The sequence below is a fragment of the Aythya fuligula genome, chromosome 1 (assembly GCF_009819795.1).
Source record: "Aythya fuligula isolate bAytFul2 chromosome 1, bAytFul2.pri, whole genome shotgun sequence".
Lineage (NCBI taxonomy): Eukaryota > Metazoa > Chordata > Aves > Anseriformes > Anatidae > Aythya > Aythya fuligula.
This window is the reverse complement of record NC_045559.1, coordinates 110,185,915-110,330,093: the sequence shown is the minus strand read 5'-3', so window position 1 is coordinate 110,330,093 and position 144,179 is coordinate 110,185,915. Positions and strand designations below refer to the sequence as shown.

The 144,179-nt window shown below is 38.6% G+C and overlaps 1 protein-coding gene and 1 long non-coding RNA gene across 3 annotated transcripts; both read right to left on the bottom strand.

The window, feature by feature from the left end:
- Positions 1 to 63,415: 63,415 nt before the first annotated feature.
- On the bottom strand, positions 63,416 to 69,547 carry NRIP1 (nuclear receptor interacting protein 1). Its single transcript, XM_032181340.1, is given in 5 exon segments — positions 63,416 to 67,590; positions 67,592 to 67,648; positions 67,650 to 68,266; positions 68,269 to 68,712; positions 68,715 to 69,547. Coding segments are annotated over 5 exon segments (3,453 nt in total). The 5' UTR covers positions 69,181 to 69,547; the 3' UTR covers positions 63,416 to 65,721.
- A 15,984-nt stretch (positions 69,548 to 85,531) lies between these two features.
- Positions 85,532 to 138,380, bottom strand: LOC116485751. Of its 2 annotated transcripts, none has more exons than XR_004252894.1 (3): positions 138,263 to 138,380; positions 131,497 to 131,585; positions 85,532 to 85,584 (listed from the first exon to the last, which is right to left on the bottom strand). It is a non-coding gene; the product is annotated as an uncharacterized LOC116485751 (long non-coding RNA). The 2 variants fall into 2 exon arrangements; XR_004252893.1 differs by lacking the exon at positions 85,532 to 85,584 and adding an exon at positions 120,757 to 120,767.
- Positions 138,381 to 144,179: the final 5,799 nt, after the last annotated feature.

Genomic DNA, 144,179 nt, shown 5'->3' with positions numbered 1-144,179 from the left:
TGTAAGCCTTCACTACTCCAGTCCCAGCTCTCTCAACCCATCTTCATATGACAGATGCTCCAGTCTCGATCATCTTTGTTGGCACACTCCAATATGTTTCTCTCTCTCTAGTACTGGGGAGTCCATCACTGGACCCAGCACTCTGGATGTCTCATCAGGACCAAGCAGAAGAGACAAAATCACCACCTCTAATCCTAATGAATACCAGGAGGCTGTTGGCCTTCTTTGCAACAAAGATGCATTCCTAGTTCCTCGTTGCTTTTATGTCCACCAAGACCCAAGTTCTTTTTCTGCTATGCTGCTTTCCATCTGGTTGGCCCCCAGACTGTACAAGTGCCTGTGGTTATCCTTCCCCTGGTGCAGAACTTTGTTGAACTTCATAAGTTCATTGTTGGTCCATTTCTCCAGCCAGCTGAGGTCCCTCTGGCTGCAAGCACATGTCTATCAATAACTCCTCCCAGCTATGTATCACCTATAAACTTACTGATAGTGTACTCTGCCCCATCATCCAGGTCATTAATAAAGATGTTAAACAGCACTAAACCCAGGATTGACTCCCTGGTGTACAACACTAAGGACTGTCTCCAGCTGGACTTTGCACCACTGATTACATGAAAGAAGAATGTACCAGTAAACAGTTACACTTCAGTCAGCGTTGGAAAGTCAGCATCACTGTTACTTTGGAAGCATCTTTGAAAGACACCTGTTTTCTATGGTTATTGTTTTAGGTGGGAAGACTGGAAAAAAAAAAAATGAAGCTAATGTCCTCAAATATCAATTATGTCGGACTGGATGTGGTAAAGATAAATGACAATGTCAGGATCTGTGAAAAATAAAAATAATAAACACAAGTGGATTGTTAATAGAATACTGAGTACAAGCGTATGGGGACTGTCTTTTACCTCAGAAAGTGCTAAGCTTTCAAGAGAAACAAGTATGTCCTCTATAGTTTTAGACAGTAATAAATTTGTTGGTTATTCACCAGATAGTCGTTTTCTCCAAAAACGATTATCTCTATAGTCAGATTAAATGACAAGACTTGAAGACCTCAGGAAACATATGGATTTTATAATAAGACCAAAAACATCAAGTGAATTATTCACATTTAATTCCCAGCAAGGGTTATAAATTTCGTAGAAAAAATAAGGTTATTAACTACAGCAACATAATTTTCCATGTGCATCAGTGAACTGTGTAAAACATCTGAAGGGAAACTTGCTACAGAGGAGATTACAGGCCAGATACATTGAGAAATCTTGTGCTGTCCTTGCTTACCTATCCTTTAATCAGCTCTGCTTCACATCACTGAAACATAAAATATATGTGTTGTTATTTAATCACTTAGGAAATATTTGTAATTGGAGATGAAGGAAAGGAAAATTTGTAGAAAGGCCAGTACACAAAAAGTCAAAAAAAAAGTAGGATGAAAATGAAATAAAAATGCAAAAGCACCTTAGCCTACACTATTATTTTCATTGCACTTAACAGCGTGGGTTAAGAACACCCTAATGTCCTCAACTTGTGAGTGTGGTTTTGTGAAATTTGGACATCAGTGACAAAGCCAGTTTATGGAGTTTCCACCTCCCCATTTCCATTGCCTCATCTCCAGTTCATACCTCTTCCTTACATACTTCAGTTGTGCTGATACCTGGGTATGTTTCAAAACCCTTTCTAACCCAGAACCCAAGGCTGTTTCACTCAGTCCTGAGGAACTGCAGCAATACTCCTGGCTCTACTGAGGGGTCAGTGCTGAGGCAGAATCAGGGAAACATGGGAACTTGAGCTAAGACTATGCTCTATGCTTATAAAGCTAAAGCTTAAGTATCATCTGTATAGGCTAATGTTTGTAACAAAAATCTGGTCAACAAAAGACTTCAGATAGTGGGTGTCAGTTCAACTTTAAGAGCTCAACTAAAGTAAGAGCCAACCTACATATAAAACCTCTGAATACCAGTCTCTACCCAGCATTTGCCTCAGACAGGAAAGTCCCTTTGTAAGTCATGCATGAAGTGGCATCAGTTATTACTTAACCATTTCTACAGCTTGAGGCACAAGTAGTACTACCAACCACAAACTCCCACTTCTCAAAGATTCCCTGAATTGGGAATACCATTAAAGAATCCATTAATCTTTACTTTGATTTCATACTTCGCTAAAGATTAGATATTACTTAATGATTGGTTTGTGAAAAGTAGCAATCCAAAACTTAGAGAAATTTATGTATCATACCCTTGCCAATCAAAGCACAATGGCAAGACAGAACTGGAGCAAACCTTACTTCAGTCACCCATTATATTTGAATAAAACCATAATTTAGTGGGATATCTAAGCCGCTTGTCATACTTAACATTATAATTACTCTTTAATAAAAGCCTGGATAAAAGTGATATAACTAAGCACAGCATACTCCTATTTCTGTTGAAGGTAAAAAAAAAAAAAAAAAAAAAAAAAGCCAGTTTGACTCAATAACAGCACAAGAACACCCAAAGAACACCTGACTTCTGTCAGAGTCACCTACTCTCATATCTAGGCATATACCTGTTGCTCTTGAATTTGTTGTCTCTCCAGGGAATATCAGAAGAAAGCATGAGTGAAGGAATGAGCAGAGGTCTGCCTTCAGTTCAGAATGTGTGACTAGTATATTTGAACCAGGAAAAGGCATGATATAATTGACTAAAGATACTGGTAAGCAACAACACAGAAACAAGAAAAAAAATAAATAAATTGAAGGAATCATACCTTAGAGCAAGTTACCAGAAACCCATACTCTACAAGGCTGCTCCCAGGGGAAGATGATTTATGTAACTCAGGGCTTGAGACAAAAGTATTATTGTAGGCTGTTGTTTCTTGTGCAACATAAGGGACCCCTCCAGGCAACCTGCTCCAGTTTTCACAGAATCATAGAATAGTTTGTGTTGGAAGGGACCTTAAAAACCACTGAGTTCCAACTCCCTGCCATGGGAAGGGACATCTTCCACTAGACGAAGTTGCTCAAAGCCCCATCCAACCTGTCCTTAAACTATCAGTTAAACTAACTGTTTTCTTCTATAACATAAGTGCTTTCTTCTAATTCTTTCAGCAATTCTCTAACTTTCAGCTGAACTTATTTAATTAGTCCTCCAACTCTAACATGAAAATCCCTTGCCTCCTCTCACACTTTCCAGTTGCTGAAATACAAACTTAGGTGTCCCCCAGTCTTCCCTAACAAAGCATATTTTGTGCATCCGTCATTTGCAATCTCTGTCCCAGCTCTTCCTTTCTAGCAGCTGTCAACACTCCAGAAGCCTATATAGTCTGGGCATCTGCTTTTACTCAAAAGTAAGTAATTCTAGAAAACAGCAGGTCAAAGGCAATTCTTACCTACTCCTCTTTATGGCTCATCCACCCTGGGAACTGTGGTGAAATAAGAGTATCAGCTTCCTACATTTTTGCTCTGTTTTGTCTTTCCAGTGCCATTTCCTAAATATGTACTCTTCTCTTACTGTCTGTCTCCACCAAAGTTGCTTCCTTATTTTGCTGTCCTTCTGGATAGTCTTTGAATGTCTCTCACTCATTTTTGTCTCTTTGTCTTTGGAAAGAGACATTACAATTCTCCTTTGTGACTGCGTTTTACCCTTGACGGACTTCCCCTTGAAGTCATGCCAGTGTTCGTTCTTCCACCTGCTGAGCATTAGAGCCATACAACTCAATTCCCAGTGAGCTCTAGTCATCTCTTCAGTACTTTCTTTCCAAGATGCCACAACATGGACCCCATTCTTCTGACCCCAGGGGCTCTTAAGAAAATACACTGTTAAGAGACACAATAGGTGACTTAGGCAGAGTTGATTCCTTTAAATTAGTCACTCAGTTGAAATTAATGGAGTGAAAAAAGGAAAGTGGTTCCTAAGTAAGTCATTTCATCCAGAAGTAGTTGCATAAATGTGATGAGGTGATTTGCACCCTCAAAGTGCTTGCTTACTACTCAAAAAAGGCAGTGTCTGGCTTAGATGAATACCTCAACACTACAGACAGCTAGAGATGTGTGAAAAGAATAGAAGCTAAAGTAATACAGAGAACAGGCACTCTGCCTCTGTCATCAGCATTTTCTCTTTTAGATTATTAATGATCATATTTCATGTTATTTATTTGTAGAGCTTTGTATATACTGCTGGAGATGGCAGAAACATTTAGAATATTTTTATAGTTTAAGTAGAATAGGGACATATTTCAGAATTGGTTTTGGACTTCTCAGCTAGCTCTGTACACTACCGTATATGCAACACTGGTTGAATACTTCTAAACACATTCACTGCTTTATTTTATGTCCTTATAGCACTCTTTACTCACCAGATGTTATGTCATGTAAGTATACTAGATACCCATCTGTCCCACATACATTTCTAAAATGCAAATGTCAAAGGCTGAGTGCTCCCACAAGTATGGGTACACAAAGTTACTGCTAAGATGTACTATTGTTATTTTTTAAGCAAACACATTCAGACCTAAAAGCTGATTTCAAAGCACTCATGTAAAAATGGATATACTAAATCTCAGTGCCTTGCAAATACAAGATTTTTACAATGTAGGTGTAACTCAGTTCTCAAAGTCAGTGGGAGTTTCACCACACACTTCTGGAATGATCAGAAGCCTTAAAAACATGACCTTTGAGAGAGTATAGAAAGAACTGAGCTTGTTTAGTCTAGAGAAGTGAAGACTAAGAGGTGACATGATAACAGCTTTCAAATATGTAAAAGGTTGCTACAAAAATGGAAGGAAATAAACTGTTCTCCTTATCCATTGTGGAGAGGACAAAAAATAATGGGCTTAAATTGCATGAAGGAAATTTCAGTTTGACACTGGGAAAGGCTTTTCTAACTGTAAAGCCAGATTGCCTGGGCTGGCTGTGGAGTCTTCCTGCTGGCAGTTTTTATGAACTAGTTTGACAAATATCTGTCAGGGCTGGTTTAGGTAGGGCTGATCCAGTGTCAGGGCAGGGAGAATGACCCTTCAAGACCCTTTCCATCTCCATTTCCTATTAATCTATTACTCATTGAGAAGCAGCATTAGGCAAAACTTGATTATCTTCTTGAAGAGACTTACTATGCTTTTCATTCATATATCAACATTATCACATTCCTTTAATTATCATATTTCATCAGACAAATATAAAGATGTCTGCAACACACAGTGAAAACTGTTGCCCCAGAGGAGCCACCTGTTTGATGAACATGGAGCCACCCATGCCCATAGAGCTCAGTGTCTCTCAGCCCACTTACCTCCCTGCTGAGGATGCTCAGACAGCTTGACTAGTCTGTCAGATAAGATCTGCTGCCCCTGAGAAGACAGATAATTCTCAAATATTATTAAGAGAGCCCCGTCTATAAAATCCATGTGTGGCTCTGCATCTTTATGATCTCTAAACATCCACTGCCATTTCCATAACAAATTTTCCTAAATTTGAAGGCAGACACATGGTAGAAGACATATATGTAATATTTAAGCTTGTAAATATCAGTTTGTAGTATTCTTTGTTTTGTAGACTTCTCTGGTTTTGTAATGGTAAATCTGAAGGGTAAAATAAAAGCTATTTGTTTCAGGCACAGCAAATGCTCTGATTTTACAATAAAAGCATTCTATTGTGTATTTTCTTAAGAAATGGAGCGCATGAAATTCGTTGATAGAAATAATGTTTCTTAACCTAATTTAATGATGCAGTCAGACTGACCTCTCCTACACACAGTAATTGAGAAAAAAGAAGAGCCTCCAACAGACTAAACAGAAGCTACCCTAGATTTTAATCAATAGTCCTATTCCCACTGGCCACGTATTTCAGTTCAGAATGTTGTAATTAAATATAGTGTTGAGCTGCATTTCCTTATGAATGAAACCTCTTGCTCTCATGTATATATATATGAGAGAACACACACACATATACACGCTATAAAGTATTTACTACAAAAATCAAATCACAATGAGTCTAAACAAAAGTATATAAATAACCTTTGGGAGGAGTCCTTAAATTTGAATGATAAATGCTATTAATTCTATCAATAAAATACTTTACCATGGTGTTTTTTGTCTGGGGGAGGGAGGGAAAGGAAGGGGAGATTCAGAATACTGGAATGATATAAAAATAGTATTTCAAATTTAAAATAAATATATATTACATAAGTGTATTATAAAATTCCACAAAAAATATATTTAATAACCTACAAATACACAATCTTCCACAATGTTTTGTGATTACACACAAAATGGGGGAATACAGAGTGGTCTTAACCTTTTGAATCTGAAGTGGTCCCACTGATTCTCTGTAAGTGTACATACTTAAGGTGAAAGGGTTTCAGTCCTACATAGATATTTTGAAGTCATTTTCCTTTAAAATATACAGGTTTAAAATAATTCATAAGAATGTTCAAGCCTAAATAGTAATACTGGAAAATTCACATATAGCCTACTGTTTTGCCCATAGGAAATGTACGAAATCATAATTAGAAGTACTATTGTTTAGCAATCACATGCACAAAAGTACTAAAAGATTTAAGAAACATAATTGCATTTCTAATAAAGTTTGACCATTTTGTAATAATAGACAAAACTATGGTTTCTTCTCATAAGCAAGGGAAAATAATCCTTGTCATTTTGCTATTTGAAAAAGGCTAAAAATCCATATGAAGGTGCTATAAGGACAGGGATATCCTCATTCTAATCCTCAGTGATTAGTTGCGTATCTCAAGTGATTCTGCTTTGCATAAGAATATCCTTTTGCCCTTGACTTTATCACAGGCTAAAGTTAATGGGCCAATAGCATCCGTTGACTACAATGGTCTTACCTCAAGGATAAGTTTGGCATACCGTAAAGAAACACGGTTGACAGCAGCCTAGAGAACTGTAATCATAAGGAAAAAAAGCTACATCCTAGCAGCATCTCTTAAGAATGTATTCAAGGTCAAATATGTAAATATGTAAAGGACAAAACTTATTTTCAAAATATTACTTCTCAGTTTAGAGTAAACAATATATATATATATTTTTTCCATCTCTAAGGCTCTCAGATCTACATTTTTTTACTTAGGGTTCACTTCTTTAAGAATCCCATGCGTAGAGCTGTCCTATATGTACACATGCACAGAGTGCATGAGGAAAATTAAATGGATAGTTCATCCCCAAATTAGACACATTTCATAGGCTGGTTTCTGCTACACATCATGTAACTTTAATAATATTGCAAATTAAATAGCAGCTTTTACCAGGTATGTGTTTGCTGAGAGACTTTAATCAGCCAAAACTGCTTCTGTGTCCATCAATATCTCCACTGAAAAATCTTCAGTAGTCTGTCACAATGGACAGTTCAAAACAGTGAAAGTGATGCCAGCTTCAGCTGTTTTTACTTCAGAAAAGAGAAGTTTATTGAAAGTTTTTCCACCCATAACAAAGAAACCAAGAGATATTAGACTACTTATTGAAGAATAATGCAGCATTTAAGTGGATATCACACATAGGACACTGAAGCCTCTGTTACTTTTGATTCACTTGAAGATTTTTTGAAAGATAGGAAGTGTTTTCCTCTTAAAAAAAAAAAAATGAGAGAGAGAGAGAGGAAGAGAGAGTGAGAGCGGATTCATCTAAGAGAGGCCAGTCAACAGGAACAGGGACAATAAACTCAGAAAGGAGTATGTGGCCCAAGCCAGACAATAGCATTAAAGTAAAAGGGTCTAAATCTAATCAGCTCCCCTAAAAGCTAAAAATGCTCAAAAATACAAGCATTATTAAAAATAATTGGCCTGCTCCTCCACTCCCCCTTCTGAGGAGGCTATAAGGCCACCATGAAGTCTCCCCCTCAGTCTCCTCTTTATGCTGAACAGTCCAAGTAACCTCAGCCACTCCTCATATATATTCCCCTCTAGACCCTTCATCATCTTTGTAGCCCTCCTTTGTATGCTCTCTAATAGTTTTATGTCTGTCTTATATTGTGTCATCCAAAACAGCACACAGTGCTCAAGGTGAGACTGCACCAGAACAGAGTAGATTGGGACAATCACTTCCACAATCTAGCTAGCAATGCTGTGTTGGGCTGCTCTCCAGCCTTTCATCTCCCAGTCTGTATGTATAGCCAGGTTTGCTTATTCCCAAGTGCAGAATCTGGCATTTCCTCTTGTTGAATTTTACATTGTTAGTGATTACCTAGCTCTCTAATTTGTCAACAGCTCTCTGCAAGGCCTTGACAGAGTCAACAGCTCCTCCCATTTTAGTGTCATCCACAAACATACTTAGCATACCTTCAAGTCCTGTATACAAGTCATTTATGAAAACATTGAAGAGAACTAGCTCTAAAATGGAGCCCTGCAGAACCCCTACAGCGACTGGCTGTCAGCCTCTTGTAATCCCATTTGCCATAACCCTTTGAGCTTGACCCATCAGCCAATGGTTCACCCATCATATTAGGTATTTAGTTTTATTTAATTTTATTTATTATTGTCTAGCTGTATGCTGGACATTTTGTCCAGAAGGATTCTGTGAGAAGCAGTATGGAAAGCTTTGCTGAAATCCAAAAAGACTATGTCCACTGGCTTCACCTGGTCAACTAGGTTGGTGGCCTTGTCATATAAAGCAATTATGTGTGTTAAGCAGGATCTTCCCCTCGTGAACCCAGGTTGGTGTTGACCAATGACCACATTGTCCTTCAGGTGTTTTTCAATAACTCCCAGAAGAATTTTCCCCTTAATTTTACCAGGCACTGAAACTGACAGGCCTGTAATTACCAGGGTCTTCCTTCTTGCCCTTCAAAACTGGAACATTTGCTAGCCTTCAGTCAACTGGGAGTTCTCTGGATTCCCAAGACCCTTGAAAAATAATTGAGAGAGGTCTCATGATGACATCAGCTGACTTTCTGAATACCCTGGGATGAATCTCATTGTGCCCCATAGACCTACATGCATCCAGCTGGAGCAGCAAATCCCATACAAGTTTGGGGTTGGCTGGGAGTTTATCATTCCTGCAGTCACTGTCCTCCATTATCAGTGTAGAAGATAGGCAAAGAAGGCATTCAGCATCTCTGCTTTGTCTATTTGTCTCAAATAAAATGTGTTTTGAGTGAGAAAATGAGAGGTTTCCCAATAAAAGATTAAAAGAAGAAACAACAACAACAAAACCAACAACTCCAAACTTTTTTGCTTTAAACCAACAATTCCAGTTGTTATTGCATATTGTTACATGAGACTCCTATGGCAGATCTGCCAGCATATGAGTAGAAAAATCTGAATGATTCTCATGTTATCAGACATTTCTTGAGGAAGGAACACCATGCCTTATTATTATTTATTTTAAATCCAGAAATAAACACACAAGTATACTCTATTTCATAAGTCCTAAATGCGGGAGGAGGAGGTAGGTCATTCTAATACTGCTGTTTAAGAAGTAAATTTAAAAGATCCCTCTGTCAGTAAATAACTGTAGTGTACCCTCATTCCTCAGTGGATCTGTCACTAAATGGAAATACTATGCGCACTTAGCATAGCATTATAATAATAATATGTAAGCTTATAAGCAACTATCTGCTCTGGAACCCCGAACTATATTTGTTCCCTTGTCTGCTCAGAGAGTGCTGCCTCTTCTGCTTACTTCTCCAACAGAAGATGGCATTTCCACTGAACCATGAACCTGCTTTGGCATAACAAATGTTCCTGGATGTTTCTCAAAATCTGTCACAAAGTGAACATCCTTTGTCTACTCCAATTATATCACCATCGTTCCCTTCTTCTAGCTGTCATTTGAGTACCTTCTGTTTCAGCCTTTCTTCTAAGCATTAAGGCCTTTCTTCCTCAATCATTACATTTGTGTCTGATCATAGAAAAAGCCGCCATGCTGCACAATGAAGAAAGGGCATGTTGCCATTTCCTTAGCCTTCGTTATGTCTTTTTACCTATGAGAGTATCTGATCCTGCATTACTAATAGATCAAAGGTCTTCCATTGATTTCAGTCAGCATTTCTAAGTCTAAAAATGCATATAGGCTGAAACCAAAAAACTTCCTACTCATTTTGAATCAGCCAAGAAGAGTTCAATATTTGTTAGAAGAATATTTCCCCCTGGTACTATCAAGAGTAATGGAGTAATGTAACGCTTGGAGTAATGTAATGTTTCTATATAAAAATGTAGTTTTATTTACATGTCCTGGAATATTGCAGTCTCATTTACGCTGAATTAATTCAGTTAGCTCTGTTACTAGAACAACTTATTTAATTCAAAGGGCAGGCCTGGCTGCCACAGTGCTGTTCAGGAGGAACAGTTGAGTAACCACAAGGGCGTGACTATTTCACATTACTGGGGGCTCACTTGTACTGCTGACACAGGGCTGGGAGATAGAGAGGAGATGATCTGGACATCATAAAAATAATTTGCCTATATAGGGGATATGGGAGGCTAATTGCAATTTTGATTTCCTCCCCCTCTATACACATGCTTTTGAACAAAATCTTTGAGACAATATGAGAGTATTATCGTATTTTTCACTGTAATGGTTAGTAGACACTGCTTCAGGGTACTAAGAACAGTCCTTGAAATTCCCTGCTGTGGTGATAACAACAGTCCTCCTGGCAGCAGGTCTACTGTAGCTTTCAGACTTACAGAACTATATGACGAATAAGTAGTAAAGATCAGGAATAAGTCATACATACATTCTCATAAATCTTCCATATATTCTCATAATCCATATTCCTAATACAAGGAAGTTTAAACAGCATGTAGCATTTTACAGTCACCCAACATAGCTGAGTCCAGCAGCCTAGAACATACCACCGTCACTGCTGGGAAATCTCATTTTTCCAGATCCTGAGATTTTACAGCAAGGTGGAATGCTTGTTTTTGTGCAGAGCACAGGCACCACATAGGGCTGTCTCACCATCCCCATAGACCAAGACATGGCCTATGCCTCTTTGTATACTGCAAATGAAGTTTTTTCTGCATCAGCCATGGGGAACTTCTCAAAAAAAATCTGGCAACACAAGCTTCAGAGCATCTGCTTGGACCTCCCAGGCCCCAGGGTCCCTTACTGCAGAGAGCATAGATGTTCCTAATCCTCCTCTGCACCTCCAATGCCCTGAGCCCCTCAGGCTACAGGCTCAGGCCCTCTGTTTCATTCTAGTGCACCTTGACACAAGACAGACCTGTAGCAAAACAATGGTAAGGTTTATTTAACCTGGCTTAAAGCCAGAGTTCAGAGGTATGCATTCAAGGGTTGGAAACAAAATGGCTACAGGGAAAACAAAATACAATCTCGCTTGCAGTACTTATTACTCATTAAGGATATTTACCTGAAACATAGCCCTTAGATTGCTGATAGTAATTTCTGTATGTAGACTAAGAGAGGAGACTCTCATCTCCTAGTCTAGGTGATTTCCTTCTGTGACATTTTTGATAGCTTTTCCTAGAGACTTACACTTCAGAGACTCGTTCCCATTCTTCCATCCTCTGCTTTATTTCAGATTAAGTGCCCTCCTGTAGGCTCACATGACTTATATGCATCCATGAGAACTTTTGAGCTCAATAGTGTCCCATATATCACTTATTACAAACTGTACATATTATAAGTGCATTTTGTCATTTTCTTCTCAAAGCAATTCCAGGCATAAGAAAGGGAGTCTTGATGAGATGAATCTCAAAGCTGATGGCTCCCTACTGCTCCAATTTCCTGTTAGGTTTGGAGATTTCTAGAGAAACCAAGGAGGTAGTAGATATTACATGAACTCAGTTATTTCTTTTTGAAATAGAACTATCTGCTTTAGACAGCATGTATTTAATAAAAGATCAAACTTTAAATAACTTGTATTATCTCATTTGTAATTTCTATATTCAGATAGCTTCTCTGTGCAGCTATCAGTATATTATGTCCTTGTTTTTAGAACACCTGAAGTATCTGTTATATTTAATTAAAATAGAAGTAATATGTTAACAGCTCCTCTGTGTGACATATTTTTCTAACATCCTCCTTTAAAGCTAGGGAGTAATGGCACATATTCAATAAAATACCTTTTATTACTCAGTTTTGCATTTTAAACTCTAAAACAATTTAAAATAAAGCAGGAGAAAGTGAAATATCCATAATGTTAAAGGTTTCAGACTCTCTAGAAAATGAGTTATTTCTTGAAGTTGTAGGATTAGGAAAAGGCTCTTTTCACCAAAAGGCATACACATCAATACAGCCAACTCTGCATCGCATTTCCTGTACTATAAAGGTTATGATACACTAGCTAGAATCAACATAGAGTCACACTGCAAATTAGATTACAGAGCTGAAAATAATTAAGCAATAACGACAGAGGAACGGGGTATTTCCTGGGGCTTAATGACCTGCAGGGAGGAGCTGAGGTCTTTAATGCTAAACATCAGGAAGAAAACTGCTACAGTATATTTTTCCTGGCCCTTGCATGTACAAAGGGCAATGCCACTTTGCTGCTACTCCCAGAGAATTAATGCTCACAGTGCTAGTCAATCAGATTTATTTATTTGCCACCAGATCCAGTCTGGGGCACTGCAGGACCCTGGCTATGGCAAAGTAATTGGAGATGAGACAACAGAAAGACAGCTGTCCTGGCCATTTTCTGTCATGTAGGGGTGGAAGGATTAAATCAGTTGTCTACTGCAAGCTTTCCTGCTATATGGCATAGGTGATTCAAGTCATTTATTCTCCTCTCTGCACTCACCACCCCTTCCTCAGGCACCTCATCTGACCTTTCTTTAAATCCCACGCTCCAGGAAGTGTCTAATTCCCAGTATTTTTCATCACTGGCAGCTCCCTGCTCATCGTCCCACTGTGTAGGGCTCACAGGGTTTCTAGTCCCCTTTGCCTGCTGTCCCCACCCCCAGCAGGCTCCTGGTGCTTGTAACAGTGTTTTGCTCTCTCTTTGGGGTGCAGAGTACCTCCTCTGTGGGGTGCTCATGTGAGTATATCCCCACTCTATGCTACTCCCTTCCCAGTGCTGCCATCTTAGAGACGAAGCAGTAAGCCAAAGGGACCCAACTCCTTCCTTGTGTTTGCAGCAGAACTAAATCTGTGTTTTTAGCAGAATGGTATTACAGATGAAGACACAGCTAAGATGCAACTATTATTTTCTCTTTTGATTTTGGTTTTCTTTCTACACTTTTTTATCATTTACAGTCTTAGAATTATTTCTACACAATAAATAGAAAGCAGATGATATATACGCTTTTATGCAGTTTTCTTTTTTCTTCATTTTAAGTAAACAATGTTTATGCCAGCTCCTGTTAATGTCCAGGAAAAAAAAAAAAAAATCTATTATGCCAACAAGAAAAAGACTGTGCAAATACTATTTTTTTATCCCTAATCAAAATAGAGTTATTCTACAGATTTAATGAGCTACAGTCATCTCTTGTGCAACTGACTGTGCTGGAGTCAAGGGAGTCACACTGGGAAAGGATTTGGCCCATTCTGTGGAAAACAGAGCTCAGAGGTCATGGTGACCTGATTTGCAGCAAGAATGTAAATATAAGTGATAGAGTATTTTTATTTTAATCACTGAACTGCAGAATAATAATCTAATTTCTAGACCTGGGTTTTTGTTCAATGGGGCTCAGTAACATAAGCTCAAGTTTTTCTGCATAACTAACGAATAGCAAATTGCACATCAAAACATGGATCATAATCCCTTTTTACCAAATTATTATCGTAAAATCAGTATTATTAAGTACTATTTACACACCTGGATCTACAAAGTGCTTCACAAGCTGGTTGAGCAAACTGTAGAGCAGAAATCTCATTGCCTATTCCTAAACTGCATCCGCTTCTGTGACAAAAAAAACAAACAACACAACAGCTGTTAACACTACACAGCTGTACTAGACAAAAGCTTGGGCCATATAATGAAGATGATGACTCTACTTATCCTAAATTGCTAGTGAAGTGTAAGTAGGTAGAAAGCATGGTAATAATCCAAATACTGAGAGTCATACACTTCCATTCTCTTGCTAGAAGCGAGAGATTGTACTTACGAGGACATCAGTCTTATCCAAAACCCCTACAGATCTTTGCCCATTAATGTCATAGGCAGAGATTAGCTCTGCACTGGTGTAAAGAGAAGATCACAGTGGCTAACCTGATAACTGTATCTTATTCTTAGTGCACCTCAATGTTTTCCCAGGAGGGCCTCCTACAGCTACCCTCTTAATTTGTGAGTTCTCACAATTCAATGCTTTCACGGACCACAAAAATGCAGCCTGTGAGGAACAAAAGGTGTTTCCTATCTCTCTGTTAACCATGGACTCTTCCTTTTTTGGTTAGCTGGGATGCTCAACGGAGATCTGCTGATGGAGAAGCCTTTCTATCTTCTCCAAGCTCCCTTCCTCCAAAGGTAAACAAATTGTTCAGAAACAGTGACAGCATAAAGGGAAAAATCTGACATCTTTCTTCCCCATGAAATCAGTTATCTTAAAGTAATATGAATAGAGACTATTAAAAATGTCCATGTATGTTAGCATGTGTGTACTCTAAACACAGAGTTCTTCATCTCACAGCCAGGACTGCAGGCCCTACTTCACATATTGTTACTGTCACGTCAAAAAAGAGGATTCTCTAGTAATTTAAACACTTTTAGATTTTTTTTTGAAACAATACAAATGAAAAAAATATTTTTCAGCCTCAGTTGTAAGAGCAGCCTGCTGCTAAAGTTTTCATTCAGCATGTGCCATCTGCAGACGCAAACTGTATAACACAATATTTTACCCATCTCTCTTCATATTCTGGTTGTCATGAAGTATTTTCAGCGGGCTCACAAGATGTGAAAACACAAAAGCCCAGTAATGCTTCAAACATCACAGGCACAAGCTCCCTAGATGTCTCTGCAACATACAGTATTCCTTTAAGTTCCCTTTTCTCCCCTCCCCAGTGGCTCTGAAGCCTCCAGAGAGACCCTGTCCTCCTCCATCTCACCGACAGATATCTCCACAGTGGGGGGTACCTAGCCATTAAGCAGCCTATTAAAAAAAAAAAAAAAAAGAATCTGTTTGCCACGCTAGTAAGAAGAAAGGCAAAATTTGCCTAAGAACCATGTGACAGACTAAAATGTCCTTGGGTCTGTCAGGCTGCAGAGAAGAAAGCACCTTACAGCCAAAAAGACAAAAGCAGGGAGTAAAAATGCCATGCTGGCAGGTGAGAGCAAAGCTTTTTGCTTCATGACTCCCAGGGATAGGGTGGAAAGACATGCATTTCTCTATGTAGTTGGTTTTTTTTGTCCCCCCCCCCTCTTGTTTATGCACCTCCAGCTGACCTGATTATGTCAATGCCTCCTGAAACTCTTTCTAACAACTTCCCTCCATCACAGTGACACTTCTGATGAAAGCAACATTGAGCTGACCCAGGGAGTGACTGCACATTCCTGGAACTGGCTGCAGCTCCTGTGCCACCATGAACTTTGCAGATAGGGATTTTGCTACCCTAAAAGGAGAAATTAGCAGTAGGATGGAGGAGAGTGCTGCACTGAGCCCATCGCCACCAGGGAGAAAGGGCAGGCTCAGCTTGGTCCTAACTGAGGTCTCACAGTGTTTTTTGCGTTCTTCATTTTTTTCATTTCTTCCTTAGGGAAGGCTGTTTACTTTAGATCTATCAGTGCTGGAAACAAAACATGAAGTTGCTTATGACATTAAAATTACCCTTCTTCAGGGAACAGGGTACTTGTAAACAAGAACATGTTAAGACATAACATAAACCCATTTTGTTAAGTGTAGTGTGCAACAGCTAATAAAGCAAGTCAAATTTACAGCTGTGACTAGCAAATGTGAGGGGATGATTTTTTTTTTTCTTAGGTGGTAATGTGCTTTAAAGGGAGTGTAAATCTGCATTTTTTGGTGGGAAAAGCTGGGTCACAGGCAGAATTCAAACCAGATGAGGACTCCTGCTGTTCTTTCACTGGGTCAGATTCTCAGCTCCTTTTGTTTGTTTGTTTTTTAATTTTTATTTTGTTGACATGCTTACTACAATTTACTTCAAATTCCTTACATAGTGACAAGTTACAAAACTCACCAATCCTTTAATTTCTTTTAATTTGCTTCTTTTCTGTGTTCCTTCCTTCCATGTATTGTCCACCTTCCAATACAGGATGGTGGACAAATATTAACTCATTATAATGATATATTTCTACAGTATAACAAGAATGTTTTACAAGGGGAAGTGAAGCAAACATTTTTGAGCTAATAACGGCAGTTTTTCGGCACTGTGGAGTCCATGTTTTTTCTGTACTACCTGTGACCACTTATTTTATTCTATCTTCACCGTGGACAAACACCACAGTTTTTTACTTTGATTTGACTTTTATGACACATCCAGAAATTAAGCCTTAGGAATGAGTAACAAACATTCAAAATCCCACATGTCCAAACAGGTATTCCTTGAGTATGGTATCCAGCAGTCCTGATGACTCTGTGTCTAGTAAGGTAGGACTTGAGGCTGAGATGTTAGAACAATACAAATTCCTGAACTACTTCCAAAATACCAACCTGTACTTCTCATACCAAATAGAAACATATCCATTAAAATATGAGCAACTTATTAATGACTATGAATACTAAGGGTATGCTACCTACCATATGCAATAGTGTACAAGGGACAGTGAAAAGTCTTCAAGGATTTTTCTTAATAAAATAACTTGTAAGATTTTACTTACACATCTCAGAAAAATATTCTGTTGTCTCAGTAGACAGATTGAAATCATAGAATCATTAAAGTTGAAAAAGACCTCCAAGATCATCTGGTCCAACCATCCCCCTACCACAAGTATCACCCAATAAACCATGTCCCCAATCAGATGTACCACATCTAACCTTTCCTTAAACACCCCCAGGAACAGTGATGCCAACACCTCCCTGGGCAACTTGTTCCAGTGCTTGACTACTCTTTCTGAGAAGAAATTTCTCCTAATTTCCCCTGGTGTAACTAGAGGCCATTACATCTTGCCCCATCAATAGTTATCTGTATCAGAGGAACAACATGTTCTCAGATGAATTAAGCTATGTGCTTATACCTAAAAATAAAATAAAATAAAATAAAATAAAATAAAATAAAATAAAATAAAATAAAATAAAATAAAATAAAATAAAATAAAATATGTTTTTATATTGAAGAGACTGTGAAATAAAAGTAAATTTTATAAAAATAAAATAGAAAGCAAACAGGAGATATGTTATGTTCTCTATTATGGCACTATGAGAAGTTCAGCTTTATGGGACAAGCTTGAATTTTATTTTTTCTTTTGATTTGTATGCCACTGTCTGCTTGTGCATTTCACAAACACATTCTTCTCAATGCCTATAGCAATAAATCAGCCCCACAAACCTAAGCAAATAAATAAATTAAAAAAATACCTTTTTCCAGCTCACCTTAAACTATGAAGGCTTTGATGAGAATGCAGTCTTTTTTGCCAATAAAATGTCTGTTCGGCTTACATCTATTTATTGTGTTGTCTTGCCATCCTTCATTATCAAGTCTCAAATTTGATTGCAAATGCTTTTCATCAGACATCACATCTTTATCCCTGTAGACACTCCAACATCATCTCAGCAGAGTCAAAAGAAACAATGAAAAACAGGCACACACATCCATCAACCAATCCAGCATAAATACTAGTTTCTGCAGACGAATCTTTGCATATTATTAGACTCATGAATAATCCAATAAAACAACATATTGGGGGTATAAATGCACACCTTTAGAGGAGCCTGATTTCAGGCTGTCAAGCAATTGCTTTCTGGATCTCCAGTATGGCCCCTTTTTGTTGGCAGGGCTTCATCCTTGCACTTCTTCTTGCAACCACCCCTCCTGTCTGACACTTTGAATCAGGGTCTTCCCATGACCACGGTGTGAAGCAGGCAAAATGGCTCATCTGAAAAAAAAATTTAAAAGAGCTGCAGGGGAAAGTTTTAACATGATTCAGTCCCACCTACGGATTTGGCTTTTGGCACTCAATGTGTCAGTCAGATACTCACGGCTGTGCTTAGGTCAACCAGCAGCTGCCACAAGCAACACAGAGCCACGTGGTGAAAGGACAGATGTGTGTTCCCTGCCAGTTTTTACAGCTATTATGTTAAAACTACCATGGTGTGACTGGTTCAAAAGTGCACCCAGCATGTTTAAGTAGACCAGTCAATTCACAGTGGGTGAAACCTTAGCCACATGAAGTCAGCAAAATATTGCCTGTGATGGGCACAGAGTTTCACCCACTCTCTCCAGCAGTGGGAAGTACCCTGACCAACTGCATGTGTTTTGAGCAAGGTCTTTCCATTTAGCCATGGCAAGTAGAGCACACTCAATTTAATGCCCAAGCAGGGACTGTTGTTCACTTATTAATTCCTTCTGTCTTCCACCTTGACTAGAATTAAACTGCTTTGCAAGGTGGAGCAGGTTTTCTCTTTCTCTTCCTTCTGTGCAATACATTTCAGCCTTGGCCATTTGGCTTTGAAGGACTCAAGGGCAGAGTGTGTGGGATGTGACATTTACCAGGATTCCTGTTTTACTCTTTGTTCAGTGCTCAGGGCCAGGTGAGAATTTCCTTTACAATTTTGACAGACTCTGTCCATCACACACCCACACAGAATGCAGTGAAAAGAAAAACTACCTACATTTACCATGGGAGAAGGATTATGCCATACAGGTTGGGTGCAGGATTGAGAGCAAGGTTTTGACTTTCTAAGCCTTGTTCTGATGGTTTCTTCCTGAAGTGCAGGTAAGACATTTAACATTTGTATACAGGAGATAATAATTTGGGGGTTTATATTTTATCTTTTTCTATAACAGCCCAATGTTTCCTTATAACTTTATTACTGTGAGGATTAATTGAATTTCCTGATGATGCCCTATATGAGTGCTAAGTATCTCTATTGCTAGGTTTTTCCTGCTTGCATCTCCATCTCCAATAAAAGCTGAATGTGTTATCTCTGCTCAGGAGGCAAGTCTGCGAAAACAGGTGAGTTTGCTCTGTGCCCTGATGAACAGCAAATGCAGGTGAGCCAAGATGAGGGTCTCACCACAGAGAACAACCAGTATTTATCCAGCAGTGCTGAAATCTAAGGGAAAGCAGAAGTTCCACAGGAACAAAGGTGCACAAAGACAGATGAGTTTGTAGAGGTCTGATAGAAGAAGGCACTGCCAGTGTCTAAGCATGTGTCTAATTGCTGTCCCTAATCCGTGCCTGGGGTCAGACTCTGATACATTCATAGAATCATAGAATATCCCGAGTTGGAAGGGACCCATAAGGATCATCAAGTCCAACTCCTGGCACCACACAGGTCTACCCAAAAATTTTAGACCATGTGACTAAGTGAGAGAGAGCACCCTCTCTCACACAAGTAGCTCTATAGTACACAAACACATGCAGGTTGACACTTTCCATCCATCCACACACTTACATGGATACATACTCATGCTGATTTTACACAACTTATGTCTGTGCTTGAGCTATGAAATTGCAGAAGGGGCTGATAACAAGGTTTTCTAATGCTTGTTATGATAAACATGCAGCTATCAATTGCCTGTAACTTTGCCAAATTTCTCCTGTCTAGCTCCAGCTGAAATATAGTGCCAACTATATACTTTTTGGAAAACCTTTACAGTGAAGCTTTTCAGACTAGTCAGTAATCTGAATCAGGCAAAAAAATGTACTGCTGTCTATGCAAATAAATAAATAAATAAATAAAATAATAATAATAAAAAAATCTGGGTAGAGATGCTCTTACTAGAGATCTCTACTCTAGTAGAGATGCTCTTACCAGCCCCATATTTTGCAGCAGGAATTTAAGCTTGGCTGGATGATGTGGACCTTTATTTCAAGTGTGCTTTTGCTATCCCCATGAAAAACAGCCCACATTTGTCCCAGTCATGGGTCCCTGAAACATCCTGCCTTGCAGTGGAAAATCTGGAAAATCTTCAAGATTTTAGAGCTAAAAAGTTGTAAAAGGAGCAGGAGAAATCCTGCCCAGTCTCCTGTAGATGATGAGCCAGGTCAGCCTAACCATGAGACTTTGCCATGATTTTCATGCTCCCCCTCGAGGTCAGGGCGGGATGAATTGATTCATCCTGAGACAAAGGTGCAGCAGAAGGAAGCTAGCTCTCACGAACATAAAATGACTTGTCTTTACAAGTATGGACTGGGGTGGGCTTATAAGGGCCCTGTAGCACTGGTTTGATTTTGCCCAGTTGTGCTGGACTTCAGAGCCAAGAAGTGGGGACCAGGAGGAGAAGAAAAAAAATGGAGTGCAACCCTCCATCGCCTTCAAGGAAATGGTCACTGCTGCCTGCAAAATTCCCCTTCCCAGCCCCAGTGTCCTGCTGGTTCTGTTGTGGGAAGTGACATGAGGATGAAGGGGGGCCTCAAGCCCATGGGGCCATATTTTTCAACCCTGGCATGGTAGGGACTCCACCAAGTCCCAGAGACCTTCCTCTTTCCCCCTCTTCCCCTCCCTGCCTGCTTGCCTCTCACTGTGGTCTGAAGAGTAGGCCATGTCCCCATCGAGGAGGAAAGAAGGAAGACACCTGTCTGGCTAGGGAATCAACAAGACCCATTGCTCAGCTGCAGGACTCACAAAAGAAAATGTATATGTATATCTGTTTAAAAAACATAACAATTATGAATTTTCTTAAATGTAACAATTCAGGTGTTCTTTTCTCCACCATGGGTTTTGATTAACAGCAGTGTCTACTTATAATTTCACTTTCCCAGTGTATAAACAGTAGCCTAAATGCTTTTCTGAGTCAAGACTAAATAGATACAGGGCAACATTCCTTTCAGATTTATTACAGGTATATTTAATTCAGACTTGCCATGACAGTTCCACCCCTCTGTGGAAGCTTACCAGAGTGCTTCTGACCACTGAGTCCAGATGTCCTTCAACATCCCACTACCCACAGGTTTGAATCCCCCCAAAAAACAGTGTAATTCTGAAAACTTCTAAGGGGCATGTGTGATATCCACAGCTGGTGGTAGTGTAAGATTAAAATTAAATAGTGGTTTATTAATCTGTTCACACATAAACCCCTACAGACACACCTCTGGAAGCAAGGCTACAAGGCAGTTCCTTCCCAGCCATGAGACTCTACTGCAAATTTCCCAGGGATGACCACTCGTCCATTCACCGCTATAGGCACTGCCCCATCTGCACATTCCCACACCCGCACAGACATGCTTCTGCAGCTCTGGGTGTTCAGCTCATGCGATCAGACCTGAGCTAGTCTGAAATGTACCCCCATGTGCCTACAGTGTGAATGCCAGGCCCTCCACACTAACCATTTCAGTCTACAGAGCAGCTGGAATTGCATCACACTATCTGATAACACAGCCAATGTTCTTAAGCAGTAGAAAAACAACTATAAACAATGGCTAACCAGGCTAATCTGGTGACTTTCCAAGCATATGTGCATTTTTTGCCAAAATTTTCAAGACTTGTGTTTTTCAGATTTCTTTTCATTGGGATATATAAGGCGATCCCGTAAATAACTCATTGATTTCTGTATTTGTTTTAAAAAGGTTTCTTTTCTCTTTCTCTCTTTTTTTTTTTTTTTTTTTTTTTAGTGCTCAGCTGGCTTCAATCAAGAGGTTTGAAAAATCTTCCAAATTCAAAACTTTCAAAATGCATGCATCCATCCTTACAGTAACATCTAGCCAGCCTCTAAATAAATAAATAAATCCTGCTAATCTTCTAATAATCCTAACACAGCAATTTAATTCTGTAGCACATCTGCTTCCAAAAAAATGTTTTGCATGTTTTTCTGATTGTGTTTCTACATCTAAACGAAATTGAAACAAATTTTACAGTTCCCATTGAACACTGTTGAGTTCCTCACAGAGTAGATAAATGATTGCTATGACTGGGAACACCATGAAATTCAAAAAGCATTTAGAGAATCAGAAGACATTAACTCACTTGTGTTCTTTCTTTTGTTGTTGTGAGAATGCCACTTATTGAAATTTTGCCCCAGAAGCTTACAGCTTTATCTTAGAGGCAATATTCTCATTCAATGTTCTCTGTATATTTTTTAGCTAAGTTATTTTATATCCAACTACATGGATTCTACATAATTCTGTTTTACACCCCATTAACACTAATGCTGGGAGGTTTAAATGAATTCTTACTGCTTCCCACATAGTTCCCCACACTAGTTCACAGTAAATAGTATCCCTGATGAACAGTTAACAGATAATTTTTGTCTTGCTGATACAAGAAGCATAGATTTTTCTTCAATTTATGTAAAGGGTATGAGAAAGTATGATTTATGTGCTCACAATAACTACTCACAATACTACTTGTTTGATTATTTCCTAGTCAATAAATCCATAATCTCCTGGGCTGCTGAGTATCACTATGTTTAAAGCTTGAGAAAGTAAAGCCCAGTTGAATAAAGAGATAAAATAACCACACTTTGCAAGGAAAATTTTGCTCAGAGGCAACACTAAAATATTGTTGCATGTCCTAGAGGTAAAGCCTAACTCAGTCTGAATTACAAACCTTACTGCAGTGTCTGACAGATTCATTGCTTCTTCTCCCATTTGCTTGCCTACTGTACTTGCCAGTTCCTGGAAAATAGTTGTCTGTGTCACTTATTGTATCCAAACAATATCTCCCTTGAGTTTTAACTGCTAAACAAATAAAAATATGACATGAAGGACAGAGGATAATTTTGGCCTGCTGGCATTTTTCGTGTCTGCGGGTTAAGGAAAGTTAATAAGAGAGTTTACTGTGTATACCACTTGCACACTAAAAATGTTCCTCAAGAGGTTAAAAGTTCAAAGTTGAGTCAAAGTCTGTACTGCCTCCGCTCTTCCCTTTTAATTATCTGAGGTCAGGAAGTTAATAATACCAGAAATCCCCAGTAGAGACCTCTTGCTCAGTGTATGAACTTTAAACTTGTTCAGTTTTTTTTCAAAGGGTAAAAAGTTCAGTGAAAACACAGTGGATTTTCCCTCTGGTCTCCACCAATTCAACCTCAAGGGTTAAAAGTTTAACTGTAAAAGAGAAACCTTTGTTCTCTGAACTACATTTAAAGAGTTCACTTATTAGAAGGTAAAGATTTCAAACAGAAGCTAAAGTCCAAAGTTATTCTTTTCCATAATGATGAAAATATCACAATAAAAAAAAGTCCTTTGATCTGTTATCACTTCTTTCAGAAGCGACTGTCAAAACTTATTTCTCTCTTTGTTTTGAACTTTGGACGAGTAATGGAGTCACATGGGTCCCTAAGGCCACGTGTATCTGTTAAACAGCAACATGCTGCATTTGTGAATTGTCCTACATTTTTCAAACAGACAGTATCTTTTTTCCTGCTGAAACATTTACAGTAGATGTTTATCCACCAAGACCTTTTACACAGTTTATTTCACACAAGCTCAGGTTGACCAGTTGTCAATGGTAAAAGTGACAAGTATAGGTGTTTTTATCATCTTCATTCTGTAAGTAAGAAGATCCTCATGCTTTCTCTGAATAATAAGATCCTCATGTTGACCTTTTAGCAACTATGCTGGTGGAAAATATACAAAACAGATGTAATTAAAATATATTGTTTTTAATATAACACTGTTCAGGTTTGTGCTGTCAGAGGCCCCTGAGGGGCATTCAATAAGTGCGAAGAGACTGATACTAATCATCAGGGGTCAAAAGAATTCAGAAAAGAAGAAAAGCCAATGGAAATGTTACTTTTGTTTTTAGTATTTGTACCGTGTTAATGGCCAGAATAAGCTTTTATGAAACTCAAATAGGAAATGCCCTTGGCTTGAAAGATAACATGTACATGAATTTGGGACAACTGCAATCTTGCAAAACAACAGTTTCTTATCTGGACTGTCATTAGGGAATTTCTCATCATATGAGCTTCAGATTACTGTGGCATGAGTGGTCTTTTCATTAATGATCAGTTTATTAATGTACAAATACTCACATAACAGTTTGTTCCTGCTTCATTTATGAAGATGAAGCTCAGCATTTCAGTCTAGCTGTATACACAAGAAAAACCTCCCAATGTGCCTGGAAAGTGTTGCTCTGACCAATAACTGTGGCTTTGATCTTTGATATAAACCTCAGCAAAATCCAGATGAGCTCTAACTTCAGTTTTCTTTAGACCTGACCATCTCACTCTCGGAATATAGCTGGAGAATTTTTTTCCTCCTCCTGCTCTACCCAACCCACATTTTCAATTTTGAGAAATGTGACTTTAAATCTAACACAGCTCTTGAAATTCTTTCACTTGGATGAAACATACACTTTGCCTTTCTTGTAGAATAATGTCTAATGCTGTGTCTATAAGATAACAAGCACCTCACAATCTACCTGTAAATACTCCCTATTAAGAAACTTGTCCTAAACTACCCCCTTTGGTTCTAGTTCTCCTACAGACTTTGTATGACCTTTTCTTTCAGTTAATCTATCATTCATCAAGTATTTCTACTAGCATCTTTCCTTTATCACTTTGGTCACTTTTTTTTTTTTTTTTTTTTTTTTTTTTTACACTGTCAGATGAGGACTAGACCTAACAACTTTTCTTTAAATATTTTGAGACTTTTTATGTCTCTTTTATGTGATCAGTAATCGACCATGATACATAAGCCATTTCAAGTTCATTTCAGTAGGACAGGTTTGCTATTTTGTCAGAACTACTTTACTAGGTTGAGACGTCCTGAAGTTCAGCTAATGATGGTGACCTTATGAAAGGGTGTATTTGGGCCAGTTCAGCCACATTTGTTTCAGTCTCTCTAAAGGGGCTGCTGGGATTTAAGAACAGAAGTATATGTAGAAGCCATTTTGTAAATATATATATATACAATATACATATGCCATGCAACTAGCTCCACATGACCTTCTCAGCAAGCTCCATTCAAAACCCAAATTTACAAATTAATAACAGATTCTGTGGGTTATAGGTCATCCAGATGGAGGAAGGGATGACTGAATCTGATTATGAAAACATTTATGAAAGTTGCAATAGGCAGTATACCATAATTTTTTATCGGAAGATGTCTCTTTTGTACATAATTGTCATTTTACTCAACTAATTATAATTAAATTCAATATGGAAAGAAAAGCAGACTATTCGATACAGCTGACATTAACAATATTTGTGCAAAGCATGACTGTTTCACAAATACAGTCTGTGTTCAAGTGATTCCAGGACCAAATTGAATACCTGGCAATCAAACCTCTGTGAATTATCAATTTAAAAGGAGCGTACTTTTTCAGCTTCACTGCAACAAGAGCCATTCCAGTTCACTTTTGCTTCTGTCTCCACATATACCCTTTTGCCTTTAACTATAGCTGTTTCATGTCTCAGCTCCACCTTACTACAAGCTAACTCAATCAAGATTTTGCTGTGTCTTAAACTGTAGACTAAAAAAATTAAGCTGATATTTTTCTTGATAGTAAAATAAACTTCATTGGCAAAGTAGCTAACTCATACTGTACTCTCTTGAAGATTTTTTTTTTTTTTTTTTTTTGGGGGGGGAGGGGTGGTAGTGCAATTGCAACTGCAAAGTTCAGAACCAGCACTTCAGATAGTTTTATAAGTTTTTTACTCATCTCTGCAATCATCTCATTCCCTTCACAAACATGTATCTCATACAAAACCACTTTTGAGTGCAAAATTCAGCTTCTGGCCAGCAGGATAGTAATACTTTCTAAAATAAGAACTCTGAACTCAAGGACCATCAAGCTGCACTGGGAAGAGAGCAGGATTAGACTTCCCACCTGTCCACTGAGTTGGCAATACATTCGAGTGTCTCTACTCCCCTGTTGTCTCAATCTACCGCCCTGTGTATTAAGATACGATACAGCAGTTTGAAGTAAAACAACCAGCAACAAGCTATGGTAGCTTATAAGCCACAACATACACATATCTGCAGCCTCTGCATCAGGGGTGATGACCTTCCACTGAGGAACTGGGAATGGTGGAGAGCTCTGCAATTTCACCAAAATGAGTCACCAGCACTTTTGAGAAGTGCCCTGAAAGACACAGCATACTTGGGGGTAGGAGGAAGCTTGGTTTTGGATATTTTCATTGTTTCTGTGCTTTGTCAAGACTCTACAATTTGTTCCATTTGCAATTCCTCTTTCTATTTCTCTGCTCAGCCATTATGCACTACTTGTGCCCTTCTACTGTAAACTTAACTGACAAAGCCCTGTCCCTTGCCCTGCAGGAATGTACTGCCATGATAAAAACTAGGAAAATTCAAAGTAATTTGAATGTCTTTCCTACAGAGAGCTCTTCTGGAAGAGCTGCTCCATATTCTGCATGAGAAGAGAAGAGAGAACAGATTCAATCACCATATATTACAAAAATCACCCACAGATAAAACAAGATCTGATGCTATAGCCCCTAAGCTTAGTCCTAATGGGTCCTTTGAAAAATGAATGTTTTCTCATAATGCAGCCACTGCTTATCTAAAATGGAAACAGAAAGAAAAATAGCTGGATGCCAGTTGCCCACAATACATTTCAGATAAAACTTATTAAAAAAAAATAATCAGTCACAAGGCAGCAAACAACACACTACAGACAGCTCTAACAAGCACTTTGGGATCTTATTATTATTTTATTGTAGTATTTTCATAGCTATTATTTTAGTAGGCTGGACTCACCTAATAAAAGTATAATGTATCTTGTGAGTGGATGATCAGATCATCTATCTGACAGCTGTACACAAAGGTGATGTGAAAAATTAGAGCCTCCTTTGCACCTGAATCCTTCCACGGGTGATTAATTTGCAACCTTTGTAGCCAAAAACAGCTGACTTTATGGGATTCAGCTAATATTAATTCAATGATTGACAAATTTAAAGGGGAGAAACCCCTTATTCCCATATGATTTCAAACTCTAAGCTTAGAATCAGGTGTGCTGACCACCACTAGGATCATGGTTACACTTGCCAAAATTACATCTTTTGCAACCAAGAGGAAGGAAAAGAATAAAAGAAGAATAAAATGAGAGCTTTCAAGTAATCCCTGAAGACCCAGAGCCCTGAAAAGCTGAACCTTTTGTCTTTTCAAGAATAGCAACAAAGCTTCTGAAACAAGCTTTGTAAATAAAAACACATGGCAAGTCCCTTTTTCCCCACGCAGGGAACACACATGTAGGGAACAACTCTGTCCAGTTTCAAATGTGTCAGACATTGAAACACAGCTGCTTCTAGAGACATAGCTGAGTTAGAAGACCTCAATTAAAACAAAACGATGAGCACAAACAATACAATATGGCTACCTACTCTTGTCAGAACCAGCTGTGAGATGAGTAGTCCTAAAACAATGGAGTCTTTAAAAAACAAAATACACACAAATTAACTTAAGCACACAGCTTTTGCAACTAACTTGTGTGTTAGCCCTCTATTCCTTTTACAGAAAAAGAACATTGAAGGTCATTAAAGCAATGGGCAAATTTCTCAAAGAAACCCCTCATGAAGACAATTCACTTACATAAATTATTGGGTCATAACTAGTATGAACATTGAAAAGATTTGGGCAGTACCCAGTGGAAGAAAAAAATCTGCTTTGAACTATCCAAAAATATGAGCAAACCATGTAGAAATAATTAATCATATGCAGCCTATTACAATTAAAAGTGTATTCTTAAATAGCTTCTTGATTGAGAACAAATGCCTCATTAATCTGGAACATATCAACTTAGGAACACAAGAAATGTCAAGTAGAGAATGATGACCAATATGATATGGGACTTCACATGCTGCATGTGCTCCATCTCAAAGGCTCACAAAGAACAATCAACACAAAGGTCAGTGGATGTGATGAGTTGGAAAAAATCCACTGACATTTATTAAAAAAAAAAAAAAAAAAAAAAAAAGTCATTATTTCATTGTAGAGCATTAAATATTACAGGAGCTCTAAAGTGGTCACGTCATCCCATTTGCTATTTTTTTTCAAATGCACCTTCTATCCTGATATTTGTCTGGGAATGTCTTTACTGTTATTGTTAAAAAAAAAAAAAAAAAAAGTCACTGTTACAACTGCATCTTACTGTATGTCCACATAATGCTTTCTGAGCAAATGTGAGCTTACTCTGTCCATGATACAAGTGACTTAAGAGGGGCACAGTCACATCAGAACAACTCTAAACCTAATTCCAGACATCTTACCTGGCTGGCTGTTCTGTCCTGGGCTTGGTATCATGTTATTCAGGAGACAAGGAAGTTGCTCAGCACAAGGCAAGTTTCTGGAAAGATCTAGAAAGATCGAAACATATGCTTTAAAATGACTTCACCTTTCAAATTATTTATATAAGTTCACTGCTGATTTTCAAAGGCCAAACTAACATAAAAATATTTTACTGTTACAAAGCCGCAGTTTAAAGAGGAAATTTCAGCAATATTTTTACACTGGAATCTCTGGTGCAGTTATAAATAGTTTAAAAGTGTTTTTCCCTGAAGACTTCATTTTGTTGGTGGATTTCATTCAACTACTCAGAACTGTCTATTGTGACACAAAAACTTGTGAGGTCTACATTGCACTACCACCAGCAGGACTCGGCAACAGCTGTATCAGCAAACCTCTTTCAGCTGCAAATTTAGCCTTAGCCTGTTAGGCCACTAGGTCTCCATAGCACTGTTTGAGATGAAGAGGGTTTATATAGCCTCTCTCCCCTTTCCTCCCCTCCATAAGGAAAGCCCTAAAGCACTATGTGGCCTGTAACTGCCACCATGCATATGTTATTACCTCTCCATGGCAAGACATCTCCTTTGACAAAAGTGCAGATTTTTTGTCATTAATTAAGCATCTTAAGGGAAAGGGAAGTTTCTGTAAAAACCACAAGCATAGGTGGGAGAAAACTATGTTTTCCTGATAAGTTATTTCTTTGTTCAGAAATAACTCCACTGTACTGACATTATCCCTCTGACTGAACTGCAACAACAAACCACATGAGTTATTTGGTGAACTGCTTATGGGAGCTGATGGTGATCTTTCTCATATCTTTAATCTTCTGTATGTCCCAGATTGTATTTCCTATTACATAGTGTGAAGTTCAGGAGAGTTGTTGGACTAGGGTAAATCTTGCTTCTGTTTCAGTGTTTTAAAAATTGATTTGAGTATTCACTGTAAATATATGCTTACAATCAGGTTTATAATTGGTTGAAAGGGATTAAATTTGTAGGGAATAAAAAAAAAAATTGCACGCATGGGACAACTGTCTTGACTGCACTAACTGTCGAATCAGAGAATAATGGCAATGCAACATAACTTTTTACACATAACCAACAGGACTTCAAAGGCAAGTACAAACATAAAAATCTCTCAGAGTGCTTGATTGAAATGAACAATGAAGTAATACTTTGTCAAATAATTCTTAACAACAAATGCAACAAAGGACATTGCAGCTTTCACAGAGCTATTCCATGAATGGAGAGAAGCATTACATTCATCAAAGAAAGTACTAATTGCATGTAAGTCATTTTAATCTCTCTGGATATTGCAGCAGGAAGATTTTTCTTATTAAAATTTCATTTTTCAATGCAAAGTTAAAAATAAAATTGTTTACAATGATATTCTGAAAATAGTACTATAATTGGATCATGCTTTTCATTTCACTGCAGCTCAGCTAGTTGTGCCTCATGCTTTTCTCGCCTATCAGTTCCCTTTGGGAAGAGGCTTGGCTCCCAGCACTCACTCACCATCTCAGAGGTTGATGTGTTTTGACTGTTGATTGAGGAAAAGGGAAGATTAGTCAAGAATACTGCATTCTGAGAATGCTGGTGCCTGCAAAAAGGTTCTCAGGAACCATTGTGCAGGTAGATACTGCCAGGTGAAATGTAAGACCAAAAGAGGGCTTAGGTAGCTATTAGTTTATTGCTAATATGTTCACATTCCTAACAGCACAGAAAGCCCCAGTGTCAAGGCAGGTTGCAAGGGAAAAGTGTCAGGTCAGGTCGAGGATCTGCTTAGGGATGTTCCTGCCTCAACTTACACGCTTTTCATTTTGTTAGCAGATTAAATACATCATGCCCACGTTATTACACATCAAACAATACAACACTACAATAATTAGAAGCTGGGGTCATTGTGACCTAATGATCACCAGTGGTGGCAGGATGTTTACTCTGTGAACTGAGGATAAACCATACACAACAAGCTATGTCCTTGACTTCTTGCCAACTTTCCAAGTCCTTCCTTTGCACTAGGTGCCACTGTAGAGGATACATCTAACTAAACTGAGTTCAAGTTTTCAAACACAGGGCAGGGAAAGTGAATGAAATTGTGACCTATTCCATATATCTTAATCTGTAACATTCCCCTTGGTGTACTGGATCAATCTCCCTTGCATTTCTCTCCTTTCAAACAACCTCCAAACATTGTCTTTCCTCTTACAGCAGTGTATGATGTCCAGTGGATAAGTCTATTTTGGCTCTATCAGTTCTTCACCACGGACTCATCAATTACCTGCCGGATCACTCCACTGACATCTAATAACATTTGTCAGTAATTTAAATATGTGGGTATATTTTAAAAACACACTTCATTTTCACAACTTTTTCTAGCCTATAGTAAGTTGTAGTTTAAAATAAGTCCTCAAATAATCTGTTACTTCAATTAAAATTAATCCTTTAAATAAACTGCAGAAAATTAAAGACAAAGGTGAGAACACTGCTGAGGCTGGAGAAATTCTACAAGGAGATGATATGCAAATAAACTAGAGAAAAAAACTTCCTCATGTATTACTCACACATGTCACCTGTACTGTTGTTGAATCAGGGTCTGAGTGTTTTTCTGATATTTGAGATCTAAGGAAACAATATTTGACAGCCTTTAGAAATGCTTTCTGACCATACATGCTGATGCTGCCAGTGGTCCTTGGGTGGATCCAGATTTGGTCATTCTGAATACAGAGCACACACCCCCTTCAAAGCACACGGAGTGCCCCATAAGCAAGAAACATGTGTGTGCCTACCTCACCAGAAAGGATTAAACTGCGGGACTTTTAAGATAACCATCTTGGCTATTCAATTTTGGTCAGATCCTTATCATTTTACTAACATGAATTTTAAGGGGTGACACTGATACTGATTTTTTTTTCATGTAGAACTTTTTTTTTTTTTTTTTTTTTTTTTGTGTGTGTGCTGAACCATCTTCTTTTAGTTGACACTGTCCAATAATTGGTCTAATCTTTATTAATACCCATGGTGTTCATCATGGTAACATTAATCATGACAGCCTCATTTGGTATTAATCTAGATGTCATATACTTTTGTAGGAATTCCATTGTAATCCACCATTAATTAGTTTACCGTTCCTGCCAATTCTGATTGAAAATTTAAGCAGTTCAGTACAAAAATCATTCTGAGAATTGTTGAAATCTTTGGTACATTCTGTGTACTTGGTAAGAAGTTTAATGACTATTGCTGTTGCTTCTATTAAATTATTTTCTTACAATACTTCTCATAAATCAACATTTAAATGTTTACTGTTACTTGCTTCATAGTGACATAATTACAATAGTTGTCAATTACTGAGGCATTTTAGGAGGATTTGTTCCCCTTGAGGTGCCTCTGCTCTTCTCATTCAGCCTGACGGGTGGCCATGGATGGGGCAGTAGCTTTTTAAGCATGCATAGTTGTGTTTGCAGGCATTGGCTGATCATGACCTTAGTCAACTTACATATTCAACAAATATTCAACTTAATTCTAAATCAGAGACTTCAAGTAACAATTTGAGATGGCTTTCAGCAAATCAGAGACTTAAGTACTGACTGGTTGAAAACAGTACTTACAATTTCTTACCTTTTCTTCAGTTCATAGCTTGTCCCTCCAATTATTAAACCTGAACCACTTAAACCACCAACTAAAACTCTGCTTTAGCAGTCTTTGATCCACTGTTTGCTATTACCTTCTTTTTCCTTGCGTTACACAGTTGTCCATTTGATGCTCCCAATCCACTAATAACATTTCTCAATAAACCCAGGAAAAAAACATATTTTTTAAATCTTATGGTATAGGTGTCATGGTGTCTCTCACTACCTTTCATGTGATTTTCTAATGGGACTAAAAGAGATTTCTGTTTTTTAATTAGTTTTGTTTGTTTGTTTGTTTGTTTTTTAGCAGCAATGTTTCAATGCAACATCCTAGAAGGCACATTATTACAACATGGAGTAAGGGAAGACATATCCATGGAACAGGAACCAGGACATAAAGATATTTGAGATAGACTTCTTATACATTATGATTCATTCAACCATACAGCCTTTTCCAGTGTAACGGATTTTGCCATCTAAAATGAATAAGAAGTTATGTTGAATTCATGGAGTTTCCGTTCTTCCGTCAAATAGAAGATCAAGCTTCTGCATGCGAGTCCATACAATTCAAGTGCAGCTCATGTGGCACCTTGAAAGAAGAATGCTCTAATATGTCTAATACTTCTAAGAAGTCACCCAAGCTTGAATAAGCTGTAATTTTACATATAGTCCCACCCAGGAAAATATAACTCAGCACTGCATAGAGACCACAGTCCAGCTTCCACTTTCTAACTTTGGTTGCAAAGTATACCACTTTGGTGTACTGCATGTGTTGCACTGTAGCCTAGAGACAATGGGAAACACAACAGACCTCCCTTTTTGACCTTCCACTACCCTTACAACTTACACATCTAACACAATATAGTCTCAAGCTACAGAGCAAAATTCAGGCAAAAGTTTTATGCTTCAGAAAATGCATCTAAACTAAGCTGGGCCCAGTAATTTCTGCAGCTTTGTGAATAAAATTCTGTGAATTTCCAGTTATTTATAGCTATGTAATAGAAAGGGAGTAACTGTCTCTTGGCTAGACAGTTTCTTTGTCGTAGGAAAATGAACCCCCAGGAAGAACGGATTCTAAATTCTTGACCTCTCTTACATTGCTACTTGTGATAAATTATTTCTATGACACCCAAATACTCTTACACTTTTTAAATAGGCCAACTGGCTAAAAATGTACAACTCTGCAACAGAAAATACGTTCATTTCTTGTCATGTATAAAAACATAATACTTTGGACTGACAAAAGTGTTTCTATAGCATTCAGAAAGAGTAACCAGACCATGAGGTAGACTGACAGCTGACTTAGATACTCACCAAAAAGGTATTTAGCTACACAATTAACCTAAAATGGTTGGGAAACTTTTAGATAGCCAAGTATAAAGGAAATTAATTCCACCCTAAAACACTTCTGTGTAATTCAGATTGTATCCACTTCATATGCCTGCCAAGAAGAGGGATGCAAGAAAAAGCCATTCTCCCTCTGTCAGTTTAGCATTAGTTGAAGGTCCCCAGCCAGAAAGACAGTTATATCAGAAAAATTGTGCCATCTTGTAAATATATGACAAATCATGATTTTACAGGGAAAAGCTAATGGATGCTACAATGGCATAGCAATAAGACTCTTAGTAAGTATTGCATGAAGCCATACATTAAAAGGTACAATGCTACCCATACATTAAAAGGAAAAATTCTGTCATAGTAATAATGTATAATTATACCTTCACACTTATATCACCTCAGATTGGATACCAAGGAAGGTAAGACTAAATACCTTCACTTTACAGTTGGCATACCACAGAGCAAAATATCACTCTCAAAGTTGCATAGTGGAACACATAATGAGTTCAGGTGGCCTAAACTATTTTGGCTTCAATATATCATTCTGAATCATCACAAGCAAAATATATGAGATTTTGTGCAGAAGAAAAGTGTTTTATGGATCTCTGTCTGCATGATGCATAAAAGAGCATTATTACAGAATTCTGCAATCTAGAATACCTGTTTGCCATTCTTCAGAGTCTGGGGAAAGGAAACAGTTTTAAAAAATGACAGATGAGAAGAAACATTTCCCCAAAACACTCAAGATATTGCAATAGTAAAATTGTATTCAACAGTACCTGATTTGACCCAGTGTTTGCCCACAAATGTAACAGAGCTCATCAGTGATCCCATTCTTTCATCCCATTTTAGGATACCCAGATATAGCAACCTGCTTGCTTTATTTCCAAACATGTTGTTTAGAGATTTATATATATTGTATTTACTGAAATCTTAGTGGAGAAGAAGAGTATGACACTTACATGTCTAGAACAATAGAGAAGTAAATAAGAAGGTTAATAGTCAGCTATATCCTAAAACAGTGTAATTACAAAATGAAATCTTTTTTGCAAAGTTCTTTGCAATTTTTTGGATCTAAGTGTTGCACCAGGGCAAGGGATATTGTTCTGATATCTTAGCTGAGGGACACAATAAAGTGCACTCTCTGAGAGCTAAAGGCATATCAGATGCCATGTGCGCCACCAGCAACCTGGAGAAGGATGAATATGTAGTCAGGTCATGCTAGATAAGTGAATGTGGGTTTATAGGCCTGGGAAAGGATTTGGGCAACTTTACAACCTGCAGGGAATGGCTTGAATGACTTATAAGCAGCAAGAAAACTCTAAGACTGAAATACATTTTAAGCATGTAATCTCCCATCATGTGGTATAATGCAGGAAGCTGCTTGAGCTTGGAGGTGACAGGGCTTATTCTCTTAGCCAGAGCTGGTGCGTTAGCAGGAGATTATTGCTGTGCATGTAACAGGAAAGGAAAAGGATTGCAGTGCATGTGACGTAGGAGAGAAAGGTTATGCAGCATGAGCTAGAAAAGGAGAAAGGTCTACAGGCACAATGGAAGGAGAACGTGACAATCCCCGTGACTAGTAATGACAGGGCTGGCATCTTTTGTAACAAGAAAGATCACTTATTTAAAGTTGAAATCACAGCAACTGACTCTTAGAGGAAACAATCACTGAACATTCATTATGAAAAAAAAAATAATAATAAAGTGTTAATTTGTGAAACAGATTAGCACCTTTTAGAGTAAAATAAGCATTTCTGTGCAGCCCTGTACAGTTTACTTTAAAGTACTGGTTCATTTGGATATGCGAAAATTCCAATGCCCTCTTGATGTATTGCTTAAGTCCTCAAAAGCAAGCTGACTCCACCACTTTCACTAGCACTGAACCTTGCCATCATTTTTCAGAATCAATACCTAGAGATGTTTCCAAGGCATCACAATAAAATTTTGGCATTCTTACAAATGAGAAAGCATCCTCTTTGGATCTGCAGGTGTGTGCTGCCTTTTAGGTAGATATTAGCTTCTAAATCTTTCATACCTTTTAGAGGAATAAGAAAGAACTATGTTACTTACTATGCACTTCAGACAACCGTTGGTGATACAGAAGATATTTAGTAAGGTCCAGTGCAGTATCAACAGTCCATTTATATTTTTCCAAATGATATAAAAAGTCATAAGGCTGCAGATCTCTCCAGTAAGACTATCACATCACACCATGCATCTAAGAATGAGCAGCTGCTAATTCTGGTTTTGTTGAATTCCATGTCTAACACATCAGCTTTTGTGTGTCTTTTTTTTTTTTTTTGGAGGCTGGTAGGGAAAGGTAGGGGGACAGGGTAGCAAGACAACAAACAGTTAAACAGGAAAAAGTACAGAAAAGATATCTAATGGTTCTAACAGAATTTTAGCTAGTGTCATTATCAGAGCCTCAATTTAACTGTGCTACTCTGATTTTCACAAAACTAGCTTCTTATCTATTAAAGATGAAGCTGAAAGCCTCATTTCTTTGGCCTAGTTACTTGCTAGAGCTTTCTCTAGAGATGCAGCATTCCCAGTTACTTTAACAGCACCATTCCATCAGAGTTTCTTTAAACCTTAGATATTTCACTTCATATTACCTCTACCATCAAGTTGCTTTGTTTAGCAACTTTGAAATATTATGTAAGTCCAATTTCTCTTGTCCCCTTGAACAGAAAATATTGCTATTAATTCTTTTGCAACTGTGAATCTAAGCTATATCACTTCTTCTATAGACTGTTTTCTAAAGTTGATAGAAAATGCAGCAAAGGCCTTTTCCAAATTTAAATTCAAGAATTTGTTCCAAATGTAGTTCTACTCTATTGGTCTTTAGGTAATATATCAACTAAGACACATATATTTAAAGAAAACATCGGATGTACTGAAACTGACAAGATGCTGATACAGTCTTCTGAGCATTTTCAAATCTGTAGACTGAAATCACTACAGAATTTAGACATGCATTAAAAATGTAAGGCTGAATTCAATCGTAATTAGAAACTTGTTTGTTTGTTTTGTTTGGTTGGTTTTGTCATGGTATTTTATCTATATGAATCTAACTTCAGCTTTGTATCTCTTCTCACATATTGCTCAGAAGTTACTCAGGTAGGAAAAATGTATGTTCAGCCTAATTGTCAATAACACATGAAACACATGTTAAGATTTTTTGGAACAGTGTGAGAAAGTTTATAACTATATCCTCTGTATTCACATTATGAAGCATTTTAATCTAACCAATTAAACTAGCGCTGATAAAATAAATTCTATTCTTGTTCGGGATATACATCTAAGGGCTGCTAAATGAAAAGTGACTGTCACACTGGGCAAAACTGCTAAAAAAAATTCAAGTTCTGCAGATAGTGAAAAAAAAAAAAATGAAATCTTATCTTTCTCTGTAGTTTGAATTTAATTCAGATTCCTGTTCAGTTCTGAATAAAGTCAGTGGTCATTCTTCATTTAACTTCAGTAAGCTACAGATCAAGCTCAAGAATCGTTTTACTGCCATTTTTAATAATCATTTTATTGCCATTGTCTCTGCTGATGTAAGAGACCTGCAAATGAATAACCTTTGTTTCTAAAATTTCATACGCTGATAGATCAACTGTATGACTTCTAATTTAAAAAGTGAGAAGAGAGACCTTCTTAAAGTGTGAAAACAAACAGAAACTTTCAAACATTAACAGTACAAGAGTTGTAAGCATTAAGGATCCTTGATTTTGCTTCTGTAGTGAAGCTTAATCAATAATTTATTAGTTGTCCAACACAACTGACAGTCAGTGCTTGGCAGTCAGCTCTAACTGTGTTTACTTTTACCATCTGTGCATACAATGTCAAAACAAGCCAGTCTAGGATGAACAGGTATTATTTCAGACAAAACATGTAAATTTCAGGTGACCAGAACATTATTATGTCTTCTCATTAGCTTTTCCTCTGTTCTGGCCAATGGCTTGCCTGGGTGCTTCACCTAAGAAACTGAGCCCCTATTCAAAAGTTTTGACAGAGATATCTGAATCCAAAGACTTTACCTGACACACAATGATAACCTTACCTTTTGGGCTGAAGATTTTCAGGGTGTTCTTAAAAAGTTCAAGTGTCATCCTCAAGGTGATCTTTATAACCGCAGACTCTGGGAAAAGACAAGCTTGAGGATGCTACAAACTCAGGAAGGATTGTGCATTGGCAATTTTGCTACACGGGAAGTTGCTGCAACATAAACTCAGTGTTTGTTACAGAGTTATGCTAGTGAATATCCAAAATTAGCAGCACTGATAGAGCTGTTTGACTGCTGAATATGCTTACTGTATACCATCCCACTTGTGGAAAATAGCAGAAAGTAAGCATCAGATCCTTGGCAGAGCACTGGATAACTTAATTCTAAATAAGACTTAACCGATGATGAAAACAAGCTTTATTCCCCAAAGCAAAGAGATGCTTCCTCCTCCTTTACTGCTGACCTGGAAAGCATGCTGTAAAGGTAAACATGTCAATCACTTTGAACCTTGTTTCATCAAATTTGGCTGTAAAAAGCTGAATAGCTGCTTTGGGTCAGCTCATACAATGACCTCCATCTTCCGTATACTAGTAGAAAGACAACCATCTCTGGATGACAACAAGGCAACTGAGGATAGCCTAAGGTCTTCCAACAAATAGGTATGCAATCCTGCATTCATCAGTGAATGAAAACTTCTGGATAATGCCTCCTTGGGTTGGCCTCTCAGTCAGATGAGGTTAAGCTTCACTAGAGACCTTCAGTTCTCTAGTGAAGGTGCATTCCTTTGTCATGCTCTGAGAAACATTACCAAGGACAGAAAAATAAATAGGCTAGGTTCAAGTACAGAACCTTGTTTGAGTCCACTGGGAACAAGAAGCTACTCTAACATGGGGGATTATGGGCTTTTACATCATCTTGAAAAGAGCAGATGAGGTTACAGATTCTATCAGACTAGCCTGGCTTACTGAAGACTTGCAGACTGCTGAGTTTTGAACACGAAAATCAAATAGTTTAGTTCAATTAGCAGCACTTACTGGATTCTGATCTGAATGATGGATTCTGATCTGAAGAAATATGAAGATACTGATTGCTGAAGCTGAGAACATACTGGGAGAAGTAGTAACATATATTTTCTCTCTTATACTAACCCATAAACATCCACTAATAGCCACTCCAAGCCAAAACACTGGACAAAGATGGATCATTTATCTTAGAAATCACTGAACTCTTCCTAAACTCTCTGCTTTTTCTAGGTTTGCCTGTCCAGAAGTAATTATTTCAGTGTTACCACAGACAGTCCAGAAACTGCCTGCTCATGAGGCACCACTATCAGAAGGATAAGCTCACATTGCAAACAATCTGAACCAATAATTTCCAGAGTATAAATTGGAGGAGGATGCAAGATTGTTCTCACATATTGAACAAACATATTTCTTTTTTATTTATTTTTTCTTATTTTTTTTCTTATTTTTTTTCTTTTTTTCTATAGATATGCAATTAAGGCATCCTTAAAGTCTTCCACCACTCCTCCTTTTCTACATATGTGGGTGAAAGTGAAAGGACAACAGAAAATAGTTTCCTTCTTCCACACTTAAGTATGCTAGCAGCTATCCCACCATCCCTGGGGATGTATCTTCTTGTAGCACTGTTACATATAAGATTTTTATTTGATCACATCGATCGTTGCATAAAGGAGAGGAGAGGTGGCTGACTACAGGGAAAAGGCCTTATTCAACTGCCAAGATCAACTTCTTTTTCACATGCAAAGTGCTACTCCAAGATCTGTCAAAGTAGTTAAAGACGGAAATGGTAGTACCCCATACAGAGATCCTTGCAGAAATATTTTTGATGTTGTATGTACCAGTAAAGGCGTACATGTCCCCAGCTTTGTCTTTCTACCAAATTTCTTCACAAATCTTTTATTTCCCAAATAAGTGTCTTTTTTTATAATGTTCCTGCTTCTTGAGTCCAGAAGGATCATTGTGAAGTTCAACATGTGATCTATGCTAAACAGAGTCTGTTTGAACTCTCTTGAACTAACTCTTTATAATTTGAATCAGCCCATTCTGATGTCTGCTTTCAATATAGCCAGTTGCTGTTTTGGGTAAGACAAGTGAGATATCTTTAAGATGTGCTGCCAGTTTTTCAGTACTGCTGCCTTCACAGCTGTGCTGCTTGAGATGGAATAGAAGCAGTGTTTGATGTTAGGTATGAGGGCTGCCCCCAAGGGTGAGCTCTACCACACAGAATTACGAATAACAGTTGAGGTTGGAAGGGATCTCTGGAGGTCATATTGTTCAACAATTATGCTCAAGCAGGGTCACCAATACAGGTTGCCCAGAACCATGACCAGAAAGCTTTTGAAGATCTTCAAGGAAGGAGACTCCACAACTCTCTGGGCAGCCTGTGCCAATGCTTAGTCACCCTTACAGGAAAGAAGTGCTTCCTGATGTTCAGAGGGAATCCCTCGTGTTCCAGCTGGTGCCTGTTGCCTGGCACTGGTCACCACTGAAAAGAACCTGGCTTTGTCTTCTTTGAATCCTCCCTTCAGGTATTTACATACATTGAAAAGGTACTCCCTGAGTCTCCTCTTCTCCAGGCTGAACAGTCCCAGCTCTCTCAGCCATTTGTTTTAGAGAGATGCTCCAATCTCTTCATCATCTTTGTGGTCCTCCACTGGACTTGCTCCAGGAGCTCCATGTCTCTCTTGTACTGGGTAGCCCAGAACTGGACACAGTGCTCCAGGTGTGGCCTCACCAGTGCTGAGCTGAGGAGGAAGTTCATCTCCCTCAGCCTCCTGGCAACACTCAGCCTAGTGCAGCCCAGGATACCACTAGCCCTCACCCTCCAGACTCCAACTGCTGGGGGCAGCTGCAGGGCCTACTGGCAATCCCAAATGTTGTGATGAGTTGGAATGAGGTCAGGGCCTATCTCAGAGGTCCTGCCAGGACCAGAGACTGGGCTAGGGACAGGACTGGAAACAGGTAAAGTTGCCCAAAGGTAGAATGGGGCTCCTGGGTCCATGGGGAGAGGGTGTGGGGATGATTAAGACCTATTGCTGCCCATGGAGCTCCTTCAAGAAAGGCTGGAATAATGGTTTTCTATTCATTTTCATGAGTGTAACTACAGCTTTGGATTCCCATACATGAAATAAAATACACCATGCATGTTATGCATTTCCCACTGTAGCTAGCAGTGAGATCTGAAACAAAAGATTCTCAGTAAATTAGGGTCTACCAAAGTAAGTAGCCAGACAAGAAAAATATCAACATTTTCACTCACCATAGCAAAAATTAGCTGTTGTGGCTCCATTGCCTTTTCACTCTAATGTGCCATTTAGCATAGGTAGCCATGGCGAAAAGAAAAACCCTTAAAGAGAAAGGTTCACAATTTGTTCTCTCCCTTAGTCTGACTTAGTCTTCAGAGGAAAAAAAAAAAAAAAAAAAGACACCACGCGTCACAAGAAAATAGCAACAACAGCCATAATATGCATTCTGTTTAACAGGAAAGCTTAACCCATAGGGTTAGAAGCACATATCAGTTTATTGACAATGCACAGCACATGGGAAATAAGCATTTGCCCCTACAACCTGTACAGTATGGCTCACTAAACCACTGCCTGGGAAGCATGAAGGGACTTCTGGTCTTTTGCTGCTGACCTTATTATGATGCTCTATTTTCCAGCTTTCACCTGTAATCCTGACAAATGGGATCTTTCTGAATGCCTCTAGTAAGATCTATGGCTGATCAGCACCAGAGTAACCTGTAAACTCTAAAAACAAAATATATATATTAAAAAAATAAACAAATGAACTCACATTTTCCCTGGTATTCAGGATGCTTGCTGTTACCATTAGGCTCAGGTTCATTTGATTTTTTTTTCTATGATGTTGATCCTCATAGAATCTTTCAAATAGCTGCAGTTCCCTCCCCTCCCCCCCCTTTTTTAAAGATATTATTTTTTATTTTCTACCATAATTATGATCCCAGCAAACAACTGGCATGCAAATAGAAGAGAAATAGCAAATGGCAATGTTTGTGGAGATCTAGAAAAAGCACATTTTTGATTAAAGTACGAAACAGGACTTGCTATACTAGGAATGTGTGACTGCAAGTATCTAGGCTAAGACAGATATTTATCTCCTGAGAATTCAGTGTGAAACATATGGAAAGTGATATATCAGGCTAAATTTTGAAATACTTATACTGAAGATATCTACAGAATAATGTGTGACCCAACCAGCTGCTGTTTAATTTATGTAGTGCAGCAGATAATCAATGTTACCTGGCTACAAGATGGAAATAAAATGCTAATAAAAGTGACAAGACCAAGGTATTACAAGAAAGAAACTTTCACACATTCCTCTATCAATGCAAATTCCTGCCTTTCTGCTTTATTGGAGATTGCACTACTGGTTATATCAAAATACACAGCTTTGAACCAGTTCTACAAATTATTATCTTGCACAACATGAACTGAAATAAACAAAAACACAAACTGAAATAAGAAAAAACCTGATTCAACAACAGTTATAGTAACTTGCCCTCAAGCATAATGAGTTTCAAGAGACTATCATAACTTAATAACTACCTCAGTTATATGAAGATCTAACAGTTTTAAGAAATATTGTATGAATACTTGCTAGAATTCCTCACTATTGGTTGAATCAATGGGCTGCAATTAAAAGTGTGGGCTCTGGAAAATACGTATAAAACATAATCTGATATATATATATTTTACAGCAATTTGTTGCAAAAGTAATGTTTTTAAGAATCTCCAAGGAAAGCAATTTTCTGGCATGCACAACCTTCAAATATCATTTCTGTTTGCTTATGAGGATATTTTCATACTAAGCTTTCACATTTGCTGTGGCTGATTGCATCCTATTCAGCCATTCCCATTGACTTCTAATGTCTCTGGAGAAATCGATCAGTGACCTGATGTGTTCTACCTCTTCTGTTTATGTTTCTTTGAAGTCCAAAATAGTTTTTAGTGATGTGGGTACAAGGCAGAGTTTTGAGTTTTATTCTATAAGCTGTGCTTCTGTAAAAAGAGGATGATTGCTTATTTTCCACTAATGAATCTTAAATAAAGCACCATTAATTTCTAATGAACTTCGGTAAAGATCAACGAAATAGAGCACTCTCCCTTTCTACCACTAAATTGTCAACAGTGGGTTAACTCTGAGGAAAAGGTTTGAAGATCTCCATTTATATATGTACTAACTGACACTCTTAACAAAGATCGTAGTCTTATACTTACTAACTACTGAAAATTTGAACTACAGCAGACCAGCATAGCATTCAACCAGTGAATTCATATGACACATGCCAAGATGCTCTCTACATAAACTGAACTGATATGCTCTGAGGATACAATTACACTTATGATCCTAAAATAAATAACCTTGGAGAGAGTTTCTGTGAAGGGAAGACAGAAAAATGAGTAATCAACAGTTTCTCTGGGATAATTATCTCACTTTATCTTGCACCCCCCACCAAATACTCCTACAACCAGGTTTAGCATGCATTGGAAATTCATATACAAGTCTAAAATGTACTTTTTTTTTTTTTTTTTAATATATCATCTAAGTTCATCTTACCAGGTAACATGAAACACTAACACTATGATGTTCTGCAAAATCAGAGCACATTTATAGAACGTTGAAGCACAAGCCTCTTTCTCTGGTCCTAGGGTTTGAGATTTAACTGATTATGGTCAGTGTCAGGTTTGTATTTAGACATATGGAATTGGATAAATCATTTATTTGGTCTCTAGTGTGTAAAGACATATTTTGAACCTACCATAGTGAAAAAGAACACATTGGTGCTAAAATAAAAGCTATTGTGTTTGACCAGGAGCTTCTTTTGCTGGAGACAGGGATGAAGAGGAGACGGCACTGTAGCATCCATTCTGTAGCAGGTGACAATCAATTATTCAAAAGAGGTCAGGCAATAATTCATATCCTCTGTGGAAAGATGACAATTTTGGATGAAAAGCAGCACAGGACTCATCTTCAAATTCACTGTTATAACTGTAACTCAAAGGCCTTACTTATCCACTTTCTGTCAGATGTAGCTGAAGCCTATGGCCTGAACAGCTCTTTCTTTCCTGCCACCCACCCCAGCAAGCAGTCACCCCTTATCTGGGTAGTGACAGAAGATGTGAGATATCTCACATCTCTCTCAACATTGGTGGTTTTGGAAGAGAACTTGGCATTTCCACATGCAAGAGAAACAGCAAACGTGCTGAAGTCAGCCCAGGGGTGCATGCCTCATAACAGTAGTAGATATTTCCACTGGGGGCTCTATAGTCATGAATGAATTTACTTACCCAACATCCCAGACATATATATGCAGAACTTGTATTATGCTATACTCCATTTACTGATTCAGAGAGAATTGTGATACAGGCAAAAGTTAATGGAAGATACTCTTAAAAGCCAGTTTATGCTGCAGTACACATCAGAGTTTGGAAAGCTTCCATCTGTTTCCAGCAAATTTCTCCTTTAACATTCACACAGCAATATATTTTTTTTCTAACTCTGAATTGCCTCTCAGAAGTTTTCTGCTTGTTCTCTCTTTTCTATAGAGAAGTATACTTAAGATACTTAATCCAGTTTTGATCCTTGTCAAATTTAAATCTTATTTTCCAACTAGTGATAAATTTTAAAATACTATTTTTTTCCCTCACACTAAGACCACATAAGTTGCTCCTTCAGTATGGTTGTTCAGACCTGAAGTGTTTTTCAAAAACCTGTGAGGCAGTCTTTAGTAGGATTAAAGAACTGTAATAGGATAACTCCTCAGAAATCAATAAACAAACATCTAATAATGTAATGCACACCACTCAACTTTTCTATATCAGGTGAAACAGTTCTCAGTAATTGAATTTACCTCAGATCCTTTAGGAATGCTGATGATCCACACAGCTGCCTGGAATTAAAAATTGGAATATGATTCTAAGTAATTTTATTTAATACACAATAGAAATTTATCACTGAACGTCTTGTGTCAAAGGTTCTTCATCGTCTTATCTAAAAGGATTGTGATGAATTTTCACTTGATTCAGCAGTCACCTATGTTTTTATTACTAAAGCCTCCCAAATACCTGGTGAAAACATCACTGACGTGACGAAGTATCACTCAGTGAAAGTGGTGCTGCATACTAAGAGAAAACCAGGCTGGGTTATGTTCCCTGTGGAAAAATCTCAGGCCAATTCTCTTCTGAGATATCATTGCTTTCACCGTGTTATAACATGGGATTGAAAAGGAGAACCTTGCTTTTTAATTTCAGGCCCTACAGCTGGATTGGAGGTGAAAATAAAGTAAAGCACTATATTTTGTGTTCTGATATTTCATGATTTTATTTATTTATTTTTTTTTTTCCTAAAGAGTAAATACTTGCGGATAGGAAACAAAAGAATGAACCTGGTAGGACTGTACAATTAAACACTGTCTTTGAAAGTAACCTGTGCTTTTGTTTCACAGAAAAGGCAATTTTACAAAGTCTCTCTTTTCACACAGCATCAGGTTTTGGATGGCTGCTGTATACGTTACACTTTCAGAAAACTCTGTTTTAGCTAAAAGATGTATTATTGTAATTACCCTGCTAGCTGAAAAGAGAGGTACTGGAGGTGTCAACCAGGTGATGCAAATCAGAACTGCACCAAAAGAAAGAACATACCAGTTTCTTAGCTAAGACTTTTATCCCAGTGAGTGTGTTTCATGACTATGTATACCTTTGGCATACATAGAGAGAGCCGTTTAAGGGAGTTGTTCTGTGAAATTTGAAATGATTTTTGCTCAAGGCATGAGGGATAACAAACAACTACCCTGCCACAGCCAAAAAAGGAAGGTGTGGCACAAGGAGCAGCAGCAAGCCTGTACGTGGGCTTCCTACTGAAGGCACATTCTCAAGTTCAGCTACTTCCATGGGATGCACGTGATCACTGTATTTTAACATGAGGGTTGAACAAAACTAACAAGGAACAAAAACAAATCTGATGTTTTTAGAAATGAAGTCATGGCCTACTTTTACTTCCTGACCTCAGGCAAATGATTGACATTGTAGCAGACTGTGACCTGTTTAGACTGGTTTAGTGTGTCAACTGCCACCTGGTTTTATGTCATTGAACATGTAACGAGGCTCACTAAATAAGGCAGACCTAACCTAGAAAACGGTATCAGTCTTCACTTATATTTTTAGGTTGATTTCTTCTCAAATAAATTTAAATACCAACCTGAGTCATTCACTGTGAAAGCCTGTACAAGCTTCCCTGTGCTATCAAGCAAGATTAACGATTCTAGCTAGCTACACGATGTCATTTCATTTAATTCTGTGTTGTGGAGGGTTGTTTGTTTCTTTGTTGGTTGGTTGATGTTTTTTAAGCAAGTCCCCTGTTTTGGGCTGAAAACCTGCAGCCAAACAGCATGCTAAAAGCAGAAGTTTCTGTGTTTTCAAGAGGGGAGAAATACCAACTTTTCTGAAATGCAAAAAGGATGAAGTCGCCTGCCCACCCCTGTAATTGGCCAATTTTCCTGCTCCTCCCCAGTAACAAATTAGCAGTTACTCTATTTTTATCAATAGCATTGGAACCATGTGAGAAAACAGTGATCCTGCAGCTTGCTTTTCTAATGGCGACCCGTATACTTGCATCCAATAGCAATGCCCCAGTCTGCTGCAATTCTGGGTGTCCCACTGGGCTCTCAATCAAGGAGGCATTACTTATATTGGGGTGATATATTACTTAAATTTCCCAGTAGAAGCTGAATACTTGCTACCTTTTATTCCCCACCATTCTAACACCAAGAGAGTATCAACCTTGTCATGTGCAGAGAGGCTTTTGGTAGCCCTGGCTGTAGGTAGGCTCTGCTCTTGCTCAAAGCAACAAGTGTTGGGTAACACTGTGCTAGAAGAAAACGTTGTGGCACTGCACAAACCCTAGACAGGAGCATAATGTTATGACTCAAAGGACAAAACAAAATTCCATGCTTGTTTTGCTCTCACATGGATGTATTCCTACCAATGTTCCTAGTAAGTTCATATTAAAAGCAGGGTGTGTGCCAGCTGAAGTTTAACCCTTTTTCCCTGACTGAACACTTCTTAAATAAAGATAATGATTTAGTATCATTTTCTGTGTTATTGCAGCATTAGGTCTTGGATCAGACTTAATGGATGTTTAGTTGACTTCTGGATCTTCTGCAAAGCAATGGCTTTAGGCAGTGCCTATGTTTTAAAAAAAATGTAGATACTTTCTGCAAGTTATTCAAATTGCAGTGCTGGGTTTAAACTCACTGACCTACTTTAACTTGTCTTTGAGTGGCTGAGTTTCAGACTTATCTTCATTTTATCTGAATGTTAAATATTGCTGGTTTTCAGAATTATTGTGCACAGTTCCACCTGTAGTCAGTCAATCTCTTCTCTAGGTAGGTGGTTTCCTGTCTTCAATTTTCATTACTAATTGTAGTCTTTCCTCATGTACACAAAAAGCACCATGCCAGGCTACAATATCATCCATGCATGCTCTCTTCCATAAGAGGCCTTCAGACATCTGGGGCTTTATACAGTTAAGTACTTCCACATCTAAATATACTATAACAAGCACATAAAAAATAATTAATAATAATAATTGCAAAGTGTTTGTCTTTTTCCTTAGAATCCTGACAACCTATCTGATAGGTTGACAACCTATCAGAGCACCCAGTCAGTTTGCAGCAATGGATCAAGTGTATGGGCAAAGGTTGGCCACCAAGAGTATTACACGTGATAGGGCTGTCAAATTGCAGAGGAGAGATGCAAGTCTTCAAGCACTCCACATCTGAAGGCAGCTGACCATACTCTGTCAGTTCATTTCATTTGTTGGAGAATGTAGCCCCAGCATTTCATTCCTGGTGGGCAGATGTTAATATTCTCATTCAGTGCTCCTGTTCACTTCCTGAGAGCTGTCTGTCAGCATCCCTGTTCTGTGAAGCATGCCAACTGTTATCACAAGTTTTTCATGCAAGGAATTTTCATGCTCCTCTGCTGACATAGTTGTGCAGACTTGAGTTTCACCAGCATGAAAAAAAGAACAGCAGTTTCAGACACCACCACACTGCCTTCCCTGGGTGTGTTTCAGTCTCTGACACTCTCTTGGTCTGTGCAGTTGCTGAGATTTCTCTCTGACTGGTGACACCATTGACTGTATTGCCATTTCCCTGCACCCCACACCCCATCCACCCCTCGGCTCTTGAAGAGAAAGGGGCTGTGAAACCCTTGCTCAGGAAGCCGGTATAAGCCTGTGCACCGTTGCCCATGTTTTACAAGTGTCTTACTCCAAATTTGTCCATGGCAACTCTAGAAGTTGTCATGTTTCCTTAGGCCATCTCAGCTCTTGAGTAGCTCATAGACTTAGGCATGGTACAGATGCCATCCTAGTCACATTATTTGTTTTTGTCCTGTGAGACTTTGTCAAGACATTTGTGGAAAAAAGCTGCAGTCAGCAGGACCACTCCTTTGACTCCCCATCCTCACCTTTCGTGAACAACCCCAAAGACCTGTGAGATCTGGCCCCCAAAGCCCACTCCTTCAGTGCAGTATGGTGACTCCCTATTTTGCTCCCAGGACAGGAGGACATGTTGACTGAAGCACATTCCCACAGTGGGCACCTGTTTGGTTTTTTTATGGCTGCATCATGTCTGTCTGACCTGGTCAGAGAAGCAGCATGACCCAGCTGGAGACATATATTGGTACATTTGGTGCCAGGAAAGAGGGTGTGAAATGGCTTGACGTAATTCGGGTGAGCCCAAAATAATCTCAGCATGCTCTTGCCAGAGATGACAGAACTTAAATCAGGAGACACAAGACTAGTCATTACTAGTCACAAAACACAACAGACCTGCTGCAGTTAAAAAAAAAAAAAAAAAAAGAAAAAAAAAAAAGCAGCACTTGAAAGACATGTTGTTGGAAAAGTCCCTCTTCTCTCTTATTCATTTCGAGATCTTGGGTTACATGGTTTGTTTTCCCCTCTCAGGACTTACAAAAAGATGTCAGAGTATCAGGCAAGCACATCCCACCTGTATCCTAGCACTTTCAGAGACCTCGCCCCCAAGTACTCTGCTCATCCTGAACTAGGAAAAACACCACAACCATCTACTAGACAGCCATTATTTGTCATAGCTCTTGTGGCTGACCAGGCTGGGACTCCCCATGGAGCCCCATGGCCAAGGGCCGAGGGAGGCCAACTGAGGATTGGCCAGGATGGTACTGTGGGGTGGCAGGGCCCAGCGGCTGGCAACACAGTCATCTACACCTGAGAAAGTTTATCACAGCAGCCCTGATTATAGGTGTTCTTCAATTAACTATTTCACAGAGGAAAATACTGGAAATTTAGTGACAACAATGACTCAGCTAGGCATGTAACCAAATAGTCAAGACAAATACCCTGCTGCAACAGAGCCAGCTCCTGTGCTTCCTTATACAAGTGCAGAAATTGGAATTAATGGTAACTTTAATTAAAATACTTCTCCTGGTAAAACCCCTCATAAGCTCCAGCATGTCAGCCACCCAAATCTCGTCACAGCATAGCTGTCATGTCATGCAAGATGCAAACCCTTCATGCACAGTAGCCCCATTCATTTATTTTATTTTGTTTATTTATTTATGATTAGGACTGTAAGCAAAAGTTTCTTCAGCAAACTGCAAGATTTTAGAAATACGCAGGCTGTGAATACTTACCCACTTCCCCCTTGAGCACTCACTTTCTCAAAAAAAAAAAATGGGGGGGAAGAAGGATTATGAGGGCTCACGGGCCCAAGCTGGGAGCAGACAGACACCAGTGCTGTCCTGCTTCCCAGGCCTGCCCCAGAAATCTACTTTTGGCACTCAAGGAGTTGTTCATCTATACAAATAGGAGGAGTTCCAATTAAAACACAGGTGTTGTCAGATCTGGGGGAAAGGCAGATATACTTCCTGCATGTTAGAGTAAGTGTCTCTGGATGGTGAATTTCTCTTACTGTGCAGAGAATTGCAGAGGAGAGGACAAGAATGTTTGTGCTCGAATTAACTTATGCCACTGGGTGGAAAAAAAAAAAAAAAAAAAAAAGCTTTTTAAAAACTTGTAGTAGCATTGCTAAATCACTGTGACAGGAAATGTACAAACATAAAAGAAATATTACCCTACTTTGCAACACCCACATGCTCAATACAGAAGGTCTTTCTTTAAAATGGTTTAAAATAATCTCCCAAATCGTATATGCTGCAGATCCATTGGAAAAGTACTGAATTTACACATGCAGATTCAAAAGTCTCTTTTGCAAGGAATCCTTGTGATGACACAGACCTCAGCAGAAACACGGGTGTGCAGAGGTTCCAGCATCTGCCCATGCCAAGATATATGAGAGCTCAAGGAGCTACCCATGAGCATGTCTGAGATACAAATTTCACAGCTTTCATACAGGCAGGATGGTCTTATACTTGACTTCCTTAGTTTTAAGTCAATAAGAATCAATCACAAAAGAATATATGAAATCTTTTCTTGCTTACAGAGCCATAATTTACTTAAGTATAAGAATATAATATGGAGAAGTGCTTGCGTGTTTAATGCTAAGTGTGGTTTTTTTTTTTTTTCAGTTTGAGGCAGCAATAACTGGTACTAAAATCTGAAGATGCAATTCAGAGTGACATTGTACAATTAAAAAACAACTACAACAACAACTGGGAAATATAAAAGATAGGACTGGCAACACGAGTAGAGATTGAGATTCACAAGCACGGCTGAGTTTGGAGTTGTCATGGTACCAGTGCTACTATGTGTGAATCACAGTACCATCAGATCACACTCTGAAAAGCAGCAGTTTTGTCTGCATACAAAGCAAGCAAAACCTTGGAACAAACTGTTCCGTACCTTCAAGGAACTCAACATTCACTCTGATCTAGCAGTCTGGATTCAATGTTTAAAGAGCAGTGAAATTTTAGATAAATTGATAACTTTCTGCAAGCTAGGTCTCACTTCACACTGCTGTGACGTTACAGAGTTGCAATTCTGCAACCTCTGGATCCAGTCAGAAGCACCAGAAACATCACAGTTCTTTGCACAGCATTGGTCTTCATACAATGTTAAAGAAACATGTTGTTCTTAGGCAATTGCACTTTGACCCTGGCAATAAAAAGAATCAGCAGAATCCCTATCTGTAATCAATTCATTTATTACTATTATCCCTTTTGTACTCTGCAGAGAACCATGCACGTAGTAGCATGGATAATACTTCACTATCTTGTTAAACATATTTTGCAAAATTTTACTTGACTATGTAGGCTAAGCTTTGCTCCTTTTATTGCTATGCTCCTAATAATAGTGTGCAGCCAAGTGTAAAAGATCTTCTGTCTTCTCAATTAACAGACTATTAAGCTTTCCCCTAAGAGTAATAAACTCCTGTAATCTGGCAGGGGCAGCAGTCCACAGATGCAATTTTTTTTCCCAAAGTGCAACTTTGTGTTTCTAGATCTGAGCAGGTTGTTCCAAACAGATTTTGCTGAGGAGACACACAGAAGATATATTTACGTTAACTAGAATGTTAAACAGGTGAAAAGTCATCTGGCATACAATTAAATCTAAATTGTTTCAAAATATTTCCTTTCATCAAGTATTCCTGCATCTTTTACTTGTAGTACATGAATAATCATTAGATACTCTCTCTACAGCAGACATTTTTCTTCTAGGACCATAGAGATTTTAAACAGCCATGGAAAATATAAGGAGCCAATGAAAGACAGTTGGAAAAAGTAAATTTTTCTGTTAGGGTAGTTAATTTCACTGACTTAATAGTGTCTGCCTGCATTGTTCTGATAAAGAAAAAACAAAACAAAACAAAACAAAATGCAGGAGGCCGTCAATTCCAGAACCCCTGCTCCAAAAGGGGGAGTTGAAGAATAACTGAAGATAATAGAAAATTCCCCCCATATGCAATGTCAAATATCTGGAGAATAACATGCAGTTTACCTAACTTTGTATCTAAATTCACAGTTGTTTATTCTAAATCTCAGTCTTCTCTGTGAAAAGGCAAGGAAGGTCAGTCTGCAAAGGTGAGGTGTTACCAACACTCTTTAAGTTACATCAGAGAAGAGCCAACGATGATACCCCAAAGAAACAAACCTGTTTTGTTTTCATGGTGAAAAGCAAAGGCTAAGGGTTCATAGCTTGAGAAAAACAAGGCCAAGTTCTTAGGTCACTTAGAGGAGGACAAAGACTTTCTTTCCTGAAATGTATGGTCTGAAGATTGAAGAAATATCATCTGCCCTTTTTCTCCATCGTTTGTTCTAGTGAACAACCAGGTTCATCTGCCACCTGTAGCTGCTTGGCTCCACTCTATGTGGGCAGCTCCCATCAGCCCACAAAAATATTATGGAAGGAAAGATAGGTTGTTTTGTAGTTTATATGGAAGATAAGGTCATCATCAAGTCCTGTATAAAATCTTGGTTGGTTTGAAACCTTCCCAACAGCTATATCAGACATAATTTATTATTTGTTTGACCCTTGCAAACATATAGAAGGAAAATTCCCTACAATTTGTTAGTAGAAAGTCTCATTACATTTTTTTTTTCAGCTTGCAGTGATAAGATGATATTGTCAGCACTAACCTTTAGCTAAGCAAAGACTAGCCTTGGGTTGCAGTGTGGGGACCACCCACACACCAGACTACTCTTCTGCGCTAGTTAAAAGCAGCCAAGTATAAACAAAGGGAGCACCTAGGGACTAGGAGTCAGCTCTCTTCACATAGCCTTGCCTGTTTTTACCTCGCTACTGCTCATTTTTCAGAACCAGATGACATTCACTTCTCTGCTAAATCCTCAAGGCCAGTCTGCATAGCCTCCTACTGCTCTGCCTCTGTAGCTGTGCAGACATACCCACCCTAGCTGTAAATGAGTTGGCGTGGGCACCTGAAGCATTTCCAAGAACATCAGAGCTTTTAGCTACAGATGTAAACACCTCCATATGTACTTTAGACTTTCTAATATATTAAACAAGGCTTTTTATATATTTTTTTTCCTCTCTTAGCAATTTATTAAGTTAACTTCTTTCTCACTCCACTTTTGATCTTCATTTTTTCTCTATACTTATTCCTTGTTTCACAGAATGTTTATTAGGGGATTACTGGGGAACTCCACAGTGAAAGGTCCCTTCTCTGATCACCGACATGGTACAGGCTGTAGATAATCATTCTTGTTTCAAGTTTAGAAACAAAACCTCTCCTCCAGAAATTAGGAATACCAATACCTACCTACCAAATTTACCATTTAAATAAATCATTCCGCTCCTCAATTCTTGTTCTATTTAACTATTTTTTCCCCCTAAATTTTAGAAGATAAATGGTTTGCTCCAACTCCTGAGAATTAGCTCAGCACTATCTGTAAACAGTGTTTCTTTACTAACTCCAAATCAAGCTCAGGTAGTTCCATAGTAGTTCAGTTTCATATATGTGCATTTTTTCCTCTTCCTTTCCTCCTGAACTCTTATTTTTTCATTGCCTTCAAAAGCCTCTTTTAAGTCCCAAAAAACCCCTCTCTTCATCAGTTCATTCTGCTTCTCTTTCCTCCTCCTCTCCCTCACAACCTCTTCAAATGAGAAGTCATCTTTCTCCACCATCAAGGATAAAATCCACCCCACACAGGAGAACTGATGCCAGATCGACTTCAGTCTTGCAAAGAATTTCACCTCGGATGACTTTCCTCCCTCCTCCTCCAAGCTTATTCTCTTCACAATACTTTTCAACAATGACCTCAGCCAGATTCCTTCACTACTGCTAACTTGTACCAGCACTTAGTGTACTTTATGTGCCTGCAGTGTTTTTTCTGAGTTTGTAATAGGCTGCAAATTCCTTGAAGCATGTCTCATTATATTTTGTATAGCTCCAATCACTCTGTCTGTACTTAATAAATAATGGCTACTCTACAAGAATGCTCATTGTATACCCCTACTGTTTTAAATATCAGCCCTTGTATTGTCAGATTTCTTAATTTTTCTTTTGTTTGCATGAGTCATTTTACCCATGTTCTGTATGTGTTTATGGACACATGTTCATTCACATTTCTCTCCACAGAAAAAAGCATTAAAATAGTCCTGTGCACTGAAATTCCTCATTTTTGCAAATAAAACCAGGCATTTTGGATTTGCTGGAGACACAGTCAGCTTTAAAGGTATTCCCCTTTTTTATTCTTCCTAGACAAGTACCCTTTCTCTACCCAAAACATAATCAGAAAGTATGAAAGCACTGTCTGTGTTATTCAACAAAACCTATCCAGCAAAACCTATTTTAGACACAAGGCCCCATGTTTAACTTGCTGTGCTGGAGACATAATATATAGCAGATGATAAACAAACAACATGCTAAAAATACACTGAAATCGTGAACACTGGAACTAAGCCTAAGAGAAAGAGCTTTATATTGAGGAAAGCATAATGAGGTGTAGCCCAGCTGAGAAAAAAGAGTCATCGAGCTCCATAAGCACAATCATAACAAGGCTCTCACTGCTGCAAGGTCTTATTTATTTGTCCAAGCCTATTGGGGGTTAGATCTGCAATACAGTTGCAAGCCTGGGGTCAGCTTTCATGGGTTTCAGGTAAAAATCACAGCCAGGCCTCTGCTTCCACTTTGGTTACTCTCTGGCTTCAGAAGCCTTTCTTCCACTTTATTTATCATTATCTGCTTTTAAACTTGCTTATTTAATGCCTTGTAATTGAGTTACATTTCCAAAACATTTCTCTCACATGTACATTTTAACCTAATTTTACTCAAAGGTCTCATGTGAGATGATCAAAGCAGGGGCAGGGTTACAGAGTGCGGTTTCAATATCTGATGCAGAGACAGGAAGCAAAACAGACAGGGGTTGACTTTCTGCTCTGTGACCCTTCACTTGCAAAGATATTTCTGACAGACAGGTTGCCAGAGCACACCAGTTCCATCACATCCAAGGATGGGACTTCCCATCTAACCAATGGGAATCTTCACATTTAGGTGGTCTATATAATAATGCCAAATCATTTGCTAAGCATTTTAACACACCAAATACAACATAGGACAAGTGACACCTTTTTGTCTATTTTGGGTACATATACAGTTGATGCTCCACTAGCATTGAAGTCTCCCTAAAACAGGGAGTCTTTTTAGTTCTGTTTAACTTTTGACATGCAATATGACCATATCCTCTACCTGAAATTTTATGAAAACCCACAATGCAAATCTGAGGGTTCTGGGTGAGTTTCAGGACTATCCTTCCTCTCGTAAGGAGGATGGTGGTAGATAACACAGTCAATCTTGACAGGGTGCAGGGTCAGCCAGGCTTGATTTACCTGACTACATATGCTGTTTATTTCCAACTACTGTGGCAAGAGCAACCCTTGATCATGGCAGGAAGGCTGTACTGATGACAGCTGAACTTGAGTAAAGAGTGATGCAGCAGCTGTAACTTCTGCTACGGAAAAAGAAAACAGTAAACAGGGACTTCTGCTTTCCTAGGAGTCACATAATTTTGGCTCTGTAACTAGACTTTGTTTGCTGAAAATCTACAACAAGGTTTTCTAGAACCACACAGCCTCTCCTGAGATCCCTTCCTGAATGCTTATCTTACCCTAGACTTTTTCAGCAAGCCCAACCAAGCCAGTCAATATTCCCTTCAGGCTCAGGTTGCTACCATCTATCTATCAGCTGGCCACTGTGGACCCTCCACCCCATGAGCAGCAAGAGCCAGCAGGGCTAAGTTACCACAGTCCCTTTCTGGTATCTTGTTTACTCCCTGCCAGATCCCAGATGAGACCTATCACAACAGGAATTTGCATACTATCTAGAAAAGACATGAGCACCATTCCTTTCACCAAGTTACTACTATGACTGTCTCCTGCCCTTGTTGGTTTTTTGTTGTTTTTTTTTTTTTTTTTTGACAGAGGTCGAGACTGCGCTTAACCACCACCTGATCTGGTTCCTCACTCCAGGCACTGGATTTAGCCCCATAAATGCCACTCATTCATCCAATTTTTCTCTTCCTGGTTCCTAGTCCAGAAAAATAAAAACGTATCTAGCAGAGGAGCTGAGCAAGCTCCAAATGGCTAGCATAGCTGCTCAAAAATAAAGCTCTACCCTGCCCTATAGTTGCTGCTACTGCTATTAAGAGTTTGATCTTGTATGCTGAATCCTCTACTTTCCTGCAAAGCATGGGGCTCTGCATTACAGGCAGCCATATTCCACACCAAAACAAACAGCATCAGCTTGGCTTCAGTGTAATCATGGTTGCTTTGGACCAACTGGACACATGCTTGCAGGGTGGCACTGGCACAGCTTTGCCTCAAATGTGGGGTAACATGAATATTAGTGGATGGATGTCTGGAAGCTGCCTGCTACTTTTGCAGTCTGTGCTCTATGTACTGACAAAAATTCCTGTATCCCCTTGATCCAAACTGGGAGATACAAGAACTGAACTAGGCAGAAATGTATACAGTGCTCAGTATCTCATGTCACTAACGTTACCACTTCCCACTCCAGGCATCCTAGCAGCGAGGAACAACGGTTAGCTGGGGTCAGAGGAGACTTCTGGTCCGAGCAGGAGGTTCTTGGATGTGTCAGGAGACATTTTGCATGCCAAGTTGTAGCACATTACAGGCGTAGTTTGAAATCAAACAAGGGATAGCAAGCCCTTTTTTTTTTTTCCTCGCATAAGCATAGCATAAATGTTTATGTAAGAATAGAAAAGGATGACAAGAAAACTGAAATAGTGTATTTTTTACCAAAGTGAACCCAGTTTTCAAGTGCTAAGCACATGTGCTAAGAACAATACTGGAACAATCCCCTGAAACCACTACAATCCCCTGAAACCACTGGATACAGATAAAAAAAAAAAAAAAAAAAAAAAAAAAAAAAAAAAAAACACCCTCATCTTTTTATGTAACTGGGTTTATCCTTAGACCTTTGATGCAAGCTTGAAAGAGGGGGATGTATTCAATACAATAACTGCTGTTTGTTTCTTGACAATCATTCCTTTTGCTTCTAAATTAATAACTGCAAACCTGAAAAATCCAGGATGATTCTTTGGTCTGCTAACATTTTTCAGCTGGGGATTTCAGTGCCTTCTCTTCTTCCATCAGCAGCTGCCACTGTTTTTTTCAGAGAGAGAGCAGCCGCCACCAGCTCTCGACTCTGTGTGTCAGAACTCATACAAACGGATGCATTTGGCCCCCTGGGAAGCAGCCACTGCCCATTCTGTTCCTGTGTGTCCCCTCAGGGAAACAGGTGGTGGCACAGAATGGGAGCAGCAACAGGCTGCAGGCTGGACCACTCTGAGGACACCAAAAAAAAAAAAAAAAAAAAAGTTACTCCATCTCTTTCTTTTTCCTTACAGCCCTTTTATTCTGTTCTTGGACTTGCACCTTTTATTCTGTGATATTTCAAAAAATCTTAACTAGCAATTTTTTGTTTTGATGTTTAAAAAGTTACTTTGTCACTTGCACTTTACTTCTTTCTGTCATAGTAAGCAGTGTTCCAAAGTTAGGGAAAGAGATACTGGGGGGTAGATGCCATTAGAGGTCATCACCTCTCATCCCAGTGTGCAGACATTATACAATGCCTTGGGTAAATACTTTCAGCAGGAGAGAGCAAGATGGTACAGTCAACATAGTCATAACGTAGTACCTTACCCAAAACAGTTTTTTTCTTTTCTTTTTTTTTTTTTTTTTCATCTAAAAATAGTATGTATTTCCCCTTGCCACCTCTACCATTCATGGGTGCAGACTGGGCTACCGTATAGTTTAAAAATACATGTAAGATGAAAGGACTCAAAATAATAGGGAAGAGGAAGGGGGAACAAATAGCACAAGAGTTAACAGTTGCTAGCATGAGACAGACTCATTACTACTTGCAAAGAGTAGCTTAACTAATTCCTATCAGATTTACAAATGTATTTACAGATCAACCAAACATTTATTGGTACTTATGCATAATGAAATATAAGGCTACTTTGGCTTTGAACCAGGAAGTGAAGAGCATCTATACCCTCTAAGATGTATCCAATTCTTGCTTCAGATGCTACTGAAGACTTCCTCTTTGTGACCATGCTGAATAGAGGAGAATGAGTTGGGATTAGAAAATAAAAAGCACTTGGGAATAACATCACTGTAGTTTGCTACCCTAAGGTTCTCCTTTCCTCTCTTTCTTCTTCCTCCTCTCCTTCAATTAATTGTGGCCCATGAGGTGAGTAGTTGCTGGTTTGCCACAGCACACACAAAGGACAGTGATGCAGACACATTCAACCACTGCGGAAGTGTGCAGCAACCGAGGGAACACAGACTTCCTATGTGACCAAAGACAAATCACATGCTGAGATATTCGTAAGGCATGCAAGAGATTCACATAGGTTTCTTAAAACAAAGTAAAACATACACAAGGGATGTGAATAAAATATTTTTTGGGAAAAAAAAAAAAAAAAGGCAACATACTAATGGCCAATAGAAGTATTAGAGAAACTTCCTTCCTTCACAAAGTCTTAGCAAAGCTTTTCCTAAGTTATCACATACAAGAGGTTACGAGAGGTTAAGTGTCAGGGCAACCAACTCCAAACCATGCTTGAAGTTCACCTCTTATGCTGCTTCCCAGTACTGGTGATGACATTTATATGTCGGTTCTAGTCAAGCAGAACTTAGAAAATTATGATATTTTGCTTGAGTTACAAAGGTGCAGACAGGCAAAGATGAAGAAGTGACAGCAACAGATTGGATATATCTGTGTCCCAGTGCCAACCCACAACTAATTTGCAGAAGTTACCTTTGAAGTCTGTACTGAAATTTTCAATTTCTAAGCATGCAGAGTATAAGCTAGATGTTAACATCAGCTTCAGCAAAGGCTGGAGTTGGACAGCTCCAACTAACTCAGAAAATAATCTAGCTTGCCTAGCATTCAGTGAGGATATGTCCTCACCTCACCACAATAGACTGGGCAAAGACAATCAAGGTCGTCTAGTACTAAGAAGAGGGACAGGGAGGTATTTCTCCATCTCTCTCCCCAACACAATAAGATGCACTGAAAGCATATGTTGAGTTTAATTGTGAAGGCAGGCATCAAGCTTATCTACCAGGCACAGTTGCAAGCCAATAATGTTTCACTTTCAATTAAATTCTGTGTAGTTTAATCAGAATAGTAACCTGGAAACAGTGACAAATCTCTTTATTCATTAAGAGCAAGTGGTCCTTAAAAAGTCAAATCAAAGTGGGCTACTGTGAGCTCAGATCAGCATATGCTTTCATAACTACATTGATATTTACCAGCAGAGAACTTGTCTGCATACCTGCAGCTTGTGAGGTGCTGTCTCTGTCATTCTGATGATCAAAAGAAAATAAAAATACTATCAACAATTTGTTACCTGCATGTCTCAGCCACTGCTCAAGGTCCATAGCAAGTCCCTACAGACATTCCCACTGGTGCGTGACATCTCTAATGCACTGAGTTGCACCACACAGAAAAAATAAATAAATAAAAAAATCATTGTATTCTTCAGTTTCAAAGATCCCATTTTTCTTGGCAATGATTAAGGTCAATCAAGAAATGTTTGCTTTACTTTTATTTGCAGATGTGTGTTTGTATGACTACTGCAACAAACTTTCCTACTCTGATACAGTCTTCCCCAATACACAGGCCTGCATATGACATATCGCCTGAGTCAGCATCCGTCCCTGATTTCCACAATGCTAGTTTCACTGGAGAGCACAAGATAGGTCTGCTAAGCCCTGTGCACATGGGTTGCTATTTATTTCCTATGTTTTGAAAACTCTGAAGCAAAACTTCAGTTTCTTTACCCAGAGGCTGTTTTGTAATAAATCACCAACATCACATGCATCTCGTGTGAGGAACAAACCGAAGATCAAGAAGATTCTGCAGAACCATGGGTCTGTCTGTGAAGAGTTCACTGGTGGTTTGAGGCATTTTTGAGTGAGTTTGTGAATCACTAAGCAAATGCTGTTAAATGTTCGCTTGGAGTGAAACATCTCTTAGAATTTACACCCATTCAACATTCTCGTCACTCCAAAGGCTGTTTAGCATACCATACGCTCAGCTCCACAGGCCTATTTGTTCTGGTAGACACAAAGCAAGTTTTACGTGGTGTAACAGTATATTGTGAATAAATATGCTGAAATTAAAAGTGCCTGAACTCCCCTTGATCAACAGAACAACAAAAACAACAACAAATGGTGATATTCAGGTGCCCCTAGGAAAGTGCCCTAGGACATATTCACATGAGAAATAAAGGCATACCATTGTTTTTGTTTGGTTGGTAGAATTAAAATTAAATTAATCGAGTCAGCAAGGAAGCATGTATTTCAGAAATGATTTCCCAGCTGTATTACTATTAGAAGACTAGATTGTCTCCTTAGGCATACAGCATTTTTATGTGGCTGTATTTTGGCTTAGCCATTCATCTCTGAAATCAGGTGCATGCCTATTCTTGAAGAGAAGAGGCTAAGCAGAAGCTGGGTATAAGGGCCTTTTCCCTCCAAAGCACAGCTGAGCGTCTCTGGTGACATCATACTTTAAGACAGCCAGTATCCAGACCCTATCTGATTTACGATAACAATCAATCAAAATGCTCAGCAATACGCCTCATGAAAACCCACCTGAAATCTATGGAGTTACTATTATCATTTTAAAATTAAATTTATGGATTATAATTTATACTTTCCAGAAAGCTTCCAAAGAACCTCACAGAAGCATGTTTATCTGTCTGAAGAAATCAGAAATTATAGGATGATCCATGCAAATCGCTGTTAGTTACCCAAGACAGTCATGACCCAATTGCTCACTTGCAAATATACAGCTCTCAATAGTGCACCTGTATGACCTCGAACAAAAATTCTCTGGGGAAATGCCACTTGCACTAATGTTGCAACCCACCAGTGGCACTGATGTCATAAGCTAACCTAAAAAAAAACTGTAGAATATGATGCAAACACACTGTTAGATCTTTCTACAGTCTTCACAGACAAATTGTGTTCAGTTTTCCACGTTTGCTTAAGAACCTAAGCTCAACACAACTGAAAAGTCCCCTTTGTGATATGGGCAAAAGTAGATTTTAATTGGAAAGTACACATTTCTTGCCTTGCACAGGACAGGCAACTTGAATTTGTTTCAATGTTTGCTTAAAACAATTTTCAAATTAAAAAATTCCATTTAAAGGTTTCTAGTTTATGGTCACTGATTTCAAGTTAATAAGGAGCAGGATATTTGAATAAAACATAATGGAGTGCTTTGTAAAGTAAAGCTGCTAATCTGATTTAGATTGTTTCATTTCCAGCTCCTTGATTCTGTTTCCAGTCAGTAGCCTTGCTGAAGAATACATCCCCCTAAGTTCCTTGAGATATTTTTGTTGTCAGAAATTTATATTAATAGCACTGATGCATAAAGCCCACTAGCACTCTAATAACAAAACGTACCCATGAAATAAAGCAGATTTAAAAACCATCAAGACAATGCATTTTTCTCATTTATTCAAATCTTCTGCAGGAAGTAAACACTGAAAGATTTAAAAAAACTTCACACTGCAGTATGTACAGTTTTGTGACATCACATGAAGAAATTAATTTCTAATAAAAAATGAGACCAGTTAGATAAATTACTGAAAACACATCACAATAAAATTGGTTGTGGTAAAATCCCAAATTCTTATGTACGGCAATGAAAAATCAATATTCCTTTGTTTTACAGCAATGGAACAGTCCTGGTACAATATTTCAATTATGTAAAATGGAATCCTGAACTTACGTGACTGATTATAGTTGTATGAGTACTTCATGTTTTAAAAGTAGTTTTGCGTTTTTTTTTCCCAGACCCTTTTGTTTTGAAGCACATTCTTTCACAAAGCTAAAATACCACAGCAGAAGTCATGTCCAGAAGTGGAATACTGTTGTGTTTTGAACTGACCTGACTTGTTAAGACATTTTTGCCAACGCACAGATGCACAGGGTCCCCCATGCACTTTTCATGCAGCAGGTTATCACAACTTTAAATAAAAGTATTTTTCTATACATTCTTCCAGACTTGCAACTGTATACATACATGCAAAAGTTTTTAAACCTATTTGATCATATTTACACTTATACATGGAATATACATAACAAAAAAAAAAAAAAAAAAAAAAAAAAAGATTAAAAGGTTTTTCTTTTCCTTTGCATTAGAACAATACAAAATATGTATTTTTCATTAAGGAAACCACTATTTACATCACCTTTTAAAAACCAATTTCAACATATTATAGGTGTAACAAGTCAATATATTTACATTATATATAAATATATATAATATATACTTACCAGTTTACTCCTCTGTAAGATGTTGCAGAGAACAAACCGGTAATATCATGTCACTGATGTCAATGAGAGCTGTAATACTTTCACCAACATTTAACAGGGAAAATTTAAACCATTCATCTCTTTCTTTAAAAAGATTTGTAAATCAAAATTTAAAAATATTACTAAGAGAAAATGGCTAAGAAAAGTGAAAGTTATGGCTGAATTCCCTTTTGATCTGACAGTGTTTATAAACTTCTCAAACTGCGCTGACAGGTTAAGTGGTATCAGCGGAGAAGCCCTCTAGCAACACAGCTTTTATTCTGCAGTTGTGTGTCACCCCCCTATCACTGCCTCACACTGTGGCAGAGGAGATGCTAAAAATCTGGTTACCTCAGTCTCTTACACTTCCCTCTGGAAACAAAAGGCATATCTGTTTGGGAATTACAAGTCAAACCCCAGACCTATCTGGTTTGAGCACTGCAGTGACATGGCAGATGAAGCAGCACAAGCCTGGAGATCCAACCTCGAGCAAGGCATCGGGCACTTAGCATCACTGCTGCTGCAACTACTCAGAGTTAAGAAAGGTTCAAGCTAATTCCGGTACATGTCGCAAGGGGCTGCAGCTACAACTTTAGGTGTGGCATAGACACATTCCTATCTCACTTCTTCACTGTTCCATGAGGTGGAGGCAGCTTTCCTCCAGAAGTCTCCCCCGTTTACAACTGCATTGCAACCTCCTCTCCTCCCTCCCTGCTTCTAGGATGGGGAGGTCACACAACAGCACCCAACAGTCCCGCACCTCTTGCTACTGCTCCCCTTATCTGACACAGCCCTGCTCGTCTTCACATCTACAGTCTAAAGGCCTAGCTGCAACCTCAACCTAAGACAGAAGACTTATCTTTGAAGCCTCCATTCCCACAGGCTGAGGAAGCATACTGGGCACAGCTGAAACACATATCCTAGCAGTAAGTATCTACTGAACCAAGGAGACCAGATTTGATGAGAACACAGAGCATTATGCAACAAATGACCTTGGTTTGTGGCAGCGATGGGGGGAAATCAAGGATCTTTTGGGTTGCTTGGGAAAACTTGGCAAGCCCTACCAGTTCTGCTGGGGCAGCAAACCCAGCTCCTGCACCTCCCTTTTCTGATGGAAGAACAGAGGGAAGATATCCCAAGGATGACAACTGTGACTCCTTTTCACTCACCCAAGCTACAAGATAAAAAATAATGAAAAAGCCTTCGGTCCTCAGGTTTGAAGGCTGTAAATGTGGATGGAGCAGATTTTGAAAAAGAACTCTCTTCCCTAGGGGGCACTAACACAGGTGATGCTGGAGAATTTCACATAGAAGACTGTTGCCCTTTTAGCAGCCAACTGAAGAGCATTGTTAGCATGCCCTTCCCTCTCAAGGGCCTCATCGTTATGCTACACACTGCTTTGAGATTGCAGTGACCACAACAGGCAAGATTCCTCTATGAACAGCATGACCTACAATTAAATTCTTGTGTATTATAGTTTAAAGATGTGTGAGAATTGTAATATCCTTTCATTAACACCACTTAAAAGAAAGCTAAATCATTAACTAGTCAAACTTAACATTTTAACTTAAATGTTTTTATAAAACTTTAAAAAAATTTAAAAACTTTAAAAATTAAATGTTCCAAAGTATATATTATAACAACAGACTACCATAGAATAAATACATAGGTAAAGCACACTCCTAGACTCCAATATTACTTTTTGTTAGGGTTAGACTCTTCCCTACTTTTCATCTGAACCTTGCTTTGATGAAATTTTCACAGATTATTTCACCTCCATTTAAGCTGCATTTTTCTGTGGAGCCCTTCAAACAAATTATAGCCCTGTATTTACTCCGGGGAGCATCTATTATTCTATATTGTATATATTTCCTAGCTATATACATGTTGTTTCAAGAAAAATAATCGATTAAGACTTTAAGAGATGTTTAATGGATGGAAAAAATGCCATCTTTTTTTTTTTCTTTTTTTTTTTTTTTTTTAATACTTCTGTTGGATTGACTCATATAAAAAGAATTCAGTTCCACTGTCAATGCAAAATATACTTTATATCATTAATGACTATTCTATGAGACATCTGAATTGTCATTGGGCCACTTATAAATGCAAATATTAAAGACAAAATTTATTTCTATAATACTCTTCAGACAATGACATTTAAAGTGATATTAGATTTGCATGAAGGCTTTAAAATATAAATCTTCTTTGTACAGCCCATTAATATATTACGCTTCACCCAAATAACATAAAAATATATCTTTAAGTTGCTCTGTTATTTCTCGTATAAACCAGGGGAATGTTTTATATTGGATACTGCCAAACATTTGTGTTCCCTAAAAGAAGATATCCCCAGGAGGGTTAACATAATCATGGTGCATTTTCCAGCTGGCAGGCAGAAGTCCTTTTCAGTAGGGACTGCACTGGAAAGAAGGGAAACTAATCTTAGGCGGCGGGCAGAGGATGAGAAGGGGACAACAGCTCACTCTGTCTAGGTGAGCCTGAAGGCTGGGAAAAGTGTCTCTGAAACAAAACCAGGAAGGAAGAGAGCAAAATGCCCCACCACTCATCTCTGCAAACTTGAGTGAAACAAGAAATAGCAGAGTTTTGTCATGTCATCAGCTCTCAACGGTGAAAATGGTCAACATTACAAGGAGTGCAGCTTTCATTATCTGTGCAAGCCAGCTATTAAGCTGTTTTCTGATAGCTCAGGGAATTATCAATGAAATTAAAAGCTACAGAGAACATTCTTTCAGAGGAGTTAAAAGTTCAGTAAAACTTTTAAAGCATATAATTTAGAGGAACCAGATTTTGTCCTCCTCCTCCCCCGGGAGAAGTAAGGGTTCCGAATGGAGTTAACACTGACAGTGTTAACAGTGCTGCTTGGCTCTTCCCCAGTCAGCAATTCTTTTAAGGTGTCTCCGCTTTGACTGCAATTTTCAGTTATTCCCATCTCAGGCTGATATTGCCAGATGTTACAAATCACAGCACAGGTGGGGACTGATGAAAAGGGCAGAGGAGAATTTCTGAGACATGTCCCTCTACCCATTACAAAACATGACAAAACTACAATTTTATCCTCAGTGCAACCTGAAAAATTATTCTGAAACCAAGTTTTCTGCAGAGAAAAGGCAGTGCATTAAACTGTGCATCAGCTGTTCGGAGAGTAGTAAATATTGGCAGAATATGGATTTTTTTCCCCTAGTTGTAGGAAGAGGCCAACACATTTTTTCATTAAAATCCTATTCTATATTTGAGTGGAAGCCTGATGTGCTGCTTTAGTGCAGTTGGTATTCTTCGTTAAAAGAAGCAAGATGATGCTAAACAAACAATTCTGATTAGCTGTTTCACAAACTTTCCACCATTTTCCTCACAAAATCTATGTGCTAAGCTTTCTGAAATGCAGTACTCCAAGAGGCATTTTGACTTTCCCCTGTTAAGGAGGGAAATGACAGGAATGCACCAACAAAAGACTCATGTAGTATTTGCACAATATATGAAAATCTGCCTTTTATATAAAAACCTAGAAAAAAAAAAAAAAGCAAACAATCGTAACTAGGAACTCTTAACTATAGCTAAGGATTTGAGGAAGGCTTTTGTCAAAAGCAGGGCAAAGAAGAAAAATAGATTTTACACCGCTATTCTGGCAGGACCACAAACAAGGTTTAAAAATAAAATAAAATTTGGAAGCACTAAAAATTACATTTCAGTGCAGTTCAGTTATTAACACTGGCACAGGTTTTCCCTGTGTGACAAGCTAATACCTTGGACGGACTGCTCCATTTCTTTAAAGTTATTCTTAAAATTTCACAAAACTTATTAAACATTCAAAAAAAAGGTACACTGTCTCTATGCTCAGGCTTCCAAAAATAAGGATTATTTTACAGGAAAGGGAGGAAACGCAGCATTACCACCACTTAGGCTGTACGCTTACACTTTATCTTATACCAAAGACTTGCAGATCCAAATAAGACTCTGATCAAAGAGTACTCATAACTTATTTTGATGCATACAGAGATGTCTTGTACAAATTACAACCTAACTTCCTTGTGATGATCTATTGTAAAGCAAATTTTATCTACATGTATTTTAAATAACATCACCAGAAAAATAAAAAGTTTATCAAATGAAAACATGTTTCAATTAGGCCATGCTTTTCTAAAATCATGCTCAATTTGTACAGTAGTCAAGTTCGTATTCATTTTTATTTTTTTCTTTCTTTTTTTTTTTTTTTTTTTTAACAAAGATTCAAAACCACTGATTGTAAACTCATCGATGAGACTGTAGTTTATTCTGGCTCTTTTTTGATTGTTAGCACTTTTTCCAGAAGTCCATGCACTTCACCGTTCACACCATGTTGATGAGAGGTCTTATTCCCCATATGGCTGTTGTAAGGGCTTCTTAAGTTATTAAAAGGAGTTTCAAGCTCTGCATCAGATGTTAACTCCTCTTTGATTGTAACATGAGTTGAACTACCAGTAAATGAAGATTCATTCCAAATTTCTTTGTCCTGTGCTTCTTGGCTGCTAATGGAGTTGCCGCCTTTCTGTAACATGTAGTACAATATTGGATTGGTTTTGGTCAGTCTTGGAGAGTCTTTTTCATAATCATTCTTGTCCATACCTGTGATAACCCATCTGATGGGACCTTTCTCACTGGGCACAGGACACACACTAAACTGGTCAGATTCAAGCCTAGATACTGTACTCCCCAAATGTTCGGGAAAGGGGGAACTGGCAGGACTTTTTACCACTACTGGATAGTGAAATGTTCTGTGATCTACACAATTGCTCTGTTGCACAGGACTTCCCATTAATGTGTTTACTGAAGAAATGCTGAATTCAGGTTTAATTGTTGCATTGCTTTTGTTTCCTCTTTTCTTGCCTTCCATTAGTAAGTTATTCCTATGCTGTGACAGATCTCTCTCACAGTTTTCTGAGAGAAGCAGCTGTTTCAACACATTAAAGCCTTTACTATCTCTAGACCAACCCCTATTTTCACTTTCATTATTTGAACCATGACTTACAGCATATTTAAATTCAGAATCACTTCTGCTGAATTTCAGTTCTTGCTGGTTTAGCAAAGGTCCATACAGTGCCTCTGTAGGAGAAACATGATTGTTTGCAGCATCAGACACATTAGTTTTCATCTTTTTTAATGGTCTTTCCAAAGGCTCAGCATGAAGCTTCCTCTTCTTCGGTACTGTGCAAAGACTCTTTGATTCCAGGTGTGTTAGCTCATTGTTTCGGTGACTTCTGTCCAGCTCATCTGCAGGGTAACTATCCTGATTTTGTCTCAGCAATCTACTTAGCAGACCATTTTTGGAAAAAGAAAAATCTTGAGGTGAAAGAGGCTCAGGTTTCATCTCCTCAGATGCTGGAGAAGCAGCTGTGTTTCTCTGCAGTGAATGAATAAATCCTTGAAAGTTGTTACCCTTGCACTCTCTTATTTGTTGTGCATTTGAATTATAAGGAACATTTGATTCTTCAGATGGTTCAGTTTTTATTTTCACTGTCAATATTTGCTCATTCAAAGCCTTATCTGTCTGTTCCTGAGAACCTTCATCTCTTAAAAGCATCCTCTCTTTCTTTTCACTTTTACCTTTATTGGGAGTTCCCAGAAGCAGCTGAAGGACAGTGCGCCTTTCAAGGAGATTTTCTATTTCCGAACCTGGAAGTCCTTGTTCAGTGGGTACAGACTGACAACTGAATATTTTGTTATTTTCTTCATGCGTACTCAATTTATTTGTAAGCAGAGGGCTGTTCAATCTATCAATCAAGCCTACAGGTTTATCTGTGTTCCCTGCTAACAGATGTTTGCTAGGTCTTTGTTCTTCACTTGACATGGAAGTCTGCATACCACACTGAGCAAGATTCTGCAACAGCTTGCTGGCACTGAAAGCTGAAGAGTTTTGTGGACTATCATTTCTGCTCAGCTTGGCTCCTTGAATTTCTTTGCTTTTAGAAAGGTCTATCAAATGTTTAGATGCAGGATTCACCAGCCTGTCTGGCTGGATGCTGCAGGCATATGGTGGTGAGTTACGCTTGATGGCTAACGACTGGTGAGAGAGATTTATAGGAGAGTCTGCTTTTGTAGAAGCAAGCAAAGGTGGAGTGCTTAGTGGAGTCATTCGATTTGCACTGGGACTGTCAGTAACAGGAAGTCCTTTTACCAGTCTGTACAGTGAATTTTGCCACATCAGCTGCACTGTGTGGGTCCCTGAGGCTCATTACCTTTGTCAACCTTTTCTTCACTCTTATGCCCAAGTAACAATTGAAGTAGTGTTACTTTTTGATGGGGATTCAGCTTAGATGCCTTTGGAGTGTCTTTGTCTTCCTTGTTCTCTGGACAAGAAACTTTTGGGTCCCAGCTATGAAGCAAAGACTGAGTCAAGTTATCCAATGATGCAGGCGGACCTGCATCTGGTTTATCTGTCCTCTGTTTAAAGGATAAGTCTATGGGAAGACAGTTAGAATGGGAGCTTTCGTCATCACTGCTGTCATCGGTAAAGCTAGGATTGTTATCTGAATACTCATCGATAGTTGTCGGTGTGCTGCTCTCTTCATGCACTTTTAATTGTTTGGTAGTATTCTGGCTTTTCAGAAGATGTAAGAGCAAACTGTTGCTGGGAGAGGTTTTCACATTACTCCTCCTTTCCAAAGTACTTTTGAATCCCACATTTTTGGGAGGCGAATGCGTGATTCCTACTGAACTCTGAAATGGTGCTATATTGCTTTTGCTTGATACCGTTTTGGTTGATGATCCTGTTTGACCATTGAGATGGCTTGTCATTCCTTTTGCTAAATTGAATTGGCCAATATCTTTCTGAGCACTTCTTGTAATCTGGCCATAGCTGCAAGTCTCTCACTTGCTATTTGATTTGCATTTTGTGCTTTTAAAGCATGTTCCCTGGAGTACTGCTGCAAGTGAGCTTCACTTGAAAGGAGTAAAGCTAGCTGGCTGCATGCTACACTGGGCTTTGGTGAAGCAGCAGGACTGGATCGTTTCTCTACCATACTTGCAACAGCTTGTAATCTTGCAGCACATGACAGTGGCTCATTTATCACTTTAGGTCCACTCTGCACTGCATGAGGAGATTCTATAAACCTCTCATTGGGCAGGTTCTTTGTTATATCAGGCAGGCTGTTGTCCAACTTCTGATCCTTTGCTTTGCTCTTCTTCAAAAGGGTCTTCAGGTGACTGGATGCAACACCATAGCACCTTAAATCCTTCTCCACCTGTAAAGAATCATGGCTAAGGGAATATCCTTGCTCCTTAGGCTCTGCCTAATCTGCTGTGACAGAGCAACACTCTGCAGTCTAGAGCTGAATGACTGAAGCAAAGAGGCAAGTAATGTGCTATCTTGTTTGCCTTTAGGCACATTTTCAACCATGCCAGCTAGCAACGCTTCCTTTTTTCCATCTAAATCCACAATGGAATCAGACAACCGCCTTCTCTTTGCTGCATTCCAGTCTTCAGAAGACTGCAACAGTCTTGCTTTTTTGAGATGCAGCATGCCAGATCCCTGATACGTATTTGTGTTAAGAACTGGACCATTACTTTGACAATTGGGAAATATATTTCCAGAAATCTTAAAGTTCTGATCCTCTCCACTATGCCCAGTAGACTTTTTGTCAACTGCAGTACCTGAGCCTCCTGCTGCTTGATGCATTAGTAATCCCTCTAGGTAAGTTAGAACAACAGAATCCTGGTGCATCTCAGAGCCAAGCTCTTCTCCATGAGTCATGTTCAACAAAAGTATCCAAAAGGGCTCTGTTTCTATTCACTTCAAAGACTAGTTTGCTGCAGTTGAATTGAGATGCAGAGTTAATAAATAATAGGTAGATGTCTATAGCATTTTCTCACAAACTCTTAGAAACAATACAGTCACATTCCAAGTAGGCTTCTTCCAGTGTATACTGTTTGATGAGCCAGATTTCCAATCATGTCACTGTGTTGATATATTGAATATTTATGAAAGATGTCTAGGAAGAGTATTTAGAACACGCTTCTAAGGTAATGAAGTTCCATTAAGTATTTGCCTTCTTCACCCTTCTCCATGAATCCAGTTAGTTTTTCATCTTTTTTCCATCTCCATCAAGCATGTTAGAATTCCCTAAGGGAAACAAAGACAAAAAAAAAACAGTGGTCAAGAAAAAAAGATTAGGGTAAGATCTAAATAAATTGCATCAGATTTTTTTTTAACATACCATTTTAGAAAGATACAGGATATTTCAGTGATAACCACATGCTGGAATACATTAATAATTGAGTAAAGCAGAGAGTCCATGCCATCTAATCTGAAGAACTTTGTTTACTTTAAACTCAAATTCTACATAAAGTTTTCTGTCTCAATCATTTTCACTATTATAAGCATAGCTACTATGCTCATTGAATTTCTCTACCCTACAGTTCAAAACAGGGAATGGCAACCACGGAAATAAAATCTAAATATTGCTTAGAAAAAAATACAAAATTTTATTTCACAGTTGCATTGATCTTTCTTCTTACTATGTAAATACACAGGTATGAACACAATTGCTGTAGAAGAGAATTAATGGGAAAAGGCATGCCTGAAGTCAGCGTTTGGGTTCATGTTGAATCTGTTTCAAATACCTGTTTTCAAAATAAGTAGCAACATGTATGACCACACTTCTGTTTAGCAGGTAGATGATACTGCCAGAATTAAAAACCAAATTGCCGCTGCTGCCCAGGATTATCTAGTAATGCAAAACTTGGCATGATAGTACAGCATGGAGGAAATCTTTATTATTTAAAACTGTTATTATTAGAAGATAAAGGCAATAGAAACGGAGAAAATGATGCTTCCTGGTAGATCTTTGTTGGAAGATATTTATTTTTACATCATTTCCATGTATTAAATGTAAAATGGTGAAAAAACAGGCCTTCCTTGAAAACTGTTATTTTCAAAGCAATTCTTGTAGAACATCTCTACAAAATACTTCCTTGAATAAGACATTATGCTATAAAAAGCTGTTTTGAAAAACAAAACAATGGCTTTTATGTTAGACACATCTCTTTAGGATTTAAGTTATATTACTATTACACCAGTCAACGATAGCATGAACAGTTCAACACAGTTCAATATTGAAATCATTACAGCACACATGCCTACTCCTCCTCTTTCTAAATTGGTATAAATATTCAATATGTGAACAGCTTAGTGTCTTTCAATGTATCTAGCTCTGCAATTCTCTTTCACAAACTAAAAGCATGTTTAAACTTGTAAATACAAGTTTCCAAATGGACATACACAGGTGAAACCCATGCATCTTTAAAGTAAATGAATGTTTTATGATTGATTTCTTGGAGGATTTTTTTTTTTTTTAATTCAAAAGCTAAAGACAACTAGAAGTCAGAAAAATATCAGATATGAAAAAAGTAAAGAATCAGAACAGCTACACAGCCATAATATTAGTTCATAAGTTCATATACCCCTCTGTACAAATACATAGCTACATTCTTATTACATTTTAAGTGGTTTAGAGAAAAACTAAGAACTCTCTGAAAAAAAAAAAAGAAAAAAAAAAAAAGACAAAACAAAATCACAGAATTAAAACACCAGCAATTCATTGTAGTGTAGATATGTATACCTCATGTACCTAAATATCAAATTAAAAGTTGGTAGCTATTACTAAGGTCACAATGTTTCTCTCAGAAATACAAGTGTACATTGACCAGCACTTACATAATTACCTGCAGAAGACACTGTGTTTGTTCAAATACAACTCAAACTTGGATTTGTCTAATTAGAAATTACCTATCATCTCACTGTTCCTTCAAAAACCTGTACGTCTCTGGGTGGACTTTACAAAGTTTCAATCTAAAGTGGTTTAAACAACAAAAAAATCAATTCCTTGAACAGAAAGTCCAACAAATACATTATGCTTCTTATGTATATACATCAGGTATCCAGCAAGTGTAACGTCAATAAAACTAAGATTCTTTCCTCAAATATTTGGGAATGCACTGTATCTAGAAAATGAAGTTTTTGAGCTTCCGAAAATAAATTGTTTATCTGCAGCTACATTTTTGCATTTAAAAATGGAATTAGGTTCACAGCATGCTGTTTGTATAAAGGAGCAAATAGCACTTGATCCCTTGTATTTTGTGTTTAAGAAAATAAAATTGCATATCTTTCACTGTGTTGTGCCTTGCAGGCTACCTTTAAGTCAAAGTCACAACCAAATGCACCATTAAGACATTATTATTTGCAGCTCTGGGTAATTAAAAAAATAAAATTAAAAAAAAAAAAAAAAAAAAGACAAAGCATTTATGCAAATCCCTCAGGTTCTCAAAAAGACTACTGCAGATGACACAGAGCCAGCACAGGCTCTAAGGATGTACTCTAAGTAGCATTTTGCCATTTTTATGTTTTTTGTTTGTTTGTTTGTTTGGAATTCCTAAAGGCCCAGGAAATATTCATAATTTTACAGAAGACTGATGCAAGGGAGTCTTCATTAAACAGAATTAAATCTGAAAAGCATGTTAACATAAGGAATAGGACATCACCAAACACTTTAAAGAATCTGTTCTGATCTAGTGCTGCAACGGCTATAACAGCATTATAAAACCCTGCACAGCCTAATGTGCAACACACAAATGTGATGAAGTCACCTGTCAAGAATCAGAAATTACATTTCAATGAAAACCATCTCTAAACTTACACTTTATTTGTGATGGGAAGCCTGATAGTAAATTTCAGGGTTTGAAAGCAATCTCACAACTATGCATTTCTAGTAAGTTTTGAACGTAGTATGCTTTTCATTCTCTATCTGATCTAAAGCGTAGTCAAATGGAAACAGAACCAGCTCTGGAAATTAATGTTTAGCTGGACACAAAGGCAATCATTCAGCAACCCTTTTAAAACATATAGACTAAACCAAGGAATTCCCTGGACCCACTGAAACGTGCTATTAAATATTATTCCAGAAACTACCTGAAATGAAGAGGGGGGAGAGAGGGGGGAGGAATGGGGTGGAGAGAAGTGAAAAGCCCTACGGAAATACATCTCATTTCTCAGTAAGGACTTATTGCAATGAACCTCTAAAATTAGCATCTAATAACTATGAATCTCTAGACCTAAAAATTGTATGTAACTATTGAGAAAGAATTGAGGAACTATAAATTTGATATACTTTCTTCACCATGCAACTACTGTATATGAACTATTTTTGTTGTTGTTGTTGTTCCAACCCTTCACAGATTCTCATATCCTACAAATAAATAAAATGCTTGTTTTCTGAGGCTATTTTCAGAATCTACATGAACACAAACCGATCACAGCTCATTAAGTCACGTTTACCTAGATAGAACTAAAGCAGCAGCATGATTCACAGCACAAAAGCTGTAACGTGGGGAGACACTCCCAAAGTGGAGCATACCATGGGAAATCAGTCCTACATCTTTTTAAAAAATGCCTAGGGAGAAACTGTGAGAAGAGTAGGAAAATAAGAGATTAAAACATACACTGAACTATAGAAACCATGGCTGTCCAGAATATTAATTATAATTTTGCTGTTGTTGGAGCTCTTCTTTGTTTGCAAACTACAGATACACTTATCAGTTGCAAAGATTTCAATGGAACGATAACAATAAACTCTAAGATGCTTTAGTTACTATAAAGTATTAGTACTTCAAAAGATAATTAAAATTGAGAACACATCTTCCAGTTTAAAACCACAACATCTGAGCCAAACGGCATTTTCCCTTGTGTGTATACACAACACACTTTTCATTCATTTATTTTTAAAATTGATGAATGCCTCATCTATAAAAAACTAAACAGAGGCACTAAAAACTGTACTTTCACAGTTAACCAATAGACAATCAGTTGCTGTCATTTAAGAAATTAAAATCGGTTTACAACTTAAAGTAGCCAAATTGCATCCTTAAGTCATTTTTCTGATATTACTGACTAGCATTTCCAGATAAATCTCTGTACTTTAGCCCCCTGTTCCACTTCACAAATTAACAATGCTAGACTGGTATTATTCAGGCAGGAGAGCTGCATATTCTAACAGAGATAACTCATAAAACTCTCTACTGTAGAGGTATTTTCTGTAGTCTTAATTCAAGATATCACGGAAAAAATCTTACAGTAACTAGTAAATATTTACTACATCTAGTAAATTGACAATAGCTAGCAGATCTGCCACACAAACACTCATTAAAATATTATCTAAACTTACGCACATTGTTAAAATGATCAATACAGAGTTTGAGATGTGTATATACACACAGATGAAATGCTTTTATTAACTGCATTCCAGAGTCCTTTAATGGTGATTAAATTCATGTGTTAATTTTATTTTCCAATTTTAAGTTGAGCTGAAATCAAAACATGAATTTGTAGAGCTGAAATCAAACTGGTATGCGAAACTAAAATCTTTAATTATTTAATGAATTCAGCATCTTAATGGTTAGAAAAGAAAGTCTCTCACTAGAGCTCACTGCCTGCCAATTCTCATCTTCCCAAATGTAGTGGATACAGCTCACCACATCAAGCAATGGTTTAGAAAGTTATTTTAATCATTACAGAGTTGAGGAATACAGTACAGTGATTGCAGTGGCAGCTTGGGATCCTGGGGTCCAATTACTTGCTGTACTGCAGGCAGGGTCTTTGACTTCTGGTTTTACTTTTCTGTATTGTATTTTCACAGATCGATTAATAATAGATGCAAACTTCAGAAAAATAATTGAGGATAAATATATTAAAGGCTGTGGGTTTCTCCACAGCTTCAATAATAGTTGTAAGAAAGCACCTTTTACATAGGATTTTGGATGATTCCTTATCTTTAATAAACTGTCAGCAGTGAGATGATGCAGAGCACAATGAAGTTACGGTCCTACAGAAAGATTCCTAGATGCACTAGGAATGGAAATTGCAAGAGAATCATTCAGTGAACTAAACCGTGAGCATGGAAAGTGAGAGTGGCTGTCCCAGAATTATTTGGTATTGAGCTCGATTTGTCTTTGACTTTAGCAGGCAGGAAGGATGTATTCAGAGTGGTGGTATAAGCATTTCAGTTGACTTTTTGCTAAGGTTATAAGCAGTGAAAGAGGCCTGATTCAACAACCAACTGTACCAAACCCACAGAGCTGCACAAGCGTGCAGGTACTTCAACAGTACTTAAGCATGTGCTTTAAGAGAATCAAGTATTTAAGTGTTTTGCTAAATCCCCGCTTTATGTCAGAAATCTATTGAGATGAATGGAGCAGCTGAGACCTCTTCACAGGTTTGATTCAGGCTGTCAAGACATTTTGAAGGTTCTATTTGAAAATGTATTTTTTTATTTTATATTTTTTAAAGGAGAAAAAAGCAAATGTAATCAGATTACTGAGAAAAAATCAGCAACAGGTGACTTCTTCCACAATTGCACACTAGAGAGCTTGGGAATCAGCAAGCCTTCTTCACTACAAATTTGTAAAAATGCAACTTGTTCCCTGTGATCGTAGGATACCACTGAGAAAGCAAAAATAGGCTTCCTCCCAACAACCTGGCATGTTGTTCATCCCTACTGACTCCAAAAAGACATTTTAAACATGGAAAGGATAGGCCAACCACTTTTAAAAGGCCCTGTCAGGAGAGGGCAGGCTGGGGATCATGTTGCAGCAGGAGGAGGTGTGCCAGGCTTTCCCCAGGGGCTCCCCAGGCCCTGCAGAAAGCAGCTGAGCCCCTGTGCACCCGGGGCTCTTCCCTCAGTGCTACCTAGCAGTCCTGCTGCATGCCGGATCACCGCCTGCTCTTCAAAATAGCCCTTTGCGTTGTGGCGGGGTTAGCAACAGCAGTAACTTCAGGGCTTCAAAGTATTCACAAGCATATGAGGCGGGAAAGCCTTTGCCCTGCTGCTTTGCTAGGCTGTGTACTGCCAAACACAAGCGGGCCTTGGTTTCTCTTGTTCAGAGCGTTAGGCAGCAGAAGGGGGGTTGAGTTGAAGGGAAGAATGCCAAACCAGCCCCATCACGGCCTTCTGACAGTTTCAGCTGCTTAAACAGCTTTTTAAAAATTCTGCAGAGAACTGGTCCCGTAACAGTTGACTCGATAGCTTGAAGAGATGCAAAGAGATAGCATTTTATTAAAGCACACAAAACACTGAGAAGTCTTAAGTCACGTAAAACTGGTGTTAAACATGGAACCAACACCACAGCAGAACAAGAAATGTTATTTTCCTAGGGGAATAAGATATGACAGGCCATTGGACCGAAAATAACCCAATTGTTCTGGCAAGTATGGACTAGTTAGGTTTACTTGGGCTTGTTGTTTTAAAGGCCTTCTGCAGTATAAATGCTAATGAGTGTAGCTGTTAACTGTGGTCCCAGTCACACAAGGAAGGGGCAGCTGTTCATGCATCGTCCCTGTGGGGTGTGAAGCGGGGGATCCAGCATCTAATCTCAGTGTCACTCCGTTCTCAGACTTCACATGGGCTTCTCCACAGTCCGGGAATCTGTGACTCACCCAGACCATGCCATACCAACCGCACAGCATTGTGGAGCTTTGGGATGATACATAATATGTCAAGAGGGAATATAATATTTCCACTGTCTGTTTAAATGAGGTGAGGAAATGTCCAGAGAGATTTTCATGTTTATGCAGATAGCCTTTCAGGGAAGCAGCAGGGCAGATAGGGGACATCTACGCACACGGGAGGAGAGAAGCAGGACTGGAACACCTCAAACTCTGAGGCAAAGTATTTTTACATGAAGACCAAAGGCCTGAGCTGTGCTGGCTAACCTGTGACTTTTACAGACCCTGGGGAAGCGCTCTTTGCGAAGTAACCCTATTTGACTTGGAGGTGTGCCTCTCCAAGAGAGGGGTCAGTAAGAGCATAAATGACAGCCATCTGAGAACAGTGGCTGTCAGAGAGAAAGATATGCCGTGCTGCAGCCGATGTTACAGAAGACAGCCAAGATAGCTTGGGTGCCAGAGTACGTCTAGCCTGGTGGCAAGGAAGCCCACAGAGGTTAGCCTGGGAAGCAGGGTATAGAATTATAGAATCATTTAGGTGGAAAAGGCCTCTAAGATCCTCAAGTTGAACCATTAACCAATGCTGCCAAGTCTACCACTAAACCATATCCCTAAAGCACCACATCCACACATCTTTTGAGTACCTCTAGGGACAGTGACTCAGCTGCTTCCCTGGGCAGCCTGCTCCAATGGCATCACTACTAACACAGTGCTGGTTCCAGCATTCAACCTCTCCCAGCAAAATCCTCCACACAGTGCGCAGGCAGTCTTAAAATCATAGCGCATGTCAGCCTACCTTAAACTAGTATTTTTAATCTAGTAAGTAGAAGCATTGAACTTGACAGAAATGATCATGCTTATGTATGGGAAGACCCCACCTTATTCACGCAACTTCATTTTACACTTGTAACTGAGTATTTCATGGAAATTTCAGTCAATTCCTCAGCACAGACTCGTGCACAAGAATTTCTTCTCACAAATACTACTGGAGGGAACAGTTCTTTTTGCAACACTTTTACAGAACTAAAGAGTGTCTTCAAGTTAATTTCTTGATCAGGATATGCTGTCATTTAGATAAGAACTCAGAAACACGCTCTTTGCCAGTTCTACTATGAACGCGAACAGATGTTCGGTCTACAGATACCACCTGTGAAGGAACTGAGTATTTGACATCTAAAACTGCTTCATGAAACACTGCTCAATGATCTTTTCTGCTGTTGAATGCAGGATAGGCAGAAACTAAACGTTAAGGCTGGAAAATGAAAACAGTCCTTCCTCCAAAGTAAGGGTAGAAATCCCAGGTAGCCCATATCAGTAAATCCCAACTAACTTTGGTAGCATTGGATCAAAGCTCAGAAATATAGTGGACAGAAAGGCCTTTGTTAATTGAGTCTTCCTATTCAAGACACCAAGAGCAAATGGGCACAAAAAAATATAGCAAGATCTGACTGTAGGATAGAGGGGTAGATACGCAACAAAATACACAGGTAGGTACAGCAGAACAGACAGAGGATGCATCTTTCCATTCTTTGTAAACCACTTTCATAGCAATAAGAAATTAAAAGAAAACTGACAACCAGATTCCCATTGCCCCTTCCTCCCTACCCCCACAAATGCTTATCACTGATTATACATTTAACTGTGGTCAGTTTCCCCAAGAATGAAACTTGATTAATATACAGTGAAGAAATTCAATGTTCTCTTCAGGACAACCATGCTTTTGAGTTATGATCAATGCAGATAATGCACTTCCACACATCTCTGACCTTCCTCTTGTTAGAGGAATCTGAAGATACAGCCATTTCTCCACAGCACTACAATAAAATTGTGTATTCCTTGGATTTGGTGGAATAACTGTACATACATGTTCAGTAATTTGTCATGTAAGTAATTTTATGTTTATTTTAACCAATAATTGGTTTCAAAAAGGCCAAGCTACACCTGATTAAAAATAAGGCACACTTCTTATTGCCAGTAGTGGGTTGTGTTCCACTTGGGACATGTGTCCCATGGCTAGCTGTGAATAAGAGCCACTTTCGTGACTTTCAGCAGAATAGGTTTCAACTAACGGAAAACACACACAGCAATTCCACAGTAAGGTGGATCACACTCGTGCAGTATTCAATTATATGTTTTTTAAAAAAAAGTATATATCCATGTTAAAAGTCTGGGTGATTATGTATTTATTTTTAAGTGAAAGGGCAATATAGTTTCTATGCTAGTGAGAGACTTCAGCCTTTTATAGGTCATGTTTCTAAAGGCTAAGGACCACAGAAAAAAGCTCATATAACTTCTACTAAGTGGGAAAGGAAAAATCTGCTTTAACAAGAGGGTTTCTTGTAGTTCAATTACAATTAAAAAATATTTTTTCTCTAAAGCAGCAATAAAATCAAGCAGAAATGATTATACAACTTAAGAACCAATTTTAGTGAAACCTGAAGAGAAAAAGCCATCAACATCCTGTACAGAATGTCACAAATTCCTCATTTTACCAGTGGGCCAGAATTAATCTGCAAACATTCAAAACAAATCCCCAGCTAAAACACTAAAAGCCTTTTAAGTCACACAGATGTATACAGAGACGAATAGACAATTAATGATACTCTCAAACTTCAGGAACTGGGTTGCTACTCATCCTGATCCACGAGTCAAATTGACCTAAGTCATGAGTCAAATTGGAACAGTTAAAATACTGACTTCACAAAAAAAAAAATTAATGCAAAACTATGGCTCTGTATACACTGCAAACAAAATCGTGGTAGGAACAGTGGAAGGCTGGCAAGGGCAAGTGTTTAACTACCCCTTAATACAAGGGCATGAACTTTGAAGTAATTTCTCAAATTTTATGTTGATAAAAATGACAAGCATTTTAAGCAGAAAGATGATATGCTGTCATGAAGTTGTGGAATACAGCTTTTACTAATATGTTTTATATCTGTCTTTTGTGAGTGCTATATGAAGGACATAATTACAAAAGAGCAATAAATAACTGTTTATCATTACTGATTGTTCCATTAATGTCAAGAAAGTTGAAATAGGTACACATTTTAAGATGATATAAAACAAAACAACATAGATGTGGAATTGATTCTAAGTGTGTGATTTTCCACATGCAAGAACGCAGCCAGCAAAATGAAAGAGCTATTAAAAATAAACCTATCATCTCTTACTTACATGTAAGCATTAGCTAATTTGGGACCATCTTTCATAGTACACGTCAAACCAACAACTTCACTAAGCCTTTATAAAGCCATATGCCTACAGTGTCAGTTACAAAACCAGCTTCACGTCCATGTTAGATATGTCTAAAATTAAGCCTGTTCTCAAGAACCCTACTGAACATGCACAGCACTGGTGAATCATTAACTGTCTGCTAGTGAGTCCCATCCCTCTGTAGAACAAAAAAGAGTCAACCTCAGTCACCATGAAGAACTCTAATAATAAAAAAACCAGACTAGTTCAGAAGCTGCACATTTAAAGGCATATAAAAACATGGTTCCACAGGAATTTGTCTGATTTAAGCATGAAGCTACTGCCAAAACATGTAGCGTTGTCTTGCTCTATGGATTTTCAGCTGCTTGCTCCTTCTGCCTTCCTTACATTTCAACACATATTCCTACAGAAAGCTCCTACAGGACAAGTAGGACTAAAGACCTCATTGACACCGATGTGAACCCCAAAGAAGCTGTTGACTGGTTGTTTCACAGTTCTCCGTGTGGGGATGCGTGGACTGCTGCAGTGGTGTGGGGAAGGACAGAGGGCAGGACCTACGTCTATAAGTGCCAAACCACACTTTGTCAAAATGAAAGCAAAAGGAACATTGCCACTGCTGAGATTCTCTAGACAGAAACCACCATCTCCAGACAGAATGTCTCTACTGAACACTGAAGAGTTCACTAGTCAGATGAAGATACCTTTAAGAAAGCATTTCCTAAACAGAATTAAAATATTTATATATATGCATATATATCTCCAATGTTCTTTTCAGTCCACTGTGAAAATTTGAAAAGCTCACTGAAAAATAATTCAAATTACTTTATTTTATATTATAGTGAGGCATCCCCTGAAGCGCAGTATAAATCCTATTAAACTGAACTTAGTTTTGTCCATCCCAAAAATAGATTTGACATACAAACACATACACAAGGTCAAGGTCACAGATCAGCAAGAAGGATTACAAAGAGGACTGATGTAAGAGCTGGCATTTGATCACAGCTCCTAAATTATTTATTTATTTAGTGTGCTTACCAGAAATACCACCACATTTTCTTCACATTGGTGCATTACATGTTTTAAGTATTCCCACCTTTAAGAACAGCTGACCTGGGCTTATTTGTGTTAACAAGAGATATTAGGCAGGGTATCAAATAAACTAAGGAATGCCTCTTGCGTTAAATGAAAACAAAGTGGAAGACACCACTTTTTGCCATCTTTTTTTTTCACTCTATTCAATACATATTAAATCACAAATTTGAAAGGAGAACCCCCTCAGAAGTATAGGACATAGAAGTAGACCGCTGACACAGAATCAGAACCTCAAGTTTATAACTCTGAGTTACTTATCTTATATAGCATTGTGTATTTGAATGTGCACTGCCAAACACAACACTCACTCATCTAACCTAATTAGCTGTGAGCACAGCATATATTTCTCAATTACAAAAAAAAAAAAAAAAAAAAAAAAAAAAAAAAAAAAAAAAAAGAAGAACCTTGTAACATAAGGTCTGTGCAGAATACAATCAGACTAACCTCTTCTGTAATCAGGACACTTGCCTCCTAGAAAAGCTGCTTTAATACTGAACACTGAGTAAGTGAGCAGATTAAAACACAGTAGCAACAGTTGAAAGACTCATTAAAACTCAGCAGCTGAAAATAGTTAGCAATGGAGGTCATTTACTGATCTTCCATCCATTCACTCACTCACTGATACGTTCTCAAGCCTTTAACCACATGCTGATGAATAATTATTGTACAGATCATGTCCACCAGATACACCTTCTGACAAACAGGAGAAAGATGAGGAGTCTTGAGCAACACAATGTCATAACGTTCAAACACCATCACAAAGTTTCTGTAACTACATTATAACTTGCAATCTGAAGAACAGGATGGCTTGTACTCTGAGTCCCCACTTTCAACACCAGCAGCTCCGATGTTAGTCTAGACATGACTGGCAGTAGTTTATAATTAGACAGAGCGCTATGTCTATAAATAGGACTGTTCGTGTTGGTATAAAGCTTTCGTTAGAACTCCATTTGGACTAACCTGCTTAACTCATATGTGGGACTCTCAGGCATCACCAGTAAAACCTTTATGTCATTACACATCCATCTTCATCTCGTTCCTGTTTCAAGATTTGTTTACTGATTTTTCTCTGTCTAATTTTTGTACAGATACTACATTTGCAGCACTCTACCTGTTTTATTGGGTTGGCTCAGTTACTAATGAATAGGCCTTAAACAAAAAAGATGAGAGAAATAATGCCAGCTAAGAAGACTGCTCCGTTCTTAACAATATCCTTCATGTGAGTTAGATTGTCACTCCTTTCAGCTATAGTACTGCCTGAGCTGCTACAGACATACACAAGTCACTCCTGAAGCCTTGCATGCGAGCTCCTCAGCACAACAGTATAGTGTTTTTAGCTCTGATACTGATTCATGCCATCTTAAAACAGTCACTGGTTTAAGATCAAACTAAGCTAGGTTTCAGACCTTGGGGCAATACAATTCTGCTAACCCTTTTCTAACCCCTTTGAACAAAATGGGAGGAAAGTATAGTTTGTTTGTTTTTTTTTATTAATGGAATTTTTATCTTTCCTGTTCTGTAAAAGTTTGAGAAATCTTCTCACTGCATTAAAATGTTATAAAGAAAAATAAATCTGGTGTCCTTCTACAACAGGGTTACAGCATTAGTGGATAGGTGAAGAGCAACTGACATTATCTACCTGCACTTGTGCAAAGCATTTGACATTGTCCCACATGACATCCTTGTCTCTAAATTGGAGAGACATAGATTTGACTGATGGACCACTTGATGGTTAAGGAATTGGCTGGATGGTTGCACTTGAAGAGTTGCAGTCAGTGGCTCAATGTCCAAATGAAGGGAAAGGATGCCATCCAGAAGGACCTGGACAGGCTTTAGAGGTGGGCCTGTGAGAACCTCATGAAGTTCAACAAGGCCAAGTGCAAGGTCCTGCACCTGGGCCGGGATAATCTGTAGCACAAATACAGACTGAACAGAGAATGGATTGAGAGCAGCCTTGAAGAGAATGACTTAGGGGTGTTTGTTGATGAGAAGCTCAACATGAGCTAGCAATGTCCACTTGCAGCCCAAAACCCAATCATATCCTGGGCTGCATCAAAAGCAGTGTGGCCAGCAGGTCAATGGAGGTGATTCTCTCCATGCTCTGCTCTTCTAAGATCCCACCTGGAGTCCTGAGTTCATCTCTGGGCCTGCCAGCACAAAAAGGACGTGGACATATTAGAACAAGTCCAGAGGAGGTCCACAAAGATGATCAAGGGGCTGAAGCAACCCTCCTATGAAGACAGGTTGGCGGAGTTGTTTAGTCTGGAGAAGAGAAGGCTGCAGAGAGAACTTATATCAATTTTCAAATACCTAAAAGGGGCCTACAGGAAAGCCTGAGTTATCTATTTCTCTATCAGGTAGTGTAGGGATAGGACAAGGGGTAATGGCTTTAAACAAAAAAAGAGTTGATTTAGATTAGACATTAGGAAGAATTTCTTTATTCTGAGGGTGGTAAGGCCCTGGAACAGGTTTCCCAGAGAAACTGTGGATGCCCCATCCCTGGAGGTGTTCAAGGTTGCAATTCAGGTTGGATGGGGCTTTGAGCAACCTGGTTTAGTGGAAGGTGTCCCTACCCATGGCAGGAGGCTTGGAATCAAATGATCTTTAAGGTCCCTTCCAACACAAACCGTACTATGATTCTAAGAAATAAATCAGGCAATGATTATGATTCAAGATCAAAGGTACCAGAGGTTCATTCAACATCTGCAAATAGTCATCTGCTTTCTCTCATTTGTCAAGAAAGAAACACACATGAAAATATGCAAGGCATTTCACAACCAAAAATATTTTAAGAAAAAAGAAACACAGTAGTTTGTATGTAGTATTTATCTGACACTTCAAACCAAGTCTATGTGGAGCCTAATAGCTTAAGTTTACAAACACAAAAAATCTAATGCTTTTTTTTTTTCCACACTTTCATTGAGCTATATTGCTGTGAACAGTTGTCGGTTAAGTATCACCTTAGGTCTCCTCTACCACTTATAAAATCTTTTTCTTTAATCATTATAACCAGATCAAATAAAATCTTAACTAAAACAAGTCAGCAGCACTTTTTTGCCTCTTGTTAAATGTAAGTTCACACACTATATCCTCTGCAGGAGCAGGGGGCTTCAGCTACTTCTGAGTTTGGGATCAAAACCCATGGTTAAGTCAAAGGGATTTTGTACACTGCTATCAATGGGCAGTGACTATTTTAAGTTTTTCTTACTGTGACGACATAATGTCCGAAACACAATTTTATTTCTATACAGAGAATCCTAATAGGCAAAATCATAGCACTCAGCCGAGAGCCTAAAAATTTAAATGTAGGCCATTTTAAGTGTGCTGTCCTTCAAAAGATGGTAATGACAAACTACAGTGAATGACTAGCCAATAGAACAAAAACAAATATGTCAGCTATCACGAAGAAGAAAGCGTTTTTGATCAATTCAGTAGTAAAGTAGTTCACAACAATGGATTATCTTGAAGTAATGGCTGGCTGCTCATGACTGATTTTGTAAAGGTACTACTTTATTTTTCTTTAACGAAAGAAAATATTGTATTTACATGTAAAACATACAATCAAGAAGTATTTTAAAATATTCAAAATGTCAGTTAGATGAATGCTTTAATAGTAACTCCTCTCCACTTTTTTCTACTTATTTATTTTTACTAACAAATTAGATCTTACATCTGTTTTTGTTTTTGTTTTGTTTTGTTTTGTTTTTTAAAACTTTATAGGGCATCCAAATAATGGAAAGATTATGTATATATACCAATTCGTGCATCAGAGAAGCATTAAATTTTACGCAACATACATTAATGTTGCAGAACTAGGCACCTGGATAGATGGGTATCTACCATACTGAAAACCAGTAATAGACCACCAGTTTAAAAATCCCGACTAATAAAGTTGGAGCTCTAGAAGTTAACGTAAACTGTTTCACATTCAAGATTTAAATATTTTTCTTACTATAATCAGTTAAGATTTCCTTTTCCAAACTAGACTTGCAAGACTGATTATTCCACCTTGCCTGGTCCTTAAGTCGTTCAACGCACACCAATCATAACAAGTGATCTGGTAGCCCACAAGCTGGGAGTCTGATACCTGTTCATCATCTAACAAAAAAAAGCTAGTGGTAACAATGAAAGACAATGTGTGACAGGTAATAAATCCCCTTCTGTAAATCTTCTCAGTTTTGAGGGCAGGGATGGAGAACAACATGGGACTATCTCAAAATTGTAATTTTGTTTTAGTCTGTTTACTTAACGTCTATCGATAAAGTGCAGAGAGAATACAATTTTCACAAAACAAGAGAACTCTGTCACAAACCCAGTAAATAAACACAGAAAACTTCAAGTTATCATAAACTATGTGTCATGTAGTAAAGTCATTATCTAATAGTATCGAAACCCACAACTCTATCAATTCAGCCAAGCAGACTAGATATTATTTGCAGCTTAATCTGCCCTGGTCAAGATCTGAGCATGGCTGAAGGGTCACAATCCATGTCCTTTGTGTTACACAAAGCCATCTTTCCTTGACATACCTTGCAGAATCGTTTCGCAGCTCAATATACCAGCATAAATAACTCCAGTGTTTTCTGGATCAACAGATAGTAAGGCATTGTCAGTGACCTGAATATAACTGGTAAGTTTCATTGGCTGCACGTGTTCTTACTAGCCTGTATTATTATTATTATTATTATTAAAAAAGAGCACTTAAAATAATCCTGCCATAAAGCTAGAGGTTTTTGTTCAATCCCCATTGCTAAATTTGGCCAATAAATGATACCAAAGAACTTCATTAAAGATTACACCTATCTAGTATCTTTCAACAGCAGTTCTGGTTCTTACATACCTGCAGAACCTAACAGGACTGCAAAATGACTCACAGATACCAAATTAATGCAGAAGTGAATCATGCTGGACAGCTGAGGTGTAAGCCAAACTGTGCAACAAAGAAAGACCAGTAGGGATAGGAGGGTTGCAGCAGCCACTTGTCTCAAACAATATTTATACTCTAAAAGCATACAATTTAAAATCCATTTGTTGAGAAAAGGCGACAAGTTCTGGTGGTCAGGTGATGATGTCTTTAGCTTCCCAGGATACTTTCAGCAGATTGCTTAATAGGGTGCCAAGCTAACAATCTCACGAGAAAGAGATCGAGGACTATGTGGGCATGTGAAATAAACCATCGTCTGACTCAGAATTCTTAGGAGGGGTAAGGTCTAAAGCTTGTGTGAATTAGGTATAGTTACCAATCTATGCCTGGAATGAAAAAAATACAGTGTAAAAAACTTCTCTAGTTCATGGGCAGAAACTCATACCTTGAAAGTGTCAATGCTGGAACTTTATGAATCTGCTTTTCACTCCACCCTGCCAAAAATAAATACATTAGAATCAGAATGTGGAAAATGAAGATGGAAATCAATTTTTTTTCCACTTTACTGTTAAAGTCATTCTGTTAGTTCACTATTAGCCCATGAAAGGGAGACTGTCTTTCTTAAGACGGCATCAACAGACAAGACTAGACTAAAATAGTTTCTCCCTAAAGCTGGTTATACTTGTGGTCAGTTTCTGACAATAACAGAGCTTGACCATGGTATAAGAGCTGAACAAGGTGTCAAAGGTAGCATGACGTTAACGGAGGATATGGGTCTCCCCACCCCATTAATATTATCCATTTTGTCCTCCCAAAAAAGTTGGCAATAGGAGATTATTATTATTCTGATATTCCTGCTATCCACTTACTGATGATGACTTAAAAAAAAAAAAATAAATTGACATTGCATTCTGCTTTTCTAAAATTTTACTTGTCTTTTCCTTAAGTTACCTTCATTCAGCTTTCTCTCAAATCCCTACAACTCCACATCCAGCAACCCTTCTGCACTACACGAAACATAGCCATTACTGTAATCCTTCCTCTCAACACACTGAGCATATAACCCTTCACTTCAATTGTTTTTCTCTTGCTCTAGATGAGGTTTAAAATTTATCATCCAAGTTCTACAGACATTAATAACTCTTTCATTTCTACCCACATAGCTTAACCACTTACTGCATTTCTCTTCCTTCCTCTCTTTTCCACAAACACCCATTTTAATCGAAATATTCAGGCACCTTTCACACAGGAAATTCCATTATGCTCCTGCACTGCTCCCCAGACAAAAATCAGCTACAATCTTGAGGCTCACTCTCAACAACAGTAAGTCAGCATAGCAGAAATTAATCCAAATCCACCAAAATACCTCCAGGAAAACCACATGCCAAGAACACAGATTATGTATGTTGCTTGCCTTTCTTCACATATTCACACTCTACTATTTGTCCTCTTTCCTTCATCATAGTCTATACCAAGTTTAAAATCAATACATCTTCATCCATGAGATGCTGAGTACATAAATAATTTGAGTTCAGCTGGACAATGGCTAGACGAAGCCTTAGAGCAAGCCTGGCCTCCAGAATAAGTGTTTTCCCTTCCTTAGGGTACAAGAAGTAAATGCCTGTATTGTTTTTGCAGCAGTATAACCATGCACCTTGCTGTAACAATGCAACAATGTATCAATGCACTTGATAGCTTTCTTTTACCACATATGATTGGAAGGGTAGGGAAGAGTAAGACACAAAAATATCAACACACTGAAATATTAATGATAAGGAAGAAAGGGTACAGAAGGGTTAAAATTTACCATGAAAGTGCTCCCCTTCTCTTGAGCTGCTGATCTTAAAAGGAGTTAGCAGCAAGAGCTCTTTCCCTTCCCTGGCTGGCAGAATGAAAATCCCCCTGCCCTGTTGCAAGCTGTTTTCACTTCAGAGAGCAATGGTCAAAGACAGACCAGAAAGTCCAGATGAGGAAAGGAAACACTGCTCCTAGAAAAACTTATTTTCAGAATGACAACATTTAGTTATTTATTTATTTTAATCATGACAGAAAATGGTGCCAAAAACAACACGAACAAGGAAATTTTTGAGGAGGAACTTGAAAGCAGAGAAAGTACCTGTCCCAGGGAGCGGTTAAACATAAACCCAGACCACATTCAGTGAAACAAAGGAAGCTTTCTGTCTCGGCTGCCTTAATAAAATAACATTCTGAGCCCAAACAGCAGACTTAATTCTGTGAGCTCATCTCCCGCTCCCCCCCCCCCCCCTTTTTTTTTTCTGAACATATTTTCTCCTTCCACTGCTTAAATCAGAAAGATTGGATTTACTGGGTCTAGCTCAGATTTCAGATTTGCTGCAAATAAAACTTAACCTGACTTCCCCCCAAAGTCCCTTTGGTGTCTCTCTACTAAATCATGTAAACCAGAGTATCGCTTGTAGCACTTCTGAAGGTGAACAGTTTGGCTTACCAAGAATAACCTACTGGGATGCAAATTTCACTTGCCTTCTTTATATTCTGCCAGGTTTATGAGAACAAGTCTGTCTGTGCTTGACATTTGCTGGGATACACTGCCTGGCATAATTACTATTGTAAAACATTTTATATTCCCATAAATTTAGACTATAACCCCAAAGTGATTACAAACTAAGACAAGATACCGGCATAACTAAGCAGAAAAGAAGGTTTGTAAGGAAAAAAAGTAGATTTAAGGAAGAAAAGCAGCAACAGTTAAGCGAAGGCATAGATGTTATCCAAGCTACCTGGGAAGCTGTCTCACAAGCACGGTGTCCTGAAGAGTAAGAAACAGAAGAGCAGGAACAAGATTATATAGAATACTGCAGACTACAGAAAGAAAGCAGCCCGTTTCATTAAAATATAAAGCCAGCGGTGAAATTCTAGGTACTGCAGTTCCTAAAATATCACATTTATTTCTTCACTGTTGTAGAATGGGTTTCCACTGAACTGCAGTAAACACTATGATGCAATGCAAACGGATGAGAATTCCAAATCTTCAGATGTTAGCATTAGTTTTATAGAATTAGTTTTATTCTGATCTTGACCAACAGAACAGGAGGAAGGATTGAAAGACCTAAAACATCTTGACTCTGTAATCTGCTGCTGAGAAAGGGAAGGCAGATGAGGGTAGAATCGGTAAGTTACTACCTGTTAAATCACCACTCAGACCAAATGAATCAACTCGGAAAAAAGTCCAAAAAGAAAATTTTAGACTAAACACTTTTTGTAATTCACTTCTGCATACTAGAAGCAAAATGTACACTGAACGCAAATTGGTTTTGTCTGCTACCTGATAAAACACAAGCCATTCAAAAGAACATGGAACAATAGTATGCACCTTTTTGTTAACACATCTGAACACAGTACTGAAAACACATCTCATTTTTTTTCCATGAGTTATTTTTATTCACCTTTGATTACCAATCTTTAAAGCAAATAGATATTGTCAAAGAACAAGCATGATCCTCACAGTTATCAATCATGAGAAATGTAAAAGTATTTACAACAGCTTTGCACATCCAAAAACCAGACTATTTCATGGAGATATTCAAGTAACATTTTTGTTGCTCCAAGTAGTGCCACTAAAACTGCTCTTGTTTAAACATTTCTCTTTGACTAGCAGATTTGATTATGAGTTTATTTTTTGCATAGTAAAGCTCATCCAGCCATTTTTAATTCCAAATTGGTTTGCACTCCATCATGACTTGCCGAACGCTACAAAAACCCTTTGACATAGTGACTTCATAAGCCTTACAGAACACAAGAAATGCTCTTAGAAGCACAGGACGGTTGATAAAAGACTTTCTTCCATTGTCTGTACTGTCAGCTTTAACTGTGCAAGAGTCCATACTTGCAAATTACACAAAACGTGCATCTGAACTACCCTTCCATGAAATGAAAAAATTCTCCAAATAATAGTCACAGGTAAAAGAGCTGAGAAGAAGAAAGTGTCTGAAGCTGAACATCCTGAGAAGCTTGTTTTTCCTTAATGAAACATACAATCACAATTTAAAAACTCCATAATAAAAATGAGCTTGGTATACTCCACCACCAAGCTGCAGATAATAAGAAGCATACTAACTGTAGAACAAATTTTCATTATCTATCCATCCACTACATAAGTCTGGAAAAGAAGAAAATTTCAAGCTATTTAAGACTTCCATGAACTAAAGAAATTCAACTGCATGTTATTTATACATGTAGTGAGATCATAAAAAAAATCAAATAATAATAATAATAATAATAATAATAATAATAATAATAATAATAATAATAATAATAATAATGAGGTATTTCACTTACCATAGTCCTATTTCAATCTGACACCTAAATATCCAATATTAGATTGCTGCTGCTCTCTCCATTGTTGTCCACCCAGACCCATGATCATGTGCACTGTATGGGTCTAAGCCATGTTGGAGGCTATTGGGCACTATTAAAATTGTGAGAAAAGTGTTACTCTGTTTTTGTAAAAAACAGAACACCTTACAAATAACACACATTTCACCATTTTTTTCAGTCTTTATAGGTGATCTGACATGCTGAAACAGTCCTAATGAGCTGGCCAGAGCCTACTGAGCTTATTGCGGCAGGAAGGACCACTGCACAGCAGAGAGTTTTGCAGCAGTGGATCTTCTCATCCACAGTCCACTTTCAGCCTCCTTCCTACCCGAGAACAATGAAGTCCACTTTGAAAGGTCCTTGCTTCTGAATAAAAAGTTATGTATAAATGTGTATAAATGTGTATAAACGTATCTAAGCACTTCCTTCCACATTAGATCCATTTTTATATCCTTGCTTCAAAAAGCTGTCACAGTCTGCTTTTTAGTGGTCTAATTCAGCTGAAATACATTCAGCTTTGGATTGCTGGGATGGATTAGACACACTTTGTGAATTCATCCACACATACACAAATGTATAAACAGAACTCCAGTAGTCCATGCTCAAAGTGGAGCTACAAAGGAAAGGTGAGTGAAGCTGAAGGAGCAAAAGTGAATTCACACAGGTGACTTTTCAGAGATCTGCTGAACTGCTCGGTGCTGCCCAGGTTCTGGAACCCTGAATTCTGCCACGTTTGACCGAGAGGATCCTGTGAATGTTGCATCAGTAACATTCACATGTTGCATCCACGTTTGACCGAGAGGATCCTGTGAATGTTGCATCAGAACTAAGCCTTCAGAAACGTGTTTGCCTCCCATTTAAACAGAGCCAAGAGGATAGAAAGTATATTCACCCCTTAAAAATAAACATGAACATTTTTCTTTTTGAATACTTAGAAGCCTAAATTCTAGCTTTGTAGCTGGCAAGACTGGCTTCAAAGGACAAACATTTTAAATTGATCTTAGAGTTGTATTCAAATCAGAAGTTTCCAAATTGACCAAGCCTACGAAAAAACTTAGTTACTGTGGTTATTCATTTGTAGAACTTGCAGACACCTGCCATACTTAACCCTTTGCCAGAGGGTGAGAAAATACATCGTGACTGCCACCAGCTTCACAAAAAAGTTTGGGAGGTGTAGCAGTATTTCAAACCCTAACTGCTAATAGGCAGTGCCACCTAAGGTTGATGTTATAGAAGCAAAGATCCATAAAAAAAAAAAAAGTTAGAAAAGAAAAAAGATGGTTGGAACTTTTAATAAGCTCCAAGGTTTCCAAATGGCTTCAACAGAATAGATTGAACAAAGAAGAGGATTATTAATCTTGCCTGCTCTAAATCATTTACCATGATAGCAATAGGGCATTCATGCTACTGCCAGAAACAGGTCTCAGTTCATTCTGTGACTATACAATGAGAACATCTTTTAAAGAAATACACTTTTTTCTTTTTTTTTTTTTTTTTTTTTTTTTTTTTAAGTGCAGTTTTGCATTTCCTTATCTTACCACACTTGCCCCTGGAAGTAACCCTGATCATGCTTTTATTAATGGTTATACTTTAATCATTCAAACTGAATCTGCTGCTGCAGATGCTCTGTCCAGTAGTCAGGAAAAACAATGCTGGAGTTTATTTCATCAGGCCTTGTAAAAATCCTCCCCCATCACCACGACGGAGTATCAGCAACACTTAATTTTCAGGGAAAGTTAACCAACACAATAGACAAAATAATTCCCTCGGGAGGTTTAGCAGCAGTCTCCATTCAGTACACAAGGCCATTAATTACACAACTGCCTTTAGCATTAAGAGGAATCTGGTAGCTACAGCACTGATTGAGTTAAGACTGTCTTCAATATCTGCACACAAAATCTGTTTACTTAGAAAAGTTATGCAACACCTCAACTTCCTCTTCTTTACCGTGCTAAAGCATGATAACAGAAGGACAGGGGGTGGCAAAGGGGAACAGGCATTTCACAGCCTCAAGGAGGGCACAGTTACCTTTCAAAAAGTGCCTAAACTAGAATTCTTCTAAAATCTGCCCAACTTGATGATGTGTTCAAGCATCAACTCCGGCTTAATACCTGATTCAATATCTCCACAGGAAAGACTGCTACACAGTTAGCCAATGGTGGAATCAACTGCCTACCTCCATTGTAAGTAAGATGGTTTTTCAAACATGATTTTATGTATTCTTTCTAATAGAGCAGTCCACTCCAGTTTTAGTCTGAAACCGTCGTGCAGATTTTAGTGTTTTCAGGCACACTGATTCAGTAAAGCTGGCAGTACAAGTTTTAATTCTGCAGACAGACTTCTACTTTCCATTTAAAAGAACAAACCCAGACAGATCACATGCTATCCATGCTGACATATTCCATGGCGCTAGCAAAAGTGAGGTACCAAAAGCATGCACCATCTTCCCTCTTAACTGTGAACTCAGGAGTCTACCCTACCTCATATCTCTTTTGATACACTAATGATGGGGGGGGGGGGGGGGGGGGGGAGGGAGAGAATAAAACCACTACTTCCAAACTGGATCTACTACTACAAAAAACAAACAAACAAACAGAGTTACAAGAAGTCTTAAAGCAGTCACAGCAATCCTGACTGTTAAAACGTTTTCAAGGACTTGGATTTAATCGTATGTCATTTTCTTTTCCTCTAATCATTTATTTAAAGTCACAGGTTGAATTATTTATGAACAAAAGTTAATTACATTGAAATGCAGTATTGCCTTGTATTTATTTAGCATCTTCTTTAGAGCTCAGAACCTTCCACTAACTAGTTAAAATCTACAAAAAGTCAATGCAGTATTTAAGATGCGATTTAACCATTTCTGTGGTAGTATTGCAATTAACTTTCAATATCTTGTTAAATATGGCCAATTCCTTTTACCTTGTGAACTGCTGTGTAAATTGTGCAATTTTTATTTAAATCAACCTTTTTTTTTTCCTCTAAATGTTACAACATCATACAGTTTTCCAAAAGAATTCCAGGGGGGAAGAACAGCTTACTAATAAAACATTTGCTTTAAGTAAGTTTTGAATAATTACTTTTAATGAAATTAGTCATCATTTGAGTACAAACAATCACAACACAGCATCTGGGGTTCTCAGAAATTTTCTTAGCTATCACAGGATCTAGATGATAAACAACTTACATGCATAAGGCTGTATTCAATACCCTTCACAAGGTGTAAAATGTAAGCTCAAGCTTACACTCATTAATATACCACACATCTATGAAGTGTTAATCTTAAGTCTGCAAGGCCATATGACGGAAGTAACTATTATAGTGCATGTCTGCTCTTCAGCATACAGTGCTTCCTAAGTCCTTCATTTCCTTAAAGCAAGCCATTTACTTGTCACCTGCCCAGACAATGAGCAGAGAGAGGATTTCAGATACATCTGTGGCTCGTGTATAATGATAACACACTTGGAAAGGTGGATTTTCATTTCCTCTTCAAGTTATTAGATTCAGTTTGCATCCAGATTTAAATGTCCAGGACAAGTCTGCCACCTGTCCTAAACTTAATTAGTTGGGAATGTCTACATGACAAGAGCAGACTTTTCAGATGTTTTGGAATGACCACAAGCAAACATCCAAATAATCACAAACACAACTTCAGGGATGCCAAGAATGAAGCACTAAGCACAGCTCTCTGTGAAACAGCCTGAATCTTATTAATGGAGCACTTCATACTTCACAAATGCACACCCAAGATCAGCAGAGCACCTATAAGACCAGAAAATCAACTGTGTAAAGTCTGCAACAGAGTTGAGAAAATGAAGAGCACTAGCTTTCTCTTTAAAAAATGGGTGCATATTTACATGGTTGGGGGAGGAAGGACTGAAGGCTAAAATACTGTAAAGACTTCTCAGCTTTTTCATGTTCTGTTTTATCACTAATAGCATGTCTAAGATTTCCCTACCTTTATACATCCCCTCACATACCCCTCCATGCAAGACCAGTGCAGCAGATCAAAAACTGGGGAAAAAACCCATTTTCATTTAAAGAGACAAAACACATCGATGTTCAAATATAAGTATTTCCCATTTATTATCTTACTAAAAGCTCAAAAAAAAAATCACACTTGCAATATTGACTGGAATTTTATCTGTATAGGTATGTAGCAGCCACTGACACAGACGTGAGAAACTGTATATAATATAGAGAATTCTGTTACCTATCTCCTTATGTTGCCATTGGCATATGCAATATATTTGTCTCATTAGCAGGGGCTACTTAGTTCACTGTAGTAAACAAAGCTGCAGATATGACAGGCTCACATACTTTTCATTCATTCACATATTTTTCTTTACTTAGACTTCTAGCATGTGCCACAGAAGAGCTGAATGTTAAACATTCCTGGAGTGTCACAATATGTAATACAATAAAACAGATTACAACCATACCTTTCTTTCACAGCAGTGGTGCCAAGCACAGGTACACCGTAGCAATCAATTTGTTCTGCAGACAGTAAGGCTTTCATAGAATACTAATGCAAAATCTCTTTTCTTTCTCCTTCGACTTGACTCCCCAATGCCCGGGTCCCGACCAATACAAGGAGGAGGGCGGAATGTCTTCTGCTGAGATAACCACAACTACTAATCAAGCATACGTGTACAAGGGCACAGGATTAAACCTCCACCAAGCTTGACACGGGCACTGAGAGTAGCTAAACACATGCACGGCAAGGTCAGAATTAAACACACGCACACACGCACGCGCGTCTACTTGAGTGAACTAATTTATCACACTTTACCACTGACGGCTTTTTACCTCAGGGGAGTAAAATTACATCCTGGTGAACTGACGAGATTCAGACATAACAGCATCCAACACCAAATCAGATTTCACAGAAACACGAACTGCGTGCTGGGGTGAACACTCCCCTCTGTACTTAGCAGGCTGTTTCAGAAACTCTGCGCCTGCTGCGTGTGTCTGCACGTGCCTGTATTTGTGCACACGTGTGGGTGCGTGTGCAACAGACTGCTGGGCAGCTGAGTGATCCCATTAGCCTTCAGAAACGGGTAGTAACTTGCTTCAAGAGAGTTTTCTTTTTGACTGTTTTTTATCTTTACCTTTTCACATAATCAATCTATCAAATCTAATTACTCCAGAAGAAAGCATTTTATTATTGTCTAACATAGCAAATGTCAAACAAGCTGTTCGTTTACCTTGAAGTTTATTAGCATAGAAATGCAACATGAAGATGCTCTCAAAATATTGTCACTTGTATTCACAACATATTTTCTAAAACCCACTTAGCAGGTTTTTATTGGCTGGCATAGCTGGGTACTGTATTGCTGCTTAAAATAGGCAGGGCTATCTTCACTGTATCACCCCTGAGCTAATGGAAGACTTTTTCTTTAAACACATGATTTATATTTAACTTTTCTCTTTGGCTCTTTTTATTTAAAGAGTTTCCCCACATGAGTCAGCCATACGTATGTGGATACACTTTTTCATAAAGGTTCATACACTTGCCTTTCAAGTAGGAATGAACAGTGAAATACTGAAATTTAAAAGCAGGGATTTTCACCCTTCCTGGTATTTTTCTCATAGTCCTCGCAAATGTACATTGTGCCAAAACCATCAAGACGAAGCCTGTAAATTATTATTGACAGGGTTTTAATAACGCTGCTTTTGTATGTGATCTGTAGTTAGAAGAAAATACTGTACAAATACTCCTAAAAATAACCCTGAAAATAGCATTTGGCACTTCACCTAGAATAAATTAGCAAAATAGTTTTGAAATATCAGTGGCTTCACAGAGACACCATAAAAAAGCAGCATAATCAATACTGATGAGTTTGCCCTTGACATACTGACCGTGTCACCAGGCTATTGTCATGTGATATCATGTCATTTCCCCACCTGGCTCATGACCTTGTCCTTTAAATGACCCAAAGCTTCCCTCAAGTAGCAGGAGGCCCCTCCCCGCTGTCTCAGCAAGGTCGAACGGGTCAGCGTGTCCTCATCTATAATCCACCACCATTTGTCAGCAGGGAGGCTGGAGGAGGCAGGCTTGCTACAAGGGGAGAATGCCCAATTAGGCAGCTGTCACACAAAGCATAGGCTGCAAAATTATCCCCTGTCAAAAGAAAGAGCAGCTGCGGGTGCCAATTACAGCAACCTTTCAACCCTTTAGGTACTGGAAACTACACAGAAGTAAATGAAGTACAATTAGTGATAACAAATCGATGAATTAGGACAGTAAATTAGGAATTACTAGCAGGTGAGCTTAGGTCTCCCATAATATTAAGGGCACAGCACACCCCAGGCAAGGGCAAGAACATACAAATTTCGCGCAGCAGATCCGTTTTGTCCTATCCATTTTCCTTGTGTGGAACCTGTTTTCCTCCACTGTTTTCTCCTCACAAGCCTCATCTGAAGACAGACAGCACAGGGAAGGGAAGAAAAGCAGCCCAAAGGGGAAACAAGTTGCAGTGCCTGCTCTTCCCTCCCTGTCCTGGCAAATGCAGTTTCCTCCTTTCTCACAAGGAGGTTCTGGAAGCCAGCACAATCTGTCTGTTGTAAGCATACTCCATTTCAGCCTGACATTTGACATTTGCTGCACCTCCTGTTCCAGCTGAACAAGATTCACCCAGGAAAAAAAAAAAAAAAAAAAAAAGCCTAGAAACCATAAACAGAAAGAACAAGAGATATTGTCGTATGTTCCTAGTATATTCCATGTCATTTACACATGAAACACTCAGCTGGGAGATTTCAGTGCTTAACTTCTGACTGCAGAAGGAAGACTTATTCCTCCACGTTTCAATTCCCCGATGCACCATGCAGTGGCATCTCTGAGTGCACACACAGCCCGTCTTCTAAGTTGGCTAGCAGAACCCCTACCCAGTGCCTCTGCTGCTGTTGCTGTGTGCTAGCGACAAAAGCCAGGTTCTGCAGAGCAGAGCAGGGCAGGGCAGGGCAGGGCAGGTCGCGCTTCCCCTCTGAAAGCTGCCAGCACAGCAGGTGCCGTGGGGACATGCTGCCAGCAGGAGCAGCCGTGCTACGAGGGCGAGCTGGCCGGTGGCTCACTGGGTTCCGCACACGTGGGGTGACCGCAGAGGTGTGGGCACCTGGTCGGTAACAGGGAATTCACAGCACAGGAAGGCCAAAAATCAGATCAGGGGAGGAAATGTTGGGGACAGGCTTAAAGGGGTGGACAGGTCACACACACAGCCACCCCAAACCACGTCTCAGACTGTTGAACCAATGCCTCTGCACTTTCAGTCACACAGACAAACCTGGGGAACACAATTCACATTCCGAGATCCCTCCTACAATTAGGTTTTCCAGACAGCTCACAGTACTTTAAAACTAAGTGAAGTTGCCATTTATATTGCCAATTCTCTCCTCTCAATCTCCATTCCTTTCTCTCAAATCCACCTTTATAGTACTACAATTTTCTTCCAGTAGCACTTCTGAAACAATACGTGCATGCTTGCACTGTAATTCGCACACACACATTTATGCTAATAAATTCACTAAAATATGAAATATGGTAGAAATTAAGTCTCTCATGTCTAGAAAGCAATTTCCTATGGCTATCTCTTGATCTCTAGCCAGCATGGCATATTTCACTGTAAATAAATAAATACCTGGCTTTCATAACTCAGATAAGAAAATGCATAATACAATCCCAACTATAAATAGACGTAAAAACGTTCATTTAACAGCAATTGAAATATTGCTCATCAAGTTTGACATTTTCTTTTGAATAGCATATGAAAACTGCAGCGTACTGAAAGAGTTAATGTGTTTAGAATTCAGTTTCCATCATACTTGGGTGACTATCTCTTTAAATAATTTAAATCCTCTCCATCAACTACAAAGCTGTTTTGAAGCCATTTAGCTTTGTTCTTTACATGTGTTCTAATTAAGAAATGACCTTGTCATCACACACACCAGAAATCCTGGATTATTTCCTGCAGCAAAAATCTACGAAGCCAAAAAAAAAAAAAAGAAAAAAAAAAAAGAAAAAAGAAAAAAATACACACTTCTTCCTTTAGTGAGGAGCTGAGGAAGTTGTTGGTTGGCTGAATGCTGAAGCAGTTTCACCGCATAATTTTTTTTGCTGTTGTTGAATGTCACAGGGCGGGTTAGCGTGACCTTGAGCTGCATCAGCAGCACAGCAAGGGTCGAGATGCCTGCAGGCGCCCTTGTACTGGATTTGCAAGACAAAAACCTTCAAACTGGCTGAAGGACATCTTAAATCTCTTCAAAGGTTTTCCGAACTAATCTGGGCTGCTCTTAGCCGGATCTGTGCCCGTGTGAGAGGCAAAATTAAAAACAAGGTCTTTGACAGGATGTTGTCTGCTCTTAACCCTTCTCTTGCAGCAGGCAGTGTATTGCAGGCGTGCTGAAGGGACACTTTCATAAGCAGCAGAGATGAACACAGTTCAACCGGCAGCGTTCTTTCATAACAAAATTATGTAAGCAACCATCTACTGGGAAGGGTGCTGTTATTAATACAGAGCAGGCTCCCTGCATAGCAATCGCCATCCCTCTCCACCCCCAGCACAGTGCCCTTCCCCACGCGGCTGTGCAGTCCGGGAGCACTGCGGTGCCGTGCCCTGGCTCAGGCTGCTCCCAGCAACACAGGTAGATAGAGGGGTGCTCAGCGTTTCGGGGCCACAGGAACCCTGTCTGTACCTGCTGGGAACTAAGGGTTTCTTCAAAGACCGGGCAGCCCCCATCTCAACAGGTTGCGAGCCTGGCGAGGCACGTAAGAGGAGGAGGGTCAAGAACATGAGGAGGACTGTTTGGCATGCATCAGACATGCTTTATGAGGAGAAATTAAGAAGCGTCCACTCCTCATCTGACCCTGTTATTTCCTTCTCACTCATCCCGAGCTGGGAAGGAAGGAGCAAAGAGGATATTAACATGCGACAGGCCTACCAGGAGTTTGAGGGCATGAGCGCACGTACTGGGGAACTGAAATAAAGACAGCCAGCCTCTCTGCTCTTGACTGCTCATCATCTGACAAGTGACACAGAAGTTTTCTAAAAACTTTAGTGAATGCACAGAGATAACCAGTAGGAAAGGCCCAAGGCACACATTGTTACTCTATGAAACCACAGATTTACCCAATGGATGTGGCAGTGTCATGCAAATGCAACTATCAACATATTTAAGATGTGGCCACTTTCTTCAAAAGCATACTTGCACACACACCCTCCAGTTTCACGAAGAAAGAATTTCCCAATGAATAACAACTTTTCGTACTCCTACTGAGGAAATAATATGGATTCCCGTGTCCAAAAGTAAAGAAAAAACATCACCACCTTATCTTCATGTCTGTTTTAGTGGTGGTATTATTCAAACTATCAAATTTCTGCAGGCAAAAAAACACAAATGGGTCAAAATAATCTCAGCGTGATCAAGAAAAGTTATCACACTTGAGAATCATCTTTTACTATTTCTAGGATATACACCATGCATGTCCTTGTGGAGAAGAGGAAAACAGAGCCATTCACACCAGCAGAGGGTGTTCTAATTCTTTTCTAGTTGAACATTAATGGCTTAAGTTAGTCTGGTTTTGTATAGCGGGTCTTTAAAGTACTATGTACTCCTAGACGAGAGCAAAACACACTTAAGTTTACTGAAGAAGGACACAGCTTTGGCAGTAATGTCACAACTGTTATGACACTATCCTCCACCTACCACTAAAATAGACTCACTTCGTCATTCCCAAGAGTCATGGCTTTTCTCACAAAATATCCTCCTTGTTAAACAACTAACCATGTTACATGCTAGATTCAAGTAACGCTAGTGAGAGCACCTTTTATATTGGTAGAGGAGGAACTTGTACAATACACAGGACTTTCCACAGACCCACCAAGGCTTCTAACACGTTTATTACGTTTGGACAGAGGGCCACAGTGTTCCCACAGCGCCTGGATGTCAGAATAACCTCTGCCATTACTCAGAATGCTCTCAAGGTTTGCCTCGCAGGAAGGTCCCAGACCGGATCTGGTTCGCAGCCATATGGGAATGGCACACAACCAAGCATGCCTTCTCATCCATTTTGGGACTCTGGCAAACGGAGATTGATCAGATCCACACATGTGGTTCATTAATTGTTCTGCACAAACGTTTTCTTTTTGTGCCCCTTGAATAACAAAACACCAGACAGGCAGCCAATTGTGGTTTAAAAAAAAGTTCTGTCTGTTGGCCTATTACACTTTTTTTTTTTTTTTTTTTTTTTTTTTTTTTGAAGTAATGGGTCCTACACTGTGTTTCCTAGAAAACTTTCTAGTTTACGCCAGAGTTACCAGGAAAAGGGATTAGGTGAGACCAACTTAAGTAGTTTATATTACACGTCAGTCTAGCAGAAAATACTGAGAAGTACTTTCATGGTCTGCACAACTGAACATGCAACATCAATGGTTTCTTAATTTTTTTTTCCTAACATGTAGGGAAACAAAAATATATTACAGGTTCTCCAAACATCAGGAATTGTGAAAACTCCCAAAACAAAACCAAAGAACTCATGTTGCAATGTTCCAGCTGAACAGGGCAATTTAAAGGTCCAATGACAGCTTTCAAGCCAGGTAGTGGTTACTGCCAAACATGGGACACATTGTGTGCCCCTGCCAAAACACCCAAATACAAATTACCAGCTTTCTTCCAGGGCTACAACAGTCCAACAAACACTTTCCAACTCAGACCACCTTAAGAACTTCACACAGAAGGCACTGGTGTTGTTACACAGTACCCAAGCCAGAAGTTACAGCAGCAAACTGTATGCCCATATGCAAAGAATACAACCATCATGGCACCATACTATCTATGAAGGTGGACAGGCATTTATTTCTAACCTTCTGATAAAAATGGTCTTTGGGACTACAATTTCTCATGGCCAGCAACTGCACCAAGGCATGTTGTTCTCCGAAGTAACACTATCCATTTGGCTCCTTATACAGACATGCTCGCACAAGCACACACAAACCCAGTAACGGACAAGACCAGCACTTTACAACCAGTCCAAGTACAGGTTGTCCATGGAGCTTTAATTGTACCATTTTCTAAATGCTGATTCTGATTATACTTTAAGCATAGGGCAGTTATTTTATACACACTGTAGCTCAATGCAGAAAATAAGTTAAAAAGAAAACAAAGATGGCAGAGTTTAATATAATCTGTTCTTTTCACACCTGGACCCCATTATTAAATAAAACTGTATCTGCTAATACAGAGATGCTATTGATTTAAAAAAATTCTCTTGCAAGCAAACACAGATATGCTCCACTGGTACCAGTATTAACAAGTAACAGATGTAAAATTGTCCTGTGGCCATGGCACACAACATTATGACCTGTGTTCCTAGCAGTATCAGAAGCAGCCCAAGGTCTAGCACAGCACATTGAGAGTCTTCTAGAGACAGAATTTGTAAATTATGATTCTAATTTTCTTTGTGAGCTGTGGTGTAAAAACAGTGACTTTTTTTTTTTTTAAACTGCAAATTAGGTAAGTGGGGCTACTTATTTTAAGTAACCTGAATAAATAGAAATTTTGATAAATTGGTCTTCATAGTGCTAGTACTATTAAGTAGTACTAACATAGTACCATTAAGTAGTACTAACACAGTAAAAATAGGTGCGCTGTCATGAAAATGGAAACATCACCAGATACAAACTCAGTACAGAAATAACAGATAAAACTTTAATATAGACAAATCTTAGAACAGTTAAAGGAAAATGAAGTGCACGTGAAAACGCACACAAACACAATTATGAAGTGCTAGTTACATCTACTTAAGTTCTACCCATCTTAACTAAAGTCATGGAAAACATGCAAAGAAGTGAAAGCAGAGAAGCCTTATAATTAGTGCATTAGTTTCAAGTATACTTAATAGAACTAATATTCTTATTCTAGTATAAGAATATGTTAGCTATATTATTAGCTTCCTTTTGCCTACTAGTACAACTGTTATACTTAAGCAGTAGCTAAGAAGGTTAAGTACTGAATATTGTGGATTGAAGGAAATAAATGTTGCAATTCTTTCCAAATCCACAGGGGGGGGAAAGAAAAAAAAAAAAAAAAAAAAAAAGTCTTAACAGATTATCAGTGTTTACACTTAGAAAGGAAATAGCCTTGTGCTACCAAGGTCTCATTTAACACCCAGGCAATTTCCTTTCCAAGTCATCTTTAAGTTCTCCCTCTGCTCTGCCCCTTGTTAGCAAAACCAGTTCTTTAATTCAGTTCTCCCAATGACTTGAGCATTCATGGCAATGAATCTTCTGCAAGTGTTTTTCCCAAAGCAGTGTCTTCCAAACCTGGGTTGGGGGACACTTCTCAATAGGGTGCATCTCAAAAAAGCAAGGTTGATTACTTGCAGAGATAGCACTGTTCATTTGGGGGAGGGGGGTGTTCATTTCCTGCTTCAGACATCTCAGATACCCATCTAAGAATGTGAGCAACACTTCACATGACACACACTCATGAGTTTGGTTTATTCTAGTATTTAACTTGTGTACTGCTCAGGAATTACATGTGTATTTACAGAATAGTGACTATATCCATGTTTAAGTGCATTTTGTTAAATCAGGGCCCTGAAACTTCATGCAGCTTTTTCACATTGCTGTGCCAGTTCATTTTATTCAGTACAAAACCACCAACAACCTTTGAGTTCTTCTGCTCAAGGTCATTTTTAACATTCACAAGCACAGCTTTTTGGCTGTCTGCAGAGCAAAGATTTATTTATTTTTTTTAAGAGCAAAGCGATGTATAGAAACATCTTTAAATGGTGAAAAACATCTTTTAAAGTTGCGTTAATCAATTTGTCTGTTATTAATTCTACTTGGCTACCCTTATTAACCATAGGTTTTAATTTAGTCTTCAGTCTCTGCAGCCACCCATATCAAGAAGGCATAACCACGATGTAAAATCAGGCTTAACTCTTGCAATCTCAAAGTCTAAGCTACACCTCCCACCCTTAGTCTTTGAAGGCATCCGGTAGAAAATCAGGTACTCGAGTTCCTCTCCCTACTCTGCCAGATACAACCTTTCTAAATTTCCACTTTAAAGCATGGGAAGTAGAGGGGAGAAAGCTACTTCCATTCAATCATAATTTGCAATTTGCAAATATCCATTAGGTTGTCTGTATCATAAGCAGTTCAGAAAGATTCCCTGGTCCCCAGCCTTTTTCTTTTACTGTTCCAACTGATCTCCCTAGGCTTCTCTACCACTTTTCCAGTAAGTATGTGGGACTCAGAGGAGAAAAACTAGCACATATTTTTACTGTATTATGTATTAGCCATCATTAATTTTGTCAGCATCTGATAGCTAAAGTAGTATCAGAAAGATGGGGTATAAAAATGTTTAGTTTTTCAAGTAGAAACATTGGTCTCTGGACTGTTACTGGAACGTTACACTGCCAATGCTCACCTTCAAATATTCTCATTTAAACACTCTTCTATTATCTTTGGAAATCTCAGATATCATTACCAAGTAAAAAGCAGCATACTGATTACGGAAAACACAGCAAGTTACAAAAAGTGAGAACCGGATGTGTCTGGCAGGCAACAATCTTTTGTATACAATACACTGTATTTCCATGTATGTGCATCTGTGGTACACATGCATACTTTTACTGGTAGTCCAGGTTATTTTAAGAAAACAGAGTAAGAAGCTGACAACCAGAAAAGCCCAACAGAAGAATGAATCATACTTGTACAGTTCCAGCAATGATCACACTGTAATACTGTTGCCAGGTGTCCAGCAAAATAGCTGAAGCCAACATGAGTCAGCAGTGGTTCCTGGTTATTGAGTTTATTTGAGTATTCAGTTGCCAATTGCATTTCCTTCTCTCAAACACACTTCGTTTCTATCTTCAGTGATACAAATTCCTAGGTCAAACAGTGACTCAAACTTCTGTTCTCCTGCTAGCGAGAGTGTCAGAAATGCATCTAACAAGCATTCTCTTTTTTTTTTTTTTTTTTTAAAAAAAAAAAAAAAAAAAAAAAAAAAAAACTTTACAGAATTCTTAATTTAGATTGCCAGTGCTTTGCCTTACACTTGATCAGGGACTCCTACTTCACTGCACTAATCTAAGCCTGAAATGTTAGGGTGGTTTTTTTTGTTTGTTTGTTTTGGTTTTTGTTTCCTAATGTTCAAATGCTTATGGATCTTTTTCCTTTTTGAGGAAGGCTAGACAGATCCCTTTAGAAATGAGTCCTCTCAATTGTCTTACAGTAAAGATAATCCCTAAAGCCAAATACATTGCCTCAATAAAAATGAACAATAGCTTCAAACTTATGACAAAATTTTAAACTGCAGATCTTGTGAAACTACTAGTTTAGGAAAATATGGAACACTTCTTATGCATTTCAGAAGATGCATTTAAGCATTCAGTACATGCCACAAAATATAACTCCATTTTTTTTGCCATGAGAAACAGCCCACTGAAGTTTCCCTAACTTTTAATATTTTGAGAACAATACAAATCTACAAATTCCTCCCTCCAGGCTGACTCAATTACATAGTCAGAACTATGATGCTTTCTAAAGTTTCTTTTTGTTTGCTTGTTTTTTTTTTTTTTTTTTTTTTTTTTTTTTTTTTTTTTAATATGCACCCAAGATTTTCAAAACATTTACAAGACCTTTGTCACTTCTCAATTATGTTCATTTGTGGATGACTAACAATACATCTGCATGCCAAACAGACATGAAGCACATTCTCCAGGAGGCATGGGGCTACATAAAAAAACACTAAATGAAAATACTGTGAGAATGATTATTTTCCTCAAACAAGAAACAACATTGATTTTTTTCAGCTTTCTAATCTTGCATTAACATCACAAAAGTGGCTTGAGCTACTAGAAATCTAAATGAAGTCCATAAAAATGGAAAAGTATTGTACCCTTATTTCATCTTCCCTGCTGTACACATAAGCTACTATTGAGAAATCATGGATGAGCAGATGAGGCAGTGATGCAATATCGGGAAAACAAGCTGAAAACTAATATTCACAAGGACAAAGGAGGTAGCACATTTTGGTCACTACTCTAAATGTAGCTTATCTCCTTTACAAAATAGTTGTATAAATATCGAATGTCATCTTACAGGTTGTTTAAACTTAGAGTGGTTAACAGATCAGCCACAGGATGGGTGAGAACTGAAAAAACTCTACAGCTTTCCTCCTTGCAATGCATTGGGTATTAGTAGTAACGTGTTAAACAAAGCATGAATAAGTACTGACCACTGCAAAATAAATAAATAAATAAATAAATAAATAAATTTCAAAGGACCCAATTTATTTGCTCACAAAAGTAAAACTGAATGTTATAGTATACCACCACCAACACCCCTGCCCCCAAAACCTAAGACCACCAAAAACTATATTTGCACACAAGGCACCTGCACAGGGGGGGCTCTACATTGTGGCTGGACTCCCTGGATTCCAGGCATTACCCAAAAGATCTCCTATGCTCACGAAGCAGCCTTTCTCCTTTGATCTGTCATATTCACCATCAGAATACCCAGCAGACATGTCTGTGAGAAGAACCTCATGGAAAATTTCCTTCTCTTCATTCTTTTCCTATGAGGTTTTTCAGAGCAGGAACAACTTGGCTCTGGAATATCCATGTTCACTGCCACCTGACATCAAGGTTCATTTCTCTGTGAAAGAGCCTCCAAAGGATAATAAAGTAAAAGCCTGAACACTTGCAAGAAATATGTAATAATGCGGAGAAGCAGTAAAGCTTACTCCTCCCCTAAGCAAATGGAGTATGTAGATTATCATGGAAAAGAAATTAAGATCTTCCAAAAGCCTTTTTTCTTCTAAGGAACAGAAAAACATTCTGATCTTACAACAAGTATCAACATCTAACATGTATGTGTTTCAAAGCAAACTGGGTACAAGAAACTCATAAAACCTCAAGTTATATCTTGTAATCCATACTGGAAAGCTCCAATTGCAACTTGCAGACCACATCCAATCCACTGGAAAAATCTGCCTGGCCTGCAGACATCCCTTACTGTCTTCTTCCCATATGGCTAATTAGATATGGAAAAGAAGCAGACAAGGGTTAGAGGAATTGCTCTCACATTGCTGTGCTTCATGAGAATCCTGCAGCCTCTACCCTCTACTCCATCAAAAAAAAAAAAAAAAAAAAAAAAAAAAACAACTATAGGTTACCATGCAGTAGTGATGGTGCTCACATAGCTGTCACATGGAGCAAAGTTCACATACATTTACAGGCCTATCTATTAGCATGGTCAGTCCTATGTCAGGGTGAGCACACTTCCCAAAAAACCCTTGTTACAACATACACATGCTCGGTCCTTAGGCAGTTATCCACACAGCTGTGGACATTATCATCTGTGGCCCAGACACTCCATAACAAGTTTTGCTCCCTAGAGCAGCTGGACTTTAATTCTTCAAATGAACAAGCTTCACATCGATCCAGGCAATAAATGCCTCACATGGCAGGAGTGAGGATGGTGGATGGGTTCCTCTCAAACCAGGTACAGCTCACCAAGGAGGGCTCTCCGTGCTGACTGAGTACCATTTGCTTGAGAGTGACTGCTAGCTGCCACCACAACTACATCAGGGAGTGCATAGAAATGTTCTTGGACTGCTGCCATATTATCCATATATGTTTTATTATAGCTCATCTCCTTAATGTGCAAGACATTTATCTTTGATTCTTTCAAAATTAGAAAGGGGAAAAAAAATGGATACTGTAGAACTGTTTTTAGCACAGTTCAGACAATTAAATTGGGCCATTGTAAGCTCTTTTAGCAGATTTTTCTTTGTCATAGACACAAGTGACAGCACTACATTATTTTTGCCCTATAAAAAACAAACACCAAAACACTATTCTGAAATATTATGGCTAAAATTTCTAATAACAGTCATGTATCTTCTAGTCATCGGGAGGCTTCAAAATTAAAAATACAGAAAAAGGATTTTGTCTACAGAATTTTCTTCTCCGCTTTACTAAACCTTACAACAAGCATATAGATCAATAAGTACAAGAACCAGCAGTGACCAAACATGAGCAAAAGAAATCTATCCATAATCAACCAGCCCACTGGCTTCAACACTTGTTACTTACAAAGGGGGCGTGAAGAGATGAATAAAACTCGCAAAATTTAGTCCATGAATTCAAGACATTCAAATTAATGACCTAGATCCACAAGGAAGAAAAACACCCACAAGCAAACATCACAGGAAATACAGAGATCTTCCCATTCCTTAGGTGGGTAGTGAAATTCAGGAGCACAACTGAAAAGGCACAATTTCAAGAACAATGAAGGCTCATTAATATGTGCTTTCAGAACAAAGGCCCTTGGATGGTATTCTGTTATTTAAAATGTTTGTCCAATATGTTTTCTTGAGGATGAACTGTATCAGATGTCTGCAAAAATATAATTCATGGTAAAAACCTGAGTATCAGTGATGTGGGGAATGTGGGGAAAAAAAAAAAAAAAAAAAAAGGATGCTCAAATTAACTTGACTAATTACTCATAAAAATTTACCAACCCATATGCAAACAGGATTTACTAGTCTTTCATAATGGTTAAGAATACATACTAAATCCTTTAATCCACCCATCAAGAAAACAACTTTCCTCTGTTGCTTCCTTGCTTGTAGATTTATTTCCTGTTTCACATTAGATGTGAGCAACTTTTAAAGTCTTACTTCCTTGCAACCACTACCATGACACAAATGTCACACAATGTCATTCACCAGCACAGTAATACTGATTAGGTTATAGGCATGATATATGCCATACTGTCAAGTCCCACAAGAAAAACTGCATAAAGTGGCCAAAAACTCTGATTAGTTTTCTTCTGTCCTTATACAATTGAGCTCTTCTATCAGAGTAGTTTGTGTTTCAGTTTGAATAACAAACTGTATGGGTTCACTAAAAGCACAGTAGAAACCTAGACATGTATTTGAATCTGATTCCTGGGTCTATCATTACATGGTAGAAGTGGGTGAATTCTTCCCCTTTATCAATTGCACACAGCCTTTACACTCTCATATTTTGTTCTCTGTTCCTGCTCTCTCCCCCCTTAATTTGTTGCAAAAAAGGACATGTTTCCTCCCATTTCCACCCTCTTAAAAACAGAGAAGTTCTAACAAGTAAGGTTTACAGGTTTACAACCTGCTGAACTTGATACCATCCCCAAAGACAACTTTTCCCCTTCACTCAGATGTTACATACCACAGTTCTAGCCTACCTGCATATTTATAGCAGATTATCTTCCTTATAAACAAAATCAGCAACTTATGTTACTGTTGCAGGTTAAAAAATAAAGAAAGAAAGAAAATAAAGAAAAAGCAATGATTTAAGTCTTGAATGTCTGCACATCATCCCACACTGGTAACTACCATTTCAAGTTTGGAGATGAAGCAAGTTCATTGGATCATACTCCAACATACGTGCATTAAGCGAAGTTCCACAGTAAATCATACCTAAATATTTGAAGCAAATGTGGTTCAATGCTTTTTGTTTACCTCCACAAAGTTTTAATTCAATGTGGCCTTCTCACTTAATAGTGATTCTTCTACTTACACTCAAAGCATTAGTCATTGCAGGAAGAAAAGAGTTATTGCCACTATGTAGCTTGATGAATATATGATGGCTTCACATGGCAAAAAGATAGAAATAAATATTTTTTCTCTCATGGGGATGCTGCTGGCCTGAATTTATTTATTTTTTTTTCTGTATGATATCTGTGACAGAGAATAAGTTGTACGCTGTCGTCCCCTTGAGAAGGAAAGTTGCTCCCTGGAGAGAGAAATGACGTGGGACTAGCAGGGTGCCAGGCCAGCCTCTACAGCACCCTCTTGCCCAGCTGAGCATCCAGGTTCCTCTATTCTGGTGTGATGGTCAAAGACAAAAACAGAAACCAAACTGCAAAGTTACAGTTTTCAGTTGAGTTCTGTCTCACAAAGCAAAATTTATGCCGTGGACAAACATAGGTGCAAACCCAGATAGGTGCAAATCCAGTGGAACTCAGATTTTGTCAAGCCCATCTTCGCTTTTCATCAAACTACAACAGATTTTTTAAATGTATTTATTTTTGAGTAAGTTTCTAAAAAAATTTACTCTGGAAGAAGATTAGTTTGGATTATTTAAATTATATTCTTTCCCTTAAATTGAACAGCTGTATCCAACAGATTTCTTTTCTCTGGCAAGCCAAAGAAAAATTGTTGGTTCTCATTTTTGATCTAAGGAAGGATACAAATGGCAACAAAACCCAAAAAAGTGATACACAACCTTAGAAGTTTACAACAAAGAGGTTCAAGGATCCATGGTCTTTTTCCTTATAAGGAAAGAGGATACTCTGAGATGATTTAAGAGGTTTTCAGCGTTAGATAAAGAGACTCTCTGAAAATACAAGTAAACAGATAAGTCTGGCAGAAGTATTTAATGTTAGAGGTAATAGAATAAACTATAACAGGTGGGGACTGAAACCAAAAGTCGAAACCAAAAGTTTAAATGAGTTCACTAATGACCAAAACTAGTTTCCAAATTAACAACAGAGCAGCAGGTTCAAAAACAGTAACTTTGTTTTTTTTTCTTCATGGAAGGGAAATCTTAACCTTATGTGCCATCTTTTCAGAGCATTTTTTAGGTCTTTAATATTGTGCACCACTTGCTTTATTAATAAAGTAGGTTGTACATACATTTTATTAAAACAAAAAAACAATCTCAAACAGAAAAATCTGACTGACTCCACACCAACAAATAAACCAAATGTAGATCAGACTGGCCCTCCCAAAGATCACATCTTATAAATGGCCACTCAGCCAGCTGTCCCACCTCCTTTTCGTCCCCTCAGTTACACAAGATTACAAAATCTCCAATCAGTCCAAGGCCGTGAAACTATTTCAGCTTTAATCTGTGCCTGCACGAGAGCATGAATACAGATCTCATGGGCTATAGTGAGCTTGGGCAGTGTCAGGAGTTTGTCCTGAGCTCTCAAAACATTTGATGCTGTTCCTATTAATTTCAAAGCAGAACTCAACAGAAGACCTGCCTGACTATGCCTTGAAAGAGATGAAGAGCATATCCAGGAAAGAAAACATTCTTCATGATTGCTGCTAGGTCAAGTAGCACCAACACAGGAAAAAAAAATGCAATAGATTTGAAGGGAAAACATGGTTTCAGAAAAAAACAAACAAACAAACAAACAAAAAAAAAACATACTCCCCTCCACCCCCCCCCCCCCCCCCCCCCCCCCCCCCCCCCCCCCCCCCCCCCCCCCCCCCCCCCCCCCAAATAAATAAATAAATAAATAAATAAAGCACACAATCCCAAATAAGAACACAAGCAAGGGCAAAATGAAGAACAGGGAGATTAAGAAATAGAAAAAGTAAATCAGCTTTAATCCAAATGCTTTTTCAGCCATACTGCAAGACAACAGTTGCATTATTTCCTACATTTCAATCATCATGTATGCACTCACCTAAATAGCTAGATCTTAATCCATACCAGTTTGTTTTTGCTACTTGACCCTATATTACACCCTTGCCTTTCCCAGGACTGAAAGACTTCATTAGGGTTTTGTCACAGAGCATGCTTCACCACCCTGTGAGCTTTCTGGAGTAACAGAGCCACAGAGCTCCCCAGGCTCCTCAGCAGCAGCATCTTCAACAAATTTCAGGTCAGTGCCTGGGTTGCTCTCAGCCCCAGTACAAAAGCAATTCTTTACTGGCTGAAGGAAGATCACAACGCAAACACGACTGTGGGGGAAGAGACATGGCAGGGGGGGGAGCAATGGCAAGAGGGAGGCAGGGCAAAGAAACACAAAGAAGCAGTGTTTCCACAGAGTGCCAATTAGAAAATGAGAACCACCGATTTAAAATATAACTTTAGGCTTTAAAATACATTAGGTGAAGAGTCAGCTTTACTGCATATGCATCTGGCTACTAGTATTACTTGAGCTTTCCCAATCTCCGCCCTTCCCCCAGTCACAGTTTCATTGTGAAAGAATTTAATTATTATTTTCATTACCAGATGCATACATTATACAATGAGCCTACACAGACAATGAGCACTCTGTAAGAAAACAGGTGTAATAATTAAGAATGATCTGTTTATGTATGAAACTCTTCATTTTTATTGCAAACAAGGCTACCATTTAAACATACTTTAATAAAAACATTCATAACAGTCATAACACTAAAACTGATGCCCTCCTTTTTCTTAAGGGATTATCCCAGTGCTTTAAATTTTAATATAACCTGAATGAAAACAACTGCTTTGATTTTATTTCCCTGCTGAAGTTTCCTGGAAATTTTAACTTGAATGCATTTCAGAGAAACAGAACACTAAACACTTTTTGATTTTTTAAGAAGTCCCAGAGATATCCATTATATTGTGTACCCAGAAAAATAAGTTTGCAAGTAAAAGATATATGTATTTAAGTGTTCAGCAGCTTAATAATCTCAAAGCCCTGAAGTTATAAGAGTACCATTGTATGGATTCAATAGTAACAAGCAGTAGAAGGGTAACATCTGCATATTACTTATCATCCAAAACTGGAGTCAAATTACTGTTTCTAGCATCAATAAAATGTGCGTTCCTGTATTTTAGGTGGTCCTATTTAACAATATAGTACAACACTCCATTTTCACCCAGAAAGCAGCTTAAACAGGTCATTTACTTTCCATGGTCCGCCAAACGTGCCATGTGATTTACAGTAAATACCAAGCCTGTCACTAGCAAATACACCTTACTCTGTAGTAAGCACGTCCCTATGAAGCTTACAGTTTGACCATTTGTTGCATCTATGCACACCCACCTACAAATCAATCCTGTTAGACCAGGGGAATTCAACAGGCTGCTACTTCCAGCTCTTTGAAGACATTTCTTGCTCCGGAGCTGGGCAAAGGATACATGTGCTCAGTTCTTGCCAGTGATTCTGCAGAATCCAATCTTGTAAAATCCACCACTGCTACTCCGCCTACTCAAGAGGAAGGCAGCAGAACACGCTTGCTTCCGCTGCCCCAGCTGCCCTTGCAGTGCTTCAGCATGTGTTGTTAGCCCTACCTGGGCAGATCGCTGTAGGCCTCAGGATGTCAACCTCCATTTAGAAAAGGTGTCAAGTCTTTACTCAGCTAGCATTTGACACTTAACCACAAGCTGTAATAACAGAGCACCCTTGTCTTTCAATTCTTAGATGTGGAATCCAAGCCAGAATTCACTGGACCAAATGAAGATGTTTATAGTGTAGGTGTCAGTATCTGAACAGGTCATGCTAGCCTCCTTGACTGCCCAGGAAAGAGCTAGGCTCTGCTATTGAGCTCATCCTATACCATGTGCCTAAAGGAGGTCAAACAATATACACCCTCTAAGTGCCTACTTCTGCCCACTGCCTGTTTTACAGGACTCCTATTTCTCTTCACCAAATGTATACAGGGTCCTCTCCCCTACCCTCCCTCCATTCAGGGGGTAGGCATCTATCTATATGACAGGTGAGATAAATCCCATGCTATGTCGTAGGTCCATCGTAACCATCTCCATTTAAGAATCAGCAACAAAACACCCATTGTGCAAGTTCTCACAGTTTCCCACTTAATACAGTGAATGCCTGTTACTGGGTAACACCAGTCCTTCACATAACTGCTTTTATTTACATGACACGAATTACTATGCTTATTTCAAAATATTCAACAGTTTGCACTTCTTCATTTTTTCCCTCTCACACACCACAAACGTTGTCCCACTCTGGGTAGTAACTCTTTGCACAGAAGCTTCTCCTCTTCATTACCATTCTTCAAAAAAGAACCAAAAAAAAAAAAAAAAAAAAGCTTAGCAGAGACCTTTCTCTTTTGGTGTGACCTATATATTATCTTCTAGTCTATTTCCTTTTATTTTTCAATTTCTTAAGACTTCCCTTAAGCATTTTTTCTTTAAAAAAATATAAAAAAGGCAGAATAAAAGGAAGTATCATTAAAATCTACTAAAAGAAGTGAATTTTCAGTGGATTTTAGATCGAGCCAACTGATCAATTTGATCATGTTACCTCTTAATTTTTCTTATAGCATCTTCATTTTTATTTGAATCATCACAAACTAAAATTATGAATATTCTCAAGTGCTCTAATTTTACTTCTCTATTTCCTAATATTTCCCAGATTTGTTTGTTCCCCTGCAGTTCTAATCTTTCATTCCTTCCCTTTCTTTTCCACAACACTGTTCCAGAAATTCTGTAGAAAACAGGCTGACTAGAAAAGGGTTAATATATATATTTTTTTTTAAATGGAGGTGTTCAAAGCTTTCCTGTCAAGTCCAAAGCAGACATGCAAACTCAATTCTATCAGCTTGTAGAAATATACAATCTCTCACCTGACAAAATGGGGCATGACGTAGCTGTATGACGCAGAAGTTGGTCCCAGCTCCTTGAACTGCTCTCACAAGAGCTGAGCAGAGGGGGAGAATCACCTCCTTTGCCCTGCTGGCCATGCTGCTTTTGATGCAGCCCAGGATAAGGTTTGTTTTCTGGGCTGCAAGAGCACAGTGCCAGCTCATGTTGAACTTCTCATCAACCAAAACCCACAGGTCCTTCTCCTCAGGGCTGCTCTCAACCCATTCTCCACCCAGCCAGTATTTGTGCTTGGGACTGCCAAGCACCTGTTGTACTACACACCAGATAAAACCAGTCCTTCTCAAAATTACTTTTGTTCCTGAACATTTTTCTTCTCTAATCTGACCCACTGCTTCAGAAATTGCAAAGCTATTAAAAAACATCAAACACCTTCTCATGGGGGCAAGGTGGGACTACTACAGTCTATTCAGCTATACATCTCAGTGGGGTACTGTAAGCTTAAAGAACTTAATGATGGTTTGACAAATCTCCTTCCCTAGCAGGAAGGAAGCTTTCTGTGACTGGCACTAAACTGTAGCATCTTCCACAAAATTAAGAAAAGCTGTGTATCTGAATTTGACTTACCACACTTTCAAATTGCTCTCTGTGAGGAAGCATCTTTTGATTTCTTTTCCATGCAAAACATTCAATAAAATTCACCAAAAGCAGCCCTTTTATGTCCACACCCCAGTATGCTGTTGTTTTTTTTTCCTTCTAAAACATGCTTCACATGTCTTCCTACATGGCTCAAGTGGAAAAATCTTAGTTTAGCCATCATAAACCAATATGAACCTGTCTTTCTTCAGGGGCAAAGGAAAACAGGACAAGCACTGAACAATTCTCATCTCCACATGCAAAGAAATCAGATCTGCCTGGCGCCAAGCCCTCTCAGCAAACTGACTCCATCAGACCAGGTTGGGAACACATTCCACAGTCAAAAGTCCTTCTCGAAGAACTTCCTGCCAATGGCTACTTGACATTAAAAACTAGGATGATCTAGGTCAAGTATCCCAGTTGACATTAATTGCTATGTTGGATCAAAAAAAGCAGACAGCTTCTCAGCTGGAGCTCAAGTCACGTTATAGCTTAAAAGCAATCAAGGCCAAAACCTTGAATTACCCCTAGAAGCCAAAAGGAAGCCAACGCAGCTGTTGAAGAACTGCCCGAGCATGTTCTTGCCACCTATGCCCTCTCTGCAGACAGGCAGCTGCCTACTTCTTAAACTGGGGTTTCGCAGCAGCGGTCAAGTGCAGCCTCAAGACCAGGCTACCCTGTAGCCTCACATGGAGGTGACAGAGATAGAGATAATTATTCTGAGGTGAAACCCCCTGAAGTAGACTTTTTTTTTTTTGTCCCGATGCAGAAGGCTGAGAGCCTGCCAGCCAAAAACGCCTCAAAACCAGCAAGTTACAAAATGGTTATATAAGATGTTGGCTGCTAGTAAACTAGCACCACTCGTCTCTATAGTGTCATACCTCCATTTGCTGATACTTCCATTTCTATGTACGCTGAAGGTAAGTCTTGTGCTATGTCCAACTGGAAAAGAAAGATGACCTGGAAAGTCATCTTTATATTGACAAGAGTACAAGACCGAGTCAAGTCACTCTTAATTATTGCCAAGAGAAAATTACTATTTCAGAACACCATTCACAAGATCGTTGGCTGAGGGGGAAAAAAAAAAAAAAAAAAAAAGCTCCCAAAGAAAGAGAGTGCAATCTGTTTTCCTGTTTTGTAAACAGAAAACGCAATTCTATCTAACTATTACATGGAATAGAAACAACTGCATGATTTTCTGAAAGCAAAGGAGGTAACATTTCTGAGGAACAATCTGGAGAAAGATAAATGAGCAGCAAGATGGATAAGCACACCAAGAGTCAAAGAAACGGACAAGTTTGGGGAGTGGGCACCAACAGATAGTAACAAAGCAGTCAAATACCACTTTCGACCAGACCAAGACCCAAATAAATTTTAAAAATCTGAAACACTAGTCTAATAACAGATATCATCAGATTATGTTGTTGCTTTCTTTAAGGGAAAATTGATTAGGAGCAGTAGCAAATTTCAGAATGCATCTTAATAATGCAAACAAGGAAAGAATTCAAATTCACAATTTCAATCCCAGAGTTAACTGATGGGCAATGCCAAGAAAGTCTTCAACAGGAAAAGTTGTCCCAGAATCTGACCATCTCCTTCCACATATTCTTCCAATTATTTCCAAAATATTACTTAGAGAAGAGGAAGAAAACGTCAAAATGAACCCTTGCCATTAATGTGTTTTCCAAAGCTACTATTTTAACAGAAAACCAGGGGGCTCACCTTATGTACCCAAATGGCTTGAACAACGCAGCCTTTTTAAGCAAAAGAGATAAAAGGATATATATATATATATATATATTTTAGGAAAATATGAAAATATATAGCTGTAATCTGTAACTCATAGCAGGCTTCCAAATAATAATCAATATTTTCCTTTGCATTTAAACATTGCTGAATCTTAATGCTTTTTAGTTGTTCAAGTGACAGAAAAAAATAATACTGTAGATAATTGTATTAGAGTCTGTCTGTAGTTTGTGAAGCTCCTGACAAATCCAATATGGTTGCGTCCACTTACATCGTCACAAAATTTCTGTACAGTGCAGTAATACAATAGTTCAAGCAACCGACACTGAGCTAGTCCAACAGCTGCATGTAGACCCAAAACCAGCTGGAAAACCAGAAGTCTACAGCAAATCCAACATTTGTATTATTTTATTAAAAATCTTAAGAATGTGAGTGCTAAAATGCACTTTTCAAAGCAAAAATAGTATTTGAAAGAAGTCATTATTAGTCAAGCCAACTACTTAGCAATTACAGCACATGCAGTCCTATGGACCATTGGCAGCTCACTTAGCTCACTGACAAAACAAAATGATTCTCCTCCCACCCTGCTTAAAATACAATCTGCTTGTCCAACATATATATTTGACACTTGGTCTAAATTTTCTTAATTATTTACAGTTCCACATTCAGTTCAAAATCATTTGTTTCAAGGATCATTTTCTAAAAATCTACCCAGCACCATTTAAAATAAACAAAACAAACAAAAACCATCCTAAAACATAATGCCTTACAATTTTTTCCCCTATTTTACATTGTGCAAACTGTTCCCAACCCAGATAAGGAATAAAATGTTCAGATACGACAAGAGTCAAAATTAACCCTAAAAGTACTTGTAATAAGAAGAAATGAACAACATTTCTTCACGTAAGCCAACAGGAATCACTATAGCCTCACTATATTATGGGGAGTAAAAGCCTGGTGAGTCTCCCCAGTGACCAAATTTTATGAACTAGAGCAGCTCCTTCCCCTTCCCAAGATATTTGCAGTCAATAAAACGTTGATAACCTATTAATGCTTTCAAAGAGGCTTTTTGATTTAGAAATACCCAGTCATTCCTCTTCTGCTCTTTCATTCATCAATACTTTGTGATGGGTCTCCTATAATCAGAGCAAAGCTCTGGAACACTGCATATTGAGCAGGTATTACATACACAAATTCTTAGTGCAGACGACAGTTTAGACAGCTGCACAGATTAAAGATTGATGACAGGAACCAAGAACACCAGCACGACCAACTTCTGTGTCAAAGGCAAAATGCCCTCAGATCTGTTTGGCCTTTGCTCAGTGCCCTGATATGTGGCGCCCAGCTAAACCCCAGCAGTTTACAGAGGGGTAGACTGAGGCTTCTTTCTGTTTTTGAACAGCCTGGCATCACCTTTCTTCATCGAGCAGAGAACCTAAACACTATTACTATCCAGGGCCTCTTATGATGGCTAAAAGGACAAAGTTGGAAAGGGCTTCTTGAATTCAGTGCACAGGCACTGAAAACTCAACACACACACACACAGCATGCACAACTCCACATCTCCCTTCACAACACACATCTTAGGAAATGCGCATTTCTGCACATAGCTTTATTTAGCATGACCTAACACCTGAACCCTTACCCCCATCTCTCTCCTGCTACTATAAGTGATGCTGCTATACCACACACACTCAGAAAGCAGCAGTATTTAAGGGATATTTATTTGATTCAGAACAAACATTATAATAAGCTGTTAATAATGTTATTAGGTTAAAAACAAAACAGTATTTCAAACTATATTTACTATATTTCACTAAATGTGCTATCAGAATTTGTAGATAAATTTAATAAATACATTCTACACTGAGCATTTTAATAATTACTTAAAAACAGATATTGCCTGTTTTTGTCGTATCTCACTAATTCACTTTTTTTTTTTTTTTTTTTTTTTTTTTAGCTAAAATAGCATGTTTCTAAGCTTTTAAGTTGATACACTTAAAAATTAGAGAAAGTTACTAAAAAGCTCCAACCCTAAGAAGTGGTAAAGTACAAAACATGTTTCCATTTTTATCATCTTAATGTTTATTCAGTTTGGCTATTACCTAAGAATGTTTTTGCGTTCCTGGATCAGAAAAGTCTCATGAACCTCAAAGTTGTGAAACTAGATCTGCTTTGGGAATTTCATAAGTCAGCCTTTAAACAACAAACAAACCAACCAAACAAAAAACCACTTGTAAATAATTTCAAGCCTGTCCTCTTTTTCTGTTTTTACAAAACTTAAGGGAAATGAGTGGTCTTTGTAAATTCATTTTTGTTTAAATTAGCACAGATTGTCCAACACATTCAGAACTTACTCTGATAACCTGTGCCTTTCCATATACAGTACGAGGCTAGAGTAGTCATTTATTAACCATAGTACAGATCTGCATTCTAAACTGAAAGGATGTTACATGAGACAGACTTCTGATTTAATAAAATTTCCTTTAGGAAAACTACAGTAGAATCTTATAAGCCTGATTCCAAAATATCATTTTCTAAAGTACCCAAATATTCTTTTTCTCTTTATTTTGAAGAAGTGCTAAAATAAAATATAAAATTAGAAAAGGGAGACAAAAAGAGGGGAATAATAAGAAGCTTTGAACACTGATACAGCTTCTTGCAATGAAAGACTATTCTTGCTCAGAGAATCTCCTAACATAACCAAGAACAGCAGCAAGGTAGATAAAGAAAACATGAGCTTGTGTATCTGTCAATAGGTTCAGGTAGGCCTACGTGAGATAATGGGGAGGTGATTAAAAATAAATAATAATAATAATAAAATCATTCCCAGTCTCCCATTTTCCCTTACTTTTACTCTTGCAGAAACTTCTTGCTACATATCACATCCTCAAAATCCCCCCAAATCTTTAATCAATAAAAGCACTCTTTCCTGATTCTGCAGTAAGCTGGCTCAGGTAATTAAGACAGCAGACATGTTTATATTTTTTTTTTAACAGGACAAATAATTGCATCTCCTTAAACTGCTTCCAGCAGTACCACTGTCTGTGGCTGTACTAGTGAAGTGCAAGGACTGATGGGCAGAAGAGAGGACTTCCTTTTCAGTGAAACCTGGCTGGAATATCTATCTATGTATTTGGTCTTTATAGGTAATGCTTCACTCTTACAGCTCTCCTGTATTTCCATACCTAATGAGGTGAGTGTGCCTAAGCTTTTCCCTCATATACAATGTCAACCTTCTGTACAGGAAAAAAACTCATGTTATTTGATGACAATGGTTCAAAATGAAAATTGTTTAGACAACCCTCATTGATACCTACTTTGAACCCCACCTTTTCTAGTGTACCCATTAAATAATGCCTCCATGCAGTTAGAATCTGTGTTTTGACAATTCTAGACTGAATGATCATCTGGGAATGCTGGCCTGAGACTGTGGCAGTCTGGGAAGGGGTATACCATTGCCACAGAACTCCCTAATGGATGCTCAGCCCAACTTCAGTCCCTGTGTTTTAGTCCCACACCTGTAAAGTTGTAGCAGCCCCATTCTTCCCCTTAGCATGTGCCTGTGTTTTACACTCCAGAATGCTGTGGAATTCTACTTCCAGATACAGTTTCTACATACCTGTAATACAAAACAGTCATTATCATACGAAACAAAAAAGCATAGTTAAACCTTTGGAGTGGTTAAGGATGGAGAATCACTTTTTCTTTGGATATAATCTATTCCTTCCAGCAAATAAAACTACAATAATCAAACCACCAACTCACAGGAGATGCTACAGCTTCACTGATTTTTGTGCTAAGCTCCCCTGGAATCAGCACACTTAAAGGACAGACCGTTCTTCTTGGAAAAGGCATATTTACTCTTAAAGGGAGTAACTAAAGTAACACTTTTTTTTTTTTTTTTTTTTTTTTTTTTTAAATGTCCTAACTTAGATTCAACTGTTCGGTCACAACCTCAGTCCCTACCTCCAACTAAAGGAGACAGCTTACAGGAGGCAGTAGGGCTATTCCCCTAAAATTTGTGTGTTCCACTTTGGTCTGATGTTCTCTCAGAGTCAAGGTTTACAATAGGAACAGAAAGCAGCAAAAGCAAACAAAGACAGATTTCCCTCAGAACAGGGAATAAATATTTTAAAGCATCACAAATGCCTAATCTTACATGTTAAAAGAGATGCATACAACTCTCTCTTTAAAAAGTCTCTTTTAGGACAAAAACCTTTTACATCATCTTTCTCACAGGTACATGTTCATATGTTGTAATCTATTTTTAGAATGTCCTTCCTAGGTTAATTTTTAAACTTAGATCTGAGTACTATTTGCTGTCCATATTTCTTCCAGCCTCCCTCTGCCCAGATATATCCATGGAGCCTGTATATTCCACAAATATTCTACTACCAAAAGCAGCAAGGATACAGAAGTCAGGTTTGCATAGCATACTTGCACAATCAGAACAGAAAGCAAAAATGAAAAAGAAAAAAAAAAAGATTGAAGAGTAAACCTTGTATATAAGAACAGGGCACAGCATTTACAAGCCAAGACCCGTAACTTCCTGCAGCATGCACGCTATTATATGTATTTTCTATCACAGTAGGTGACATATAGTCATCCAATTGAGTGTTAGGCGGCTTAAAATAAGAAAAAAAGTCAGCATTGTTCCCACACTTTTACAGAAAGAATACATAAGCATACCTGCCTTCATTCATGAGGTAGCTAGCCTGAGCTTGAGAGTATGCCTGTAATGGAATAAACCCACCACAGGCTTCTTTGTATACATATGTAACTAAACCTTCTGGCAGTTTTCTCTTTACTAGCTGTATTTCAGCTCCCACAGCTTTAGATATGCTTGATACAGCTCATGAAAGGTACATTTTTAAACCATGGTCTGTTTATTTAGAAAGGTTCTCAACCAGAACGCCTGTACGTAGAACACACACACACACCTTCTGAAAGTACATAAAGACTTCAGACATCCAGAGGTGTGAACTATCTAAGGAAGAATTAATTTCCCTTAGACTACATCAGCTCTTCCCATTTCACTTGCAAACAGTTGGAAAAACTATGGGGATGGTTGGGGGGTGGAGAAGAGGACTTAAACCAGCTATTTTATATCAGCTAACCAATGTGCACTATCTGCAGACCAGAACTCAGGCAGCCACTGATAGACATCAAAGTCCCTCTCCAGAGCTGGGAGACAAGCACAAAACTGTTCTTTTATGTAATAGTTCTAGACAGGAAAATATTTTCTGTGACACGTTACATTTTGATATTTTTCTATTTTGTTCATGCCCTGGACTGACTACCAGTCTCAGAGCAGTTCCAGACATATTTATAACATTTTGTAAAAACACACTGTACAATTATAATAAAATGATCATATCAACAGCATACCAAAAAAAAAAAAAAAAGGCAGCAGTGTGGAGGGTAGAATAGTCTGCAAATTCTACCTTCAATTCACATCATTGCTCTTCACCTCCACATCATTGCTTCTTCCTCTAAATTGTTTAACAATTTCTAAGATCAAAGGTTACTCAACCTAGTCCAAAGGGATTATTTAAAACTCCCGTCATCCACGCACTGTTAACCAACAGATTACTTTATGAAGAATTCCTCCCCTTCACCCAGAGACACAGAATCAAACAAGTCACATAAAAGTTAGCGTGCAAAGTTTTGGCAATATCCTTAGTTCTCCAACCAGTGGTTCCAGTGACGTAAGTATCAGAGTTCAAGTCCCAAGTATTCAGGACCAGCAAGTCTCAACACCTCCATTGCATTCCTGGGCTCTGTCTTTTGATTAGAAAAGTTCAGGTATCTTCTCCTTCCCTCTAAATAATCAATGCTCCTCACAGTATTGCTTCTAACCCATTTGCTCCATCACTATCCCCAAAAAATGATTGTTACAGAATATATTAAAGCAGATTAGCACATTTCACTCTCACTTACTCAGTGGTAGGGGTATATATAAGTGGGTATAATCCCTCAGGCACAAAAAGACTTATTTTGTTGCTGTTATTATTGTAATTTTTAAATAACAAAAACAAAAATATTTTCTACTCTAGTTAGAGCCACTGAGAGGAGAATATTTAATTTTTATTTATTTTATTTATTTATTTATTTTTAAAGTGCAACTTAAACCCAAAGTCCTTCAATAACTCCTAAAATGCGGCCACAATTAGTTCAAACATATTACTTACACATGTAGTCCCAACAGCAGAAAAACACTGTTTGTAATCTGCGAGAAAACAATGCCCACAAACCACAAGAAGTACCAAAATATTCAGCGCTGGTCACATCCAATGGAAGACAAGCCTCCTAGTTGTGCTGTAGTCACTGAACAACTCAACATAAATCACTCATGCATTTCAGAAGAGAATGTTTTATGTACATTACACATGAGCAAACTGAAAAGACTAAATAGCACACACAAGGTAACAAAGGAGACCTAATAAAAGCATACAAAAAATATTATACCTTTTTTCTCCTCCTCTGTGATCTCATTTGAGTAATTAACAGTTATTTCTACATCTCTTAAGTGCATTGCTTGTAAAAAAATAAATGCAAGAATATACTTTTGGAACAGAGAGAGAGATCAGAAGTCAGCTTATGAATTGTGTTTATATTTACATACTTCTTTCTGTGGCCTAGCAATTGAATCACAAGAGAAAAATCAGAAATATCTGCCCCTACATTAATTGATATGCAGGCTGAAAGTTAAGCACATATTTGTTTCTCCAACTCATTTTAGTTATATCTGAAGACCACTGTATTAGCCATACTCTTAAGAAAAATCACAAGAAGCATTCTAACATAAGCATTTCACATTTGATCAATCAGGTGAGGTCTGTTTTACCCAGAAAGTGCGAGGCTTTCACTCATCAGAAGTATGTAAAAGCATGCAAAATTATCATGACTTATGCCCTCAGGACTTCTATTGTTACATTTTTTCCTGAAGTTTCTACAGGTAAGCTTCACCTTTGCTTCAAATATGTCACAAGGCAGCCGTTTACCCTAATTCTTTTTAATGAGAATATATGAAGTCATTTGATAGGTCTTAAATACAGACTCTAAATTAGGATTAAAAAAACTCAAGCAACCAGAAGCCTATCCTCTTGTTACAAGCTTCATCACCAGGTGTTCACAAACTGAAAAACAAGCCCCATCCACTACTTCCCTCCCAGTTTTAAGAGTTTGCAATGCTCCTAGCATCACTAGCTCTAACATACATGCTGTCACATGCCCTTCTGATAGTCTTTCTCCTTTCCATACCTTTGATACTGAAGCACAATAACTGCAACATTCAGGCATATTTGAGTGTTTTGTGTTACTTTTATGAATTACTTAAACCACCATTCTTTCAGCAATCTGGGACATCCTAGGACATCTCACTAGAGTTCTCAGGCTGCTGCAAATGCTCTGCAAGTAAGAGGGGTGAGTTACTACAGAAATACACTGTATGCTCCACAGGGACCATCTCCATTTTCAAGCTACTCTCCTTGCTCAACAAGGACTAGCAGCAGGTGAGGAGATGACAGCACACACAATTCTGCCATCCTGCTACAGGGAGGGGACTCTTCCATAAAGGAATGGAGTGAGTAACCAGGGTTAGTAATACCATCATGGATACACTTGGCAAAATCCACCAGCCACAACATCAAGCAGTAAACTAATAAGAATTAGATCAGATGGCAGGTCTACAAGTGTTTATTGCCCATGACTCAACTTTCCCTCCTGTACAATGATCTAAGGAGGACAGAAAAAGGAGACCAGCATGCTGGTTATATACGTTAAATTCATACAATCCATTATCCAGCGTAATGGATATCTGAGGCTCTACTTAAGTAGTAGAACAGCAATGCCCTATGATATCCCAAAAGACCATAAAAAGGGGAATTTTGATTGTTCCTGTTCTCCTGTCATCTCATGAGGCACACACACAATTTTCCTCAAAAAGTAACAAAAGAAGTCATAAGGTAAGAACCACAGAAATATTGTGATCATCTGCACAAAGAATATTTTAAAGGCAGCTTTCATGCCTAAGTTTAGTTTTGCAAAGGCAAAAATACAGGTAGTATTTGCCTAGACAAGGGTCGGAAAATATTAGTATAGGAACTATATAGGATTGTAAACCAAAATACCACAGAAATGATGTCTGAATACATGTACTGTTCATCTCCATTGCACAGTAAAACACTTGGAAAACAAAACCAGAGCTGGGTGATGCAAAAATGAAAATCATGTGTTGTTGGAAAGCCTGAAAAGCACAGTGAATACATCCTTTTTGAATTTCAAAAAATCACAGTAGAAAAAATTAATGACAAAATTTTGAGTCTAAACAATAAAGTTTGGGAAATTGACTATTTATTTGTTTCAGATCAAAAAGCAGTTCATGGTCACATGCATACTAAGATAATCATGACCATGTGAAAAATTCTACCAAAAGAAAAAGAGTTGGTGAACAAGAGCTTAAGACATATATGTTGAAGACCTATATTAAAAAAAAAAAAAAAAAAAAAAAAAAAAAAAAAAAAAAAAAAAAAAACAGACACTAAGCTTGCACGTCTGATATTGCAATCCCGAGCCAAACCAGAGCTCAGTACACAACAAATGTGATTCTGTGCAACCTTGTTATCTCTTCAGCTCTACAGTTAAGCCTATGTCAGGGAGTGCAAAGAGGTTACAGTATGATATCAGCACAGTTTATTAACGTTCTTTCTTCATTTATTTGTAGCAGGATAAAACTTAAGGTAGCAGAGAATTAAACACCAACAAATTGAGAGGACCAGGACTGACAACTGAGAAATCACCTTAACCACCAGACAAAGGCAACCTTTCCTTCAAGACATTTTGCACTCTTACATGGTCACTGTTAAGAAGTTAGGACCAGATTTGCTCTTAGTATGTTAGCTAAGCAAAAAAAAGAGCAACAAAAGTGCATGGATTCTTCCCTTATCTTTCATAAACAGGACCTAAAGTAACAGATAAAGGACATTTTTCAGGTGTTTTTGCCTTTCTTCCCCATAACTATATACCTCTTGTCCACTATTCAGGAAGCTCTAGAATTAAAGTGAAATATTAGCCTTACTGAAGTCAACAGCACAATACTGTCTAATTTAAAAAGGCTAAGTAATTCACACTTAGTTGTTGTGCTCCTTTTCCCCTCTCCCCATTCAGATTGTTATATTATGATTTTGAACTTTACCTTCCGTATGTGGGAAAAGGAAGATAAGGAGAGATTTTTGCTTATTTGTGTTCTGAAAGCACTTTTAGATCTCATCAAATTATGATTGTTATTCCAAAGTGGAGGAAGAAAAAAAAAAAAAAAAAAAAAAAATCAAGCTATTTTCCTAGTTGCATGTTTGGGAAGCAAGGATCAGAACCTGAACCTTCATTAAAAATAGGAGGGGGAGGGAGGGAGGGCGGAGGAGGAGGGGGGAGTATAGGAAAAAAAGAAAGCTCTTGGGCAGGAGTTATAGGGCATCCCCAGAAGCCAGAAATAGTCACATAAGACATTCATTGCATTAATCAGCCTTTCAAGGATATTAATTCTCATTGCTGCATAATTTATTTAGCACATAATATTCTAGTAAGCAGAAGAAAGTTAGCTACCTCCACAGCAAGTAGCCTACTACTTTTGCCACACAAAGAAGAAATGATAAAAGCAAGTACTCTACAAAATAAGGCAAACAAGCCAGCAACCTTGCTGTCTAAATTATTCCAGAAAGAGCTGTGCAGAAAGAGGTGTTTCCAAGCTTCATGTAGCTTTGTACATCCTCACTGAAATCAGCCCAGTGCAGGTCTGGCAGAACACACCTGCTTGGACACCATCACCCACCAGGGATGTATGCTTTTCCAGCTGGGAAGTACATTTTTAGAAAAACAGCCATGAGCAGGGGATCAGAAAAGGTATGGGAAAAGAGTTTTCTAATTGACACTTGCCATGTGATTACCTTTCTGATAACTACAAATTTTCTAAAGCGAGCAGAAAAAAAAACAACACTCAAGCAAATGTTATTTTCATAAGTGATAAGCAAAGCAACTCCGTTCAAATTAAGCTGAGGAATACAGACAAGAACACAGAGGTTTAAGCTCTGTTCTCTCTACTGCCTGAGAAGTGGAAGGCAGAAAGCAGTAACAATGTTCTTCTCTGCTGTTTTATACTGCTTTTTCACCTTATTGTGGCAGCACTAGGAATAAAAACAAGGTAAGTTACTGAAGAACAAAATATAAATCCCATTCTTGCAAAAAGGGGGAGGGGAAATAAAAGACTTAAGTGGAAGTGGATGGACTACTTACAGCAATTATTGTCAAATATTTTTGCAGTCCCTTCTTTAATGTAGTTCCTTTCCTACATAAGAGCTGACAAATAAGCGTGAGAGGTTCTCTTTGTAGGAGGAGGAGAAAAGAAGACTGCAATAATACTATGCAATGAAGATAAATTTTCCCAATAATGCAAGCTACAGAAGACATACGGAGGTCAGATAAAACTATTATTTGCCTTTTCAAGCACTATTTTCTTCAGCTGCTAAATAAAAACATTATGAAGCCATTTTACACAGCGAAATTTAACCTTATATTAACCTTCCATATTAAGTAAACAAACCTTTCTAGCCAATAAGCCTCTCTGTGAACTCTCCAAGATGATAAGCAATACCTTAATTACATTCATTTACATGACTTTGAAATTGTTCCAGATCAAAGTCAACGACTACAAGGTCAAAGAGTATCAAAGTCTGAAATAAGGAGAAATCTACAGTAGGCCAGTTCACATGAACATGGCACAGCATCCTTCCTAAGCAGCATGTAAAGGTCAGGGGTACAAACCAAGTGCTTGCCTTTGCCATGTCATCTATTACAGGGAGAGGAGAAAAAAAAAATAAAAATAAAAAGCGAAGTCCTCTAAAATACCTAACACTGGGAACTTTTTAACTTTTTTTTTTTTTTTTTTTTTTAAGACTATTACAAGTTGAAAACAATAGACAGTTTCAAATAGCTTTTAATGTCTACTGGCCAATCAAGCAGTATGAATATTTTATGCAAATATTTTATATCCTAACTTGAAGGCACAATACAAAAGATTCCATGTTAAAAAGCAGCAGATTCACTAACAATTACAGAATATTTACTATAGTGCCCTGTTATATTCAGTAACATTAAACTGAATGGTTTTGCACAAATTTATCTAGGAATGAAAAATGGAATAGTAGAAGGGAAGCCACCATACTGGTTTCATGGCACCATACTTCACAAACTAAGCAGACTCTGAGAGAAGCCCAAGCACAATAAAAATCACTTCCACTCTCATCAACAAAACTAGACTCTAGCCTTAAGATATGGGTAAAAAGTATCCTGTGTTGTAGTCTCAAACAGATTTTTTATCATGCTACCTGAAAACCTCTCATTTGTGCTACACTTAGAGCAGGAAATGCTAATTACACAAATTGCAGCTACTATAAAGATTTTAATAACAACCACTGCAAGAAACTTGATAAAGTACCTTCTGCCCTGAAATAGCAGACAAGCATACACAGCATCCACCCCATTCCCAAGATATTAGATAATGGCTCAGGTATGATCAATAGCAATCCAATTAGCCAAAATATAGTATGCATGCACACTGCACTAATAGGTAGTTTCAGGATTATATTTTGTGTGTTATAAAGATGAAAATATTACAAATATGCATATAGAGAAGTCTGAATTACAGCTTCTGGATTTAAGCAATCACTATCAACACACTACAGCTGACATTTTCTTAGTATTAAATTAGATAAATCTCCCTGCACCCCCACTTTACTAGCCAAGCACTTTTTACACAACTCTCAAGCCAACAACCTTCTGCAATTTAAGTATGATTTAGTGCAAGAGAAGCAATGAGTATTATAAAATTTATGCTTGTTCACCTTCTCTCCCCACAGAGAAGGGCAAGATGTTTTTTCATGTAAATATGTATTAGATCCAAATCATTTAAATAGATATTATTCCATAGAGAACATGATGCTGCATATGCCCATTCCAGCTCCATGTTGCTAAATAAACTGCAAGATAATGATGATGCCTTGCTCATCCTAAAGGACACTGAAAGTATTTCTAGGCTTTTCAAAGAGAAATAGGGGAAGATACTTTCACAAGATAAAAAATAGTAATACTAAAAAAAAAAAAAAAAAAAAAAAAAAAAAAGGTGGTTCTCACAAAGCTAGATACGGTGAAGACAAGCTTTTCATAAGTCATGAATCCGTAGTTCTCTTCATGAACAGGCCACAGCTGTTACAGTAAAAGTATAGTTTAGCTGCATGCAGCAGTCTTCAAAATATGCATATCAAATCATTAAAAGAATTGAAGATACTAAACTGAGTGAAAGAAAATCATGTTTGCAAGTAGTAAAATATTAAAATTGACACCTGTCTTAAATTTAAAGTTAATGTTGGAACGTTAAATGTAAGGTGTCTAACGTTAATTTAATGCAGCTTTATTTCTCAATTATATTTAGCAGAAAGTGTCGTTGCTTGAATGGACAGGAGATAGAGAATAGGGAAAGCTTAATAGCTTTTAAATATAAAATCTTTAGTCCTTAAAAACAAGTAAGCACATATGTGTCACTGCTTTTCACAGAATCAAAAGTTAATCAGCATGTTACCATAAAGCACAATTCTAGTTAACAATTTAATTCAAAATCACTTTTGTTTCAAGTGAGGAAAGCTTCGTGACCAATGACAGTCATCAGATATCAGTTGGGCCAAAGTCAGTATCTTACAACACAGTCTGACCTCTACTTGATTTTAAAATAGGATAATCACCTTCAACTATGTATGAACCTTGAACATTATCAAAAACAGTTTTATTGCATCAACGATTTATTAATAGTCTCATATTAATAGTAATGTAACTTTGACTTTACAAAGTCATAAAGATGATAGGAAACACAGTCAAGACTTACTGTGCTACCTATTTTATTCTGGGTTTAAGGCAACTTCATGTTACAATAAAATAAACTATCCAGAGAATAATAGCTACAAAAGAAAATCCAAGAAAAATATGCATGTATCATCCCAGTTAAGTAATGGAACAGGAAGGAAACAGATAATGTAACGAAGTCAGGTATAACCCCTGAATCCTTTTAAGTACTGAGGATTCTCTTCTATCCAACAGTGCTAAGAACTGAAAAAAACTGTTAGCACTGAGGCAGGTAACTTCAGGACAAATACATTAAAAGTGATGGTTATAAAGAAAAGCTATGAACTTTTGGTAGGAGCACATGAAGGCAGATTCCCCTTCCAAGCACAGCATCACAGAATGGCCAAGACTCATGGGACAAAATTCAAAACAGACCTGATGAGGAAGCTTTCCACCCAGACCTTTCTGGTTCAAAACACTTGCTTCAGAATCCTTGCCATGTTTTTCATATTGTACGGTCACTTTTATAGCTGTTATCCCCATTACAAAACAGTTGACAGTTTAAACAAAGAACAACTAAGAAAGTACAATATTCTATAACTGGCATTTACAGCACTGGCCTTGGACTTGTAATCTTTACCAAACGGGCACACAAATCAATCTATCAGCTCATAAAGGTGTGCTTTTTTAACCTCTAAAACAGATGGGATTGGCCAGAAATGTCTGGCATGTCAAACTGCTAATCACTGCTGCCCTTTGCACAAAATAACCCACTTAAGTTGAGGCATGGTTGCACTGTAACAGACATTAGTCTGTGGGAAACCCATTTAACTGTCACATACTCCTGCCACTCCTGCTCTCCCTTAATTAAGCCTAATGCCTCATGCTTTGACCTTTTGTTCTAGCCTATTAACCCTATCTAGTACAAGTTCAAATATGTTAAACTAAAAAGTTTGCTGTAAAATATTAAATGCCAAGCCACTGGGAGAATGAGGGACATCTCCACCCTGCAAGTTACCCATCCCTTCACCAATTTTTTAGATTGACATAACAGAAGCACCACCTACGTTAATTCCCAAAGACAAATACAACCAAATGCTTTGCAACAAAAGCACAGTTCTTTTCACTTCCATGTAGTCTTTCTTTTCCTCTTTAGAGGGGAAAGGAAAGAAAAGTGAAAGTTTTGTTTGCAACTTCATATGCTCAGGCTTTCGTTATTTTTATTTTTTTTTAACCAACAAGGAAAAAGCATGCTATCAGTCAAGATCACACTACACTCATTTGCTGTTCTCTGAAACCTATCATTAAAAATAAAATGCAATCAGTTTATAGTGACCAATTCTTCTTCAATTAAGGGCCGCCTCTGCCAGCCTCACTCACACTGAGTCACCACCTTGTTCTTTTGACAGCATAGTTATAATTACTCCAAGTTTTTAATCCTCATCTGTATCTTTTTATAAGTTACAACTTTTGAAGTTTCATGTAAAAATTGTGTATCTGTATAAACTTGAACATAGCTTATAAATTTTAGCTCAATGAGGCAGACTTTTCTTTGATGTATGCTCACATTTAGACAACATCTAGGCAGTCGCCTTCCCCTCCTGAAGCTTACACAGCGTCAGCCAGACCAACCCTCCTGAAGCTTACACAGCCTCAGCCAGACCAACAGTAATGTTTGCAAAGCTGTACTTTTCTGCGGGAATCCAAGTGGCCTAGAATTATGACTTAAACAAACAAACAACAACAACAACAAAATAATCAAAAAAAACAACAACAACAAAAAAACAATCTCTAATCAAGACAACCACTGTGCTCCATGTTAAAACCGTACAACACTATGCAACCCAAAGTTGTATACTAAGACAGGTATTCTTCAATATAATGCTGGTTAGAAATGGAGTAAGGAATGCCATCTCTGCCAAAAGTACCAGACACCTATGCACTGACAGACACATTTTCCTCAAATCATTAGCTTAATCACCTTACTGACAAGCTGATACACACAGTGCAAAACCCTAATTCACAGCATACTCTTGCAACTCTGAATAGAATGACTTTTAAACACAGGTAACAATTTGAAACAAAGCTTTCAGTTACTTAGCTATTTTTGAAGACCTGAAACATTTCAAAAGCATTGTTGCCACAAAAGCCACTGTCTATTAAGTAGTATCAGGGTTGTTTAAGAAACCATCTCTTGCTGACCACAAGAACTGTGAAGTTGTAAATAACTATTAATTTTGTTCTAATTCCAAGTGTCTATCTCACCAGTTCTGATATCAGCAAATAATGCAGTTAACTTCCCTGTAAATACAATTGCTCAGACAACTAAGCACTATAGCAGTGTTAGACTTTGAGTCAAACAGAAAGCATCATAGAAAAAGAAACAGATCCCTCATTTTGATTTACCTTTATTTCCAAAACACCTGGATTATCTGGATTTTTTGATAAATCCAGAGTTCCCCAATTTAAAAAAGTACAAACATTTTCCGATGATCTCACTATGGTTGACTATTACGGATGCTCAAACCAATTCTATACTCAAAATGAAGTCAAACAACACATTTATTACAGGAAGAATATGCTATATATGTTGCATCATTACAGTGGGTATGCTTGAAATTTTTCAGGCTAGGATTTGATATGACTGCCTCCAGCGTTCTAGGCCTTCCTTACTAATGCTCCCAAAAGTTGCCACTGGAGGCAACACAAATGAGTCCTAAGAGAGACCAGAAACAAAACAACAACTGCTTGTCAACCATTACATGCCCAAATTATATTCTTTATGCTCATCAGCATTCTCAAGTTCTTAGGCATGCATGTAAGGCCCACTGAGTACAGTGGGGCTACTCAAGTGAATAAAATTACTCACAAACCAAAGTACATATACATAAGCAATCACTGGACAACACTTGGGGAATTATTCCCTAGCATCACAGAAAAATAGGATTTAGAAAATGGGAACCAAGGGAGCACATACAAACAAAATGACAGTGGTGTTAAATGTCTGCAAGCCATTGTAATGTAATATCTAATAATGATTTTACTGTGACAGTCCCTTGCCACAGAAGCTCAACTTGGATCTGTTTTATTTCAAAAAAAATAAAACATTGTAACACAAGTTTTATTTAATCTTCTTTCACTCTGAAATTACAAGCAAATCTAAAGCAAAACAAGTAGGCTAAATCTTCAGGTTTTCTACCAGCAAATTCCATATAAAACATTCAAACATTACCAAAAATATTAGTGGTCTTTAATCAGCACACACTTTAAGAAAAAAGGAAGCCTGACATTAAAAGACAGGGATTATCCTGAAAATCATCTGTTTTAAAATATACTGTAGTCTTAAAAAGACTCATACAGGACAGAAAGTTGTATGACAGATTTGGCAAGACAAAGAAGAAACCCAAAACTGAAGAAACAAGGGATACAATTGAAACAAATCATTTACCTTGAAAGTGGTCCCATCAGGAAGGTTCTTCCTTCAGGAGTCCAAGGATGCATTAATTTTCTTCCTCACCAATTTTTTTTTTGCTTCACCTGAAAGAAGAAACAAAAATTGTCCTATGAAAAACTGCATACCAATTTCTCCTCTTCCAATCTATGTCTACCTTTTCATTATTAGCGTAACAATAAGGGATGTTTTATTTTTAATGTTTCTATTTCAAAATAAAAATGTAGCTCAAAACATCAGAAACCAAAGTTTTCCAAATAGAACCGCTTGTAGATCAATTACAAATAACTTGCATCACCTATACTTGTATTGTCTAGATAATTGGAGAGCATTTCTGCAAGAACAAAGTCCATGTTCAGCTTTGATTCAAAGCCACGGTCCTGTTTTTCTTCATTTTATTCAAAAAACAACCATGACATGAAAGCCCTCCTTCCTATGTAGGAAGTACCACTTAACACTTCAGACTCACACCTATAAATCTCAGTCGTATTTTTAAGAGCCCTTTAATATATACAAGCAAAAGATGAGACCATAGTATAATTGGTGAACAAAATGCCTACAAAATAATTAGAAAAAAAAAAAAAAAAAGAAAACAAACCAATAGAAATGAAAACACTTGTTTTGAGATATTCAAGAATTAAATAGTGTAGAACAGTATACTTAGAACATGTTATCCACCACAAGTACCACTTTAAAAGTTCTCAGCGCTTCTCTACTACTTCTAACTTATGGTAAAAGATGCAAACTTACAGGTAGTGCAGATCATTGCTATTTGTACTACTTAACCTTCAGTAACAGGGCTTGTCAGAAGAATAATGCTCATGTTAACTCCTCTGTCTCCAGGTTACCACCCTAAGCAGCGTGTTTATTATGCATAAATAAATTTAATTATAATAAAACAAAAAAAATAAAATAAAATAACAAAAACAGACTCTCTCCCTGGTTTTGCAGAATTTTGCCCTTCTCTCATTTGGCACAGGGAGGGTTCCCCTTCTCTTTTCCTCACTTTTAGCCTCTGTTCTCACAAAGCCTACAAACAAGAGAAGAATTAAACACAGGATTTCTCTAGTATGGAGGACTCCAAGGATGGCTACTGGGGCAGTAGAGTAGAGGGGGAAAATCGTGTGCTTTGCAGGCAGCTTATAGCATTGCCCACTTCTGCAAAGCCATTTGGGCTTTGCAGTCAGTTCAGAGAAAACATCTGACTCTGACTACTGTAACGTACTACCTGGGAAAAGAGATACAGGTGTTGAGAGAAGGCTCATCATCCAAAGCCAACCTATTCAAAGATTTAAGGTCAGTGAAACAGAAGCGCACTGGGCTACTGCCAACATCAAGATCCAACAAAAGCAGTGGATCCGCTATGTTGAAAAAAAAGTAAATACCCTGAAATACTACACGCAGAGACTATTTCAGATCCTTCCCCCAAACACATCATTAAAAAAAGTCAATTTGTCCCACAGAACAATAGAAGTCTCAACATTCAAATTTAAGTAGGGGAAAAAAAAAAAAAAAGAGAGATTAAGTCACCATTGCAGTCAAAATAAAAGGAGAAGTGACAAAGGTACAGTGACAAATGCAGCAATAAACATCATTCAGAAGTCTTTCCAGCCCCACTTGACTGAAAGAGCAGGTCAGCTGGATGATGGAGCCTCTTGTGACCAAAGAGAGGGACAAGAGCAGAACACCCTTGGAGCAGAAGGAAGCTGTGCTTTTAAATTTACATAATAAATTGAGGCAATAAATTGAGAAGATTACATATATTTGAGAAAAAATAGTTCATTTTAGTAGTTCTGTGCTATACTATAGATGTAGACAGTGTTTTCCACCACTGACAGATGTTTTTATTTAAGTATTCCTACTTCTATGAGAAGACAGATTTCTATCTAAGGGAGAAACCAAGCAAACAAGAAAGAACACCACTGTATTGCCATCAAGGTTCAACGTATACATAAGATTTCCTTTAGGTCAGCATTAAGCAATGTTTTTGTATTGTTCCTTGTGACTACAAAAAGTTTGTAAGAGTTCTGAGAAAAGAACAAAAGAATTTACTCTTTCTGAGAAAAATAAATCCATATTTCTTCAATGATGTTCGAGAAATTCTTTGCTAGAATACTATTTTATTTGCAAAAACTTAACAGCTGGATACTTGGGTTTGTGCACCTCAGTGGCTGATTGTTGCTCTCCTCCCTATTATAAGTTACTGAAAATGTGATGTGTGATGACATTAAAAATGCAGCCAGGACAATCTCCTGGGATGGGACTGATCATTTCTTCTCACCTCTGTAGAAGGCTGAGCTCACTTCAGCACTAAAGAAGTCTTTTCCCTTTCCCTTCCAACACCATTTTCACAAAAGAGGTAAGAAGCCAGCAGCTGTGGATTACTTACAGATCACTGTAAAAAGAATCACCATCAGAGCAACAGTGTCAGCCTAAGGCCACACAGAACTAAAAGACTGTTTTTTCCGCAAGACATGCGTCTTGTACTGTTCAGCACTGAAATTCATTAAGCGCTTTCTTAGGCCACTTAAATGATCTCTTCTTTGTTTTTAAATATAAGGTGCAGTCAAGACTCACACACTTTACACCCAGCATCTGCCCGATCTGTTATGATCACCTTCTCGCAGCTTTCTTTCTCGAGAGGAGGAGAAACTGCCTGCCGAGTTATTCTCCCAATGCTCAACTTTTCTACACTAAACCTCTTAGAAACCCACAGCTAAGAGAAGACAAGCAGTTTCTGCTTTTAACCTGATTTTGTCTATAAGCAAAATTGTTCTTTGCCAGAGATGGTGATATTTAGAAGTGAAATGTGTGAAAGCAGAACTTCTCTCCAGACAGGTAATTATTAAACAGGAGTAATGAGTTCCAGGAACGATTTCAGTAAGAGACTGCATCCTATTTTGGGCCAAACTCTGCTGATAGCTAGCAACTGCTTCTTCCCCTCCCGCACCACACAGATGTTTACAGGAATATTAGTTTCTGTTCTCCTTTAACCATTTAAGTCAAGTGACATGCAACAGACAGCCAAACAAATTACCACATTAATTCTTCCAAGTGCTATATAGGTCTGGTCACATTTCTCAGTGTACTTGAAATAAATAATCCAGAAACACTAAAATGTATGCATTCATCTTTAGCAAAAGAGTTTTCCTTCCCATTTTCCTGGAGGCAAATCTTCCCATTATCAAATTCAAGCGAGTTTATGTGATCATGGATGTCCAGCTAAAATATCACTTGCAAACCTTAGCATATTAATTTTCTAATTCAGTATTTTCAAATGCAACTATCAAAACCCGAACACCATCATATCCAGAAGATAAGTCACACGCACTTGTTAAATATGTTCCTCACATGTGCTGTGGGCAGACCAATACAGCTAGTCACTGTTCTTATCATGTTGGCCTGTTCGCAGGAAGAGAGAGCAAACCACAAACGCTATTACTGTTACCCTTCTTTCTTTGGTTTAGGGCTATTTAGACAGATTGTCAAGTTTGTATTTTTAATCATTTTATCCATTTGCGCATATTCTCTTGTACATCTTCCTCCCGTTCAGACTTCACTCCCTACCTGCATTATCTTTCCACTTGCCTGTCATTAAGCTCCTGCTGAGCAGTAATGATTTACACTTCAAAATCCACACTTCTTGTCCCAAAAGAGCATTTAGCCCTTTTTCCTGTCCATGGGATGTGCATCCTGTTTGTCCCATCTACCACCTGTAACTCAGCCATGCACCCCACACATCACGGAGCCCCAAAGGCACCGGGCAGCCACCACCCCACCGCTCTTGGGGCCGGTGCCCCCACATCAGGTGCTTGGCTAGAAAGCCCACAGTCTTCCCTGTCTCCCTTCTGGAATCCCCGTACATTCACATGCAGGAATAAAAACGCAAGCCATTTTGGTTCTGAGGTTCAGGCTGGTTCATAGGAGCTATTCTAAAATTAACAAAAATATTACAGTCTTCAAGTCTTCTCCTGCAGCGAGGCATCAAGCACTACCGTTGAGCAAGACAGCTGAATGTGGGAAATGCAACTCCCCAGCTTTGCCTTGGGCAAGTTTATACATGTGCTCGGCACAATGCAAAACGGAGTTTATCTTTTAGTATACCAATGTGCTGCACTGTCACTGGTAAAATTAACAGTGCTCTCAGTGCTAACAATAATACAGGTGGCATTATAGAAACCTTATGTCAGTGTTCAAATACAGGAGAAAAAAAAAGTTCTCTGTGAAAAGTCAAAATAAAGCTTTAAAGCAAGCCTTGGTCAATTATTTTAAACCAATCCCATGTTAAATAAAACCTACCAGCACATATGATCATCAAGTTAATCTGTGTTTGAGTCCTGTAACCTTTACTGAATCAGTTTAAGAAATATATGCATCTTGGATGTCTTTTACATAATAGGAGTCATCCTAAACACAACTGATTATCAAATGCTGGAGGTGACACAGCCAGCATTTAAAGCACATGTTTTTTAAGCTTACAGTATAAAAACATCTGTTTGCTTCTTTATCAACATAGTCTCTATGATCATAATAAGTTTTTGTTATTTTTACCCACCAGTTTTGTTTAGCATTATCTATCACTTTAGAAGAAGAAACAATTGCAGAGAGAAAAGAGGAAGAGCACATTCTCATCTGTTTATTTATATATATATATATATATATATATTTATATATTTATATATTTATATATTATTATTTTTATTTTTTTACCCCAAGACTATTAGGGGAGAAAAAAAAAAAAACAAACACAACACAACAGTCAAGTTTAGATATTTAAAAAACATCCATCCTGCATGGTTTGGCATTTGACAGCATCTTATACTGTGTGCATACACAATATAGAAAAATCTTAAAGCCACTGACAGATCTCCCTCATCAGATAACTCAGAACTGCACGCCAGTCAAACAGGAGGTCAATTTTCACCCCAGCCTAAAACATGCAGTCACTACTTGTTACTTCTTCCTTCCTGCTCAACAAAACGTATACCTGTGTATGTGTACATGTATATACACACACATACATATATATACACACACACACACACCTGCACACACACAAACAATGCATTTAACATGCATTTAACTCATAAAAAACTGACCGTCTTGCCTTATAGACTATCCCTGGCCATACAAATGCTGATAAAATAACAAGAGAGCCCTTCTCAACCACAAGTTTGGGAAGACAAATGCCCCAGACAGCAGAAGTCACAGATCTGCCCAAGCACAGCCCTGAATGAGAACTTTTGCTCTCCGAGGTGTCCGCTCTGGTCGCCCGTACAACAACAATTACTCAGATGCCATTAGATCAGATTTAAACCACAAAATACTCCCAGCTCAGAAAGCCTGTGTCATACGGCTTCTTAATGTGTCACTTTCTAGCGTGTTCAGCCAGGCCCACGAGCAACGCTTCAGGTTGGACTATTAAAGGTTTCCAGCTCTCGCTCAGGGGTACCCCACCTTTCCTCCCTATGGCTCTTTGTAGGCTAGATCTGCACACTTTTTTAAGTAAAGCTCTGTAACATCTCTAAACATTTATTGTGCCATGACTCAGTTAAATTCTGATCAGCCAAGGAGCTCTCAGGCACCGCAGGCAGGTCCCCCTAGACGAAATGCAGAGCGGTACGGTCTCCAGACTACAGAAAGACCATGCAAAAGGGGACAACTTCCACTTCAGCTCTCCTAACACCAGCACACTGCCAAAGCCAGAAATTCCCCCGTTTTCTACACACTTTCAACACGCGTCAGGCATTTCAGCTTGAGTCTCCTTTCAGTTAAAACGCTGTGGATCTGGAATCCACAAGAAGACAAGCAAGGCACAAACCGGGTGCAGCAGGGGCACGGCGCTGCCCCTCATTTTGCCCATGCTCTGACCCCGCGTCTCCTCGGGCTTCCCTTTGCTCCCAGTTAATTACCGAGCGGCACTCGCACAGCACAGCCGCCTCCAGCACCTTCCGCAGGGAGACGGCGCGGGGAGGGGGAGAGGCAGAAATCACCTTTAAAGGGCTTCGGGGACAGGAAAACACGCCAGGAAAAGTAACCTTTAGTCTAGAAGGGAAACAGCGACGTCCCCGCGGGGCCGGCGCGGCGGCGATGAGGCGGCATCTGCGGGGGCACCCGCGGCCGCCCCGACCGGCGGCCAGGGGAAAGGGGGCGGGGGGTGCCCGCAGGTGGGGCTGGGGCTGGGCGGGGGGCGGCGGGACCGAAAGGGAGGGAGGGAGAAAGGGAGGGAGAAAGGGAGGCAGCAGCCGGCCTCGGCGCTGCCCCGGGCGGAGCTTCGCCGACCCTGGCCTCGACCCCGGAGGTCTCCCCCCAGCCAGCGCTGGGGCTGTAAAAGCCGGGGTCCCCCCCTCGCTCACACGCCGCCCCCAAGCCCCCCAAACTTCCAGCTGACCCCGTAAAGGGGGGGACCCCCCCGGAAGCCGTCCCCGCCGCGGCCACCCCTCGCCGGGCTCACCCCGGCATTGTTCGCTCCCCGCCGCCGCCCGGCAGCGCTGCACGGACAGACACGCGGACAGACAGACGGACGGACACCAGCACCCTCCCCCCTTGCACACGCAGCGCCGCCCGCCCCGCGGCGGCTCCTCCCGAGCGCTGCCCGCCGGCCTCCCCCCCCCCGCCTCCGCCGCACGGCCGCGGCGCCCGGCCTCCCCCAGCGCCGAGCCCGGCTCCGCGGGGACCCCGACCCGGGGACGGCACCGAGCCGAGCCGAGCCCAGCCGAGCCGAGCCCAGCCGCCCCGCTCCCCCCCGACCCCCCGCACGTACGCGGCGAGCCGAGCCCGGCGCGGCGCCGCTCCCCTGCGCGGTTCGTGGCTCTGCTGCAATGCCTGCGAGGCTGACTTTCAAAGCCTAACCCGCAGCCGCGATCCTCCCCGCCTTCCACCTCGCCCGGCGCGGCGCAGCCCGGCTCCTCCTCCTCCTCCTCCTCCTCCTCCCTCCCGCGCCATTCATCTCTTCAGCCAAGTTTCTTAACCCTTCTCTCACCCCGCCCGCGGGCCGGCACGGAGGGAGGCCGGCAGGGATGGAGGCTGCACCCCCGCCCTGCCCAGCCCAGTCCTGCCCAGCCCAGCCCTGCCCGGCCGGGGCTCGCAGCCCCCGGCCGCCAACGTGGGAGCGGCGGCCCCGTGCTCGCGAAGCGGGGAATAACGGGGAAGGGGCTTCCCGTGGTTACCGCTTCTTGCCGGCTCAGCACGGGCATTTTCCACCTTTCCTCCCAAAAGCATCAGCTGGAAACTTTTTTTTTTTTCTTTTTTTTTTTTTTCTTTTTTTTCTTTCTTCTTCCCAACAACCCCCCCTTTCCCCTCCCCTCGGAGCCTCCCGCGGCCCGCCCGGCACCTGCGGCGGCGGCTCCCGGACGAGCCGGGGGCGGAGCGGGCCCGGCCTCCCCCCCCCCCGCTCCGCTCCGAGCCTCCCCCGGCCGCCCCCCCGCGGCCCTGCCCTCGCGGCCTGCGGCGCCCCGAGCGCGGCCTCCAGCCGGGGGGTGCTCGGCTGGGGGCCGGGATGTGCCACGGGGGAGGCAGCAGCTGCCCGCACCCCCCAAAAAAAAGGGCGGATTTGGGGAGCCGGGGCTGGTGGCCCCGTGTCAGTAACCACGGAACGGGCGGCACGGGACAGAGGCTCCGAGAAGAGGCGGCCTCCATCTTGGTGGGTGGCATCCACGGCGGCCTGGAGGCAGCCTCAGCGGAGGGGGCTGCACCGGGGGCTGCTCTGCCGCCAGGCTCCGTGCCCGCCGAGGAGGAGTGGGAGAGCCCCGAGACACGCAGCCGGCTTGGCTGCTGAGGCTAGACTGCCAAAAAAGTGCGTGACCCCAGCCACATCATCCATGTGCCTCTGCAGTGCCCGTGTTTAAAACAAGCCCTCGACGCTTCGCGTGTTGTTTGACATGGAGACACATCACGATACTTTGTTTCTGTTAGAAGTTGAAGACTGGAAAAGGAGAAGCAAATTTGTTTACGAATCGGCTATGAACTGTGCGATAGTATCTGTGTCAACATATGCCAGTATTTTAGTTCTAAAACTAACATAAAATAATTACAAGTGGTACACTCAAACATCTTTTCAGGAAAAAATAAAAAAGAAAAAAAAAAAAAAACAATACCGTTAAAGAACGTATGAATTTCCACTTTAAAGAAAGCAAAAGGGAGTCATGCTTGTGAAAAGCCAAGTGCTTTAGCTTACAGATATCATGACTGAAAGTAGATGTAGGAATGTGAAGCAAAACCTCTTTTGCTTTGGAATGCACGGATTGTGTACAGGCTTACAGCGGAGCGAGTAATGCACTACTTGACCTATTTTTTGTAAGCCAATGAAAGATTTAGGTTAACTTCATCATCATGTGTTTTTAACCACTTTTTTCCAGAAAAGCAGCAGCATTTTCTAAAGCTGCTGCGTGTCACATTATATATACATGACAGTCTCTTTTTCTTTGAAGGAATGTCTCACAACATAGCCTGATCGTGCTTCCAGTAAAACAATGAGTTTTGCTCTTCATTTCCATAGTAGCATCATTAGCAAATTCTCATTGCAAATAAATGATCTTTATTTATTTATTTATTTATTTTTATTTGAATTGTCTAGGAGAAAGGAAATATTCTCATTACTGCAGCAGTTTAGCTGCAATTTCAATCAAGAATGTCTGTAGTAGAGACCTCTTTCATTCTTAACCTTAGGGAACTTATTGCATAGACGAGAGACCTACAAAACGAGGAATCTTGAACAGGTAATGGAAAAAATCTTTGTGAAATACTTGTTAAAATACGTTTTGTTAGATAAAATATAGTTGGCTGAGGAAACAAGTTCTATATAATACAATCAACTGAGATTGTATCAAACAATGCTATATATTGATTTAGCAGATTATTTCCAACCCTTAAGATTCATATCACATCAAATTTTGCCCATTACAGTTACCCAAAGTATGAGAATCAAAACAAAGTTAGGAAATAAATTCTCTGTACAAGTGAAGAAAATACTGCAGCACACAATGCTTCTCTCAAGAAGTATCAAAGTGCTGATGTGTATTTGTTGGCTCTTTCTCTGCAGTCTTCAACCAAACTTTAATGCACACTCACTCTCCAAGCATAAAAGATGCACGTCTACCAATGCACCTACCTATCCACTACCTGGGGGCGGTGCCTATAACTTCTCTTTGCTATAGACGTCACAGAAGGAGACATCCTTTCAATTCTTGAAGGGAAATTTTTCATTATAAGATCATCTATAAATTGAAGGCCAATTATGACAGGAAAACATACTGGTTTTGGATTGGTCTTGGAAGAATTTTATATTTATAGGGGTTATGTTAGAAATCAATCCTAGAATTACAGGCCTGTAGCTCTCTTACCATGTTTTTTTAGTCATAAATTCACATTTGGTAATAACAGTGAACCAATTCTTTTTATTTTTATAAATATATGTAATAATACACATACATGTGCACTTGCACACACTTTACAGTTGCTAACCATCAATCAATTTCAAGACAGAAAGCCATGCTTTTGATCTAGTAGGGATTCTGGCAAAATCAAAATGCAATTGTAATTATTACATTCTTGCAGTTCTAAAATCAATCCTTGTGACTGTTTTAAAAATTGTTAAATAAAAATGTTGACTTACCCCCAACTTTTCCTTTGATTGCCTTGGTGGCTACAATAATTCATTTAGAATGATGAACAACATTACAGTTCCAGTAATGAACCATTGTCTTTATCTTATCTTGCTAAAAATAAAGTATAGGTCTGTGCCATGCACTAACAAGAAATATATTATTTTCAAAAAGAAAATAAAAATGCTATTACATGATTCCCAAACATTTTTATGCTAATGCTAATTATATAATCTTTAAATTGCATAAAGTGTTTTTAAGAGCTTAGCTGAACTACAATTGCTTTTATTTTGATTTTCTTAGCCTCTCAAAAAACTAGCGGCTCTGAAACTACCTTTTTCAATCAAAATAATTAAGGCCTTGCTTTATGACATCCAATCATGATGTGAAAGGCTTGGAACATGGTTGAAAAGCTAGCTAGCTTTACTGAAATTCATTTACAGACAAAGTCTTACTCTAAAAATACTATGCCAGACTTACATAGACCAATAATGAAATTCCATCCTTGACTCAGCCTTGTTCAATTCACGTAATATGTCAGATTACCCACTGTTTGGAAGGTACCTTCACAGAGCATTAAATCGCCTAATATTCCAGAGTTTATGTAGGCACACAAAATAATAACAATAATAAAAAAAAAAAAGGTACACAAAATCATCACTATTCGATAACTGACTTCAAAGGAAGTTTGCCTAAATAAGTGTTAGTTGTAACTTCCTCCTCTGTCTGAACAGCGTTCAGGCATGAATCAGTAGTAGGAAAAGTCTCCTTTTTTTCAGTGGTACTATCTAGGAGAAACTGAAATGAGTGGGAACCGTATTGTGGGAACCGTATCAGAAGAAAAACTGGAACAGAGTGATGGCTTCTATAGGGCATACTATATAGCACATGTCCCATTTTGTTCACAACAGCAGCAAGTCTGCTGCCAGGGGAGGTGGAATTTAGTTACATGTAAAACAAAAAGTAATGTACTCTTCGTAAAAATGAAAGATATCAAACGTGAGTATGCTGTATCAAAAAGTTAATTTATCTATATTTAAAATGATAAGTATATCAGCATGCTTACATAATTCATATAATTTCCTCCTGGAGTTGTTTTCTGTTTTTTTGTTTTGTTTTGTTTTGTTTTGTTTGTGTTTTTTTTTTTTTTTTTTTAATTACACTGTTTAGTTATGTTTTTGCAAGTACTTTGAAGCAGGTCATTTCACTTAGTTACCCTTAGCACCTCAAGTTCTTTTTGTTCTTTCTGCGTTTTTTAAAAGTAGACTTCAGATCATGACTATTTGATCTAAGAGTAATAAGCAAAGGACCAGATGCTAGAGTCTTTCCAATTACAAAACATTTAAAGACAGCTGTAACATATAAGCTCTCATGAAGGAGTCATATGCTTGCAGCATCTGGTTAGTTTCGGCCATGCCTCTAGCGTACCGTATCTGTTCTGAGGCATGAAATAGGGTTAGGCTTACTTTCCCATATGCATTTCTTGTGCATGTCTGTGTGCATTTTTCGACAGTACACAGGAACTGGCACTTTGGGGCTTATATTTTCTGGCAGGAAATAAACACTACTTTCAGCCCCTGTAACACCTTTCATGGAAGAATCAAAGTGGTGTACGTTAAGTTGATGTGACTACTTTACAGTAATTGTTAGCATTTTACCAGAATAAAAGACTTGTGTTTTTAGCCAGAAGAACACATCCTGTACTTGTGAATTTTCTGCAATTTCATCCCACTCGCACAATGAAAAACACACTTTTGAGAATGTTCCTTCGATGAGTCACTCATTACTGATAGCATGAAGGCATGTCCAGAAAATGGGTAGCCTTGCCTAGAGTTACCGCTTCCAAACACACACAAGGAAGTACCAGGAGAGCAGGTGTAACAGTCAGTGTGAAAATACTCGTACTACTTGTGGGTCAACGACTTTGCAAAGATAACATTTGAGAAGGATATGTGTGTAGCTAAAACCATTCTGACCATGCAGGTCCCTTCAGACTTCATGTTCCTGCTTCTCTCTCCTCCATTCTTTGACAAACATGTTCCTAATGTCAGCAATAAAGAATTGAATAATAACTGAAGCATCTTGCCTTCTCTGAGACTCAGCATTTAGAAGCTACTGTCAGTACAATATTGTTGTCACCAGCACCATTTTTCTGGCCAGCTATCACAAAATCTGGATAACCTTTTGTCGTGGTTCTCATGATGACACAAACCATGTTGTTGAAACAGTATGTTCCAAGATAAAATGAACAGTACGTACAAATTATACATATGGAGAACAGGCAGCCAGTACCATACTGCAGTGGAACAGAGTTCTAGAAATGACCATTAGGAAGCAGATAAAAAAGAGAAACTAAAGTGTCCTATGTGTTGCCTTTAAAAATAATACAGGTACTTTTTTACTTTTTTTTTTTTTTTTTTTTTTTTTTTTAACAACAGATGAACATTTTAATTACATCTTAAAATTCTTATATTCTTCAGTACGAATGATCTTAAGTGCTCTGACTCAAGTAAATTAAATTGCTGTGATAAGTTAAACAGCATATCTGGTGTATTTATATCAATATATTTACCTGCCCGTATATTAGCTTATGAACAAGAGGAGGTTTCATGGAAAAAACAACAGCATAAGATGCAAGTTATTTAATACACTGAAGCCATGGAAGCCACTAACTTGAAACACTTACTTGAGTAACAAAGTCAGAGTTTTAATTTATATTTCTTTTTCTCCTTTTAGAAGAAAAACAATACTGTTTTCTCTAATAACAAATAAAAGGAAAACCAGCAAGCCCAGATTTATTTTATCTGATTTCAGTTACAGCAGAGGAGAAGATGCTCTTCCCCTGTTCTAGTGGTATGGTGACTGCTTTCACTTTTACTCTGGAAAACAGGAGAAGGACTGTTGGCCTCTGGTGCCATCTTATATACCTTACACACAGCCTGGCCTCCAGCTGCCTCATCAAAGTGCCTGCCTCTCCCAGCTCCCAGCCCTGTATGTATATGCTGGACATTATCACCATTCTGAAATGACACAGGGGACTTTAATTTAGCCTGCTCAGTCACATCCTTCATACCTCAG